The sequence below is a fragment of the Ctenopharyngodon idella genome, chromosome 15, assembly GCF_019924925.1.
Source record: "Ctenopharyngodon idella isolate HZGC_01 chromosome 15, HZGC01, whole genome shotgun sequence".
NCBI classification, from domain to species: Eukaryota; Metazoa; Chordata; class Actinopteri; order Cypriniformes; family Xenocyprididae; genus Ctenopharyngodon; species Ctenopharyngodon idella.
Window position 1 is genome coordinate 10611394 of NC_067234.1, and position 144179 is coordinate 10755572.

The following is a 144179-nucleotide window of genomic DNA, read 5'->3' on the forward strand; positions in this document are numbered from 1 at the left end:
TTTGTCTTGGTGCCTGAAACCACATGACACATTCAGAGGTCTTGTCGAGTCCATGCCTCGACGGGTCAGAGCTGTTTTGGCAGCATGAGGGGGACCTACATGATATTAGATAGGTGGCTTTAATGTTGTGGCAGATATGTAACATACTTAGTACATATTCAGATGTGAAGAGCCCTCCTGATTAACAACATGTTTTGCTTATAAATCAAAAACATAGTGTGTCAAAAGATAATCAATGATTCTGCTCTAAATAACTACACTTTGTGGAACACAGTACTGGAAAATTTCTAGAATTTTTCGATACTCGTGATCAATCAGAATCTTAGTATTTGTAGAGATGACCTTAATTGATTTTGCATGCCTATTAATATTAGTGTTTCTGTATTTTAAGTTAGTTTGAGGTTGGATCCTAAAACTCCTTGGCCATTTCCACCTGGTATTAAGATACGTTTTGTTCGATCGGATCACAAGTAGATGAGGGAGACCCATACTCGTTTACACCTGGTGTTTTAATCTGTCTCTTTTGTCCTCTTTCAACCACTTCTGCCCCGGTTTCTTCGAGGGGAGGGTCTATGGCGGATAAATGTATGGGCTTTTTCACATCTCTCGATCTAATAGACAAAATAAGCTCACGGAATTTACATATGAACACGCATAGCGTCGACGGAAAAACATACAGAGAGCAGCAGCTTTCATTTCTGCTTTGACAGCCACAAGACCGGCCGAACGCTGAGTGTCTGTTAAAAATCAGGAATAGTGAGGGAACATTGTGCTCGGTATGTTTTTCGCCTTCAAGCCAAAATTAGGTCTTCAGCAGACAAAGTTTACATCCCGTCTGAAAAGCATGCTTCCCATAATGTTTACACATTAGGTCAGTAGGCGGTCTTTAGTGGCTGTTCGAATGCTTTCAACCACATTAGCATTTACACTGTGAAAGCAATCCGGTCGAATGCGTTTGACAACCTCTGGAAGTGGTTGAAAGTGGACAAGCACAAAACATTTTACACCCCGTTTACACCTGTATTTAGCGTCGTCCGATTGACCAAAATGCATCTTAATACCAAGTGTAAACAGGGCCATTGCTGTATTGCTCAATTCTGCTTTTGGAAATGTGAAGAACTGCAACTCCTGGTCTTCATTGTTCATATTGGTCACTCTACTGGGTCAAACACTGTTTCTTAACAAAACCCATGAAGAAATTGTTTGTTCACCCACGAACAACATTTTTTGACAGAGCGCTTTGATATTCTTTGAAGCACCTTGGGCTACCATGTTAATAGTAATAGCATGCTATATGAATATGGCAAGCATTCAGTACCATTATTACCATCTGATACCATCACTGTACCATGGTACCGCAACAGTATTTTTTCTAGAAGGTAAATTGACATTACAGAAAAATGCAATTATTTTTAATAACATTACAAGCAGACAGATTTAAACATTTGTTGATTTTAAAAAAAGTAATGTTTACAATGAAGTAGTAAATCACGAATGTGTTTCAACTGAAGCTACCATTATATGTTAAAGTGCAGTTAAATTGTTCAGTAAAGGCTTCCAGCAGTTTTGGTATGGCCTCTTCAGTTGAGACATCCCGTTCCAGCTCTCGGCTCAGTGAGGTCACACCTTTTCCCACAATCCCACATGGCACAATCTTGTCAAACCAATTCATGTCTGTGTTGCAGTTAAGAGCCAAACCATGAGAGGTGATGTATCTTCCACAATGGATACCTGCAGAACAAGACAATTACCAACAAAATTCACATTGACATTCTTCTCTTGAACTTTATTTGTAGAAAAAGTACAGTGGTCCTGATTTTTTTTTTTTCATGTTTAAAGCTGGAAATATATTGTTTTAACATTTTATACAAATAAATTTTATGACAATGCCAAATGAATATTTTATACCTTTAATCTGCACTATTTTTAGGTGACCAATCAAGGGCCAGATTTACTAAACAGGGCACATTATCGTGAAAGCGCAATTCCAAAAAAGCGCTGATAGGAGTGGAAGTTTTTGCACATGATCTACTGACGACGCTCAAATTAAAGAACACATTTCTATAATGACCAACGCAATCTACCAGCGCAAATTAGCGTCTGGCTTAAGACATGCTTTTTTTGGGCAGTAAATAATGGCGCAAATACCAGTAAATTGACTAGCGCAAACCTTAGTTAATCACCTTGCATGATTCATTTAATGATCAATACTTGTTAACATGTTGTAAATAGACATCAATGAAGCTCTGCACCGAGCGGTTCACTGATAGACGCCTGCATTCAAATGCTCCCACTTTCAAATTCAAACACTTGCTGTGCTTTCAAACGCTTGCGTGTGTTGATCATTGTAGTCAATTATAGACATATCTGATGAGTTATGAGAATTACTGTCAGGATTTATCTGATGAGTAAATCCTGAAAGTAGTTTTTAACGCCAAAACAGGGTTTGCACTGACGCAAGCTGTTAGTAAATCTGGCCCCAAATGTAAACAAATTGTGACAATAAAAATGCTCTCGGGAACAATCTATACACTACGGGTCAAGTAAGATTTTATTTTTCATAAAGAAATTAAAAGATGCATTAAACTGATCAAAAGTCACTGTAAAGACTTTTACATCATTGCATACAATTTATTTTAACACTATGTGCACCTTAAAATTCTATTCAAAGTATCTTGAAACAAACAAACAAACAAAAAAAACATGGTTTCCACAAAAAAATATTAAGCAGCACAACTTTCAACAATGATAATAATAAAAAATGTTTGTGAGTGATTTCTGAAGGATCATTTTAAAATTTATTTAAAAAAATATTTCAAAGTTTGTTTATATTGTAATAATATTCCAAAATATTACTGTTTTACTGTATTTTTAATTATATCAATGCAGCCTTGGTGAAACTTCTTTCAAAAACCTAAAAAAATAAAATAAAAAAAATAATAAAAAAATCTCAGCCACCCTAAACTTTTGTATAGTAGTATATTAATGTATATACACTGTACATATCAAAATATAATATCAGTTATTTCAAATAGTAATAATTTAGAGTATTACCTAATAAAATGCGGCAATGGTGAACAGGCTATTCAAAGGTTTAAAAGTTTTTGGTTTGTTTTTGAAAGAAATGAATCCACTTAATATATAGTAGTCAACATTTGAAGTGGATCAAAACCTTTCATCAAAGTTGTCCTAAAACCTTCTTCTTAGGACAACTTTGATGAACTTTTTTGATCCACTTCAAATGTTGACTACTGTAGTTCTAATACACATATTCGTCTTTCCAGTTTTGATGACTTTACTATTATTCTAAAATGTGCAAATTAATTATAATAAATAAAGAGTAGGGGTGTCCAAACTTCTGACCAGTAATCAGTATTTATAAAGAAAATGTAAACCTAAACATTTACTTACCAATTGCACAAATTTTGTTGTTGCCCACCCAGACACCTGTATCTGGAGAAGTAGAGGCGTTGATCCCAAATTTCCTGCACATCTTGATCACAGTCCTTTCCAGTTCACACACGTACCATCTCACACTCTTCTTAAAGCAGCCCAGGTTGAGGACAGGATAACACACTAACTGACCAGGTCCGTGAAACGTTATTAGACCTCCTCGGTTGGTACGGAAGAAGTCTGCGCCCAGCTCTTTCAGTCTTTGCTCCTCTTCAGGAGGGTAAGGAGCCTGTCTGATGCCAATGGTGTACACAGGCTCATGTTCACAAAGTAATAAAGTGTTTGGGCTGATGCTGGGTGAATCTAGATGTTGCTTTATGTGCTGCTGCTGTATCTTCAAGGCATTGCCGTAGGAAATCCTCCCCAAGTGCAGCACCTTGACAGCAGCCTTACCGACTGACATTGTGTTTTCAGATGAATTTTTGAAGCATCGACTATAGATGGAAAATAAAGTCACAATTAGTTCTATATTTTGCCCAACTTAATTTGTCCAAAAAACATAATTCAAAGGTTGGCATGACATTGTGAAGCAGTGAAAGCAGTTTCCTGCAGTGTAATTTTCAAAGATTTTAGATAATTTTTTTCATTATAATGCTGTTTTATGGAATCATGTTGTGTATATTACGTGCAGATTACTATAAACAATTTTTTTTTTTTTACATTTCATGTATGCTATTTATCAACTACCCATATTTTATGACCCGACGAATCAATTAATCTTATAATTAATCTGAAACATTTTAGGAAAAATCCAACACTAACTGTTACGTCCTTATTTCACACCAGCTTTAACACAGGATGCACCGAATACAAGGATTATAACCGCAAGTTCCAACATAAACTGATGTTGAACGCTCACAAAACAGAGATGGAAAGCTTTATGTGTCTGTTACAGGACGGTCATTCTTACTGTACGACGCAATGCTGACAGTACGGACTTATTCTTCTTTAACTCCGGAGGGTGAAGGCGGAAGCGTGATGCATTACTGCCATCTACTGGTTTGGTGCGCTACCTACTAAACTTAAACTTTACATTAAGAAAAAGCATTGTAAATGTATTTACCATTATTTTAATGTTAGCTTTTATAATATTGTCAGTTTTGTCTCGAGATTGTAGTGAAAATGAAATACTAAGTCGGCAGTATATTTGAAATATGAAATAGTATATCACCAGTAATATTGGTATAACTGTCTTTTTTAAATGTAAATGTTGTATGTATTATTTGTGTTGTCTGTTGTATGTTTCTATTCTAATGGACCCTTGGGTCTGGAAATAAAGTTGAAATGAAATGAAATTGAAATTGACGATGCATTGTCACTGTGAAAATTAAAATGAAAACAAAATCACTTAATGATGCACATACTTTGCAGATACTTCTGGATCATTTTTATATGATCCATTTTTTGGCGAGCAGTCAACATTTGGATCAAAAAAGAGCTGATTTTTCAGAACTTTTTTAAATTTGTAACGTAACCTTGTACATATCTAGTTTTGGGGAAACTAAATAATTATATATATATATATATATATATATATATATATATATATAAATTGCAATAAAAGCAGGACATTGAAGGTATACACAAACGAAAGATGCTAGTTTTTTTTTTGTTTGTTTGTTTTTTTCTTTTGCAGAACTAACTTCATTTGTGCAATGACTTTTCAGCGTGAAGTCAGGACATATTCCACAACGTTTGATAACCAGAAATTGTCCACATCTCCAAATATAGGCTATCAAATTGTCTGTACTTGAGATATATATAGATATATATTGAGTTAAGTTGACTAGTGTATAAAATAAAAAGTGTAAAAAAATAAGATTGTTGTTCCACCGCTGCATGTGACGTCACGACAGGGCGGGGCTTGTTTTCAAACCCAGACGCAGGCTCATACCAATGAAAATGGCGGCGGTGGGGTCCGCCAAATCCACTGGACTGGGGCAGAGAAGCAAAACCAGGCCTGGCGCTCACGCTGTTCCTCTGTCTCTAGAGGAGGCCCGTTGCCCGGTGTGCTCAGAGATACTCCTGGAGCCCGTAACGATGCCATGTGGACACTCGGTGTGTCTGCATTGCTTCCAGCGGACGGTGAAGTTGATCAGTCTGTGCTGTCCGCTGTGCCGGCTGCGAGTGTCCAGCTGGGCCCGTAAACAGTCCCGGGAGAAGAGCCTGGTCAACACCGAGCTCTGGGAGCTGGTCCGGCTCAGTCACCCGGAGAGATGCAAGCGGAGGATGGAGCAGAGAGATGGAGAGATCGCGGACGGTGGTTAGTATGACTTGACATATTACATAATCATGAGTTTGAAATAATTATTTACGCTTCGAGAAATCGCGGCATGACATAACAGACAGTTTTACAGCTTCAGTGATTTCAGTTCAGATGACCGTTTCACCAATAACCCAATAATAATAGTAATAAAATATTTTTATTATTGAGTGTTTCCATCGCAAACAATATGAAACCAGTAAATTAGATTTTTAAAACGGGGAGCTGGAATCTGGAAGAATAACAGCAGTGTTTTGTTGGGGGGCGTTCACACAGGACTGTCTGCGCTGTTTTTTTCTTTGGTCTGTGTACGAATTCACAGTAGCGTCGCGTCTGGCGCGTTGCGTTTTCAACTTGATTAAACACAACTTAGCTTTAGTGGCTAATTTTATCAAACACGTTCAACATAATTTTTTGGAGCATATATACATGATGTTTTACGTTGTCGCGTTTTGCAGTTCAGAGTTCATCTGTTTTCGGACGTCAGAACGTCATGGGAGCAGACAGTGTAGAAAGGGGTCAAAATAATACCTGACTTTAGACTTTATAAAGTATTGAAAATACTTGACTTTAGACTTTATAAAGTATTGGAATTACTTAAATTTTTATATTTATAAAAAAAAAAAAAAAAAAAAAAAGTTTATTCGACTTTTAGTTCTAGCTATGTTTCTTACCCACATCTGACTTGCTATACTTTAAAGACTTACAAGACAATCTAGTGTGATATCCTGGTTGTTTGTAAACTTGAATGTAAAAGTGAGTGGTAACTTGTCCAGACATGTGTGTGTCCAGTGGGAGGAGCTAGTGACAGAACTGAGAGCATCAAATGTGTTTATCATGGTTTGGTCCCATTAGTGAGTTTGAATTGGTGTTAGAGAGAAGGAAGCCAGTTGTCCATTTTGTGTTCTTTTTTGTGATTTCTGATATGTTTATGTTTTCATCTCTTAGAAATTTTTCGTGCACCTGTACCAATTCATAAGTCTGGAGAAATGCGTCAAGAGTATGAGAAACAAAAGATGAAGGTAAGTTACTGAGGTATGACAATACTGAGTAAATTGTTTGCACTCTTCATTGCTGTTCTTCATGATATTATTTTTTACCTACACTTACAAATAAAAATTATAGTATTACAGTGTTCTTGGACATGTACCATGCTATTTTTTAAAATTATCCTATTAGTACTTATAAATACCTTGGTATTAACGTTTGATAAAATTACTATTGTTCCAACAAAGTGGAAAAGTCCACAAACAAAATGCAAAGCACTTCTGATTTATAATAAGCTTGTTTTGCTTGTTCTACATGAAATACTGTTATGAAATACAGTTTTAGATATGTGTGTGTGTATATATATGCATATATATATAATATATATATATATATATATATATATATAAAGCACAGGTTTATTTTTTCAGGGTGGATGCAGTGAAGAAACTGAAGAGAGAAAGAAAAAAATCCATAGAAAAGAAGAGTGTGGGATGCTGAAACATTGTCAATATCCTGTATGTTCAAAACTCTTCTTCGATGTTACCTACTTGGGTCTAAGCTGGGTGTAAACATGCACACATACAGTTAATTTCATATGCTTCATAATTTGGGATATTTCTTTTTATTAACTATTTTGTTACTGCCTAATTACATTTGCTTGTCCATTTTACACTGTAGTTATTGTGTTTCAGTTCTGTGGTGTGTCAGACTCCGAGAATGAAGAGCCAGTGGGAAAGAGGACCAGACATGTTTCAGCATTTGTACGAAAAACAAGATGCTCCCCTGCTGTCAATAGAGGGTATTGCACTTGTATTTACTTTATATTTTAAATGTATTTATGTACTTAGTATTTATTATTAGTGTTAGAATTAGTGTTAGAATTCATTGTATCTAGAACGGGGTGCCTGGAAAACACTAACATGCAGAAAACAAAAACACACACACCTATTTATTCCTTATTATGACCATTTTCCACACTTTTGAAAAACAGTTGAAAAACAAAACTATGAAAATGAAGCATGGAAGCATACAAATTATGTAGTGGCCAAAAGTGTCAAGTAAATTATATTGTGTTTGAACTAGGGCTGGAAAGCAATTAAAATATTTAATCTAATTAATTACATGATGTGTGATTAATGTAATTAATCGCAAATTTGTTGTACATCAAATTTGGCGGAGAAATGCGTCACGCAAGCACAATAGCTGTATGACCGATGTGTCACTTTTATTTCGTTTTTCCTTTTTTATTCAAAATATTCACGTGTTAACAATAGTCTATCATGAACCATAGGCTATATAGGCGCTGAGAACCCACGGAAACATGGGATATTCTCCATTTATTTTAACCAATAAAAAATGACTGCAACTTTCAGATGCAACGTTTTTATTTTTATTTTTATAGTTCACTTGAGGGAGTTGCTATGTCATTTTTTAACGACGCATATCGAGTGTGCAGCACGAATCTCTCCACAAAACTCGCGTGCTCTCAAATATAGTGTCCTCATGTCTACTCTGGTTCTGATATTACGTGTACGCACTCTGTTTTGTGGGCAGAAACATAAATAGGCGCCTATTGTCAAATATTTGATTGTGTTTTGTCGTTTATCATGCCAATTGATCTATAACGCACGATGCGCCAACGTCAAAGCCTGCCAAAGTGTGAAAGCACGTTTGAATTTAGCAGTGAACGTTCTGATCTTACAAGTGTTGTCGTACACTTCAAAGGTTTCAAATCGATCACCTTTCGCCTTTCATATTTTGAATTTTATGGACATTCTAAGTGCATTCTATAGGCTTTATCACGCAGTGAGTTGTTGCTTTGCGTCATATTCATCATCAGTCAACTGCATGAATAGCAGATGTCCTATGTAGGTCTCGGGGCGGCGCAAGTGCGTTAAATGCGTTAAAGTGCCTTAAAAAATTTAAATTCCCAGCTAGTGTTGTCACGGTACCAAAATTCCAGTAGTCTGTACCAATACCAGTAAAAATTTACAGTTCTGTGTACCAATTTCGGTTCCACAGGAAAATCTGTTGGAACTACTTTACTATTTTATTTAACTAGCCTATTTTTAAAAACATATTAAATATGATGGTAATCATACATATACATATTTGGAGCGTTTGTGTGTATATATATATATATATGTCAATGAAATACATTTTGAAATTAAAAAAAAAAAATAGGCCTAAACAAAATGCTCAAACATCCATTTTGTAACAGACGTGCGTGTTTTTTTTTAGCTATTCCTTCAGTGAAACGACACAAAACAGCCTCTAAACTATGACTTAAATATCAGTAAATAATGGTAACCTAAATAATAAGAAAGTGAAGTATTGTACATTTTTTTATTTCCACACAAAGATACGTCATAAGAGCAGGAAAGAAACCATTTCTCTTTAATAATATCTTCATGTTATCTCCTGATGTTACAAGCAACTGACACTTTCTGTAAAAGGTCTGAAGAGCGAGTTTTATCTTCACACATTTAGGCTATGTTTGATTTAGCGCTGCCAGAGAAAGCGAAACTAAATCACTGGTGTGTGAAACACGCTATACAGATAAACTTGATGCGCCTTATAAAGTCTAATAACAAGCACAAACTGTGTTAAATAGAAATTGATGTGCAAACAAAAAGGTTTCTGTCCTACGGTGTTTTTTCTACTTTACCACAGTAAAGAATGCAAATATAATAGGCCTAATTAAAAGCGAACCAAAGGAAAAAATGTTTATAATCCCCTGTGTGAGTGAAGATTTGGGAAAATTAACAGAGATTCCATGTTCAGTGGAATTACTAAAGGGATATTGTTAAATTCTCTGCAAACCGGTTGACCAGATCGCGATTCGCAAAACAGAATACAAAGCCGACAAAGCTTAAATGTATGACGTACCTCTCTCATTCGGCATGAACCAAAATGTTTCCATGGCTGCGATGTCACTTTTAATTGCTAACCTATTAGCCTATTTCTTCTATAAACAAAGCTTTGTGTTTCACTCGTGTCATATTCACGTAAAATACTGGCACAGCCCTATCAGTGGATACCGAATATACCCGGATACTCGGTACTCCCGGTGCTACAGAAATGCTGATATCGTCACATTTTCAAAATTTCAGTACCGACTTGGTACCGAAGTGCCGGTACTTTTGACAACACTATTTCTAGCCCTAGTTTGAACATATTCAGAGATGTAATATGTGTAGATTTCAGCTATACAAAGTTCTGTCATGAAACTCTAGATGGTGCAGGCTAATAAGTCCTTAATCTGCTTGCAATCACATCATTCTCTATAGGGCACAGCTGATTGGTTCCTGCTGTATCAGTAGCCAATGAGCTTGCTGCTCAACCTTCAAATACCCTCCACCTTCCCCAGCTCCACCTGTATAGATCTGCTACGGGTAATTCATATATGCTATATTGTACAGCAGCAGCATGTCTTACTTGCTCACAGCAGCGTGTTGTGCATGTATTGGCAGTAGGAAGTCCTGTACTTGCTCTGCAGCAGCAGCAGTAGCAATATTCCAGATCAGTTCCGCCAAGACCAAACATATCAATATTGTTATATCCAATACTATGCCAAACACTCTGAGGGTTGTCATGACAGAAATATATTCATTAAACACTTGTTTAACATGATATTCACTCAACAGTCATAAAAAAGAAAACAAACAAATAATTAGTGTAAATATAAATGCATGACAATGCATTGATAGAGCTAGAACTGCCACAGACATAAACTACAACACCACTATTAATATGCTAAGATACTAGTATCAGTCAGTGCTAATCTTAAACTTTCCAATTGTCACATAATTTGTCATTGTGCTGCATTACAGATGTCTTCATAGCACTGCTGTTCAGAGGAGCAGGAGCTGTACAGATTCTGAGGATGGCAGAGGAAAAAGCAGAGTTCACACACATCATGCCATTCCTGACAAGGTATGACATTTTAGTTATTGCCTGAACGCATCTGTTCAAATAATCATCAGTCTAATTTGTTGTTTAGGGTGAGTCGTTAGATAAAACACCAGTCCTGTTGTTCCAAGAAATATATTTGGTTCTCAACTCAATTTCAGAGTGCTGAAAATATTTTTTTTATTAAGCAACCATTTAGGAGACACATTTATCAAAAGCAGCTTATAGTACAGCTGTTACTTTCTTTAGAGCATTCTTCTTCATATCTGGCCCTGGAGGTCCACTGTCTTGCAGAGTTTAGGCCCAACCCTAATTAAACGCACATGAACAAGCTAATCAAGGTCTTCCTTAAGGATTACTAAAAAATTATAGGCAGGCAAGTTTGAAAAATGCACAGTGGACCTCTAGGGCCAGGTTTGAAGAACTCTGCACTAGAGAAACCTAAAGTATACTTCATTTTCCGTGTTCTGTTCCGTTGAGCGCACAAACTGCCTTAGACCACTCGCACACGTGCTGTTGTCCGCACGAACACAAGAATGACAGGCTGCATGTGGACAGTGTGCACAGACATCAGCAGACTGTTGATAATGAAAATTACGTCACAGACAGGCAGCTGTCCAAAGTGGAACACGGACACGGGAAGTATGCTTTTGGCTTTTCTTTGAGGATCGAACCAGCCTTACTGCGCTTAAACACTGGAGTTTACACTACACCAGAAAACACTGCCTAACAGATTTCAGTGCGGAAAGTGACACTTTGTTGTTCAGCCAATTTTTAACATCTGCAATGCACCAAAATGATTTCATGTAGGTCCATTTGTGATTTCAGAAATCCAGTATATTACCATTTGATTTAACAACTGACTTGGAATTTTTTCCACACCTTAAAATTAATCTTGTGCATTCCTATTTATCAATGCACGGCCAGAGCTTTCTTTAGTGTATAGGTGCGTTCTTGCTCTCAAGTTGGATTTAACGTAATTATGAGATTTGAACTTGTGTAAATACCCAGAATTTTCTGAGAGCTATGACTTGTATCATGTGACTGCTGTAGGCTACCACCTGATCGCTCCAGATTTATTTTGCCGTTGATAGTGTTGTTATGGAAACGCATAATTCTAGGCGCGTGACAAGACATTTGGCTCACAAGACAAGACACGAGATTGGGTTCATGAGAACGAGATGAGATTTTTGCACATTATTTTTAAGAAATCCTCAATGACAAAGTTCATGACTGAAAAAATAGTCTGCAGGTGCATTTTGAAATGTTTTAACTAATCATTATGTAATGAATATCATTTCAGAAATTAGAAGTTAAATGACATTCATTACATGAGGATTAGTTCATATGCATTGAAAGACAACAATATACAAGCACTGTAAAAGGTTTTGCCACAAACTCAACTAACTGGCTTCTCTCCTGTTTGATTTCACATGAGTTTCTTCAGACCTTACTGTACATGAATTATGAGCTTCCAGAACTTCTGTGTGTGACCTCCTAATTGAACTCCTTTCCACAAATTAAACATAGAAATAAAAACAGTATAAATGACAAAAATAAATATCACATTTTTTTCTTAGTCTTATGCAAACAATAAGTTAACAATAAGAAACAATAACAAAACAACCATAATCAAAGTACTCTCTCAATATTCAAAATGCAAACAGAGACTAAAACAGAGACCAGAGTTAAGAGGTGGTTACAACTACACAACCCAACCTGAAATAGGTTTGATATTGGGACAGGCTATTGTATGTAGCCTAATTTGCGCGCATTATGGAGCTCGCGTTTTACTTTCGCTTTCGAATTCATGATCGCACATACTCTATGAATAGGGAGCGGTGGTGCTGAGTTTGAATTCTACAAGATAAGAGATTTATCAGATGCTTAGGCTCTGTTGCGCAACAAATCCTCCGCCATGGTCATCTCGCCTTACTCGTCACGTGATCAGTGTGCGACTCTGCAGCTCATATTGGATGAGCAGAGCAGACGTTTACAATAGTTTACAATTGAAGCGACTGTTATACAACTGAATTACATGGTTTTTATTTCTATAAAAAAGCAAAATGACAGTGGACGCGGTGCCGCATTACGCAATGTAAATGTAGCGGTGGCATATTCTATGCTAATTTCACCTTCACGCTCCGTCACGGCGATATCGCGAGACAGCTTTTTACCTCGACGAGAAACCTTGTCGCATTTTAATATCGCAAGATCTTGTGACGAGAGCTACATAATTCTGATTCCGAGGACATGAACAGCTGTGAGTAGAACATCACAGGTTCTTAGCTCAAAATTACAGTAATTACATTATGGTGTGAACGCAGCATATAATCACCCTAAAACTTTGCCCACTAGACCACAACACGGGTGTCCAATTCTGCTCCTGAAGTTTAGCTCCAATTCTGATTAAACACACCTGAACCAGCTAATCAGTGTCTTCTAAATTACTAGAAACTTCCATTCAAGTGTGTTAGGGCAGGTAGGAGCTAATCTGTGCTGTACATTGGCACTTCGGAAGCACAATTGTACACCCACGTAGTAGGAAATAACATCTGTTGTTGCAATCAGTGGCAGGCTTGACAGTAGACAAATTGTCCAGTGAATAGTCATTTATATTGTCAGTGATACTACTCTACCACTCTTTCCCCTCTCTAGGCTAGCATCACTCATAGTTACAACGCTGGAATCCTTCTCTCCTCGGAGAACAGTTTATCTTTTTCAGCCCCAGTACTAAGCCTAGATAAGAGACACCACTGGCGGGGCATCCACACCTCATCTGTTTCTGTTGTGCTTCAAACGAAACCAGAGAGGTCCATTAGCCCAGAGAGCAATGATAGCATATCGGAAGAACTCAACCATTTCAAGCCTATCGTCTGCTCACCGTGCACGCCCCCCAAAAGGTTGCCCGACGGGCGACTTTTGGAACCTACAATCGTGAAGTCGACCCCTAGGAACTTGACACGCGCTCTGCACAAGTCCACAAGCTACGAGGCCAGCCCAACCATCTTGCAGAAGTGGAAGCAGATTGAAGTTGATCGTCAGTGCATCAAGGTGACCTCAAAAGGTACAGTCACGAGTCCGATCGCAGAGGATCTTAGCCTTAAATTGAGTCCCGTTGAAGAACAGGACAGCCGACTCTGCAACTGTGCTGTAGCCAAGGAAGGCTTAGAGGATAATCAATGCAATTGTGGATCTAAGGATCGGAAGGATAAACTTGTAGTCTGTAATAAACGACGGCTTATATTTGATCAGTGTAACACAGAGGAAGATACACAGCCAGTTAGCGCTCACATCAGGTCAACACCTCAAACTATTGCAGATACTTCATCCCCGAAAAGGCGTAGCAGATGTGAAGCACTCTGTGAACCCACAGAAATGTTAGATAAACATGCTGGACATTGTAATCAGGGTCCTGTAGACCCTGAGAACTTAATAAATGAGCCTACCACCAGGAGCTGTGTACTTAACAGACCTACCTCAAGAAGGGGCAAAAAGAGAAGCCACAAAACCAAACACTTGGAAGAGAACCTACAGACAAAAATATCCCGGACAGATCGCTGCAATGCCTATGACAGGCTTGATGATCTGATTGTCCGGCGAATGAGTCAGGAAAAGGAGGACAGAGAATTGGCGCTAAAGTTACAAAGACAGTTTGACAGAGAATGCCAAAAAGTGGACCGGCACAAAACAAGTCGTAACAAATACGAACTCAGGTCCTGGGCTACAAAAGATGGGATGGTAGGACACAATACACGCAGATCAGGAAGAATCTCCAAAAGAAATGAGCACTTTAACTATAGCTGTTAAAGGGACTTGCGGTTATAGTAGTGTTTTATTGTAGTTATTTGTCATGGTCACACATGTTTTCTTTGCTTGGGCACTACAGAGGCTTTCTAACGTCTGGAAAAGTATTGCAAGATAAGGTATTTACTTTTTTGACTCGTCATTTAACAGATGTGTTTCATCCAAAGCAACTTGCTATAATTGAGTCCACCTAGAGCAACCTGGGGTTAAGTGCCTTTGCTCAAGGGCACAATGGTCGTAGGAGAGGATTGGGCTCTCAGCAACTTTCCCGTTCATGGGGATTCAAAGCTGCAGTGTTTTGTTTCCAGCTCTGTTACTGTTTATCTGGCTTCTACCACTCAAAAACAGGAAACTGGGTATATGTTGTTTGGGGGATGGAAAATACATACAGAACTATACATACAAAATACATACAGAACTCTGAAAGGCTTTTTAGTACTTCAAGCCAGAGACGATAGTACTCCTTACAGTCTCTTTGTGCTCATCACAATCACAATTGCTCCATAAGAAGTTTGTTTGCATGTTTTAAAGTTATCATAGGACATTTGTACAAAGGTGTAGCTTAACCCTTTATTTGGCATTTCTTGTTTCCAGTGGTCTGGGAAGTTTTCTCTTGATGTATCAATCTATCAAACAACTTGTACGAATATATATTTTTGTGAATGATTTGGGTGGAAAAGAGTAAAATTGTAGCCTTAAGTCAGAAAACTACTCTACACAAGTACATAGACGCAAATGCTTGGTCAACGATTTGCGAGAGCACAGTCTTGTTGTACGTAACCTGTTTACTGCGTTCTTGAGTACTAAGGTTTGTTTCTGCCACAATACTAAAGGCAGCGACAGAGATGCCTTCAAATGTTTGTGCCATTAATAAGGATGTATTATTTTTTAGTTAGCCAGCTATAAACATGTCAGCAGGGTTAGTTCACCCAAAAATTAAATTTCTGTCATTAATTACTCGCCCTCATGTCGTTCCAAACCTGTAAGACATTCATTCATCTTCGGAACACAAATTAAGATATTTTTGATGAAATCCGAGGGTTTCTGAACCACACATAGGCAGCATCGTCATTGCACCTTTTGAGGTCTAGAAAGGTATTAAAGACATCAATAAAACAGTCAACGTGACTGCAGTGGTTCAACCTTAATATTATGAAGCAACAAGAACTTTTTGTGTGCAAAAACAAAACAAAAATAATGACTTTATTCAACAATCTTTTTTCTCTTCCCTGACAGTCTCCTACTCTGTTTATGTTGTAGACTCAGTGCAGCACTTCCTTGTTTACGTCCAAACGCCGGCTCAGTATTGGCTGATGCTGTACATGTGAGCAGCACGACACATGCTTGTGATGCTGACGCAGGAGCCGACCAAAAATGAGCCGGCCTTCTGACGTAGAACACGGAAGCCCTGCGTTTACTACATCAACAGCATAGGAGGCAGTCATGGAAGAGAAGAATAAAGTCATTATTTTTGTTTGTTTTTTGTGCACAAAAAGTATTTTCGTTGCTTCATAACATTAAAGTTGAACCACTGTAGTCACATTGACTATTTTAACAAAGTCTTTACTACCTCTCTGGACTTCTGTGGTTCAGAAACCCTCAGATTTCATCAAAAATAATTTGTGTTCTGAAGATGAACGAAGGTCTTACGGGTGTGGAATGACATGAGGGTGAGTAATTAATGACAGAAATTTAATTTTTGGGTGAACTGACCCTTTAAGGTAGAGCCACTTTAAGACAAACATCCACGGTTACCTACAAAGGCGTAACAATTCGTTCAACTATTTTTGTAGTTTTAAGCTTTAAAAAAAAAAAAAAAGAAGTCATGGACAATTTTATTTGTATGGTATCTGCAGACCGTGACTGTCGTAAAACTCCAACAGCTATTCAATGACTTTCTCTAATGGTAGAGCTGCGGAGGTTGGGATCTTAAGATCTCTGATTAAGGAGTTTGTGTTGCTGTATTAACGAAATGAGCGAAGGAAAATAAACATCAAAGGAGGTGGTAAGTAATTCACCGGAGAAACTGATCGTAGATTACGGTTTATGCTCTAGCACCCCTTATGGCAGTGCTGAGAATGCAACACTTGTATTACGAATTATGTTGTTACACATTTCATTATTTGAAATCAAACTTGAGTAGAAAGCTGTTGCGTTCACGTGTTTGTGTTGAGTATGTTTTGGGCCTAACTGTACAAATGTTTTTACTTTTAAGTAAAATAGCTATAAAATAGTTTGGGATGTTAAAACTCTAAAAGGCATTGTGCGACAATGTTGACCGTTAAGATTTCTAAAGAAATCTGATTGTTTTATATCTTTTATTATTTAAACAAAACCTAACTTTTTTTTTTATTTTAATTTTTTTTAAATACATTTTAAGTGTTTTGACACTCTCCAAACTGTAATCTAAATAAAATATAATAAATCAAATTGAGAGGATATAAAGTAACTGCATTTGGATACTTCTGTAAATGCTTTGCATATAACGCCACAACGAAAAATCATGCATGCTTACTTGATTTGGCAACTAGCAAAACAAATATGTGGATTTTCTTTAAGACATTGGTTTTCTGTCATTATATTTTTTTGGAGTTTCCACATATTTCACTTTTAGCTTGATCTTCACTTTCTTAAGGGCTACTTTCATTTCACAACTTTATCTGTTAGGCTTTGTTTACTAGAGAGATCTATCTTGTGACTTGTGTCTATCAAAGAAAGCTTTAACCATGTTTCTTTTGCTGTAATAGACATTCATTTGGACCACATCTATATGCACATACATTTACTCTTGCCTACTTTTTACCCTGAACTCATTTTTATTACAGACAGATCATTTCAATCCTGTATACTTCTTTGTAATGTGCCAACATGTCTGATTTCTGCAGTCAGGCAGTCTTTCCTTTTCCTTTTTTTTTTCTAGTTAAGTTCTATACAATTCTATAGGTTGCCAGATGTACTATTGGAGAAGATAAAATAGATTCTTATGCATTACTGTACTATTTTGGAAATATGACTTGCCTATATTGATACTGATGCAAAGATGTTATTTGGGATTGTTTCTGACTGGCTTTCGAAGCACTTGGATTGTCTTCCATTGTTGAAAGTTATTGCTGGATTTGAAAGAGAATGTGGCATATGTATGAATTCTGTGGAGATGTAAAGCACACATTATATTTATTTGAACAGTACTTTGTAATAATGTCATCTTTTTAAATATTGCCTTTTTACAGCATTTTCTGGTTTCCGTCAACAAAACACTAGGAGCATTATAACTGACACAAAAGGAATTAAATAATGTAGCAAGTTTATGCCTTTTTTTTTTTGGTTTGTTTGTTTTGTAAAAGTATATTTAGTTTTGAACGCATCTCTTTAGATGCCTGGGGGGTTATATATATATACAGTATATTCTGTTGTTAAGCATATATGCATTGACAGACATTTCATGTATCAACTGATACATTTGCCAGACCTTCTTTACATATTTTTGTCATGTTTACCTTGAAGGAATTCATTGAAGAAAATAAAGATGGGGAAAAAAAAAAAACTTTATTCAATTAATAAAAGGAGATAAAAGCTAAATGTGAACTAGAGGTCTTTGCCTTTATTTCATAACATGGCAAATATACCTCTGCAAATAGGTATATCTCTGTTAAAAAAGGTGCTGAATGCAGCCGAATGGGAGATCTCTACAGGTATTACACATCATCTCGGTGGAAACCCTGGATCGTGTGGGACATTCTCAGGGGTTCAAGCAGAAAAGCTGGTATATCTGTTTGACAGATGCAAAAACATTTACTAAATAAATAAATAAGATTAAAGATTGTGAGGGCATTAGAAAGAACCTTTATAATAAACGGAGGCTTACCCTGCTGAAAAAAACAGCATATGCTGGTTAAGGTAGGTTTTGGAGCTGGTATGCTGGTTTATGCTGGTTCATGCTGGTCCTGGACCAGTTTAGGACCAGCATAAACCAGCTCCAAAACCTACCTTAACCAGCAAATGCTGTTTTTTTTTCAGCAGGGTATTTACTGAGATATTTGAAAGGTTGCTGCTTGTATTCATCATATGACTGCAAACGTGTGTAAATACACGTAGAGAAATACATCTTAATGTTCCGTAATGGGCGGAGCAAAGAATGGGAAGTTACCCTCGGTTGGTCGATGACGTCAAGATTTGTGGGTTTCATATTAGAGCGGGAAAATAAGTAAGCTTAGTTTACGATTTGTAGCATTCGTAAACAGCACATGTATAGTGATCTTCGTGCCAATAAAGATCTCAGTTTTTATTTTCAAACATAAGAATTTACATTTGTATTTGTACTGTTTTCAGTGCAGGGAAAGAACGTCACCGCATTTAGCGAATGAGAGAGCCCGTCTTAGCAAATGTAGTCCCGCCCTCTGTGACTCTCACACACCAAGCACAGAGCCGTTAGCAGCCCTGTTTCAGACCCATTTCGATTGGACGGTTTTTATGTGATTTTAGCCAATCACACTCACCCAGGTCACAACAAATGAACAGGAAGAAAAGATGGCGGCGAGGAACGGAAAGAATGGTCTACTGGAAAAAGTAAGAAATCTTTATTATATGTCGCTTTTTAGGAGATGCGTTTACATTTGTGCAACGGTCTTGGGGGCAAAACATAGTTTATTTATTTATCATTATTATTATTATTTTCTTTACATATTTCATCTTTTGCTCTCGTGGATGTTGATGCGACCATGGCGCTCGTCTGCGTGTCATTAGCTAAAACGTAAACTTGTAAATGGATGCACACGATTAATGTAACATTTTTATATTATCAAATTAGCATGTATTGAAGACTGATGGATTCCGTTTAAATATCTTGACAAAGAAGAGTACACAGCATTGCACAAAATATTGTGTTTTGCTCATCATTTCCATAGTCTTCAGCGTGATGAACGAACCGTGTAACGTTATTAAAATAATATGCCCAGGAAACCATATAATATAAAAGGCAAAACTGTCTTAATACTAACATAATATCTATACTATATGAAATCTATACTATATACACGAGTATGCAAGCTATATCAAATCTGAAATCCATCAAATACCTTTTGCTCTTTTTAAAAATATGCATTTAAATGTTTTGATTATTTTCTTTGTCACTTGTTACAAAAAGACTTGTCAGTGTGTTTAACAACAAGTGGATTTTAGTTTTACAAATACACGAAGTTTTTTTTACATGGCTGAAAGGAATGACTTGCTGTACAATAAGATGCCAGATGTTAATTCAGTAGCTGCACTCATTCAGTGAAGGATTTGTTGGACTGATTTAGATCAAAGACTTGCGAGTCTTTTTGAGGAGTGCATTAAAAGAATCGTGCTACTCCAGTAGCAACCATATGTTACAGAGTCCGGCCAGTGAAGGAAATGCAATAGAAAGATGTAAAAGGTTTATTTTGTAATTTTATTTCATCACATTCAATTCAAACTACAAACTTAAAATAAAATCTAACATAAAAGAAAAAATCTCCTTAAGCTTTCCATTCAGTAGCAGCGCAGGCCTATTCCTTTAGTTTAAAAGATGTAAGCATTCAGTAACTACTATGTTTAGTTTGCATACCTATCTTACCTGCACATGTGAAAATACAATCAAGTTGGTTTGACGGTTTGGTCTGCTAAAATCAGATTGCATGTGTTGTTTCAGTGGAGGATTGATGAAAAGCCAGTGAAGATCGACAAATGGGATGGTGCAGCTGTGAAGAACTCTCTAGATGATGCAGCTAAGAAGGTGTGTTTTTATATATGTAACGGTGCACAAACATGACGGTTCGGTATGTACCTCGGTATTGAAGTCACGGTTCAGTACGAGTTCAGTACAGCAGGGGGAACTAAACATAAAATTGCTTCTTTTTTTCGTATTTTTTATTAAACAGTGGTTTATTGAACAAATTCTCTCTTTCTTTAAATAAATTCAGTTATAATAAATAGGGCTGGGTATTGACACAATTTTCACGATTCGATTCGATTTCTATTGGCATGCTTTCGATTCGATTGCGATTTCGATTCATTATAGATTATTTTGGATGTAGTGTATCAGTATATCTCTCAACTAATGCTGTAAACTACACATGGGAGTCAGTTGGTACTACTTTGCTATAATATTGAAGGTTAAAATTAACTTACTAGGTATAAATATGCCTAAAGATACGCTGTATATATGGCATCTAAACAGAAACACTTTGGTTTCCAGAACAAGGGAGCCAAATCTGAGAACTAAAACCATTGAGTTAATCCATCCTGGTGTCTGTGAGCTTCACTCAGATAAATATACAAACACTTAAATTACACTCAATTTTTTTTTTTTAATTTTTTTTTTTATAAAGTTTAGAATTACATAATCATATTTCTACTCCAGTTCATTTTTTTTTAAATATAAACATTTAAATCAAGGCTGTCATAACTGATTTATTCAAACATGCATTAAATATTGAAGAACATTATAATGAATATTTAACGGTGCATAGCTATATCAAAATGCTGCTTTCTAGAGTTAATTTTTCTAGCTGACTAATGAGTTTATGGTCACTGAATATGTTTTTCTGAGTTAAGTGTGACGTTACATGACATTGTTTACAAGCTGTTTTATTGACGTCTTTCTGAGGTTGAAACACTGATTGAGCTATTACAAGAGACATGATATGGATTTCGGTAAGTTGTACTGTATATTTTAACATACCTTCAGATGTTTAGTTATGTTTATTTCGCGCTGTAACTGGTATTAAAGCGAAGGAGAGGATGTTCACATGTGCTCCGTGCTGCCGCTTCTCTTTAACTGAGGCGCTAAAGCGATCTGTCACGTCACATTAAACAGCGCCAAAACGGTATTTATTTTTTGAATCTCATAATAAGATGGATGTCATTTGAAATCTGAGACTTTGTTTCATATCAAAAGTAACAAAGCACAAAGATTATTGCGATTTATTGGATGGGAGGCGCTACATGTTCTGTTCATTCATCAACTGAAAACAGACTAGACTAATCAATTCTTGGGATTTAAGAATCGATATCGGTTCATAAAAATGAGAATCGATTAAAATTGAGAAATCACTATTTTTTTTTTTTACCCAGCCCTAATGATTAACATTTCTTAAGGATAAGAAAAATCTATCTTAACTAATGCTGTAAACTATATACAGGAAGCCCTTTCTTACACATTACTATAATATTAAAAGTTACAATTAACAACAGAGACCAAACTATTAAATTCAGTTGCTATTTATTTTTAGATATAATAATCGACACTCAAAACAAATGTAAATTGCACATAGGGCAGGTTTTGCATTAAGTTCTAATTCTAATTAAAATTATTATAAATATTATAAAATTATTACTTCAATTCATTTTTTAAATAAAATCATTTACACAGTTACTGTCATAACTTGTTTTCATGACAAATTTAATTAAACGTATATTAAATAATTAAGACATTACTAACAGTAAATATAATGCATATATAAGCTAATATAGTGCATATATTTAGTGAAATGCTCCCTCTAGAGTTCATTTCTCTAGTGAACTAACATGCTGTGGACACTAAATGACTTGCCTGAGGTAAATGTAATGCTACATGAGATATTCTCAAGCTGTTTTATTGATGTCTTTCCACGGATTAAACACTGGTTGAGAGATTACACGTAAACATATCTATGCATAGATTGTCTGTTCTTCTTCTGCACTTTTTTCCTGTTGTGGCGGTTAGCAAACAGCGTTGTGACTGACTGTATGCACCGAACCGTGACGATTCGGTACCGGATACGTGTACCGTTACACCCCTTATATACATCTGGTCCTTGGCAGGTCTTAAAATTTGGAAAATAAAATCTCAGATGAACAACAACATATGACATATCACACTGTGTCTTTATTTAGCAAAAATAAGGCCAAAATGGAAAAGCCATGGGTGACAAACTTAGGACACCCGTACTTTTAACGTAGGGATCAAGAGGGTAAGTAGCAGTCAGATGCTGCTAATCAAGTACTTTTGATTAACTGATCATCAGCAAGTGTGATCACCTCCATAAAAGCTGAAATTCGGCAGTTTGAGCTTCTGGAGCCTTCAGGTGTGTGTTAACACAATGCCAAAGTGGAAAGACATCAGCAATGATCTTAGAAGCAATTTTTGCTGCCATCAATCTGAGAAAGGTTACATGGCCAATTCTAAACAATTTTAAGACCATCATTCTACAGTGAGGAAGATTATTTAAGTGGAAGACATTCAAAACAGTCACCAGTCTTCCCAGAAGTGGACGTCCCAGCAAATTCACCCCAAGATCAGACCGTGTAATGGTCAGAGAAATTGCAGACAACCCAAGACCTACACCTCGTACTCTACAGGCCTCAGGTAACATTTTAAATGATAAAGTTCACGGACAGTACAATTAGAAAAAGACGGGACAAGTATGGCCTGTTTGAAAGTGTTGCCAGGAGAAAGCTCTTCTCTCTAAAAACACGGCAGCGCGGCTTAGTTTTGCAAAGTTGCATCTGAACAAACCACAAGACTTCTGGAACAATATCCTTTGGACAGGTGAGTCCAACCTGGAGATGTTTGGCCATAATGCACAGTTTTGTGAAAACCAAAAAAACATATTAGCACAAACAACACCTCATACCAAAAGTCAAGAATGCGGGTATAGGGCTGATGATTTTAGGCTTTGGTACCTACAGGCCCTGGGCATCTCACAGTCATTGCCAACCATGAACTCCTGTATACCAAAGTATTCTAGTAAAATGTGAGGCCATCCGTCCAACAGCTAAAGCTTGGCTGAAATTGAGTCATGCAATAGGACAATGATCTGAAGACCACTATCAAATCTACAATAGAATGACTGAAAAATAAAAGAATAAAGGTGTTGCACTGGCCCCAGTCAAAGTCCAGACCTCATCCTGACCGAAAAGCTGTGGTGAGAACTGTGCATTGACAAATGCCCACAAACCTCAATAAACTGAAGCAACATTGTAAAGAATAATGGGACAAAATTCCTCCAGAATGATGTGAGAGACTGATAAACTCTTACAGAAATTATTACTTCAAGTTATTGCTACTGAAAGTGGTTCTACAGGCAATTAAATCATAGGGTGTCCTAACATTGTCACCAATGGCTTTTTCATATTGGCTTTATTTTTGTTGAATAAATGATGACATGGCGTTACATGTCATGTGTTGTTGTTCATCTGAGGTTTTATTTTCCAAATTTAAAGACCTGCCAAGGACCAGATTATTATTATTTTTTTTAGTATGTTTTGATACGGAAAACCATGGAATTCAATAGTCTCCTAACTTTTTCACATGACTGTATACTGTTTGCATGCTCACCAAGGCTGAGTTTATTTGAATAGAGTCAAAACAGTAATATTGTAATCATTCTAATATGCTGATTTGCTGCTAAAGAAATATTTCTTATTATCAATGATTATTATCTAAAAGAAATTAATACTTTTATTCTGCAAATAAAATTCTTACGCATTTTGCATAAATTGTTTTTATCATGCTTATGTCCATTAGATGAGTTTTTAAATCATCCACCTTTCTTTTTCACCCATAGGTTCTGATTGAAAAGTACGGCTACGTTGAGAACTTCAACTTAGTCGATGGACGTCTGTTCATTTGCACGGTCTCCTGCCTTTTCGCCATCGTAGCTTTAATTTGGGATTACCTCCACCCGTTCCCAGAGTCCAAGCCTGTACTGGCATGCTGTGTTGTTTCATATCCTTCATTGAGCAAACTCAAAACGCAATAGAGACTTAACAATTTGTGCTGGAGCTTTAACAATGTAAATTAATGTAAATCAGGCACTTCTTCAGTTCTTGTCCTTAACAGAACAACACGTACTTCATAATGATGGGGATTTTGACCCTGTACACTTCTTACAAAGAGAAGAACATCTTCCTTGTGGCCTTGCAAAAGGACCCAGCTGGAATGGACCCAGATCACAATTGGCAGCTGTCCTCTAGCCTAAAAAGGTGATTTTTTTTTTTTTGTTGTTTTTTTGTTTTTTTTTCCTCCCCTCTTCTTCTTAAAGTTGTTAGTGGTGATTGAACAAACCCCTAACCATAAAGACCCTGATATACTTTCTTTGCTTACGGGTAAAAAGAAGTTCTAAATATACGTGACCAGTGATATATTGACGTGGCCCATGCTGCTTAGGGCAGCATTTAGATAAATATATAAATATGTGCTGCGCTCTTTCCCCTTGGAAACAAAAATAAACAACAGCAGTGAGAAAACAGCTATTAAGAAAACGTGATCATAGCAATGTGGATATGTTTGCACAAGCTCTCCAATTCAGCAGTCAAGTCATGTCACGTTTATTCATATAGCCCTTTATACGATAGATTATTCAATTCAATTCACATTTATATTTATAGCGCTTTTCATGATACATATCGTTTCAAAGCAGCTTTACAGAGAATGCATGTCAACATTACAATTTAGAGAATCTGGTATCAGAGGTGACTGTCCAATATATGTGGTTTCAGAAATGTACATATAATCATGCAGTTAGCTAACAAAATCTGCTTTTTCAATAAGTAATACTTCAGTCTTATCTGAATTTAATAGAAGAAAATTACTAGTCATCCAATGTTTTGCTTCTTTCACTGTCAATTTGGATAATTTAGAGATTTCGTCTGGTCGTGATGAAATATATAACTGAGTATCATCGGCATAGCAATGAAAACTAATTCCATGTTTTCTTATATTGCCAAGTGACCGCATATATATTGAAAATAACAGAGGGCCTAACACAGATCCTTGCGGCACTCCATGATTTACTGACGTTATCTTAGATTTTTCCCCGTTTAAATAAACAAAATTGTGATGGGCTGACGGGTATGACCTAAACCACATTGCCTGTCCCTGAATACCAGTATAATTTTGTAGTCGATCTAAGAGTATTTTATGATCTATAGTGTCGAACACAGCACTGAGATCAAGTAAAACTAGTACTGAGATACAGCCTTGGTCAGAAGCTAGAAGTAAGTCATTTGTAATTTTAACAAGCGCAGTTTCTGTGCTATGATTATACCATTATACCAAGCAGCTTTACAGTATTAAACATGAAAAACAGTGTTAGTGTGTCTTTCAATTAGAATTACAGGCTCATTTTCTACTATAAAGCAGCTGTCCAGCTGTATTCATGTTTTTTCTCGCGGACGTCTCCCCTTGACGGACTGAACAAAAGAAATCAGCCAGAGAAGATTTCCTTGTCTCTCAGAGCCACAACCACCTATTATGTAATCGCCACTGACCAATGATAGTTCGAAGGTGTTTAACAGCCGGAATTAACTTTATCTGGAAAGTTCACTTTGGCAAGCTGTTTCGAACTCCTGAAACGAACTTAGTTTTGGCCCGATTTTGTTCGAAATAATGTCACACCAGTTTTGCTTGAAGTATGTTGGGGCCTAAAATGTTAAACATCAGTGCAGTACAGAACACCTTAGCAACTAGGGCTCGGTTGAAAGATAAATTTCTTGATTATCTAAATTTTTCCTCTTCATTTTGATAAACCAATATCAGGGCTCGAAATATTTTACTTGGGTAGCACTGGTGTTTCCAACTTAAAAAATTTAGGAGCGCCGACTGAAATTTAAGGAGCACCACAACTACTAATATTAAAAGATTTATTTAAGACAACACGTTTTGTAGAGAAATGAAAACCATAGTAATGCACTGATTTTTCATGGCCGATTTATTGTTTTATTTTTTATTTTTCCTTTTTTTTTTTTTTTTTTTTTTTTATAAGCAAATTTATTTGCTCTATATAGTGTTGCCATGGTACCAAAAATAACCAATAAATAATGGTAACCTAAATAATAAGAAAGTTAAATATTATATTTAAAAAAAAAAAATTGTTTTATATTTCCACACGAAGATGCGTCATATAGTCTACCGCTCTGCGCTTTGAGAGGGATGTGGGACACGAGCAGGAAAGAAACCATCTCTTTTATAATATCTTCATGTTTTCTCCTGATGTTACAAGCAATTGATGCGCTATACAAGTAAACTTGACGCGCCTTATCAAGTCTAATAACAAGCACAAAGTGTGTTAAATAGAATTTGACGTGCAAGCAAAAAGGTTTCTGTCCTACAGTGTTTTTTCTACTTTACCAAAGTAAAGAATGCGAATTTTATAGGCCTAATTAAAAGCGAACCATAGGAAGAAACGTTTATAATCCCCTGCGAAAATGGGTGTGACGTGAGTGAAGATTTGGGAAAAGAAAAAAGAGATTTCATGTCCAGTGGAAAAATTAATGGAATATTGTTAAATTCGCTGATAATCGGGTGACCAGATCGTGATTCGCAAAAACCATACAAAGCGGCAAAGCTTAAATTTATGGACTTGTATACCTCTCTCATTCGGCATGAATCCAAATGTTTCCATGGCTGCGATGTCGCATTTAATTGCTAACCTATTATTTCTTTTGTAAAGAAAGCTTTCTGCACTGTAAACCCAAATAAGTTGGGCTCAAAAATTAGGTAATCAGTTACATCAAATTTTGAGTTTGTAGTACTCATGCATGTTAATTGCTCTTAACTTGAAGTGCTGAGTTAGCTAACATTTTGATAGCAATTAACATAAAATAGTTCATTAACTTTTTTTTTTTTTTGAGTTCTTGCAAATCAAATGAGTTATTTACTTCACTGTAAGCCCTAATAAGAAAATACAGAAAATGCCAACTTGCTAATTTGCTAACATGTTAACAATAGCATGGTATAACACTTACTGAATGAGTACAGCAACTTAAAACATGTAACTTACCTGATCTCAAACCAAGCTCATGTGCTACTTGTCACCTTGATGGTAACTCTCCAAAAACCCACATTAACAGAAACTCTTCTAAATTAGCATAACAAAGCATTAATATCTACTAAATCTCCCTTACCATTAATCTTGTGCAAAAAAAAAAAAAAAAAAAATAAATGATATAACACTTAATTTTAGCACAACACTTAATTTTACTCTCCCTTTCGAGTGCCATGGGCAAAGCATGCTGGGAAATAGAAGTCCCAGTCCAGTTTCAGTTAAACTTAAGTTAGTCTAAATTAAAAGAAATTTCATACAACTCAAAACAAAAACAGTTCAGTTTACTTGAAATATATCAGTTCTGTGAACTCAAAAGAAAAAAGTTCTAAATACTCATAGCAGTTAATTTAACTGAACTAATTTTTTCAAATTAAGTTTGTCCTACTCAAACCAATTAAGTATTTTGAGCATTAGGGTTTACAATGTGACATAGCCCATAGTGGGTACCAAATATACCCGGTACTCCTGGTACTACAGAAATGCCGGCATCGTCACATTTTCCAAATTTCAGTACCGACTTGGTACCGAAGTACCGGTACTTTTGACAACACTAGCTCTATAACAGGCCAAACTGACCTTTAAAAACATCTGTAGCCATTTGAAATTGGAGGCAACCACTGCATTTTAATCACAATCCAAACAAAGATACACACATGTAGCATGAGCAGTTTGTTTTTATTTAAATTTGATTGTATAATTTCAAGATTAGAGCAAATACAGAATAATGGTTTGACTTTAACTTTGCGAAATTATGCTACATAAGACACCTACACAAACAGACAGCCAGTTCCCTTCAGAGATACATATAAAACCCCACCCCAATTTAATATTTATATTTCCTATATTTCGAGCATCGCGAATTCATGTGACTGGTATTTTTGTCTTTGCGTCAGTCTTCAGTGTATCCTGTCTCTGGTCTGTGTTAACAGACTTCGTAATATTTTCACACAAATGACGTTTCAGGAAACGATTGCAATGCAGTTTGTGTGCAAGTCCAGAATAGAGATCAGCCAAAAATTAAACTCAGAACCGACTGGTTGCCTATCGTGTGTGTGAAGCACAAGCCGGCAGTTTCCGATTTATGGCCGGTCGACCGGTGCATCTCTAAATAAAAGGTCCGTTCACTCCAAAGTCATAATTACCAAATGTCTCGCATAACGATGTCTCAAATAATAGCTCAATCGGTGATTCAGCTGAAAGACGTTAATGAAACTTGTAAACAATGTCATGTAATGTTACGTTTACCTCAGAAAAGCCCTTGAACGAACATGGCTCGTTAGTTAGCTATAAAAATGAACTCTAGAGAGGAGCATTTTGCTAAATATATGCACTATATTGTGTGTTCATTATATTTTATTTAACCTGTTCTTCAGTATGTAATGTATGTTCAAATAAATCTGTCATGAAAACAAGTTTTTGTGACTGCCACAGTTTAAAAACCATAGGAGTTGGAGTAGAAACATAATTATATAATTAAAAAAAAAAAAAACTGCTTTGTGCAATTTAAATGTTTTTATAGAAATTAGTAACCTTTAATATTAATGAACCAACTGACAGGGTTCCCTGTAGTTTACAACAGTAGGTGAAAGATTTTTTTTCCTTGAGAAAAATTCACATGTGCTGTACCTGATACATATCCAAATGAATCAATATTGAAAATTGAATTGAATCGCAAGCTTGTGAATCGGAATCTATTTGTGAAATTTGTGTCAATACTATTGCAACTGTCTGCAAAGCATTGCCATTCTTCAGAAAAAAATGTTTCATACTGTACTTTACTATAGTGCTAAATGGCTTGTGTCCATTAGGTTTGATGACCAGTATACATTAAGAATGTCCTTCGCTGATGGGAAAACCAAGCTGTCGAGGGAGACGGAGTTTACAAAGTCAGTCGGGGCGTTCTTCGACGAGAACGGAACGCTGGTGATGGACCAATTTGAAAAATATGTCTCCAGACTTCATGACACATTGGCCACAGAGAAGAAGACAAAGTAATGGTTAGTCGAAACTGACGGCGCCGGCCTTCAGCGACCCAGCGCACGCAGTAACGGTGGCTATAGTGGGACAAAACACAGATGTTATTCAGGCTAGTGAGCGTTATCAGAGTTTAGCTCTCAGCTCTAACATTAAACAAGGTCAGCACAGTGTTTTTTTTTTTTTTTTTTTTTTTTTTTATTGCTAATGTTAAATAAATGGTCCAGTTTTCTTTTTTGTTAGCCATGTTTTGTTTTTGTTTTTTAAATGCAAATTCAATTTCTACCGGTGTCTGTTTAGTGCTCTATAATATGCATAGATAAGAAAAACAGTGTTCTTCAATATCAGTGTATTTTAGGTGCGTTTAAACACTCACTTTAAAGAAATAGTTCACACAAAAAATAAAATGTTTTTTTTTTTTTTTTTTTTTTGGTAATGAGAAAGTTCACATCAAGGTTTTAGATGTTAGAACATCTCATGTCCTTACTTTATGAGTGTTTTTGGATCAGAGGTCATCTACATTACTGCTCCCACATTTCGCGACGCCTTGTGAACAGTTGAGTGTCTGAAACAAGCAGGTTTTTGTACATCTTCGTACCAGTTTTTTTTTTTTTGTCCCGAGAGCCTTATTAAATGTCTTTTCAATCTGCATTTTTTTTTTTTTTTCCCTATTCTGATTTTATCTGTTGTTTAGGCTTTAAATGACAAAAGCATAAAAAGGGACTATGTCCATCTGTCGTGTTGTCCCCCTACCGCTTTGATAGTTTTGTGTTTGGCCATTTAAGCTTGAACCAGGAATAATCGTTTTATGTTCCCTTTTTTTTTTTTGAGCATCGGATCAGTCTTGACCTGTTTTTCACACTCAGGAGTGAATGGACCTGAATTTCCTGGTTTTCTGTCAACAGCTATTTTCATATAGATTATCTTAATTTATTTTGAAAAGTTTAGAACCGTACATCTGGATGCAGTTTGTTTCTCCATATTGTGAAATATTAGGCCTGCTGAATTCCACGGGGACTTCTTAGCGCTTTTTGTCTAATGAAATTCAGCTTTAGCTACCCATATTGTATGTGCCTGTTATTCTCAAACAAAAAAGTTAAAAAAATAAAGTAAGGCATTTTTAATGTTTGTGTACTTCTGTCATTCTTTACTTCAGGAACACATGCCAAATTTATTTTGATGCTTTTGAGATTGACCACATTTGCTCTTTTTCCAATTAGGGTTCATATTCTGATAAAGCTTTTCTGCTTGTCATTTATGACAGGAATATTCCAATATTGATCAGGTATTCATCTTCTAAATATTAATGAACATGTAAACAGTTGCAACATTCAGTTTAATCCAAATTAGAATGCTATTTTTATTTTATTTTTTCAAATTTTAAATATCCCCTGTAACAAAATATTACAGGCTTTCTGCAGGTCTTAATTTGACCTTCTACAATTTAAGGCCTTAAAACTGTTTTGAATTGGAGCAGAAAGTCTTAAATTCAGTATCATGGCATTAAATTAGGGCCCTATGATTTCTGTGATGTGGAAAACTTGTATGGAGTCGCAGAATCCATTCATAAAAATGGAATTTAATTAATGTGGAATGTCAGGGAATTTGTCAACTTTTCGTCAGCCCGTTCATCCAGCCCCGACTGGAGCCCAGGCAGCCAATCACCACTCTGGATTTTGCCAGTATTATACATTGACTTCAGAAGCCGTGTCGTTGCTCCGACTTTGCTTTTCAAACCAGAAGACAGAAATTGATCTAAAAAAAAAAATGCAAAAATAACTAATTTTACACTTAAGGATAAACTTAATGAGTACCTTTAGTGTTTTCAATAATGTGCAGCCTGGACATAATTGTTCATAATTGTTCACATCTCAAAAAATGTGTTTTGGGGTTTCATGATCCTAGTTTACCCAAAAATGAAAATTCTGTCACCCTCATTTGAGTAAATAGTTCACCCAAAAACGGAAAACACAGAATTCAGTAAAAATAAAATGGAGTTTAAGAAAAACCAAACATATTTCATAGGGCCCTAAAAATTTACTTTTTGTTAAACTTTTAATGAATTGCTGTTAAATTGTACGTGTTTAATGATTTCTCTTAATTAGACATGCTTTTTGACTAATACAATTTAATTTAGTCATTAAAACAGAGTAAAACTATAAAACAAAAAAATAAATAAAAAATAAAACAGATTTCATCCTTAAATCAATTACATTTGCTTGAATCAAGTCTTGTTTTCTGAGAAATTGAACAAAATCAAGTGGGTTTAAGAACTAAAAACAAATCAAATTATTAAGAACAAATATCTGTCAATGGGTATGAAAATTACTTTTTCATTTGAATTAAGTTGATTTTTCTGAACCCATTGACAAATATTTGTTCTTGTTTTAATCATAAAATCACAAGATCTCACAACATTTCTTATGTAATTTTGCTTCTCACAAGAACAAGACGAAACTACTGAAAAAGAACATCACTTTTTTGCAGTGTGATCTGAAGGTACAGTAAAAGTTATTTCCATATTCTAGTGTTTGGGAGCAGAGCTATTTAAACTTTTTATATATATATATATATAACTTTTTTTTTTTTTTTTGGTCAAATTAATTAAAAAGTAATCGAGATCTGTTGGAAATTGTATTTTCAAACTGAAGTGTTGCTAATAATTGTGTGCTTCCTAGACATTTACATTTAAAGAACATATTGACATGTTATGTGCCCTTCAATTTATTCCTTAGATTTTCTTTAATTTGTCTTGAAAATATCTTAAATTTACCTCCATAAAACATGCAGAAACCCTGTATTATAAATATTCCAACAAAAATGTTTTTGTTCCAAAAGTTTTCTTCAGTTGCTTGAATTTTCACAATCATCTGTGTCTTGTTTCATGGAAAATGACTTTCAGATGTGCAGAATTTGTGTTACATAATGTTGTTTACATAACCCAAAATTTCAGTTAATACTGGCATGTGCCAGATAAGTTTTCTATAGAAATCATAATATTGACTTCATTGTTTACATGCATATATAATTGGAATATAGGACCATATTCCAATTAAATCTAAATGGCCATTTTGTGTCAAAGCAACCAAATTTCAGAAACTTTCCCAGCTAAAATTTTGTAAATATATTTAATATATAAGTAAGAACCAAAATCTAAAAGGATATTGGGATATCTTTAATACTTCTTGAGTTACAAACATGCAAACTTTAATGATGCTGCCATCTTTCTATAGTTATTTCCTCCCTCCTGTTATTTGGCAAATTTGTCATTTTTATCCGCTCTACAAAATAGTGGATTACTCAGTAAATATTCATCCATAGCATTTAATAATTTGGCATTGTTCTTCGTTTATGTCTTTCATCAGAGAAAAAGAAAAATCTAAATCAATTTTTAGCCAGGTTGAGTTGACACAGAACAGACTTCTCTGGTGGTGTTGGACTTCTCCAATCATTCAGTCCACTTAAACTCCACCCCTTTTCTTACAGTCTACTGCAAGCATTTTGTTCTGCCTCCATCCAATCAACAATCTATAGATACTTCTTTTTTTTTTTTTTTCTTCCCCTTTTTCGATAACCCTTTTTACTCCGATGTATGTCAAAATACTACATAATCTGTTGCTAATGCATTGCATCTCTAAAATCAACTGTTTGAGGTTTGCATGTTAAAGGGATAGTTCACCCAAAAATGAAAATTATCCCATGATTTACTCACCCTCAAGCCATCCTAGGTGTATATGACTATCTTCTTTCAGCCAAACACACTTGGAGATATATTTAAAAATATCCTGGCTCTACCAAGCTTTATAATCAGAGTGAGAGTGTGTTTTGAAGCCCAAAATAAATGCATCCATCCATCATCAATATAATCCATACGGCTCCAGGGGGTTAATAAAGGCCTTCTGAAGCGAACCGATGTGTTTTTGTAAGAAAAATACACATATTTACAACTTTATAAAGTAAAATAACTAGCTCCTGGCACATGGCCATATACGCATCGATTTGTGGCGGAAGAGTGAACTCTGACCTGACGCATGCGAACGCAGAAGCGCAGAGGATAGAGCAAAAGAAAACACTGATCACGAATTAGAAGTCTAAAACGAGAAATTCAGAGGATTTCAGTATAAGAGAAGAGGAGCTTGGATTTGTTGCCTAGCCCTATTTGTTTGAACCGTGAGAGGCGTCTAAGCTTACGATACTCCTACATCCTGCGTCATACATTGCGTGAAGGATTACTCATTTGGCACAAGTCGACTTGCCCAGTATGTGTACGGTCGTCTGGCGGAAGCCGGTTATTTTAGATTATAAAGTTTTAAATATGGATATATTTCTTACAAAAACCCATCGCTTCGCTTCAGAAGGCCTTTATTAACCCCCTGGAGCTGTATGGATTATATTGATGGATGATGGATGGATGCATTTATTTTGGGCTTCAAAACAGGCTCCCCGTTCACTACCATTATAAATGAGCAAGGATTTTATTTTATTATTATTTTTTTTGTTTATCTCCAATTGTGTTCGTCTGAAACAAGAAAGTCATATACACCTAGGATGGCTTGAGGGTGAGTAAATCATGGGATAATTTTCATATTTGGGTGAACTATCCTTTTAAGTCATATGTAATACTGCAGGTCATTGCATTTACCACATGCATCTACTGTGGATGAGATGCCACAAATGACATTTGGCCACTTTTATCCTTTCGTAGTTAGTCTGTGGCCTAGACACTATTGTGATGGCAGAGCCTGTGTAAACAGATCTGTGGGGGTTTGTCCCATTGTGCTTCTAATATGCTGCGCTGACCAACTAGCATATGCACATAGATGGAGTGACTCACATTTGGCCCCATCCAATAAAGTGCACGTGCCTCTACCAACTCATGAAAACACTGCAAACAATACATTGTAGTAGTTACACTCCTGCTTTTGAACTAAGTGGAAATTTTAAATCTGAATAGAACCGATTTCAAAGTCTGACACATTTACATAAGACACATGCCTTTTTTAAATTAAATCCGCAGGCAAACAGGTTGGTTTCGAGAAGCGTTCAGCTAGTCATGTAAATTTTACATGCACTCTTAAAAATAAAGGTTCCAGAAAGGGATTTTTGCAGTGAAGCCATGGAAGAACCATTTTTTGTGACATTGACAAACTTTTCAGTGAACAATTCTTAAAAGAACCATTGTTTGCTTTGTGTGTGAAGAACATTTTGATAATCTAAAGAAACCTTTTTCACTAAAGAACCTTTTGTGTAATGTAAGGTTCCATGGATTGTAAAGGTTCTTCATGGAAGCTTGGATGCCAAAGAACCTTTCTTTTTAACAGTGTAGCATGACATAAAATGAGGGGTCGACCTTGCTAATAGAATAAATAAATATTATACCTTTGTTCTTTAAAGGTGCAGTAGATGATCTGGGAAATGCTAACGTTAGCCTGCTAGCATTGAAAGCATACCCTCTGCAAATCGCCGTCCAAAGCCACGCCTCCTCCAAAAACACAAAATACTCAGACCGAATAAAAAGATTGGATGAACATTTTAGGGTCCTTCTACAGACGATATATACAGTATCTCACAGAAGTGAGTACACCCCTTACATATTTGTAACACTGAAAAAATGACACTTTGCTACAATGTAAAGTAGGGAGTGTACAGCTTGTATAACAGTGTAAATTTGCTGTCCCCTCAAAATAACTCCACACACAGACATTAATGTCTTAACTGCTGGCCATGAAAGTGAGTACACCCCTAAGTGAAAATGTCCAAATTGGGCCCAAAGTGTCATTATTTTCCAGCACTGCCTTAACCCTCTTGAGTTAAGTTCACCAGAGCTTCACAGGTTGCCACTGGAGTCCTCTTCCATGATGACATCACAGAGCTGGTGGATGTTAGGAACCTTGCGCTCCTCCACCTTCTGTTTGGATATGACGCTGAGCATGTGCACTCAACTTCTTTGGTCGACCATGGCGAGGCCTGTTCTGAGTGGAACCTGTCCTGTTAAACCGCTGTATGGTCTTGGCTACCGTGCTGCAGCTCAGTTTCAGGGTCTTGGCAATCTTCTAATAGCCTACGTCATCTTTATGTAGAGCAACAATTCTTTTTTTCAGATCCTCAGAGTTCTTTGCCATGAGGTGCCATGTTGAACTTCCAGTGGCCAGTATGAGAGAGTGAGAGCATAACACCAAATTTAACACACCTGTTCCCCTTTCACACCTGAGACCTTGTAACACTAACGAGTCGCTTGACACCGGGGAGAGAAAATGACTAATTGGGCCCAATTTGGACAATTTTACTTAGGGGTGTACTCACTTTTGTTGCCAGTGGTTTAGACATTAATGGCTGTGTGTTGAGTTATTTTGAGGGGACAGTTATACAAGCTGTACACTCACTAATTTACATTGTAGCAAAGTGTCATTTCTTCAGTGTTGTTACATGAAAAGATATGATAAAATATTTACAAAAATGTGAGGGGTGTACTCACTTCTGTGAGATACTGTATTTATAAAAATACATTTGCTATCAGGATATGAGGACACTTCAAGTGTCCACAAAAAAAAAAAAAAAAAAATCTTTAATTGAACACATCACTGACATTCTGAAGAACCACTGTAGACTTTTATTTAAAGATTAATTTTATTTAGTTGAAACACCATAAAGTACAACACAAAGTATTCAGCAATCCAGCTGCTTCATGACCAAACTGTTGAAGGACATCAAACTTGCATTTGCCCTCTGTGTATTGGATGGGATTGTTGCCTTGTTATGAGATATGTGGGTCAGTGAACTCTTGTTGCTCAATGCAGGTCATACTGTGGAGACCAAAGCTGAGCTGCTTTGACTCCACTAATCCAGTTAGAGCAAATAACAAACAAATATACTGCATGTATAAAGGGACCAGTCTAATAATAAACAAAGGGGCCATCTAAATATAGATTTTGAGTACATATTGGCTGGTCCTTTTCACAAACAAAATGTGGATATATCTTTTTAGGTGTAACTTTTGCTGTGTTCTTGCTTAGTCTTATTTCAGGTGATGGTTTAATTGAAAAGGTGAGAGAATAATGCAAACTGTTGGTTACATTTTGCAGCATAAATCGTTCTTGAGGTGCGATCACATTTACCTCAGTGAAATTTCGCGGGCGAAGTCCAATAAGAGCCGCACAGATTCCAATAAAAGAATCTGCGCAATCGGGAGTTTCGCGTGAGGGCGAAAACCTTCCCCACACATTTTGCTGTGTTCATGTTGGTTACAAAGATTTGACCAACAGAAAGATTTGAAAGTGACTTCTGCCCGAGCTGTGCTTCATACATCTCTACGCTATTGACAATGGACTTTTTTGCACACAAAATTTCCCCAACGTGACCGCACCTTTATGCTATCATTCGTAAATCAACACAGCATTTCTTATATTCTGTGAAAGCAGAGGTTCTGCATGCAGTCTTGGTAAGCAGGAGCTTATCATCTTCATAAAGGTTAAAATCGCAAAGCACAGCACCTAGAAAGTAATAGTTGAGAATAAAAATATTTGGTTAGGATATCTATTTGTGTAATTTCTTAGGCAGAAATATTTCAGGTTACTAGTTAAGATCAACTAAATGCATCACCAAATAATAAAAAAAATGCATTGACAGATATGCACTTTACCAACCTGATCTCACCGGAAAACATAGCTATTTTACTAGGTGGTGGTTTCATATTAATTTGTATGATTATTAGAAAAAAGTAAGCATGAAGGTCCCCTAAGGGGCCGTTCACATGTCACGTCATTTTCGAGCTCAAGTTCGTTATTTCAAATGTAGATGCGCAGAAAGCGCGCATAATAGAAGCGACGCAGTCGTGTTTTTTCTGCCACTTTCCATGCGTTTTAGGCACGACATATAATCGCCCCTATTCCAACCCACCCCTACCCAGCAGGTCGTAAGAAAATATGTATGAATGATATTGTATGGCTTCATACGATTTAAGGCCCATTCACACAAAGAACGATAACTATATTAGCGTCCACACCAATGAACGATAATGTTCTGTTTATCGATCTTCAGCTGGAAAAAATCATTCTGAAAATTATTCCAACGATTATTGTTTTTCCGTGCCGTTATCGTTATACAGTAGTCAACATTTGAAGTGGATCAAAACCTTTCTTCAAAGTTGTCCTAAAACCTTCTTCTTCAGACAACTTAGTTCTTAGGACAACTTTGATAAACTTTTTTGATCCACTTCAAATGTTGACTACTATAGTTGTGGTGTAGACTCTGCTATTCTTTTACATTTAGAATGATTTTTAGAACTATCTTTATCATAACCATTATAGTTACCGTCATTGGTTTGGACAGGCTTTTAGCCACCAGTTAGTCAAAATGTAAAATAGTTACGAATTGCCGTGAGATTGTGTTGGCAATTGCAATGGAAGTCTATGGTGCAAGTGTACAATGGTTGCCCCATAGACTTCCATTCTAAGTGATTTTTTTTTTTTTTTTTTTTTTTGTAATTCATGCAAAAAAAAAAAAAAAGTAATTTACACAGTAACATTCACTGAAGAACATTTGAGTACCTGTATCTTCGAGGGCAACCATGATAACCAATCATGTACTCCTGCGCATAACAGTGCTTCCTGCACAGCCCTCGATATCCGCAAGTCCATCTCTGTATGTCTGTGTCATCGGCTGTTGGGAGAAGATCACTTAATACATAAGCAAATGCACAATCCATACTTGTCCAACAGTCATAGTAGTTGTAGTAAATAATGCTATTAATCTGCAAATGCACATCAGCATTAATATTAGCAATACCTACAGACCTGTTGTTATATTGCAGTAGCTATTGTATATTTGAATGTAAATGTACCTTCACTCGCTGTCAGCAGCAGCAGAGTTATTATGATCAGTCCCAGTGCTCTCATGTTAGTTCCCATGATGTAGCTCATAGCGTCTCTGTCTCTACGGCTGACCACTCACATTTATATTGTACAGCAGCCCTGTTCGAGGGGAGGGGAGGGGGTGGGGGTGGGTGTGGGCCCTGTCAATAACACAGTTTTCATTCCTTTATCTGCATCAGTTGTGAGTTTGTGTCTTTATTTATTTATTTTCTTTCTAATCCCAGCGACATTTTTTTTAAAGAATATAATTTACCCACAGTTAAGAGCTTGTCTACAGTTTCATAACTTGTTATGCACATTACATATGCATGCAAACAAAGGAATGAATATGTTTGGATCAAATATAAGGATTGCTTTTATTGGTTTATAATAATCTGATCCTTAAGGGTCTATTGGTATTGTAAAAAATGTTTAAATTGGGAAAAGTATGAAAAATGTGCCCTTAAAGAGTACAATAGGCAGGTTATATAATGCATTGGCATTTAATGATGTAACATTGCATTGCAGCTGCTGGTCTTTTCTTTCAGTGCTAAAGTAGAGGTCAAAAGTGATGTCGCAAATATTATTACAGATTTATAAAAGATTTTGTTAGCATGTTGTATAGTTGAGCTTGGAGTGTTTTATTTGTGATGACGCAATGAAACATGATATTGTGCAGAAATTTCAAAAGCAAAAACGAGAGAACCAACAAAATATTAAGAACTGATTGTTGTATGTTATGTTTTTGCATAGTAACATAAAACCTGTAGATTTTGTCAGATAAGTTTAGCCCTCATATATATATATATATATATATATATATATATATATATGAGGGCTAAACTTGGTTAAGGTATTATGTTGGTTAATAATATTATGTTATTCCTCATTAAAAAGTAATATCCCCTCCAGATATCACTTTTGGCCACTACTGTTTGAGACTGAGTTGTTAATCTGATGACACATGTTGCCTGTGTAAGTATAATTGTTTCAGGAAATATTGGTAACACTTTATTTTACAGTGTCCTTGTTACATGTTACATGTAGTTACTACAGTAATAACTATAATTTATGAATAATTACATGCAACTAACCCTAAAGCAAACCCATAAGGTGCAGGTGTAAAATTAATATGTTTTAAGGATATATGCAAGATTTGATAAAGTTTACATTTTTTTTGTTTTTTTTGTTTTTTTGTTTCTAGGTGTTTGATTTCTCTGAATAATTTGGTATAATGCTTTGTTATTGTATTATTATTGCTATTATTAAGTATTATTAATGTATTATTATTATGTATTTTTGTTATTGTTTTACATTGCAACACAATATATTTTCTTTCTTTCTTTCTACTTATAATACATTTTGCATTGTTTTGCATACATGGGTAATTTTCCTTTACTGTACACTAAAGGGGCATTTACACCATATATATATGTATTCGTAGATGTTACATTCGACCGCTCTAGACATCACTCACAGTAAGAATCAATGATGCCACAACATTACGCAGCTTCTGGTCGTGAAACCGCCAAGATTAAAATTCCCAAAGAAATGGGATCATTTTTCACAGGTGAGAATGTGTTGGTTTGTGTTTTTATAAGTATTAACTCAATACAGGTTTTTAAACCATGGTAGCTTTTGCTGTCGTGTTAGCTGATGCCTTAAGGCTGATTTATACACCACAAGCGCTGTGATTGGTCTGCTAGAACCCCTCCCTGCATGCGTCAACGCGGAAGTATAAATGAAAACCGACGCATAGCCTACGGTGAAGAGGCTACTGTGTACGTCCGACGCAGAAGTATAAATCAGTCTTTAGTCTTGTTGTATTGTGTTAGTTTAGCAAAATCATCTGCTGAAATCTATTGCAAATATATATGCGTCTACAGTTCCAGACGCACAGTCAACTTGCTCTCAAATCTCTATGGTTTACATGACACTGTTTTCAACTCAGGGTACGTTTACATGACAATGAAAACATAAGTTTTCCTCTGCTCTTTTTGCGTACAGACGAATTCACACGGATCAGGAAAAATGACTAAAAATGCTGTATTATGCATGCCACACCAGTAGTTGGCGATGTCTCTTTGTAAAGAAACACTATGCACCTATAGACTGAATTTGTGATACGCATGTACATGACATTACCGTTTTCACAAATTCGCGTTTTTGTAGTTTACGTAGATTTACAGTATCGTTTTTAAAAACTTGCACTTTTGAAACTCGTTTTCAAAATTTTGTATTTTCAGCCCCCCAAAATGCCGTTGTTGTGTAAATGAATAGCCAAAACACATAAAAGATTTTCCTTTTTTAGGGGCCGTTTACACAGCAGTTTTCAACTAAAAACTTTGTTTCTTTACAAAATGGCATCGCCAACTACTGGCCTGGCATGTCATCTTTAGTCTTTTTCGATGATCCATGTGAATGCAGATCGGTTTGAAAAACTTTTCATTTTTAGTACATTGTTGTTGTGTAAACGTACCCTAAGACCTGATCAGAATCACTGCTGATAGAAATATTGTTAATATAAAAAAAAGTCTACTTCCTTCTGCACGATTATGTTGAATGACCTCATTTAACACTCATATATGTGTGTTTCTGCAGTGGATGCTCATTGATAAACAGGTAGTTGGAAAAACAGGTAGTTGTGCAACTGTGTATGGCCAGAGACGTTGTCAGCAAAAATCTACTATTCAGGACCCACATCAGCAGCAATAGCAGCTCACATGCAAGACCTTGTGACCAGGACCCTTTCTCTATACGCACACACACCCATTCACACTCACCCACACACTGCTTTCAAAAGTGTTGGGTATAAAGAACCTTACTTAACTTCAACTTCACTTAACTTTTTTTTTTTTTTTTGATAAATATATGCTTGCATTCTACAATGAAACTGGTATAAAATGATGATGATGGTGTACACTTCTCTCAAAATATCTTTTTCAGTGAGTAGCCACCAGAGGGTGCGCATGTGCATTAAACCTGTTCTTAGTAAATTCTTCATTGGTATAATAAAAAGTTTAACAATGCATAGGCTGTATTGGCTATATTTAACTTCTATCTATGGGCTTGAATTGATATACTCAATTATTTACTATAGTAGGCCTATATTAGCTCTATATTATACATTGCAATATATAATATACTAAATATGAAATAAATATTATAGCCTACTAACTATAATATAGTAAATAATATGCTATAGCCTATAGAAATAGTAAACATTTTGTGAAACACGTGTATCTTTCTTGAAAATAAAACCCACTAACATACATACATACATATATATATACATACATGTGTGTGTGTGTGTGTGTATATATATATATATATATATATATATATATACACTTTTTGGGGCTTTTTTTTTCGTTATATTTAGCGTGCTTCGCGTCTCGCGCAACAAGCGTCACGTTTTATGAAAACGGTTCAGGTTTTTAATGCACCTCTAGACTTCTCTCTGGTCTATTCCCTTTGGTGTGTTCCATTTCATCGCAAAAACGCGTTCTGTGTGTCCTGGATGTCCCGTTCATCAGCGCTCCGCGTGCACGGTCAGTGACGTCACCCTCTAAACACCGAGCTCAGGTACTGCTCTTGTAAACAATAATATCGCCGAGGAGAGCGCGGGCGACACTGAGGAGAGCTGAGGACCAAACAAATGCAATATCTCACTGCATTGGCCAAAATCGGATTTAGTCGCAGCACATTTTAAAGGAATGGCATGTCTTATGGCAGCCTTTTCAGTCAACAATACTACAGTGACCAACTCCATCATAATGGTAAGATTGTTTAATTTTAGAGATATCTATTTAGATTTTTAAAAAAAAAAGCAATTTATGAATTTTTAATTTAACATTTAACACATTCAGCTGCATAAATAAACTGTATGTTTATAACATGCTTCAATGGTGTAGGTGTTCCGCATGAACCAGAGTAACCCTCAGTGACTCCGTGCACAGATCTGTCAGTCATTGTGCTTCACCTGACTGTCCTGTTCTCATAGACTGCATAACTTTACTGTTGCAAAGATATTTTTAATGCATGATCAATTGCAAAATATTTATATTTAAAATGTAATGCCAGCATTAATGGAATAAATTATTAAAATTTCATATGTGGTGAGGACGTTTTAATATGCTTCTATATTACATCATACAGTTTTAATATGCAGAAGCACATTACTGCATTAAAATGACATTTGGCCATTACTGTTTTCCCTGAGCTTAGAATAAGCTTTGTCCGATAGTAACCTCATCTGCCTTGTGTGGTTAGAGGGAGAGAGATTAGGTTGTCTCTCTTTATATTTAGCATGCATTTCACTGATGAACTTGTATTATATGCTACTATAGTTCCACACGTTCCAAATTATTATGCAAGTAACATATGAGTAAGATTTCAGTAGAATAAACATTCAGATTTTAGTTTTTCTAAGAAAATGTTTGTTTGTTTATTTATCCATGTCTTTTTAGATAACTGGTATCAATCTCAGACAAAATAATTTGCCAGGTCTATGGAAACCCTACTTAGAGGTTGTTCCACGTTATTAAGCAAGTCACAGTTCTCATGCAATATGGGGAGGAAGAAAGATCTTTCTGAAGATGAAAAGCATGAAATGGTGCAATGTTGTGCAAAAGGCATGAAAACAACTAATATTGTGTGAAAACTGAATGGAGATTATTGAATTATCATAAGATTTGTGAGTGATTTAGAGCACAGCAGAAGGCTTATTAATGAAAGTTCCTGTCAAAAAAATTAATTGTATTAAAAGGGCAGCTATAAAAAAAAGCCAGTGTTGAGCAGCAAACAGGTATTTGAAGCTGCTGGTGTCTCTGGAGTCTCAAGAAGCTCGCCATGCAGGCTGGCAGTTGTGCGTAAAGATGCATTTCAGCCACTCCAAACCAAAGCTCACAAAGAGAAACATTTACAGTGGGTTTAGAAATACATGAAGACTCATTTTTAAATAGTTTTATTCACTGATTAATGCCGTACTACAATGTATGGTCTAAATGGATGGATTTCTGGATGGTTGGTGAACGGCTACCACGTTCCAACAAGACTGCGACGTCATTAAGGAGCTAGCGGGTGATGATTTGGGCTGGAATATTGGAAAGTGAGATGGAAGGTCCCTTTAGGGTCTCTGAGGTTATTAAAATGACTTTTGCAAGATATGTAGAGTTCATAACTGGCCATTTTCAGCTATGGTATAAAAAGGAGGATAGTGCCTTCTGAAATACAATGCACTATGCACTATCCCATGCTGCAAAAAAACACCACAGCAATAAAACTGTTTGAAAATTTATTTCTACACCCAATGTAAATGTTTCTCTTTGTGAGGTTTGGTTAGTGGTGGCTAAAATGCATCTTTACGCACAACTGCCAGCCTGCATGGAGAGCTTCTTGAGACTCTAGAGACACCAGCAGCTTCAAATACCTGTGTGCTGCTCAACACTGGCTTTTTTTATAGCTGCCCTTTTAATACAATTAATTTTTTTGACAGGAACTTTCATTAATAGGCCTTTATCTGACCGAGTTCTGCTGTGCTCTAAATCACTCACAAATCTTAGCATAATTTGATAATCTCCATTCAGTTTTCACACAATATTAGTTGTTTTCATGCCTTTTGCACAACATTGGACCATTTCATGCTTTTCATCTTCAGAAAGATCTTTCTTCCTCCCCATATTGCATGAGAACTGTGACTTGCTTAATGTGGAATAACCTCTAAGTAGGGTTTCCATAGGCCTGGCAAATTATTTTGTCTGAGATTGATACCAGTTATCTAAAAAGACATGGATAAATAAACAAACAAACATTTTCTTAGAAAAACTAAAATCTGAATGTTTATTCTACTGAAATCTTACTGATATGTCACTTGCATAATAATTTGGAACACAGTGTATATATAGTATGTTATATGTGGTATTAATAGGGTCTTCTTCAGTTATATAGTTATGATTGCTTATTCTTGTTAATAAAAAAAAAAAAAAAAAAAAAAAAAACATATACTGTCAGTACAGATAGCAATAACGTGGTCCTTTGATATATACCATAGTACTCCGATGTACTTACTTTGAAATATACCATGGAAATATCATTGTATGCGAGAGAGCTCTATTAGCATGCCCAAGAAATACTTTATGATCCTTTTTATTGGTACAGCTTATAATTCATACTAAGATGACAATCTAAAAATGCAGAAAGTTTTCTGTGATGGGTATGTTCAGGGGTAGGTGATAGAATATTTGAACAGTATAAAAATCATGTCTATGGAAAGCCCCCATAAAACATGGAAAACGTGTCATTTTTGTGTGATGTTAATAGAGTCTTCTTACACGTTTTTATTGTATCCTTCTGAACATCAAACATTTGTCAGCAGAGATTTTGTTGTCCTCAGGTCTTTTCCCTCAAGGTTGCAGTGTATTACATAAGTGCTTTCTCTTTCCATCCTCAGAATACAAATGGACCTCCCGATCTCATGCTAGACCCTAGAACCGTGTGTGTGTCCATTGATGAAATGATGTCCAACCCCGTTGGCAGTCAGCAAACACCACTGTTACACGCACACCTGAAGAAAGTCGAGAACAGTCTGACCGAGGCCCAGCGATTCTCATATCTCCCCCGCAGACCTGCAGTCAACATCCAATTCAAAGATCTCTCGTACTCAGTTCCTGAAGGACCATGGTGGAGAAAAAAAGGTAATGTTTGACCGTCAAGCCTCGAAGAACTGTAAATGTTATAAAAGTTAGAACCATTAAAAAATTACTAGTTTTACCACAAAATCCAGATCAGAAAGAAGTGCACTTAATTGTTCTGAACTTAAGTTTGTTGTTTACTTCAAATCTTAAAATTATATACTTTAAAAAAAAAAAAAAAAAAAACTATTGTATTTGCAGATAATATAATAGTAATTAAATAAAAGGCCACTTGTGTTAAAAGAGTACACTGTTTTTTAACACAAAGTACAGTTATGTCAAATTAAGTTTAACTTTAAAGTACATTTTAAATTATGATGTTCATCTAATTGCATTTACTGTCAATTTAAGCTTCAATGCATTTTCATTTAATTACAATTAACATGCAATTAAGTGTCTGAAAACATTGCATTCAGTTTGCACTTAAGTATATTGTTTCACAAATATAGGGACTCACATGTATATCTTTGTGCATTCAATTAAATATTTCATTGTGAAAAACAACAACAACAACAACAAAAAAAACATCGAAATCTATTTTTTTATAGAATAGTGGGAAATTTAGTTGTTTAATGTGCTTTTTTAAACTGATATGCACACACAATTTTATGTCTATAAAATGTGTTTTAAACACAAACTAATTTTAATGGAAAAAGTGCATGTCTGCACTAATCAATTAATCTTGCTTAGTTTTCATCTAATTTACTGCAAAGGGATTTGTTGGGTTCTATTGGAAATATTCTGGGAATTGGATTGATTTCAAGGGGAATGATTTGTTTTGTATACAGCTTGGCAAGGCAGTGCAAATGAATTGTCTAATCTAGAGATATGGAGAATATGGGATGTGGAATGGATTAGCCAAGAGTTGGTTCCAAAAAGGTCCTTTTCAGTGGATGTTATCCTGAGGATGTCTGAGGATGTTATCCTCAGAAGTGAATTCATTAATTAAGCACTACGCTTCACATAACAGCCCAGCTGTCTGCTTTGCCTTGGTTTTGTTTTTTCATTGTTACCTTAAAGGATCAGGGTTTTTCAGATGGGCAGTGATGTCTTCAAATTAGGGTCACCATCTGGATTGTAATTTGAAATTAAGTTTCTTGGATACAGCAAATATTCAGCAGCAGCAGTTTTGTCACTGGCATTAAATCCTGAGCTGCCAAGCCTGAGGTGAACGTGATTTCACCAAGTACAGCATGTTCCTGGATCAACATCCTTGTTGATCCTGGAACAACATTCCAATCAACCAATCAGATTTGACTGAACAAGTTTACAGTTTATGTCAAGTTTAGGCTTACAACCAGGGTTATGTGCTTCTGCATCAGTGTTATTCACCTATCATTTCCCTTTGATTTTAGGGATAAGAAATGGATAAGGTTAGGTTTAGGGGAAGGGATAGGGTTAGGACAGGAATGTTGTTCCAAGATCAACAAAATATGTTGACCCAGGTACATGTCTTGGCAAAATCATGGTGACCCTTCAGAGCTCAAGAGATGGGCTCTTTTCATCCTACAATCTGTTGTTATTACTGTTTTTTTTTTTTTTTTTTTTTGGTCACTTGTCAGGTTGCATTATTGCCATCTTTCCCCTATAGCTCAGAAGTATTTTTGGATGTGCTCATTCACTGCTCAGTGTTACCTAGCCCTTCTGCTAAGAAGAATGAATAGCTTAGCCATTGCCCCCAATGCTTTTGCAGAAATATAGGTGTTTGTCCTGTCACAAATCTTTTTCAGAGCAGTACTTTGCTTGCATATCATACTGTTCATAACATTGCCAATGCTAGTAGATTTTTCTGTTTGTACTTACTCTACTTTAGCTTTCACTACTTTTCAGGACAAAGTGATCTACTCTAAATATGATATAGCGAGAGACTGTCTTGCTAAAATAAAATATTAAATAAAAAATAAAATAACAGAGTAGTTACACCGAATGCAAAAAGCCTGCCTTGTTGGCAGAGGCTGTTTACACAAACTCATTTACACCACTATTCCAACATAACAAAAGAAATCCTGCTAATAACCGGATCAGCGGTGTGGACAGTAAGGCGGATGGCGTTAACTTTTTCGAACCTGAGTTCGAATCAGTTTTCCATCCCTTTTTCAATCACATATCAGCTCAGAGAGGCATTTATTTGAAATAAAAATTAAGATAATATTCGAAAGGTTGAAATAAAGTGCCAAACAGGTATTTAATAGAGGGAGTAAAATGTTTATCAGGTAGGATCAAGGGGAGGTGTATGTTTTAGGGACAGAGACAAGTAATGTCCCAATATGGCAGCATCCATATATCTTGACTATATCCGATATTTTTGATGATCTTTTTTTTAAAAGTGACCCATATCCGATATCTGCATTTACACTATACACTTGGCGAAACAACACAAGGTAGAAGTACTGACATGAAAAAGCGAAAAAAGGAAGTCAAAATGGCTCGATTTGCAATGGATTTAGCTGAAATGATTGTGCTTTCTGCACCATCTTTAAAGGTCAGCAAAACATTGGGTTGACACTTCGTCCTCCATTGCGCCATTGAAAAGAGTCACAGTTGGTGTCCACCTGAGTTTAAGTCATTCGCCTCCGTTGCTTTTTCAATGACGTACGACTCGCATTGACGGGAATATCTGATCTGTCTGCTTGCATGGCAGACACAAGTGCGCATATCCGATTCATATCAGATTTTTTTTTAATCATATGAATGAGGCCTGAAACCGATCAGAAATATCAGAATCCATGTGCTTTTTTTCCTGCTTACATGTTTGTGGGTCATCTGATCTGTGCCACATGTGAAGAACAAATTGGAATTGGATCAATTGAACCATGTAATGTAAATGTGGCCTTACTGTGGATAATTGTAGCCATGACATCTAGGCATGGTTCAGCATTGACAAATAGCCACTATAAAATTCAAGATAAATCACATGATGGGGGGAAGTCGTGGCCTAATTGTTAGAGAGTCAGATTGGTAACCTGAAGGTTGCGGGTTTGAGTCTCAATGCCGGCAGTAAATAATTGAGGTGCCCTTGAGAAAGGCACCTAACTCCAAATCGCTCCACGGGTGCCACAGCAAAATGGCTGCCCGCTGCTCCGGGTGTGTGTTCACAGTTTGCAGTGTGTGTGTGTTTTCACTACTCACTGTTCCTAATGTGTGTGGATTAAATGCCCTTGACATGTCACTTTCATTTCTGACTAGACGTTAGAAAGCAAAATGAAATTGTAATAATGTAAAATTTGGAAAAATGTTAGTTGTTGTTTTTTTGTTTTGTTTTTTTCTTTCTGAAAAGTTCCCTTTAGTCACCCTCTGAAGTGTCCCTGGACCCCGTTCAAAAACCACTGAAAATGTAATTAATATTTCTAACAAGTGTTTTCCATGCTTAGTCATGGAAATTTACACAGTTGCTCTGAAAACATCTGACCTCCTGCTTAAAGGAATTGTCAATCCAAAACTGAAAATTCTGCTATTTTGTAATCATATGGACTACTTTCATATGGTGCTTTTATGCTGGCCACTATAAATGACCTTTTTTCTGGGTGGAAAAATTCTTACATAACATATACAGGGTATGTATATGATATGAGGGTAATAATGACAGAATATTTCTTTATTTCTTTGATAATGAATTCAGTTATAGTAGTTTATTCAAATTGTAATGCATTGTGAATAATTACAGTTTGAAATGTGGAAACTTTTGCCTGAAGTCCAGAAGCAAGTTTCAATGAAACTTCAATGCCACACTCCAGTTTCGCTTCTTCCAACAGCCTTGCCATAAAATATACATAAGTCCTAGTCCCATAGCCAACTGGCTCATCGTGCTGGTGACTTCACTCAATGTCTTTGGTTCGATCCTCTTAGATAGCATCAGCTTTTTTTTGCTTTCTCCAAAAACAACAGAATGCTCAGCACGCAGTCCTGCCTTATGCACTCAGCATCGGAAACAGGCAGCAAACGCATTGGACCGGTAAAAGGATTGGATCATGAAATGGTCAGGGATAGTACCATGATGTCACAGAGTGAAAGTATGGAGCAGACAGGGCCGATTTGATCCTGGTGTTTTGTGCCGTTGCAGATCAAAGCTTTCAGAGCCTCTGGCATCTGCAGCTGATGTGTTATTGTCAATAAGAGGTGGATGCTGCTAACTAGGTTGACACAAATTAATTTATTGAATATGACCATATATATAATTTGAGCACTGAAATATAATTATGCATATAAAATATAACATCTTTTATATGATGATGATTCCAACTGCTATAAGAGCATCACTGAAAATTAAAAGTTTAAATCTTCATGAAAGCTAATTTTCAGCAGCATTTTTTGCCAGTGACAGACATAAAACATTATACTTCTGTTGTTGTTTGAGGGGAGGAGTTGAAAAATAAGAGGGCTTGCCCTTGTGAAAAAGAAATGTGCTAAATTGTATTAAATATGCACTTACAGTGTCCAAATATTAAAAGTATATAAAAAAAAAAAAAAATACTGTACTTGCAGGTAATATATTATTCGTGAAATAAAAGGCCACTTAAGTGTACTTAAAGACAGAACATTTTCACAACTATGTTGCTTTAACACACTTAATTGCACTTTTAAAAACTGCACTTTGTAATAATGTCAAATTAAAAGTTTCGGTTACACTTTATTGTAAGGTGTTCTTGTTGCAGTGTAATTATACATGTAAGTACTAAGTAATTACATGTACTTACTATAGGGTTAGGATTAGGTTTTGGTTTAGGGTTATTTGCATTTAATTATGCATAATTTATATTACAGTGACTACATGTAACATGTGTAACAAGGACCTTGTAATTAAAAGTGATACCAAAGTTTTACTTTAGGTATGCTGTAAAGTACACTTATTTTGATGTGTTGACTAACATCAAAACACGTTTAAAGTGCTTGATTATAATACATTTAAAGTTAATATATTTATATTATATATACATGTAAAGTTAATATATTTTAACTGCACTAAATTGCAACTTTATCATTACAAATGTGTAATTACAAATATATTTAAATACACAACATACAAGTTTCAATAGAAATGTATATTTTAGTTTACCATAAATGCTTGTCAGTACATTCAGCAGTACACTTTTAACATATTTCAAAGACAATAGAAGTAATTATGAAATTACATATAAAGATGTACTTGAGTCGGTAAAAAAAGTGCTCTTAAGTTCAACTAATTGCATTTATTATAAATTACTTCATTTTTATTTAAATATAAATAACATGCATTTAAGGGTCCGAAAGCATTCCTTTGAATTCACACTTAATTATATTATTTTAAAGTATATTATTTCCGTAATAAGTACTCTTTTAAAAATAAGCTAAAGTGTACTTCTTTTTCACAAGGGTGGTGATGTCATCCAAAGAGGAAAGTTGGTTCCGAGGTGGAAGTTATTACATTTTAGCGAAATTGTTGTTTGAAGCATTTATGAATATAAAGCATTCTCATGTTTTGGACAACTTGGATCATGAACCTTTCCCGCAGCAATTTTTAATTATTTAAACATTAAATAATTAAGACATTGCTAACAGGTAAAGTTAATATAATGAATATATAAGGTAAAATAGTGCATATATTTAGTAAAATGCTCCCCTATAGAGTTTATTTCGCTAGTGAACTAACATGCTGTGGACACTAAATGACTTGCCTGAGGTAAATGTAATGCTACGTGAGATATTATTCTCAAGCTATTTTATTGAAGTCTTTCCGCGGTTGAAACACTGGTTGAGAGATTACACGCATTTCTAGATCGTCTTGTTCTTCTTCTTCTTCTGCACTTTTTTATGTCGTGGCGGTTAGCAAACAGTGTTGCATTACCGCCGATGCCCCCTCCTGGATTGGAGTGTGGATCGCCTGTGACTGACTGTATTCATCGTCTAACTGCATGAACCAAACAGTGATGTCCGTACTGTACGGTTCAGGATGAATACATGCACCGTTACACCCCTATAGTATGCTGTTTCCAACATAGTACTTTTTTATTTCTGTGGAATAATTGTGCACCAATGAATCATTCACAACTTAAACATATATAGGAATTTACATAGGGACGATTTTGATTTGATGTTGACTTTTAAACAAATCCATCTGACGTTATCAACATGTCAGATGCTGTGTTTTTGATCTTCAAGCTTTAGCAATAGCGAGTGATCGGCACCTTCGCCTTATTTATTATCAATTGATTGTAATCGAAACCGGGCCTTTGAGCTGTCTAACAAATCTTTGTAATCCATGCTTAGAGGAAAGAGAGAGCAAGCAAAGGCAATGCTAGCAGGCCAGCTCTGCTCTCACAGCCGGTTACTATCGGTCAATAAACTCCAGTAACCTCTCTGGTTTGAGCTGGGGGTGGGTGCTGCAGCAGGAGGAAACCATCAGCTGTGCACTTGTGAAGATAAGGCTGCCAATGAGCGATGCTTGTGGAGGAGGCATATTGTTCTGTCGCTAGGTAACTTGGCAGAATATCTTGGATGTAGGTCACTTTAGGAATGATTTCATTTTCCATGAGTTGTCAACTCCATATTCAGTCACTGAAAAAATGCTTTTATTTGAAACAAACAAACAAACAAACATACGTGTCTCTGTGCTGCATTAGTGGATTATTCCTGACTTTCCTGTCTTCATCATGTATCATAACACGTCACATGTTCCAGGTTCTATGCACTGCTAACTTCTAAAATGAAAAATTGGCACTTTATTAAGAAATATTCCAAAAGTAATTTATTTAGTTACTTAAATATTTTAAACACAACATGCTATTTTTTTTTTTTTTTATATAGATCAGTGTTGCTGAATGTATCTACGAGAAAAAGCTGAAGGCTATTTTAATATTTATCATTATTAGCGAACTTATGTTGTATATTGATAGTATAACACTGGAGGACAATGCATGATACCTACCAAGGGTTGGCGTACAGTGACGATCAGTTTAGCTCATTTATTATTTACTTTATTGTACCTGTTCTGCAAAATAAAGTATGCTGTTAACATGCTTAGATGTATGACCCTGGCAGTGGAAGTACATCAGATTTTACATAAAAGTGAATATCTTGTTTGTTTGTTTGTTTGTTTGTTGCCATCAGATTTCTGAGACCTACTTTCCTCCAAATATTGGGCCTCCTTGAAACGTTGGTATAATTTGAACACTCACATTATAAAGTCATGCGAAGGGCAAGTATGGTAACCCATACTCGGAATTTGTCCTCTGCATTTAACCCATCCAAGTGCACACACAAACCTGCAACTTTCAGAATACAAGTCTAACTCTCGAACCATTAGGCTACGACTACCCCAATTTTTTTTTTTTTTTTTTCATTGCCAATGATTGTGTCATAAATATTTAATAGTGCAATCTACAGGAGTGATCAGTCTGTTTCTGTGGCCTAAAAAGTTGTCACAACTCATCTGTCAAGATCACATGACCACAACTTTATAGCTAATTGAAGGGCATTTGGTCAGCACAAAGAAAAGGTTATTCCTCATTACTCAAACCCAAAGTGTCCCTGGTGAAAAAGAAGTGCACTTAATCGTATTGAATGTGCACTTGTAGTGTACTTCAAATAATAGAAGTATATTTTTAACTTAAAGGATTAGTTCACTTTAAAATGAAAATTACTCCAAGATTTACTCACCCTCAAGCCATCCTAGGTGTATATGACTTTCTTCGTTCTGGTGAACACAATCGGAGTTATATCAATAAATATCCTGATGCATCCAAGCTTTATAGTGACAGTGCAAGCTGAAGAAAGTGCATCCATCCATCATAAACATACTCCACGGCTCCAGGGCGTTAGTAAAGGCCTTCTGAAGTGAAGCGATGCGTTTGTGTAAGAAAAATATCCATATTTAACAAGATATAAAGTAAAATATCTAGCTTCCGCCAGATTGCCTTCTGTATTCAACTTATGAAAAAAGCCTAACTGACATCCCATTTTTTGAATACGGAAGGCGTAGGACGTAGCGTAAGCATTTTAAACTGTGAGAGGCGTTACACTTTCTTTGTAAGTTGAAAACGGAAGGCATATAATATTAATGAAATAAGGGGACATTTAAGTGTACTTAATGACAGTAGACTTAAGTACTTCAGCATACTAAAGCAAAAATAAAGTACTTGATTATAATTTTAACTTGACTGTGTTGTTCAGTATTACATTTAAGGTTAATATATTTATATTTAATATATATGTTTGATCAGGGTTGGAGCTTACCTTTGCAGGAAGGTAGACCACTCCAGTTTTAGAGTATATTATTTCCATATAAGTACCCTTCTTAAAAGAATGCTAAAGTGTACTTATTTTTCTAAGGGGTATACAAAGCATTCATGTTCTCTTCTCTTTGTATGTGGGCTATTTAAGTACCATATATAAAATGGTGATGCATATGCAGTTAGTGTAGAATGCATGTAAACTGGGTCAAAGATATATGCTTTTTCTCACAAAAGGCAGTAAATAGCATTTATTAAACAAATGTGAATGGATGCTTTCTGTGTTGAATACTTGCAGTGTACATTGTGCACATATTTAAGTATGTTGTAGCTTGAAACCCAGATGCTGTGTACTTTGCCATGTCTTAAAATAACTTTCTTACAATGTTTGTGTGGGTCGAGTTTTTAATAGCATTTAAAAGCCCTTAAAGAACCTCGCACAGCCTTGAGTAACCTCCAGTATGGGTGAAAATGTCACAGAAAATAATGTCTATGCACAGCCTACTGAAGCATGTAAAAGACCAAAGTGAACTCTGTAGTGTCTCTCCTCCTCCTTTTGGTGTTTTTACCTCGGCTGATCCCTCATGTTGTAGTAGTACCTTCTAGATTTCACTCTGAAAGAGCCGCCTGAGCTGCATGGGCAAACCTGCTTTAGAGAAAGTGAGGTGTTTGCCAAGGATGCCTATTAGCTTTGGCTCAATTACCCAATGAGATCTGCTTCATAGGTCAAAAAGGTCAAAATAGCTGCCTGTAACATAGGAATGGAATCAGTGTTGTTTTGAATTGCACTTTTAATCAGTATTGCAATGAAGCAGCTGAAGTATAGGCAATGCCACATTAACTTGTCAAGCCCCAACCAAAGCTTCTTTCACAGGGCTGTTAGTTTACTTTTAAATGAAAATTAGCCCAAGCTTTACTCACCCTCAAGCCATCCTAGGTGTATATGACTTTCTTCTTTCTGATGAACATAACCAAAGAAATATTAATACATGTCCTGACACATCTGAGCTTTATAATGGCAGTGAACGGGACTTATGAGTATGAACTAAAGAAAAAGCTTCCATCCACATCCATACATCATAAACGTGTACTCCACGTGGCTCCAGGGGGTTAATAAAGACCTTCTGAAGCAAAGTGATGTGTTTGTATAAAAAATATCCATATTCAAACAAGTTATGAATTCAAATATCTAGCTTTCGCCAGAACGCGTTCTGTATTCAAATTACGGAAAAACGGAACTGGCGCCGTGTTAGTTCCGTAAGTTGAATAGGGAAGGTGTAGGACATACAGCGTAAGCTTTTTGAAGAATACGAAAGGCGGTCTGGCGGAAGCACTTGCAAGGTGAGCATTTGTGTTTATAAAGCATATACATTTTTTTTTTTTTTGAAAATGACCAATCGTTTCTCTAGATAAGACCCTTATTCCTGGTATCGTTTAAAGCCCTTTGAAGCTGCACTGAAACTGTAATTTTGACCGTTTGGGGTCCGTTGAAGTCCACTATAAGGAGAATAATCCTGGAATGTTTTCATCAAAAACCTTAATTTCTTCTCAAAGAAAGAAAGACATAGACATCTTGGATGACATGGGGGTGTGTAAATTATCAGGAAATTTTAATTTGAACGTGAACTAATCCTTTAAGACATCAAAGTACCATTCTGTATTAAAATCATACGGAACACAGTTTGTCCCATATATAGACAGTAGTGAAATATAGGATATATGCAAACATTGCGTATGCCCAACCTGGATATGAGAAACCATACGTATATCAATAGCCATTCATGTAAGGCTTTAAAATAAAGCAGAATCCTCTCCCAGCTGGCCGTTCACCCTTCACAGCATACGGGGACTCGTTCTAGAGGCTATTCACTTTCACCGTCTGTATTTTGATTTTAGCAAGTCAGTTTGGGGCGAATACAGACAACGATTATTGTTAATGAGCCCAAAATCCAGCCACACTAGAAATCATGTGATCTACATGTGATCAAATGGTGTGTTCATGTCCTCCTGGGAAGTTTGTATTTACCAGGTGAGAAGTTGTTTATGACGTCAGGTGCTTTCAAGTCACTTTCATCGGAGCAAGATGGCGGTGTACCTTCTCTTCATTAACTGCACAAAAATACAGCCAGGTCTTTAAATTCTACTTCCAGAAAATGAAGAATAAAGAATGTGCATCATGTGTGTTTTGCTTTTTAATGTTTTTAATTAAATTATGAGGCCACTGTAAACTTTATCGTTGCATATTATATTGTTATATTACAATGCCACTATATTTTTGTGCAGGGAATTAACTTATTTTGATATTCTGACAATGTCACTGATAAATACCAATAAATATTGTGGTATTCCGCCATGTTTCTCACTGACACACCCCCAACTTGTAAAGATCAGGGCTTAAAGAAAATCCAGATTTTCCTACTTGTATTTACGACTTTGTGGTGGCGTTCATGTGCGTTCAGCTCGTAAATACGATCTTTCAGACATAACTTGAACGCACCAAAAAAGGGAAGTCGTCTTTCACTAATGTAAGTTAATGTTAAATAGAGAAAACATTTTAAGTATTTTAAGTAAATTTTAGCATATGATTTTACCTTGGACCTCATTATTGTTAATCTTTTTTCACAGAAACACAAAATAACCAATAAAGTCTCAAACACCACCAGCAGCCCATACTAATTCTCTAAGTTCTCTAGAATATGAAAAATGACAAAAGACATCTTTTACAATCCCAGAAATTTTACAATCCCATCTTTTACAATCCCAGAAATTTGTCCCAGAAATTTGTCTCAGGCGTGGTATACTGCTATATATTACTTATGCATGTTCTAAAGTACTTCAAAGTATAACATGGTATCAGCATGGTGCATGTTTTTAAAAAACATGGTTATTGTACATGGTAAATGTCTAAACACTTACAAAAATACCCAAAAACTAGTACTAATATGTTTTTTGGTCATGGTTTTATGGTGTTACCATGGTATTTTGGGAATGTATCATGGTATTCCTGGAAGTGCCATGTATGTAAATACCATGATATGTAAATTTCAGTACCATAGTACTATTCAAAGTACCATAGAGTTCAAATCTGATACCATGACTGTGCCGTGGTATACTGCTATATATGATTTTTTTAATGGGAATTGTGTAAAATAACGTTTAAAAATAAGGTGAATAAGACAAAGTCATATAAAGCCGAAAGTTTCAGTCATAGAGCCATCATGCATTAGATAATTGTGGGGGGATAAAAAGGGGTTCTGCGTAATCCTGTGAGGAGGTGCTTCTAGCGGCTGAAATCATAATGACTCACTGTGGTTCTTTTGCTACCATAATCATGGACCAGTGGAAGGCTCTATGCAAATGAACATGAATGTTAAGTACATTGCTGATGCTTTGTAAAATTATTTGGTTATGTAGGATGTGAATGTTTGCTGGCACTTCATTTGTCTACTGGTCAAACTTACATCTAACCCCGCAGGTCACTTTGTGTTTGCCAAGTGATTTGAATGTTTTTCAAGTTCACTTTGGCAAGCTGTTTCAAACTCTCGAAACGAACTCCAAACAGACTTCATTTTGGCCTGTTTTTGTTCGAAATTATGTTACACTTAAAGTATCGCTTGAAGTATATCAGGGGCTAAAGTATCTACTGTAGTGGTGCAAATGAAACAGTGATGTTAACAGAAAGCAATACCACGCAGTATTTTTGTTTCAATATCTTCTTCATGCACACTTGGTCATGACTCAAAGTAACCCCCGAGTCCCTCGTGGCTAGGAAAAGAAAACCTCTTTCCTCTGTTGACATGCAGCACATCAGGTGCACCAAGCAAAATCATCCTGCCTTATTTGCTAACCAACTGGCTTCACCTAGAGACCACACCTTTCCATTTCAGAAATAGTGTGATGCACCTTTCTAAAGTGGTGGGGTTACTATAGTGCACAATCAGGGGGAGAAGCCCTGGGATCCTGCACTAAAAGAGGACAGAGAAGGTCAGAGGTATTTGTGTATTGCTCTGGCGGATTGTAAGTACAATCCAATTAAGCTGGCAGCCACTGCAATCAACTGGATTAGCATCTCAGCCTCAGCTACTGGATAAATAACAGGTTACAATCGGTCATCCTGTATAGATGTCCTCTTTTCAAAACATGAGTTATCATTTCCCAACTAGTGCCAAGTGAATTATTATTATTTTTCAGACACATTATATTTAAATGAATTTTAACTGCAATTAGCTGAACCTTAGAGTCAGACGTAAGTGCATATTTATGTGTAATTTAATAAATTTCTACTGTTAATAAAACTCTGTTGTCTTTGAAATATGAGTAAAGTGCTCTACCTCATACTGCTAAGTATTTATGGTAAGTATATATAACTGATAAGTATTTAAGGTTTCTTATGGGGGGGGGTTTGAAAAAAGGGGGTTGTGATTCGGTTGTGATTTACATGAATCATGTAGGCTAAATAATAGCATATTTTCAATTCAAAATGGTGAAATTTTATAAAGATGTTGAGTAGTTTGCATCACTGGATATTACTGTCAGTCGCTGAACATTTCTATCGTAAAACGTGTGAAATATTAAATATTTAGCTACTTACATCTTACGACGCATTCTTTCACTGCTAAAATGAAAAGCATCGCATTGGAATTCGCGCTTGTCTTCTGTGAACAGTAAGGCCCGCCTTCTTTGATTTGATTGGCCATCTCAGTCATTTTGACATTGAGGAGCACTGTTAATACGCTGATGGGGGTATACAGCCTAAAAATGTGACGTTTAAAATCTTTTTGTCAACCTAACAACAAACAGAGCAGTGCATAAATGGAATACAGCAGAGCAACATCAAAATAATATCAAATATTGGGGGGGCCATTTCTAATTATTGGGGGGACTTGTCCCTCAATGTCTATGGTGGTTATGGCCATGATTTCTAGTGGAACTTGTATGTCATGTGCAAATATTATACATTTTTGTAATGAGGAAGTTGCAATTTAGTATGTTTAAAATATATGTAACATTAAACAACTTAAAATGTAACATTGAATAGCACTACAGTTAAAATAATAATCAAGTACTTTACATGTGCTTTAGTTTGTTAGTCAACACATCAAAATTAGTGTACATCTTTCAAGCTTAACAAAAGTTTAGTAAAACATTTAAAATGTAGTTTAAGTCAAATTTGATAATATTACAAAGTGCACTTTTTTAAAAGTGTGCTTAAGTGAGTTAAGAAACATGAACTTGTACTCTTAAGTACACTTAAGTGGCCTTTTATTTCATTATCATGAAACAGTATCTGCGGTTACAGTTGTTTTTTAAAAAAGTATATATTTTCATAATTTAAAGTACACTACTATCACAATTCTTTTTCACAAGGGTATATAATGGTCCCAAAAACTATTAAAATCAACATTTACACTTAAAATGTACAAATGTTGGTGCATTATATGATAGATCCCACATTTCAAGCACACATTTCATGAGCAGAGGTTTGTCAGGTTATAAAACATAAATTGCACTCAGCATTTGCTCTACACTTTGCATACACATTGGATGGACCAAAATATACAAACAATGCTTTACAATTCAGACTGTATTGTTGATTTAAAATGTAGTACTAATAGTTTGGTTATACTTTATTTTAATGTGTCCCTATTACTGTATTTAAGTACTAAGTAATATTAATTAAGTACATGTACTTACTTTAGGGTTAGGGTAGGATTAGGGTTTGGTTTTGGGTTAGTTGCATGTAATTTTGCCTAATTTATGGTTATTACTATGGTAAATACATGTAACATGTAACAAGGACACATTAAAATAAAGAGTTACCAGTAGTTTTTTTTTAGATTTCTGTATCTTACAGTTTCTATTTAACTGAAGAGAAATGAACTTTCAAGATGGCTGGCGAGTGAACTGGCTTGCCTGAAAATGGACATTGCTTTATCTCCAACTTTAAGATTTCATATCAAAAGCGCAGTTAAACAAATGCTTGTTTCCTAGTTATGTTGCATGCTGGTTTCAAACATCCAAACCTGTGTTATCTTTATTTTAAATTTCACATTTTTATTGAAACAAGTTAGAACATTTCAGTTTCATAAAGGATTTTGTATATTAAATTTGTGCTTAAAAGTCTTTTGTTAAAAATAAAATGTGACAACCTGCTATGGGGTCAAAAATTTGACAAGATGCATTCGGGCACTTTATCTATTAACTTAGTGGGACATGCCCATCTTGTTGTCTAATTCAACCAAAAATTGTAATGAACTAATAAAATTCATACATATTAAGTAAGCTATAAGTAAACATTCAAATACTCTAGTGTATATTAGTCAAGCACCTAAAGAGCAAAGTTGCTTACAAATCTGCACACAAAGCTGGTGTAATATGGTGAAGAATGCATTATACACCTTGACAAAAGAAAATTGATAGGTAGTGGAGAAAGGTTATAGCATCAGCCCATTATTCTTTTAAAGTTATAGACAAAAAGGTACGCTGAGAGGAACAGGTCAGATAGAGGTAAGAACAGGGTTTATCCAAAGATACTTACACCAGCAAACAGATTCATTCACCTGGAAAATTTCAGAAACCCAACGGTGAACAAACAAATTACCCTTTCACCTGCAATCACAAACTGACCATTATGTAAGCAGGAGAATTTGAATGGGATTTTGGCAGGTTCATTACATGATTGGGAGGAACAGCTCAGGTTGTTCATTGTGCTTATTGTCTGGACTGTGGAAGGTTTCTCACAGGGCTGCCTTTTTCTCTGTTCCACCCTGTGTCAGGTTACAAGACCCTTCTGAAAGGGATCTCTGGGAACTTTACCAGCGGAGCTTTGGTGGCCATCATGGGACCCTCGGGGGCTGGGAAGTCTACATTAATGAACATTCTAGCAGGTTATAGGTTAGTATGACTAGATGAAGCATCCTAACTATTTTACATTTTGGAAAATTGATAACTGATAGTGTTTTCTCCTCATAAAGAACCTTTTTGACATAAAGGGTTCTTTAAAAATTGAGTAAAGAACCCTGGGGTTTTATAGAACCCAATTAAACCCTTTTTTCTAAGAGTGCAAAACCCAACTCTCAGTGGAGCATAAGCAGATTATATTAAAACGTATTTATATGATTTCTCCACCAATTCACCAAAACGTACTGTATAATAGTCACGAATTGCCATGAAAGTGTGTTGATACATCCAGCACAGTCATCTTGGTTCTTTTTGTATCTTCTGCTGAAAGCTGTTCATTATTTATTTAAATGTATTCTTTTAGCGAATACTTGTATGCAAAACAATTTACAAATGAAGAATGCTGAAGTAGTCTGTCTCAGTGTTAACATTGAATGTGAATACAATTACTTCAAATGTGGGGGATCATTTACCAGGAAATGGTGGTTATAAATTTGTTAATGTAACAACAGAGAGTATATGTAAAGATGTGCTTTATCACACAGGGAAACAGGCATGAAGGGGGAGATCTTGATAAATGGGCAGCCCAGAGATCTGCGATCTTTCAGGAAAGTGTCCTGCTACATCATGCAGGATGACATGTTACTGCCACACCTCACTGTACAGGAAGCCATGATGGTACGTGTCTGCTGAAATCATATCATTGAGCTGCATCAAGTATCTATTGCTAAAAGTACTTGAGTAAAGATACAGATAAAGTTTCTACATTTATTTGTACTTATACAATTAAAAAGGTAAAAAAAAAACACTCTGACACCAGATATTAAACTGACCAATGTCCTAAAATCTTTAATGTAAAAGTTACATTTATTGTTAGACATGATGACCAGAAAACTAATGGCTGCTCTGATGGTCTACCCTGTGAAAAAAGTACACTTTAGCATACCTTTAAAAAGAGCACTTAATATACTTTAATGCAATACACTTAGGTGTGAACTGAATATAATGTTTTCTGGTGCTTAATTCTGTGTTAATTGAAATTAAATGCACTATAGTTTAATTTAATGTTAAAGGGTTAGTTCACCCAAAAATGAAATTTCTGTCATTAAGTACTCGCCTTCATGTTGTTCCAAACCCATAAGTCCTTCATTCATCTTTGGAACACAAATTAAGATATTTTTGATGAAATCTGAGAGCTCTCTGACCCCTCCATAGACAGCAATTTAACCACCACTTTCAAGGCCTAGATATGTACTAAAGACATCATTAAAATAGTCTCCTATTAAAATAATTATCCTACGCTGTTTACGTTCAGCGTTTCAGGTTCTACGTCAGAACGCCGGCTCAGTATTGGCCGACGCTGATCACGTGAGCAGCACGATGCATGCGTGTGATGCTGACGCAGAAGCCGGCCAGTAATAAATTCTGATGTAGAACCTGGAAGCACTGAACGTAAGCAGTGTAGGAGAATGACACAGAAGAGAAGATATTGTTGAATAAAGTTGTTATTTTTGTTTTGTTTTTACGCACAAAAAGTTTTCTTGTCACTTCATAACATTAAGGTTGAACCACTGCAGTCACGTCGACTGTTTTAATGATGTCTTTGCTACCTTTCTGGACCTTGACATGTGGTAATTAAATAGCTGTCTATGGAGGAGTCAGAAAGCTTTTGGATTTCATCAAAAATATCTTAATTTGTGTTCTGAAGATGAACGAAGGTCTTACGGGTTTGGGACGACATGAGGGTAAGTAATTAATGACAGAAATTTCATTTTTGGGTGAACTAACCCTTTAAATGCAGTTAGCTGAATTAAAGAGTGCTTTAAAGACTTTTAGGTTAAAGTGTACTGCCGAATGTATAAGCATTTATTGTAAACTAAAATGAACTTTTATGTATGTCATATATTTAAACATCTGTAATTACACATAATTGTAATGATGTCGCAATTTAGTATGCTTACAATATATTGACTTAAAATGTAACATTGAACAACACAAGTTAAAATTATAATTATTTTGCATGTGCTTTAGTATGTCAATACATCAACATAAGTGTTCTTCTTTAAATCATAACAAAAGATGATTAAAATATAAGGATTTAAAATGTACTTTAAAGTAAAACTTTTAATTTGACATTATTACAAAGTGCATGTAAAAATGAGCTTAAGAAACAGACATGAAAGTGTTCTCTATTTAAATACCATTTATTTCATTAGTATTGTATACTCTTTGTGAGTACTAATTAAAATATATACTTTTAAGATTTGAAGTACACTATAAGTGCACATTCAATACAGTGCACTTCTTTTTCGCAAGGGTAGATGAAATAAAAAAATATCATTAAGTAAAAGTACAAGTGTTCCTTATTACCTCATGGTAAATGTAACGTACAGCTGTCAGCTCGTTTCACCGGAATACAGCTCACGTAATTGCAGTTGTTGTGTTGTTGAGTTCATGCAAATCCCTCTGTTAGCTTTAGTTGTACCGGCTAATGTTCATCATGATCTAAATCGCTCCCTCTCCCTGCTCAGGTTTCAGCTAATCTCAAACTCCAGGAAAAGGATGAAGGCAGACGTGAAATGGTAAGTGAGAGGCGTGTGAAGTTTCCCACCCGATGTATGTATGGCCTAATCTTTGTGGTAAAGGTCAGCCTTGATTGGCTATAATAATGTTGTTGCATGACCGACAAGGATGTTGTTCCTGGAGCATGTCCTAATTGTTAAACTCACAGTAAACATGTACACTACCGTTCAAATTTATTTATTTTTTATTTATTTATTTTTTTTTTTGAAAGAAATTAATACTTTTATTCAGCAAGGATATATTAAATTGAGCAAAAGTGACAGTAAAGACAAAATAATTTTGTTACAAATAAATGCTATTCACGGTTCTATTCATCAAAGTATCATAGAAAAATGTATAACGGTTTCCACAGAAATATTAAGCAGTTCAACTTTGATAATAATAAGAAATGTTTGTTGAGCATCAAATCTGCATATTAGAATGATTTCTGAAGGATCATGTGATACTGAAGACTGGAGTAATGATGCTGGAAATTCAGCTTTGATCACAGAAATGAATTACATTTTAAAATACACTGAAATAAAACACAGCTAATTTAAATACTAATAATTCACAATATAACTGTTTTTCTGTATTTTTGATCAAATAAATGCAACCTTGGTGCGCATAAGAGACTTAAAAAAAAAAAAAAATAAATTCTTCTTACTGACTGCAAACTTTTGACCGGTAGTGTAGATATGTACGTGGATGTGCTGTCCTTATTCCAGTACATGTTTATGCACACATAACATGCTGTGTTGTTCTAGGTACGGGAAATCCTCACTGCACTCGGCTTGTTAGAATGTGCAAAGACACGCACATCCAACCTGTCCGGAGGCCAGAGGAAGCGTTTGGCCATCGCCCTGGAGCTCGTCAACAACCCACCCGTCATGTTTTTTGATGAGCCCACTAGGTGAGCCCCCTCCATTTACACACATTATGCTGTAAAATAAATAAATAAACCCATTAAATTCATGGGAAAAAAATAGCAGATGTGGTTGCCAGAACTTTACAGAAAAAAGAACTTGAGGAACATTTTAGGTTTTACAAGACTGAACATAAATTTGTGTAAAAAATACCCTGTATATTTCATTAAAGGTGCAGTAAGCAATTTCATAGAAACACTACTGATATTTGAAATGAACACAAACAAACACACCCCTCCCTTCATTGCTCCGCCCACAAAATGCACGAACACACAATGTCTCTTTATCATAGCTGAAACAAAGCAAAATAATGCAATGACACTCGAAACTGTCCTGTTACTATATGCTAACATTACAACAACAGCATATTTTGGTGCTATGAAACAGCAAAACCAATGTTACTCACATGTGAAGCAGAAAAAGCAGACGCAACCTCTGAGTCCATTTTCAGGCCTTCCCGCTTCGGACTCTCCTGCTCTGGAAAGCTTTTCTAATTTTAACGCTGGTCCTAAAGCTCTCGCCTGATCATTACCCTTCTTTTTCCAGTGATATTCCTTTGACCTTTCTCTTTTGTAATGTCTCTCAGCCATCTCTCCTTCTACAGTCTTTCTTCGAATCTCACACTCTCTCCTCCGCCATGATGAGTAGACACGCCCCCTACTGCTGATTGGCTACAAGTGTGTTGTGGTGCTCGGTCTAATCCACTTTCAACAGCATTTCTCAGAAATTGATTACTGCACCTTTAACTGATATAATGTTACTATTCCATCTAAAGTAATAAAATTTGTTGTGTACCTGAATAATATACTGATAGCCACCAAAATAATACAGATGATAAAAGAGACACATGAAGAATTAGAAATCATCACAAGTAGCTTTTCCACAAGCTGAAATAAGTACTAATATATAGAGTGTCATGCACACAAACACAAAACCATCACACATGACACTAAAATAATGCAATAAACATTCATTTAACAAAATAAAATGTAGCATTAAATCCAAATGTACATAATTTATAATAAAAACTAACAAGAAAATTAAATTAAATACAATCTAATGTAAAGTGTCATGCAGGGAATTGTGAGAATGTCGGTTTATGGTTTTTCCACTGTAAATTATATGACTGATTGTCTTTACTTCCAAAATCAGCACATTTAACAGTATTTTACAGTAAAATTTCATAAAATGTCTGATTAGATCTATTACAGTTTTTCCACCATATATAATAAGGGAACTTACTGTTAACCAATTAACAGTTTTGTACCTCTAAAATTGTCTTTTACTGCTAAAATTAAAAAAAAAAAAAAAGTACAGGGTATGAAACACATGGCCATGAAATGAACCAACAAAATCGACTCATCTAAGTGACGTTCCTAAGCCAAATATATCTCTTGTGAAAAGTTGTTACCCATGAGGTTTCTCTGTTGTGTCCTTGTAATGTGGGAATGCAGTTTAATTGCATATTCACTTACAGGCTTTGCCCAGATGGGATATTGTTGGACAGTTGAGACCTGGTCTCTACGGACTCTATTAAGCTTTCATTTCTCTCCCGGGATTTTACCTTCTAAGAACAAAAACGACTCTCTAATTCTCTGGAGAGCGCACACTAAAGTCATTTCGGCATAAAACGATACTCCGTAAATTGCATTTATACGATTACCATGCTTATCCAAGGATAAACAGATTCTCCTTCATGGAAATCAAAACCGTGTGGCGTCAGCTTCTATAGGTTGGATAAGAGCGGGACCATTATCATTAATATGATGTCCCAGAGTTGTATTTGGTTAAATAGGATACTTTAATGGCTCAAAGGAATACTGTTTCCCTGTGCATTAGATAAATATCCAATCAGCAAATTGTGTGTAGCATGTGCTATGATATTTAAATGCACTGCTATATTGAAGGCTACAGCATTATCCTGTCCTTTAAAATGGACATGTAATCTTCCACTTTATCCATCGTCTCTGTCATCTGTGATAATTAATATGGCTTTGATATAGCGAGGTCAAGATTATGATCTAATCTCACCTCTTTAACCTTGTCTAGCCCACTGATGCGAGCACTTCAGTGATATATTGTTATAAATAGCATAAGTATTGCTAAATTATAATATAATATATTCAAATATATAATATGTAATGTCATTGTTATTTTAGTATAATTGAGATATTGTAGTTTTAAATTAGTTTTTATATTTAATGTTTTAGTAATTGTCTTGTGTTTTTGTCATTTTTATTATGTATTTATTACGTCTGTGTAGTTTATATATATATATAGACTTAAACCTTGTCTGCATCGGAGCACCACAGCTTTGGAAACATGTGCTACTGCTCTAACCACAAGAAGGTGCTGACTGTTAATTTCTCTCTTCAGTGGACTGGACAGCTCCTCCTGCTTCCAGGTGGTCTCGCTGATGAAGGCTCTTGCTCAGGGTGGACGAACAGTCATATGCACAATTCACCAGCCCAGCGCAAAAGTCTTTGAACTCTTCGATAAGGTGATCACTATTTTATACTCTGATTTACGGTATTTTATGCATGCAGTTATGCAGAATGCTGCCTCTCACACCTCATTCATTGTTTGTTTTTTCTCCAGCTGTATGTCCTCAGTCAAGGCCAGTGTATTTACAGAGGAAGAGTGTCAAGCTTAATCCCATATCTCAGAGAACTGGGACTCAACTGTCCCACCTATCACAACCCTGCAGACTTCGGTAAGAAAATGACACTCTCAGTATACAGAGGTCCAAAATTAACAAACAAACAAACAAATAACACAACTTTTTTCAGGAATTGCTGGATCCTTGCTTTCATAAGTTGCATGAGTGAATCAAATCAGACATACAGTTGAGCTCAAAAGTTTACATACCCCTTGCAGAATCTAGAAAAATATGAATCATTTTAACAAAATAAGAAGGATCATGAAAATTGCATGTTATTTTTTATTTAGTACTGTCCTGAATAAACTATTTCACATAAAAGTTGTTTACATAAAGTCCACAAGACAAAAAAATTGCTGAATTTATAAAAATGACCCAGTTCAAAAATTTACATACCCTTGATTCTTAATACTGTGTGTCATTACCTGGATGATCAACGACTGTTTTTTTGTTTTGTGATGGTTGTTCATGAGTCACTTGTTTGTTCTGAGCAGTTAAACTGAGCTCTGTTCTTCAGAAAAATCCTCCAGGTCCTGCAGATTCTTTGGTTTTCTAGCATCTTTTGCATGTTTGAATCCTTTCCAACAGTGACTGTATGATTCTGAGATCCGTCTTTTCACACTGAGGACAACTGAGGGACTCAAACACAAGTATTAAACAAGGTTCAAACATTCACTGATGCTCCAGAAGGAAACACGACGCATTAAGAGTCGGGGATGTAAACTTTTTGAATTGGATGAACAGAATAAATTGTACTTTTTTTGTCTTCTGGGAAACATGTAAGTATCTTTTGTAGCTTCCAAAGGGCAGAACTAAATGAAAAAATATGTTCTTTAAACAAAATAAAAAAAACTTGCACATCAACTTCTTGTTCAAAAGTTTTTACCCCTGACTCTTAGTGCATCGTGTTTCCTTCTGGAGCATCAGCGAATGTTTGCAGCTTTTGTAATAGTTTTGTCTGAGTCTCTCAATTGTCCTCAGTGTAAAAAGATGGATCTTAAAATCATACAGTCATTGCTGGAAAGGGTTCAAATATGCAGAAGATGCTGGAAAACTGAAGAATCTGCAGGACCTGAAGGATTTTAGTTTAACTGCTCAGAACAAACAAGGGACTCATGAACAACCATCACAAAACAAAAAAAACAGTCGTGGATCATCCAGGTAACCACACAGTATTAAGAATTAAGGGTATGTAAACTTTTGAATGGGGTCATTTTTATAAATTCTGCTATTTTTTTTGTCTTGTGGACTTTATGTAAACAACTGTTATGTGAAATAGTTTATTAATAAAAAATAGCATGCAATTTTCATGATCCTTCTTATTTTGTTAAAATCATTCATATTTTTGCAGATTCTGCAAGGGGTATGTAAAGTTTTGAGCTCAACTGTATAAAACATTTACATAAAAAAGCTGACTGTTGCACATCTACTAATTTCAAATTTAACTTAAGTAAAAAAATTACCATCAGAAACAATCTAAAAGAATCATTTAATTATTTAACAAATAAAAACATTCAAAAGTTGGGGAAGATTTGTTTTTGAAGAAGTCACCAAGGCTGCCTTTATTTGATCAAAAATACGAAGAAGAAGAAAAAACAAAACTGTAATATTGTGAAATATTATTACAATATGAAATAACTGTTTTCTATGTGAATATATTGTAAAATGTAATTTATTCCTGTGATCAAAGCTGAATTTTCAGCATCATTACTCCAGTCTTCAGTGTCACATGATCCTTCAGAAATCATTCTAATATGATGATTTGCTGCTCAAGAAACATTTCTATGTAAGCTTGTTTCAGCCATTAAATAAAAAAAATAAAATTAAATAAAAAAATTTAAAAAAAAGAATTGCGAGATATTAACTCACCGAGTTGGAATTTGCAATTGCAAGAAAAAAAAGTCAGAATTGCGACTTTATAACACATTTCACAACAGAGGCTGAGAGTATTTTCTTCTTTTCTCCAGTAATGGAGGTGGCTTCTGGTGAATACGGTGACCAGACGGCTCGGCTGGTGAAGGCTGTTCAGGAGCAGAAGTGTGAGAAAGACTACAAAAGTGAAATGAATGGTAATGGGGTCCATAACCCCTTCCTGTGGCACAGAGCATCTGATGAGGTATGTATAGAAACATATAAAGCCTTTGTGTAACACGATGCACTGGGTGTTATGTCATATGAGAGATATGCATCTCTGAATGTTTGGCTCAAATCATTTAGCACACAATAGATGTAATAATTTAACCTTTATTTTCTTTAGGACTCTTCATCGTCAGAGGGTTGCCATAGTTTTTCTGCCAGCTGCTTGACGCAGTTTTGCATCCTTTTCAAGAGAACTTTTCTTAGCATCCTGAGAGACTCGGTAAGCAACACTGCCACCTAGTGGGGACGTTTAGTAACACATTCACAGCAGAGCCAAATATGTCATAAAGAGCATCAGATGTTTAAACAGAAGTTAGTCTTTTATCATATAATGATAAGATAAACTGTGGCATTCTGGGAAATAAAGCATTTTCTACCATGGTCAATAAAATTATTATTATATAATGAAATATGTATAAATGGAACACAAATGACCATTTCATACGTTGATTATTTATATAATCTTTTTTCTTTTGGAAATACCTCATATTGTGTACATGATTACATAGGAATTTTATATTGAACAGTTATCATTAAGAACCTGAAATATATTAGAATATACACTTAAATTGTATATAAAAAAAGTTTCATTTTATTTTAATTCTAAAATTTAAAGTAGATTTAAGATTTAAAATAAATGTATCCTGTTTGCTCCCTAAATTCCAATTATTTTCAAATTCAGTCATTGCAATTCAAAAACCATTCTCAATTCATAAGTAAAATCAGAAGGAACATAAGCTTGATTTGAACATGATTTTTCTCCGTTTAGGTGTTGACTCACTTGCGCATCATGTCTCATCTTGGGATTGGAGTTCTGATTGGTCTGTTATACCTGGGCATTGGCAATGAGGCCAAGAAAGTCCTTAGCAACTCTGGCTTCCTGTTCTTCTCCATGTTGTTCCTCATGTTCGCAGCTTTGATGCCCACCGTTCTCACCTGTGAGTCTGTAAAATTTGTGTAAAAAGGTCCATTATATTCTTCATACAAGAAAGAATTTGATGCACATTTACTTTGTAAAACTATTCTTTGTATGTGAAAAAAAAACATGACCGTTAACTTGATATTAACATGCTATGTATCTGTTCTTTCTGACTGTTATTGTAGTTCCACTTGAGATGGGTGTCTTTTTGAGAGAACATCTAAATTACTGGTACAGTCTAAAGGCATACTACTTGGCCAAAACAATGGCGGACGTCCCATTTCAGGTAACATGGAACAAACAAATTATGAGGAAGAGTATTTTGCTCTGTTTTGCTGCTAAGCTAGATGATTCACAATAGTGGATAAGAATAAGGTTTAGATTGGGGTTTCCTCAGAGTACAGGCACATATCAAGTTAAAAATGGAACAAAAAGGGGAATCACTAAGATGGTTATGGCATAAACACGTTATTGGAGCTTGAAGGGGATTTGCTGTTCAGGTCAAATCACTATTTGCCCAATATAGACAAATCCTGCTGCAACATTACATAAGCGGGATTTCCTTTTCCCCATTGGAAATATTCTGCAGTGTTTCTACAAGAAATATTCTCCAGCTAGAATAGTTAGTTTTAGAATAATTAGTCTCCAGTAAGTTTTTGGATTTTGAGAAAAAAAAAATTTGATTTCTTTTTACATTTTCATCTTTCTTCAGTGTGTAATGTTGCTTTTTAAGCATGTTAAAGGTCTGCAAAGTTACAAAGCACAAAGTCCCTCCAGCGGGAGTTATTCTCTATATCAGTGTCACTGTTTCTGAACTCCCTGAAATGCCGCCATTGAAGTCTTTAGCTTTCTACCGGGAATGAACATGTCACAATATTCCACATTTAAATAATTACTGCCTAAGGAATATTCAAAAAAAAAAAAAAAAAAAAGAAGAAGAAGAGGCCTGGTTGAGTTGCTTAAATAGTGTGTTGAAATTTGGTTTAAGGTTTAAGGGTCGTGACATTTACCAAACACACTCAAAGCAGCTGACCAATCACAACACACTGTTCCAGCCGACCAATCACCAAGAACACATTGCACTTTTCAGAAGGAGGGGCTTCATAGAGGCAGGAACTAAACAGAGTGTTACTGACAAACTGGGAAGAGAGAAGCTGCAACAATGTCAAATATGTGAAAAATAATGTTTTTATATATATATATATATATATATATATATATATATATATATGTTCAAGCATGAAAACCTTTTCTAGTAGACACCAAAAACGTAATGTAACGTAAAATGAAGAAATAGTATTTCAAGGTCATTAGTCAAATAAGCAAATTTTCAACATTGACTGTTGCGGACAAAAATCAGTTTTCTCTTTGAGGCAGACACTTCAAAATACTTGTTTTCTGCCTCACAGATTGTGTTCCCAGTGGCCTACTGCAGTATAGTGTACTGGATGACATCTCAACCTTCAGATGCAGTCCGTTTCATTCTTTTCCTGGCTTTAGGGACACTAACGTCACTTGTTGCACAATCCTTGGGACTACTGATAGGAGCAGCATCCACATCATTACAAGTAAATACATTTACTGTTGTCCTGTCCTGTAATGCTCTGTCATATACTTGATATTATTTGAAGAATTTGCCTCATTTTCAAACAATGAATGAATGAATCAATCAATCAAAGTCATTTACAGAAAATGATGCAGTATTGTGTTTCCTTGACAGGTAGCAACTTTTGTTGGTCCTGTAACAGCCATCCCCGTGCTGCTATTTTCAGGTTTCTTTGTCAGTTTTGACACTATCCCAAAATACCTCCAATGGATCTCATACATTTCCTATGTCAGGTAAGGGAATCTCATGAAATGCTCATTATAGCTAAAGTTGAGATATGATAGATACTGTAAGTGCTAAATCATTCATCTGGATTATTTTAAGAGTAGGGGTTTATCATAGTGAATGTCTGATTTATCAGGATTATTCACAATTACTACTTATTACCAAATAAGTAAGTAAATAATCATGATATATTGATTTGAGTTTTAATGATTTTATGATGCATGTATACAAAGAGAAGTGTTATGAAAGACAGGAAAATATATTGGCAAAATGTAGTAGACTTAGTTTAGTGGTCAAAATACAAAATATTTGACAACAGAAAGCTGCATTTAACCAATCAGAAACAAGTATTACAGAGAACTGAATAATAAAACAAAACAGTATAACAAAAACATTGGATTCTTGAAACGAAAACATTCCTCAACAGTCCTCTTCTAAATCAGTTGTCCTCTGACTTTCAGATATGGTTTTGAAGGAGTTATTCTGTCCATATACGGGCTTGACCGTGAGGACCTGCACTGCGACAAAGACGAGACATGCCACTTCCAGAAGTCAGAAGCCATTTTGAAGGAGCTGGACGTTGAGGATGCAAAGCTGTACTTGGACTTTATTGTGCTGGGCATCTTCTTTGTGTCGCTCCGTCTGATCGCCTACTTCATCCTCCGATACAAGATCAGTGCTGAGAGGTAGACTCGTGGAAGACGTGATGGAGAGAGTTACTGTCGAGACTTTCTTGCTCAGGGAGGGCTAGGCTGAGAAAGCCAAAGCAGAGAGGGCTTGTTCCCTCAAAAAAGAGACATCGCCATGTTTCCCTACACTGGACAGAAACCTGGGCTGAACCTGAAGTCACAGTATGTAAATGCCCAGCTTTTGCATGCTTTTATAAGAAAATAAAGCGCTTAGAACCCAACAGTTTTGGGACTCAACCAAACATCTACCAGATAGACAAAGAAACATGGCCGCACTGAAGAAAATTCACAGGAGCAGACATTCAGCAGTTGACTGAAAAAGTAATGGGCTAATTTGTTTGATCACATTAGAAAGCAGGAATCTATCTCTTGCCCTTGTGAAAAAGAATTGTGCTTAATTGTATTGAATGTGCACATGTAGTGTACTTCAAATCTGTACTTGCAGATAATATAATATTAACGAAATAAAAGCCACTTGAGTGTAGTTAATAAGATCACACTTTCATGACTGCTTCATAAGTTAAACTGAATTAGTTCACCCAAAAATGAAATTTCTGTCATTAAGTTCTCACCCTCATGTCGTTCCACACCCGAACATTCATCGCCTCCAGGTTCTACGTCAGAACGCCGGCTCAGCATTGGCCGGCTCCTGTGTCAGCATCACACGCATGTGTCGCGCTACTCACGTGAGCAGCGTCGGCCATTACAGAGTCGGCGCTCTGACGTAGAATCTGGAAGAGCTGAACGCAAACAGTATAGGAGAATAACAGGGGAGAGACGAATTTGTTGAATATTATTTGAAAAAGTCATTATTTTTGTTTTGTTTTTGTGGACAAAGTGTTCTCGTTGCTTCATAACATTAAGGTTGAACCACTGTAGTCACGTTGACTTTTTTAACAATGTCTTTAGTATTTTTCTGGACCATGAATGACGGTAATTATGTTGCTTTCTATTGGGGATAAAAAAAAAAAAAAAAACTTTTGGATTTCATCAAAAATATCTTAATTTGTCTTCCAAAGATGAACAAAGGTCTTACAGGTTTGGAACGACATGAGGGTGAGTAATTAATGACAAAAATTTCATTTTTGGGTGAACTAATCCTTTAAGTACACATTTAAAAGTCTTAGTTTAAAGTACATTTTAAATCATGTTTTAATTATATTTTGTTTGTAGTGTTATTTGATATTACATTTAAAGAAAATATGTATTTTAAATGCACTAAATTGCAACTTCATCATTACAAATGTGTCCGTAAATATTACATTCAGTTTAGTAACTAGGCCTACTCCTTTCAAAAGTATGCTAAAGTGCACTTTTTTTTTCCACAAGGGTGCCCATGTTGAGCACACTTTTTTTTTTTTTTTTTTCTTCCCTTTGCAATGGTTGGATGTAAAAGACAAAATTTAATTTAACCTGGCAACCTTCTACTCTATTAAAAAGCTCTCATTCTGTTGGTTATGGCTGCCTGCTGCTCCTGTAGAAGAATGATAACTTAGAAACTTGTGAGTAGGGTGTAACTGGGTTACAAGCCTATCAGAGAAACAAATAAAACAAATCCAAAAGTGAACTAAAGGCCCAAGATGACTGGATCTCATTAGAATGAAAAGGGAAAAATGCATCAAATCCTAATAGCATGTAATTTCTGTGCCACTAGTGTCATCAAACAGAACTGCAAAAATAATTACTTTTCAAAAAGGTTTCTTGAACAGCAGGACTTCTGTCATTGGTCAAACAAATAGATAGTCCCACCCCCATCACAAATTGTAAAAGCAACTGGCATACAAGTATACAGCCTTAGGTAGTGTTTGCTTGATAATGTGTGATGTTTTAATTCTTGCTGACATTTCTGAGTATTTAAAAAATCTGGGTTAATATGGGAAAAGAATTTATTATAGAATTGAACAAATTACATACATCACCTTTAAGTCTCCATACAGCATATTTTGAAAATTGTTCAATATAGCTTTATGACTTTAGTAAATATGCACAGTACATCTGATAAACCATCCTCATATTCAAATATGGATTTTGACAGCTTTTCCAAAATGCTGGGCTTCTCTTTGTTCACTGAATTATATTTTTAAATGTTCGAAAAGCAAATTATTGGACTTCATCACTAAGTTAACAATCCCAAAGTTGTCAAACCCTAAAATGTTTCTCCTACTCTCAGAAATGTCGTTTATGAAAGGTTTACAAGTTCACGTTTACTGTTCGAAATGCCTTTGATTTTCCTGAATTATAGATTCGAAGGTCATGTAAGTAATCATAGAGGATCTCACACACCTCCATGTGGCATTTATTATCCAAACTTGTTTTATTCACATTAAAGGGTCGTTGTCATTATTCTTTGACATCTATGCACAGATTTCATGCTTTCTGGTTACGGGACAATAAAACAAAATGATGTAATTGCAAGGTCAATGCAAAAGTGAAAATGTGACAAAAATGAAGAATGTTATTTATTATCTGTGTTCTTTGTATTAAATGTCCATTTTGCAGATGTTTAGTGACCTCCAAGCTATATGTCCCCATGCAGAGCATTATTCACTAAACATTGCAGGCACAATGTGAATGCTGAGCTTAACTTAAGTGTTATGACCATTATAATCATACCAAACCTTGTCTGTGGACCTTGATGTGGAAATTGATGCAAAATATATTTTAAACCATCTTAGCTGTATTACCACTACTCTGTTGGAAGATTATTTCTACTTAGAATGTAGTGCATATTTATGTTTTTTTTTTTAATTAAATGTATATGTTAATTGTATATTTTTTCTTTCTTATTTAGCTTCCTTCTTTGAATCTTGCACTTACAGTATGAACCTTAGAAACAAAATGATAGGGATTGTTATATATAGACATTCAATGTCTCTATTTTGAAAGTTATGTCACTTTCCATATCTGAAATTGTCTACTAGTTACAATATGTTTCTGTTACACAAATCTAATGTAACAATAGTTACATTTTAAATATGATAATAAAGATTTATTGTTTTCAAACTGCTTGTTTTTTTTTTATATGTCTTATTTTTGATTATTAAAAAGATGACATAATATTGATAAAAGATAAGATTAATAAAATTGAAAATTAAAATATATATAGGTATACCGAGGAAAAATACACATATGGGATCCCCTCGGATCTCTACATATGGGCACCCAGCCTAGCACCGGTTTTCAAGAATACAACGAGTGAAGGCCTGTGATGGAGGAACTCAACAGGTTTTGCCCATCGAGAACTCTTTGGAGCATTATAAGCTCATGTATCCGGTCCACTAAGAGAAGAATGGCGCAGCAAGCCGGCGCTAAGCCGGGGCCTCACGGTGTCTCTGACCACTTGAGGCGAGAACACAGGAGGATACCAGCTCTACATGAAGGCTATAGAATCTAGTGAAAGTGTTAGGTGTCGCCCAGCCCGCAGCTCTACATATATCTGTCAGCGAGGCACCTAGTGCCAGCGCCCAGGAGGATGCAACACTTCTGGTAGAGTAAGCTCTCAACCCGACCGGGCAGGGCACGCCTTGGACTTGATATGCCAAGGCGATGGCATCCACTATCCAGTGGGCCATCCTCTGCTTGGAGACAGCCTTTCCCTTCTGCTGGCCTCTCGTAACAGTCAAAGAGCTGCTCTGAGTTCCTGAAGCTTTGTGTTTGGTCCATGTACAGTTGCAGAGCGTGGAGAGGACAGAGCAAAGCTAGGCCTGAGTCTGCCTCCTTCAGGGCCAGCACTTGCAAGTTCACTACCTGGTCCCTGAGGGGAGTGGTGGGAACCTTGGGCACATGGCCAGGCCGAGGTCTCTGGATCATGTAAGAATCAGCAGGCCCAAACTCCAGGCACTATTCATCGACCGAAAATGCCTGCAGGTCCCCTGCACTCTTAATGGAAGCCAATGCAACCAGGAGTTTAATGACAGAATTTTTAACTCCGAAGACTGCAAAGGCTCAAATGGGAAATTCTGGAGTGCTCTAAGCACCAGAGCCAAATCCCAAGTGGGTATAGAGTGAGGGCGAGGAGGATTTAACCTTCTCGCCCCCCTGAGAAACCTACCGACTTACCTCTTATTGGGTCTTGATATGCAGATATTGCAGCAGCATATACTTTCAGGGTGGATGGAGACAGCTTTTCTTATAACCCATGCTGCAGGAAGGAAAGCATAGCTCTGATTGAGCATCTTTGGGGGTCTTCTCAGTGAGAAGAACACCACTCGGCGAACAGGTTCCACTTCAAAGCATAAGCAAATCTCGTAGATGGTGCTCGTGCCAAAGTGATGGTGTTTGCTACATCCTGGGATATGTCACCTAGAACCTCCGCGTCCCATCCAGAGACCAGACATAGTTTCCAGAGGTCTGGACGCAGGTGCCACAGGGTGTCCGTCTCTGAGAAAGCAGGTCCATCCTCAGAGGAATGCGCCAGGGAGGGGCTGTTTTCATGATACAGAAAATGCATGTCAACATTACAATTTGGAGTGATCTGTTATCAGAGATGACTCTGTGCAAGTTATGTAATTTCAGAAATGTACATATACAAATCATGCAGTTAGCTAACAATCTATCAATTTAAACAATGTATTATTAAGGCAGAAACAATGAGCCCATTGAAGTAATTAATACATGTTAACAAATTATTAGGATATATAGGAAGATTTGCATTGGTGCATGTTGATCCATAGTTTGCATCATTTGAAGTCGCATAGCCGAGTCTGATGGTCCAGATGAGCCAGTGAAGAGGGGCTGGGGAGCACTAGCCAGGCTTTCAGAGACCATGCAAGTGGGACCAACGGGACCATCGACGTACCTGCAGTGGGGCAGTGAGGTGGAACAAAGTGAGGTCTGAGTGTGCAGTGCAACACTTACCTGGTTCAATGGTTGGACAGAGGGTGCGTGAGAAGACTTGGTTGCATTCTCGAACTGCTCACTGCTGCCCACTGGCGATAGAAGAGGAGGATGAGAGTGGTAAGGGTTTATGCTGCTAACTGCTCTCCGTAACCTCTTATGGGACCCAGAGATAGAGGAAACTGCTCTTTTTTTTTTTTTTTTTTTTGACAATTTGGGTACCTCTGGCTATAGGGCCAGCGGCGGAACAGAAACAAAATTAAACAAAAGATTTTCCACCCGGTCCTCTTCCACCATCTCCCGAAGAGCTGCTCTCCATCTCTAGGTCGCCCGTCTCTGGGCGGCTTGTTCTTATGCTTGCCACCTTGTTTAGGGGGGGCCTGGACAGGCTGGGTGGCCTGCCTGCAACCAGCTACATGACACTGCTTAGGTGGAGGCTGCTGCTGCGTGGGAGCAGGGTCAAACGCAGGGGGATGCCCTTGGCGACGAGCTGGCAGGGGTGCTGCAGGTAAGATGTGTTTAATCGCCTGCGTCTGCTTTTGTGCAGCCAAGAACTGCTATGCAAAGCTCTCGACCACGTCGATGAAAAGGTCGGCCTGGGAGACTGGGGAATTTGAAAAAAAAAAAATGTCTTATCGGCATTCCACATGTCTGCCAGGCACAGCCAGAGATGGCGTTCCTGCACCACCAGTGTGGACGTCGTTCGACCCAGGAAGAGCGCAGTGACCTTAGTTGCTCCCAGGGCGAAGTTGGTCACTGTGCGCAGCTCTTGCAGCTTTGACCTGATGGACCTGGAAAAGCGCCATGGCATGCAAGGCAGAGGCGGCCTCTCCACAAGCTCCGTAAGCCTTGCCAGTTAGACTGGACAAATACTTATAGGCATGGGAGGGGAGACATGGCTCGAGACACGGTGGAGGTCTTCACTCAAGCCCGACCCTCTCGCCAGCCCAGGCAAGCGTAGCCATCAGCTCTGGGTCTGACTCGGACAATGCTACCATCCCCGAAGGGGACAACACAGCCGAATCGTCATCCCCAGAGATGGCTCACCCTCCAATGCAGCAATCGAAATCTGGTCAATGGGCAGAGCCCCGAAGGATACAGCTGGTACACTTCAATTAGAAGGTCCAATGTGTTCCACGGGCATCTCAACTGGCTGCAATGCGCTAGAGGGGTGAGGGGCCCTGGGAGGATGGTTCCTTGGAGGGGAAGCCCTCATCGTAATCCTCAGGACACCAAAGCTGCTCCCCGAAGCAGTCCTCCCCTGGTTTTGGCCAGGAAGGGAGCTGGATCAAGGAACAGGTGAGGGGACTGGAGTCTAGACTGCAACATCGCGATGGTTATCTTCCTGCAGTGGGTGCATGACTCATCCATGAACGCCACCTCTGCTTGATGCCCAGACACATGAGGCCAGCTATCGTGACCATCAGCTGGCGCCAGATATCGACCGTGTCCAGAAACACAAGGGTGCAATGACATCTTTAGAAAGACGCGATGTCACACCCGTGTAATGCTCTTTTAGGATATTAGCTCTCTTAGTAGATCAAAAAAGCAGGAACAGATGAACCGCTCGGCTGAATATGCAATGCACCTGTCACCTGGTAGTCAGATGCAAAAGTCGCTTGCCGATGTGCAGTGGCTTATTTAGTTACACTTGAAGTAGATTGGTCTCTACTTGGTGAGATTCCGTCCTTCGGATGAGACGTTAAACAGAGGTCCTGACTCTCTGTGGTCGTTAAAAATCCCAGGATGTCCTTCGAAAACAGTAGTGGTGTAAACCCGACATCCTGGCCAAATTTGCCCATTGGCCTCTGTCCATCATGGCCTCCTAATCATCCCCATATACTGATTGGCTTTATCACTCTGTCTCCTCTCCATCAATAAGCTGGTGTGTGGTGGGGGTTCTGGCACAATATGGCTGCCGTAGCATCATCCAGGTGGATGCTGCACATCGGTGGTGGTTGAGGAGATTCCCCCTTCAATATGTAAAGCGCGTTGAGTACCCAGAAAAGCGCTATATAAATGTAAGGAATTATTATTATTATTATTATTATTCCCAGTTCATCGGTTCACTCGATGTGACATCGGCTGAAAGGGAACCAAGACTTGTTACAAGCAACTCTGTGCACTTATTATAGTGCCTAATTCTAAAAAATAAATAAATAAATAAATAAAATAAAAAACATTCTGTGAACCGTGCTTTAGAAATGCAGTATAATGGACATACAGTATCATTTTAGACACACATACAATTTAGAATCATGACCACATTTTAGTAAAAATTCATTTTAATAACACATTACTTGAGCTAGTTGTGAAAGCAATATTTCTTATTTTAGTTTAGATTAAATAACTAAAATAAACTAAAAACTAAAACAATACAAACTATAGAGAGATTAAAAAAAAAAAAAAAAGAAAAAGAATAAATTAACAAAAACAAATGGGTGGGGTGTTGGGCTATATATGTGGTTCCACTATCACCGTGAACTATCATTGTGAACTATCACTGCGAACCACAATAGCCAAATGAGATCATTTAATTTTAGATGAATATCATATCATGTTATAGGTCAAATGAGTGTGAAGTTATCGTTTGCAGCTCAAAATTTATCTTAAAGGTTTTTTTTTTTTTTTTTTTAATATTTTTTATTAACCTTATTATTAAACAAATAATAAAAAACTGATAGAAACAAATCCCAAGTCAGGGATGGGCAATTTTGGTCCTGGAGTGCTGCTGTACTGCAGAGTTTAGCTCCAACCCTTTTTCTTTCTTTTTTTTTGAAAGAAATTAATACTTTTATTCAGCACGGATGTGTTAAATTGATAAAAAGTGATAGTAAAGATTTATATTGTTAGAAAAGATTTATATTTTGAATAAATGCTGTTCTTTTGAACCTTTTATTCATCAATGAATCCTGAAAAAAGTATCACAGGTTCCAAAAAAATATTAAGCAACACAACTGTTTTCAACATTGATAATAACTGAGTATCAAATCAGCATATTAGAATGATTTCTGAAGGATCATGTGACACTGAAGACTGGGGTAATGATGCTGAAAATTCAGCTTTGCATCACAGAAATAAATTATATTTTAAAGTATATTAAAATAGAAAACCATAATTTTAAATTGTAATAATATCACAATATTATTGTTTTTTTCTGTATTTATTATGAAATAAATGCAGCCTTAATGAGCATAAGAAACTTTGTTCAAAAACATTAAAAATAGTAATGTTTCCAAACTTTTGACTGGTAGTGTATTTATTTATTAATTTATTATTTTAGGGTTGGAGCTAAACTCTGCAGGACAACGACACTCCAGCACTGACGTTGCCTATCCCGGTGCTAAGTCCTAAGAGATTTCTTATCCTGTAATATAAGCAAAACCACACAGCAATGAAAGGGTTGATGAGATCTAAAAGTGTATAAAGTTTGGTTACTGTAGGTGAAAAGGGGCGTGCTACAGAGCCCCTCTAATACAACCATATAAAATATATTCCAACGTGTGTGCAATGATTCAAGTTTGGAAAAAAAAAAAAAAAAAAAAAAAACCCTTAGGAAAACAATAGGGCCCTTCGCCCCTTAGAGTTTTGGACCTAAAAATGACTTTACTGGTTTATTGACAGTTATACTACTAAACTAGGGCAGTTCGGAAAAGCATATTTCAGCATATTTCAGCATATATGACATTTAGGACAATGCAATTTGTTAAAATGTAACTAAGAAATTATTTCCACAACAGCCTGACAGCAGTTTATGCCCCTGAACTATAGTTCACAAAACTGATGAGGCCAAGCAAGAACATTTATGCATTTGACACACTTATGCAAAGCATCTGACTTTGCATTTATTATTTCATCAGTTCATTCAGTCCATGGGAACCAAATACATGACCTTGGTGTTTCAAGAGCCATGCTCTGCTGTATTCTAAAACTTACATTTTTGTATTTAGGAAGTTATGCATAGTCAACACAAGTATTCATTTTTGCATTATAAGCATAGACTAAGTAATTAATTGAGTAATTTTAGCATGCATAAAACTACAACAAGCTATATATATATATATATATAAAATGATCTGTCCCTCCATTGAAAGTCTAATAGCAAACAGAACCCATTATAATCAGTGATGCTGTCTACTGTCTACTGTTATTGGTTGAAAGTCTGGTGCATATGGCACACAAAATTGGAAACACTTCAGAAGTCTTCATCTGGTTGAAGTCCAGATTTGTTTCCACCCACCTATTTTTATGACAGTTTTGTTCTCTTGAAACAATGGGATGGAAACGGTGCTTTATTCGCAAATGTTTTATGCAATATTCCAACTTTGCACATAAGTTAAATTCACAATTTTGGATGGGAACATTGTTAATGAGCGCTTATCAGGATCAACTAAATGCTGGATTTTCAAAAGTATGTGAAGTTCGTGGCATAGACGCTTTAAAATATGTCCAAGAATTTTACACACCATCAACGTTACATTTTCACGCCCCTAAACAGGACGCTGAACAAAGCAAACTGTGATTTGTTGCTTTCATGTCAGTCAGATGGCCAGTCAGATGGCTATCCTTGGTCAATGAAAGCTTCTGAGGAGTCCAGATCTTCTGCAATCGGTCTGAAGGTATGGCTAGTCGAGACTACAAATGGATGTGGTGCGGAGTGACATGACAAACTTTCTGATGTACTGCAAGCACTCGTGCTACTTCTGACACGAAGATCAAATGGATTTGCAATGGTAGCTTTGTTGCATCTAGTGTAGTCCAATAAGGGGGAAAAAAAACTGACTTTTATCTCAGAATTGCAAGCAATTCCTCTATCTGTGATCATATCAGTGACGTCACTTCTTGTTTGTTGCTGCCGCGCTGTTTGAGTTAGAGCTCCGTCGAGTTGATTCCTAATTGCTTGTTTTTTCTCTTAAAATCAAATTTATAACCTATCATTCTCTCCTTTTACAGCGGGGGAACACATCCCCGACATTATCTTATATAAAAAACACTCGGATTGCCTTGATATCGCTAGTTTTATCCGACTTCCCGAACATTCGCTACTAGCTTTAGCCCGTTAGCAATAGCGGCGTGGTCACACTAGCGTTTGTACTCTTCTCACTTACAATATTATTGTTCATCTATTCTAATGGCGAGTGCATCGGATGTGTCTCTACCTTTGAGTGCAGGTGAGGACACGTTCGAGCTGCATGCGGTGCAGTTGGAGCTGGAGGCCGTGGAACGACAGATTCGGACCCTTCTTGAGAAGCAGGCCAAGCTACGGGAGCGGCAAACAGTGCTGGAAACATCCCGTGCTGACACTCACCAATCCTCGCTAAGTTTGCAGCGCGATATTAACAATCCTGCTTCCTCTACGCCGTGTGTTTCTCTGCAGAACGAGTTCATCCCAGCCCTCGTTCACACCAGGGGACCTTGGGTTCTTCAGCAGTGGAAGATGCGAGCCAGGCCTCGGACCAGGACCTCTCCTCCTCCACCGCCCCCAGTCTTCGAGGTGTCGACGAGGAACTGCTTTTCCCCTCTTCGCGAGGTGGAACTCGACGCCGTGGTCATCGGAGACTCCATTGTCCGCCACGTCCACGCTACCACGACCAAAGGTAAGGCACGCAGTCACTGTTTTCCTGGTGCTCGTGTTCTCGATGTCGCTGCGTAGGTACCCGGAATCCTGAATGGTGATGAGAGCATCGGAGCTGTTGTCCTGCAATGAATGACACCAGGCTGCGGCAGACAGAGGTGCTGAAGCAGGACTTCAGGAGCCTGATCGAGACAGTACGAGCCACATCGCCTGTGACAAGGATCATCGTATCCGGACCGCTTCCGACGTACCGACGTGGACATGAAAGGTTCAGTAGATTATTTGCTTTAAATGAATGGTTAATGTCTTGGTGTAATGAACAGAAGCTGCTCTTTATAAATAATTGGAATCTTTTCTGGGAGCGACCTAGGCTCTTCCATGCTGATGGCCTGCACCACAACAGAATCGGAGCTGATCTTCTGTCGGAGAACATCTCCAAGACGCTTCGCACAGTATGACTAGTAAGTCAAACCTCAAATCACAGTCTGTGTTCTGCCCACTTAATTGATAGAAATGTGAGTGTAGTACAGTCCATAGAAACTGTGTCTGTTCCCCGAATAGTGAGGTTTAACAATAAAAATAAAGGATCTAGAAAAAAATCTAATCGTGATCAAACCAGAAATTCGCAAAATTACTGAACAAAAACAATTTCTAAAGCTAGGGCTACTAAACATTAGATCGCTGACACCTAAGGCGGTTATTATAAATGATGTCTTGATGTAATTTGCCTTACTGAAACATGGCTTAAACCAAATGATTATTTCGGTCTTAATGAGTCTTGTCCACCTGGCTACTGTTATAAAAACGAATGCCGTCTGATTGGCTGTGGCGGTGGTGTTGCAACAATCTATAGAGATATTCTTATCGTTACTCAGAAAACAAACTACAGGTTTAATTCATTTGAAATTATTGTGCTAAATGTTACACTCTCAGATATAAGTAAAAAGTCACTACTATCTCTTGCTTTAGCTACTGTTTATAGACCTCCAGGGCCTAATGTTGATTTCCTAAAAGAGTTTGCAGACTTTCTCTCAGACCTATTGGTCAACGTTGATAAAGCGACTGATTGTTGGAGATTTTAACATTCATGTAGACAATACAAATGATGCGTTAGGGGCTGCGTTTACAGATTTACTAAACTCGTTTGGGGTCAAACAAAACGTCACTGGACCCACTCACCATTTTAATCATACACTAAATTTAATTATATCACATGGAATCAATCCTACAGATATAGAAATTCTACCGCAAAGTGATGATGTCACTGATCACTACCTTGTAACATGCGTACTGCATACTGCTGATATTTGTTAAATTGCGCCGCGATATCGACTAGGTAGAACAATTCTCTCGACAACTATAGATAAATTCACAAATAACCTGCCTGATCTGTCTCAGCTGATCATTGTACCTAAACACACCAATGAACTTGAGGAAATGACTAGCAGTATGTGCACCATTTTCTCTAGTACATTAGATACTGTTGCACCCATGAGATTAAAAAAGGTTAGAGAGAAAATACTGCACCATGGTACAACAGTATTTGTCACGCTATCAAAAGAGAAACTCGTAATCTAGAATGCAAATGGAGACAAACTCATTTAGAGGTCTTCAGAATCGCGTGGAAAGACAGCTCGTCCCATTATAGAAAGACTCTAAAAGCAGCCAGGGCCGAGCATCTCCGCAAACTCATAGAAAATAACCAAAACAATCCAAGGTTCTTGTTTAGTACAGTGGCTAGATTAACAAATAAACAGACATCACCAGAACAAAACATTTCATTACAGTTTAGTAGCGATGACTTTATGAATTTCTTTACTGAGAAAATTGAAAGCATCAGAAATACAATTGTAAGTGTACAACCTTTGGCAGCGTTTTATGACTCAGCCTCAATTATCGTCCCTCAAGAACAGCTGCAGTGCTTTGCAACTATAGGACAGGAAGAGCTAAATAAACTTATCACTGCGTCAAAACCAACAGTATGTTTATTAGATCCAATACCCACTAAACTACTGAAAGAATTGTTACCTGTAGCAGAAGAGCCTCTTCTCAATATTATTAACTCGTCTTTATCTCTAGGTCATGTCCCAAGACCATTCTAAGCCCCTCATTAAGAAACCACAATTAGATCCAAATGTATTGGCAAATTACAGACCCATTTCAAATCTTCCATTTATGTCTAAAATACTAGAAAAAGTGGTGTCGGTCCAATTGTGTTCCTTATTGCAATGAAAAATTTCAGTCAGGATTCAGGCCTCATCATAGCACAGAAACTGCACTCGTTAAAATTACAAATGACTTACATCTAGCTTCTGACAAAGGCTGTATCTCAATACTAGTGCTACTTGATCTCAGTGCTGCGTTTGACACTATAGATCATAAAATACTCCTAGATCGACTACAAAATTATACTGGTATTCAGGGACAGGCATTACGGTGGTTTAGGTCGTACCTATCAGACCGTCACAATTTTGTCTACTTAAACGGGGAAAAATCTAAGATAACGATAGTAAATTATGGAGTGCCGCAAGGATCTGTGTTAGGCCCTCTGCTATTTTCATATATATATGCTGCCACTTGGTGATATTATAAGAAAACATGGAATTAGTTTCCACTTCTATGCCGATGATACTCAGTTATATATTTCATCACGACCATATGAAATCTCCAAATTATCCAATCTGACAGAGTGTGTTAAAGAAGTAAAACACTGGATGACTAGTAATTTTCTTCTATTAAATTCAAATAAGACTGAAGTATTACTTATTGGGCCAAAAACACAGAATCTCTCAGACTACAGTCTGCTTTTAGAAGGATGTACTGTTACTCCATCCTTGACAGTTAAAGACCTGGGTGTTATATTAGACAGCAACTTGTCCTTCGAAAATCATATTTCATATGTTACAAAAACAGCTTTCCACCTCAGAAACATTGCTAAGCTACGCAATATGTTATCTATTTCTGATGCAGAAAAGTTATTTCATGCTTTTATGACGTCTAGACTAGATTACGGTAATGCATTACTAGCTGGTTGTCCTGCTTCCTCAATAAACAAGCTACAATTAGTCAAAAATGCAGCTGCTAGAGTTCTTACGAGGTCAAGAAAATATGATCATATAACACCAATTCTATTATCTCTACACTGGTTACCTATTAAGTTCCGTATCGATTGTAAAGTATTGCTACTGACCTATAAGGCTCTAAATGGTTTAGCTCCTGTGTACTTAACTGATCTTCTCCTTCACGCTCTTTAAGATCACAAAACTCGGACTTCTGGTTGTACCTAGGATATTCAAGTCCACTAAAGGAGGGAGAGCGTTTTCACATTTGGCTCCTAAACTCTGGAATAGCCTTCCTGATAATGTTCGGGGCTCAGACTCGCTCACCCAGTTTAAATCTAGATTAAAGACGCATCTCTTTAGCCAAGCATTCACATAATTCATCTCATATCAGATCAATTGCACATGACTATCTTTGCTTAATGTTATGAACAGCATCAACACTAATTATTCTCCATTTGCTTTTTTGCTTTTCTGTTTTATCTCGGGACGCCTGTCCTGAGGTTGCTAGAGAGTACATCAGCTTCAGTTTGGATCCAGCCTCTTAAGAAGACTTCAGATGACCAACACCTTTGAAGAGACAGATGGCGCCAACTCCTGCGAGCATCTGGATCAACATGCACATTCCCAAATTTCTATATATCCTAATTATTGTTAATATGTAATTGATTATTTCCAGGAGCTCATTGCTTCTACCTTCAATTAAACTGCTAACAGTGATTGTAAATTAATTGTCTAAATTATTACATTATTAGCTAACTGCATTCTCTAAATTGTAATGTTGACATGCATTCTCTGTAAAGCTGCTTTGAAACAATATGTATCGTGAAAAAAAAAATAAAAAATACTTTATAGACATTATAACATGCAATTGCGACTTTATATCACACAATTCTGACTTTATAACTGACAATTGCAAGTTTATATCTTGCAATTCTGACTTCATAACTCGCAATTGCGAGTTTATATCACGCAATTCTACGAAAAAAACAGAACTGTGAGATAAAAAGTCGCAATTGCCTTTTTTATTCAGTGGTGGAAACAAGCTTCCATATTTTAATGCATAATCCCATCTAAAATATACTTGAATATTATACTTTTATAAGAGTGTGAAACCTATTTGAACAATGAAAAAGTTATTAGGCAAAAAAAAAAAAAGTATTTTTGTTATAATGTCATTAGAGTAAGTACAGTTTCCTGCAGAAGTTATCAGATGACTCACTGTCAGGGAAGCACACACAGCCAGTATTGCCAATTTAGCGATTATGTCACTAGATTTAGTGACTTTCCTGCCCCTTTTGATACTTTTTTCAAAAGTTTAGGGACAAATCTAGCAACTTCTTGGTCAAAGCTTATCTAGATTCTTATTTTGCCCACTGATCTATATTCATATTTATATAGATCAATGAATTTGCCATTATGATGTCGTCTAGTGACATTTAGCTACCAGTTTTAGCTACTTTCAATTGAAAGCAGTTGGCAACACTGACACAAAGGCAAACAGAGTCTGGAATGTTTATTAAAGCACAGAACAGGTGGCTAATGATGGATCAATGACATAGAGTACACAGCAGTAAATGAGCATCAAACACTGTGGCATATTAAGACAATGGAGAATAACACCACACAGTACAGCTGTAACCTGAAAATTTCTAAAAGAAAGCCAAACAAAAGTGAAAACGGACTTTATTGGTTTATTGACACTTGTCTTGATAAACCTCATGACATTTACAAAAATATAACAGATTTGATATACAACTAAGAATTTAAATGAATCTCTGTCTGTCGTTTTCGGACATGTGATGAGTAATTCAGTCATCTCATATGACTCATGTGATATATTCTGTTAATAAATGTTGAAAATTGTGTGAAAGATAGCCTATATAAACCTGTGGGATTTTGAACTTTTGAACTACATTTAACACAACCATAAGGTTGACATTTTCTTTTTTTAAATTACTTTTCACTTGAATAGAACTGCGCATAGTAAAGTACTAAATTTTTCTTTAAATGTGCTTTTTGTTAACACTAAATATGTTGATAACAAATCACATCTCAGTTTAAAAGTTATTAATTCTTTTCCAGAAAAAAAATATGGATGATCAGGGCAAACTTATGGACTTCAATTCCAAAGGCGAAGAAAGGTACCGTATAGTATTCAGATGCTTCAGGTGTTTGACTGTTTACTGCAAAACAATACAACTAAAATATTTACAACTTTAATGCTAACATTGCCTCATAATTATTAAGTATTATAATTTAGATTAATAACATTCTGTTATGTTTTTTAGCATCTCTGCAGTGAAAGAACCACCAGCTGATTATTTAAATCATCTCTCTGTTTCTTTCTCTCTTGATGGTGTAATTACAAAGCTCATTTTCAGGCTCAGAAACTTATGGAGCATTCCACAATCATTTCATTGACTCTGTTCAGCCTTTGATTGAGTTGATTGATTCTCTGAGGTTCATCGGCATTGATAAGGATATAGATCTACCATCCATTGCAGTGGTGGGAGATCAGAGTTCTGGAAAGAGTTCTGTTTTGGAGGCTCTCTCTGGAGTTTCTTTACCTCGAGGAAATGGTAAGATTCTGAAATTACTTTTATTTCAGACCCCTGTGACTAAATGAAACTATACTGTATATTTCAATAGTTTGCCTGTGCAGTAATAGCATTTGCCTATGCCTTTTTGCCCTCCACTTACATAATCTAATCATCTGGGCCATATTTTCACACTTAATAATATTGAAAAGAGGAAATAATAATAATTTATATGATTAGCATTTATTAATTAAAATATATTTTTGCCCAAAAGACACTTATTCCAATTCACACGGATCTGCGAAAATGACTAAAAACACTTAAATTACGCTTGCCAGACAAGTAGTTGGAAAGTAGAAAGACTATGCCAATACTCGTGCCAAACACGCATACCTATCCACCTTGTTTTTACAGTTTACTGCACTTTGATATTCATGTTATTTCCCAATAGCGGCTAATAAATCGGAAGTCTCGCACATTCACAGAAAACACCTCACTTTGTTAAAAAATAAGGTGGATAGACTAAACACATAATACGCATGTATATGCTGTCACCATTTTTACAGATTCGTGTTTTTGCAGTTTACATGGAGATAATAATAATACAACGGTAGCGTTTACAAAAGTTGGGTTTTCAGACCACCAAAACGCCGCTGTCGTGTAAATGAACGGCTTAAGCGCATAAAAAGTTTTCCATTTTGATGATACAACATAATGAGTTACAACATATTATAAGGTTGTTTATAAGGCATTATGCAAGTATTATAATGCATTAAGAATACGCTTTTAATGCAGTATGACTACAGTCTTCATAGAAGGTGTTACTGAAGACTTAACTTACTATTACTTTACTTAAAGCAGACAAATACCACATAAATATTATGGCCACATTATTAAGCTTTTTAGATTTAAAAGAAGACTTTGTTTTTGTCATTTCATGAGATGATACCTTTATGATGCTTTATAAGCACAGGCTTCATAGAAAGTCTTACCAGTCTTTCTTTTTTATCTCAGAAATATCGCATGCTTATGGCCTATTCTATCTTTTTTTCTGTTGTTGAAAGGCTTTCTCTTATATTGGCTATTGTAATGCACTCTTTGCTGGAGTTTCTAAATTCTCTCTAAACAAATTAGAATATCTGCAAAATTTGGCAGCTAGAATCTTGACTTGGACCATGGTCGTTGATCACATTAACCCTATTTTGGTATCTTTGCACTGGCTTCCTGTCAGGTACCATGTTGATTATAATATCTTTTTGCTGACGTATAAAGCATTGCATGGTCTGGCTCTGCAGTATTTGGCTGCATTCCTAACACCCCCTTTTTTCTGTGCAGACTTATAAAAACCCATTTGCATAAAATCTGTATATGCAAAAAAAAAAAAAAAAAAAAAAAAAAAAATCAATGCTACAGTCGAAATCTTCTCTCTAAATCTTACGAAAAATGTTCCCCTCTGTTATTCAAATTTTCTGCATTAATGGCACATCCGAGAAACGTCTATTCTTACACAGGTGTAGTCCAGTGTGTACCATATAAGGGAGAAGAGGGAGGTGATGATTTTGTTTCAATGTTAGGAAATAAATGAGATTTGAAATCTAGGGACCTGCATAACTTTGTGCTTTTATATTTTTTAAGGTATTGTCACTCGCTGTCCTCTTGAGTTGAAATTACGGAAGTTAAAGAAAGGACCGTGGTCAGGGACCATTTCTTACAGTGGTCACAAAGTGACCTTTAAAGACTCATTAGAGGTGGATAACCTTGTCAGAGAAGGTCAGTATGAACAGAAACCCTTACAGATCATAACCAGCAATGATGCCCTTATGAATGACATCTTCAAAAAAACACTAGCCTATATTCCATCTGTGTTTAACACCGTTGAGCAAAATTCAGATTGTTTGCTTCTTCAATTAAAATTCACAAAGTGTTAGGGTTAGGGTTCTCCATTCAGCTGTGAATGCTGCACAACCCTGGTGTCCTGAGGTGGATTTCCAGGGTCAAATTCACCAATACCACTTGAAAATCCAAAACTAGTCTTGTTTGAGTCTGCTACAAACATATGAATGTATATTTGACAGCTCAAAACAAGCTTGCTGGAAATACAGTTGGAATCTGTGATGAACTCATTACTTTGACAATTTCATCTCCTGATGTTTGTGACCTCACTCTGATCGATCTACCTGGTATAACCCGTGTACCTGTACATGATCAACCTGAGGATATTGGCGACCAGGTGAGTTTACACAAAAAATCTGTTTGAAAGCATGTTAATATTTGAACATTTTTGTTAACAGGCATTTAAGCTGTAAACTTGCAGCTGCAAAAATGTACATCGAATTCACTTTCAATTCAGTGGATTTAATCAACACTTGTTTTCATGCCATAAGTAATCTATTTGTTTATGACAGATGAAACTTAAAGTCAACATGAACTCAAGCAGAGAAATACTTTCTTTTTCATAATACACATTAATGCATCTGCACATGTTATTCCAAGTTGTTTGTTTGTTTATTTGTCCTATATTATGGTAGTTCTGCGGTGTTTCATTGTGGCTTAAAGATTCTCACCTTCTTAACCAAAGGATATTTTATCTTTTATTTTTAGATCAAAAACTTGATACTGAAATATATTACCAAAAGAGAAACCATCATTTTAGTTGTTGTACCCTGCAATGTTGACATAGCAACAACAGAAGCACTAAGAATGGCACAGGATGTAGACCCTGAGGGATACAGAACTCTTGGTTTGCCAACTTTTTCATATCTCTTTAGGCCTACCTGTAGCATTATGACTCATGCTTATCCAAACTTTTATCTTTTTTTTTTTTTTTTTTTTTGAATGCATGGGGTAGCAATTCTCACAAAACCAGACCTTATTGACAGAGGAGCTGAGATTGATGTTTTGAACATTGTCTGGGGCAAAGTCATTCCTCTCAGCAAGGGCTACATTATTGTGCGATGTCGTGGTCAGGGTGACATCAATGACAAAATCTCTCTTTCTAAAGCCATGGAAATGGAAATGAAATTTTTTAGGAACCATCGATATTTCAGGTAATTATAACTTTTAAATAGTAATAATAATAATAATAATAATAATATATTTTTTTATTATTATTATTAACAGCTCTCTATTGAATGATGGTAAAGCATCTACTCAATGCTTGGCAGACAAACTAACCAAAGAACTGGTTGATCATATCAAGGCAAGCAAATGATTATGCTCTTGTCTTTTTTTAATTAATTAATTTATTTATTACTTCATAAGAACATAAAAACAGTGATGGTTTTTAGTGGGTCACAAGTGGTCACAGTTTATTAATTTAATAGGAGGGTTAAATATGTTAAATTAGCCGGCGAATGTATAAAATTATATTTTATTATGCACACAGAAATCGCTACCCTACTTAACAGAGCAGATTGACACTAAACTACTCAGCATTCAAAGGGAGCTTAAAAACTATGAGCAGGGTCCACCTCTTGAAGAAGAGCTGATGGGACCTTTTCTCAGTGAGGTAATAGCTCTGAAAATACAGCACATTATCTAACTATCCAACTTAGCTTGTCTATCCATATCTATCCCATATGTAATCATTATATTATATGTAATATTCTATATATTTTTTTTTCCCTCTATAGATAATAATGGAGTTCAGTGATCAAATAAATGAACTGAGTAGAACAGGACATTCAAAAGAGAAAAACATTCATGCACTTCTACGTCCTGTGTTCAAGAAATGGGACATCTACCTAAGAGGCACTGAAATATCATGTGAGTCAAGATATTGAAACCATGTGACTTTTGCTGGACTGTACCATAATCCCTTAATCAGACCTTCTCTTTTTGTTATTACAAATGTAGTCACAGCAAAAGTGAATGAAATGATAGATAAGTATAATGAGATGCATCGTGGCAGAGAACTGCTTACGTTCAATGACTTCTGTGAATTTGAATGTGTCATCAAAGACCATGTGGCAGCTCTTCAAGAGCCAGCGATGGAAACACTGAAGCATGTACGAGGTTAGTGTCTATTTTCTAAATATACAGTATAGTCAGCCATTATTAGCAATAAACAAATTTTTCGATGCACATCAGAGTAACTCTGAAGTAAGTTCAGCACTCATAAAAATAATGAAAAACGTTCATTTCTCGAATTCTGATTGTAAATGTTAAGTTTAATCATTTTTGTTTTATATAACAATTTTCCCTCTTGTCATAAAATAAAATTCTATTTTCAGAGATTGTTCAGAATGTGTTCCGAGAGATATGTTATTTCTCTTTTGACCGGTACCCTCCACTGAGATACATTGTATCTGTAAGTACAACTCATTATTATTAGTAGTAGTAGTATTAGCAGTAGTTGTAGTAGTAGTATATTAAATGTATTATGTTGTACTCTTCAGAAAATGATTAATGACATTCAGTCAAAACAAGAGACCAAAGTGGAGAAAAGAATCAAGGAGTTTATTGATATGGAGCAACTGGTCTTCACTCAGGACAAGGTATTACAACAGAAACTCAATTTCTCTGACATCCCTCAGAAGACTGGGATGGACTCTTGTGACGAGAACCTCTATGATGATGATGACACAATTTTCAATTCTAAAGGCTGTGCATTGTTGGATACAAGAAAACTAGTTCCAGACAAACTTGTTCTCTATTATGAGGTAGGTTGCAACTCATACCATGAAATGTATTTATTTATTGACAGTGACAGTAAATGTATATGAATATCAATGTATGCCATTCATTTACACACTGTAAAAATGTGGTGAACAGCTAATGTTTAGGGCTGTGCGATATGACGATATATATCGTTACCACGAAATAAAATGTCTATCGTTAGAGATTTTGCTATATCGTATATATCGTAGTATGTAAATATTTCACTATTGACACTTCAGAGTTATAAAATGCATGAATGAGAATTTAAAGAGCGGGACGTGCTTGATGTTAAAAAGTTATAAGCGCAATATATCCTGAAAAGGAACTCGGTGCAGCGCTCGTGCTGACTGGCACACTGCATGAAACCTGCCTCTCTCAGAAGGCGATCGCGAATTAGAGACGTGATTGATGTTAAAGTGTATTAAGCACAATAAGTAGGGGTGAGAGATATACTGGTAGACACGATTAGCCGGTAGAAATTTGTCAACTGGTACTGGTAGAGATTTTGGACTATCGTCTCTGTCAAGGTAACGCTCACTTGAGGTTGCTATGCTGCGCGGTCACGAAAGCTTATAATTTGCCGCATTTTTAAGCATTGCGGTTTAAAAACAAGTGGTTTTAAACCGTTTAAGTGCAATTAGCAGCGAAAGACAACTCATTATTTTCAGCATATGCGCGCGCTCTCTGGGAGACTGTTTCTCAGCGCTGTCTGAGAGACGCGCGACATGAAGCTGCTGCTCATAGAGCGCGAGAGGGCTGAATGGAGTAGCCTACGTTTTGATGCCTAATTGGCTTGAACGGTTAAATACACATACCTATGTGTCAAAGTGACCACATATTTGCAAGTAAACAGAGCCATTTATGTCTTAAGTGAAGGTACAGTTGAGAAAGTCAGTCTTAGGGACAGCATCCAAATTTACCTGCTGTCATTATTAATGCTAATCAAACAACAAAAAAGCGAGAAAATCTCTCACTGCTTGCTTTTGTAACTTTAATAAGAATAAATGTATATTTAATTTACACAGTAAAGACTATGCATTGTTTTTTATACCTTTGATTACTTTATACATTTTCTAGTGCTTGAAGTTTTTTCATGTAGGTCTATTTCGTCTGTCTTTGACCTATTGCAGTTTGTTTTCTTTGCTCTTTCCTTATCACAGTTTATTTGTCTTCAGTAAGCTTGAGAGTTTTTTTAGGCTAGTGTTATTATTTTTTTTAATTACATTGAAATTGATGATAATTGAAATTTCAATGATATGGAACATTTTGATATCATAAAAATAACTATATTGTGATATATATCGTTATCGTGATATAAAATTACTCATATCGTCATAGAAGATTTTGGTCATATCGCCCAGTCCTATAATATCTAATGGGGCTTTAAAGGTAAAGCATGTACTTTTGACCCCACTTGTATCACCAAACAAAATAACAAAGAATTAACCCATCTAAATCAGTGGTCTAAATCAGGGGTGTCCAATCCTGCTCACGGAGGGCCACGGTCCTGCAGAGTTCAGGTCCAACCCCAATTAAACATACCCAAACCAGCTAATCAATGTCTTACTAGAAACTTCCAGGCTGGTGTGTTGAGGCAAATTGGAGTTAAACTCTGCAGGACAGTGCCCCTCCAAGATCAAGTTTGGACACCTCTGGTCTAAATCTACGATTGGCTTACTTAAATTATAGTAAGTTTCTAAATAAAGGTTTTTTTCTATCCATTATGTTCCACAAAGGACATATAGGTTACATATGTAACTTTGGTCCCTTGAATAGGTTCACTCAATGCTGCACCATTGCCTGATTGTCTAGAATCATGCCAATTATCTGGCTGATGGCACAAGCACTGTCCACTGAGGCATTATGTCACTGATGCCTCGTAAAGAAGCGCCCATACCATCGCAGCTCAGGTTTCTCTACAAAGGAAAGTGTAGCGGAACTGAGATACAAACATAACTAAGGGAACCATAGGCTACAGAGCCACACTACAAATAGGGTGCTTTTATCAGCCCATAAATACAGACAAGTCATTTTTAAAAGTTATTTTTTAGGAGGCTGCTGCTCTTAGAGCTCTGTATAGAGTAGTATTTGAATATAGGCTCTTAGAGCCACTTTGGTCAGAGTTATTAGGTCTCCTCTCATTCTAGAGAATCGTTCTCTGAGGCCTCTGCTCGCCAGAGCTCAGCAGACAGTGTAATTTATGTAATGGCCTTTTTGGGTCTATTGATGTACTGTTCTGGTTAAGGGTGTGGTTAGGCCTCCTCTCATTTGGAGAGTAGTTTTGTTGAGGCCTCTGCTTTTAGAGCTCTGTATAAACAGTAGTACTGAAGCAGTAACTATCTATTAGGGCCAAGTGTCGTTAAGTGTCTATTATAGCCAAGTGTCAAACAACATTATCATTTAGCTCTTTGAAGCCTCTTTGGTGAGATTGTTGTTGGCCTAGGGTGGAGTTAGGCCTCCTCTCATTTTTATATTTGTCATCTTGTTGAGGCCTCCGCTCTCAGAGCTCAGTATAAACAGTAAGCTGAGCGTTATTAGGCCTCCTCTCATTCAGAGAGTAAATCTGCTGAGGCCTCTGCTCGATAGAGCTCCACACAGGCAATATTATCAATTGAATAGTTCTTTGAGCCTCTTTCATGGGACTGTTTCTGGTGCAGAGTGTAGTTAGGCTTCCTCTCATTTAGAGCGTCATTGTTTTTAGACCCTCTTCAGTTACTGTCTTTAGGGTTGAGTGTAGTTAGGACTCCTGGCCTCCAGTCATTCTGTTGAGGCCTAAAGGCCTCTGCTCTCCAGAGCTCCATAAAGACAGTATCAATAAATATAGCTCTTTGGGAGCCTCTTTGATGAGACTGTCCCCGGCATAGAGTGTAGTTAGACCTCCTCTCGTTTCCTCCTGAGAGTCATCTTTTGAGGCCTCTGCTCCTCAGAACTCTGCCTGGGCAGCAGTATCAAGTTGTTAGGCATTCTGTGTGCCTCCTTGATAGCTATTCATAGCACTCCTCTCAATTTAGAGAGTTGTCATGTTGAGGCTTCTGTCCTTAGAGCTCAACCAAGCTGTAGTGCTAAGTTGTTAGACTCTCTCTGAGCCTCATTCGATACTGCCATTTTGATTTAGAGCATTGCTAGGCCTCGTTTGACTATAGAGAGTAGTCCTTTTGAGGCCTCCGCTCCCCAGAGCTTCGCTAAAAAACAAAACAAAAAAACAAGTCCTTAGGCTTGAACCTCCTTGGAAACTGTCCTAAGTGTAGAACATAGGTCTTCTTGTTATGCTGAGGCCTCCATTCTAATAGCCATATTCAGTAAACCATACAGACGGTAGTATTTGAATTGTAGGCCCTTGTTTGGAGCCTCCTCAGATACTGTCTTTAGGATTGAGTATCATTAGGCCTCCTCTCATTATAGAGATTTGTTCTGCTGAGGCCTTCGTTCCCCAGAGCAAACAGTGTTATCTGTATGTTGGCTCTTTTTGAGTCCCTACTCTCTAGGGTAGAGTGTTGTTAGGCTTCCTCTAATTTAGAGAGTCATTTTTTCTGTCAATAGAGATGTGGTCTCTTTGTTCTCTAGAGCAGGGGTTCCCAAACACATTCCTGGAGCCTCCCCAACAGCAACAATCAGAGTAGAGTGAGCTCTCATCCCAAGGGGTCATGGTATTATGAGCCTGATACGCCAAAACTATGGCATCCACTATCCAGTGAGCCAACCTCTGCTTGGAGATAGCCTTTCCCTTCTGCTGGCCTCCAAAACAGACAAAGAGCTGGTCTGAGGTCCTGAAGCTCTGAGTGCGGTCTATGTACAAGCACAAAGCACAAAGCACAAATGGGACAGAGCAGAGCAAGGGCTGGGTGTGCCTCCTCCAGGGTCAGAGCTTGCAGGTTTACAACCTGATCCCTGAATGGGGTGGTGGAAATCTTGGGCACATATCTAGGCCGGGGTCTCAGGATTACGTGAGAGTTGACTGGCCTGAATTCCAAGCACGATTCATTGACCGAAAATGCCTGCAGGTCCCCTACCCTTTTGACGGAAGCAAGCACAGTCAGGAGTGCTGTAAGTGATAGTGACTACCACCACTGGGGGTAGACCACATAAGCCCTCCATGTCCCATCCAGAGACCACACATGGAAAGTCCAGAGGTCTGGACGTGGGTGCCATAAGGCATGTCTTTCTTCAGAGGAATCCGCCAGGGAGGGGCTGTTCAGTTCAAGGAACCAGGTCTGGTTGGGCCAGTATGGTGTAACTAGCAAGACCTGCTCCTCATTCTCCCTAACCTTGGACAATGTCTGTGCGAGCAGGCTCACTGGGGGAAACGCATACTTGCGTAGGCCCCGGGGCAAGCTGTGTGCCAGCGCATCCATGCTGAGGGTCCGAGGCTAATGGTTGATGTACGCAACGGCCGCAGTGTTGTCCATCCGGACCAGCACATGCTTGCCCTGTAGCAATGATATGAAACGGCGCAAGGCAAGCCATACTGCTAGCAACTTGAGGCAATTGATGTGCCACTGCAGTCGAGGTCCTGTCCAGGAGCCTGAGACAGCATGCCCGTTGGACATGGCACCCCAGCCGGTGGTGGAAGCATCTGTTGAGACAACAACATGCCTGTACACTTGTTCTAGGGGAACTCCTGCCCATAGAAAACCAAGGTCTGACCATGGGGTGAAGGTTTGGTGGCAGGCCGGTGTGATTGCCACCCGGTGTGTACCGCATTGCCATGCCCATCTCGAGACTCGGCCCTGTAGCCAGTGCTAAAGCAGTCTCATATGATGCAACCTGAGCCTATATGCCCCAAGAGCCTCTGAAATAAAATTAATTCTTATTTATAAACCAACTAGCACAGGCAGATCAATCTTTTGAAGCAGAGAAATCTGAGCTGTAATGATGTGGGCCATATTTTATGAGGCATCAGTGATGCAGTGCTAAAGTGGTTTCTCAGCCAATCAGCATCGAGTTGATCTAGTAATTTCTTTTTTCATGTAAATGTTATAGTGATTCATGTCCTGTCTCCATATAGATTGTCTATCAACGCCTTACAGACTATGTGCCCATGCTGATAATTCTGTTCATGCTAAAGGATGCAGCTAAGACACTGCGGCATCAAATGTTAGAATTGAGAAATGGTGCAGATGTGGTGAAACTGCTGAGTGAAGACTCAGAGCAAGGACGCAGGAGAGTTGATCTAAAGCAGCGTCTGGAACGCCTCACACAAGCTCAAGAACTGATAAGCAACAGACTCTGAGACCCCCTCCCCTCCACACAAAAAAATGTTTGAGAACTTGCATTTGCCTTGGTGGAAGAGTGGGGTAACATCTCACACCAGATACTAGGGCTGCCCCCTAATAGTTACAAATCGTCAACCAAAATTTTATTAGTCGCAGAAAAAAAAAAAACTTGGGGCAAAGTCACATAGTCCGTGAGGGCCAGATCGTTAATGGTGGGTCCTTGTGGTAATTACAGTATGTCAGGCAGGAAATCCAAACATTTGCCTATTATTCATCAACCTCAAATATGGCTTATCATTTGAAACTTTACATGGATGCTCACTCTAACATTAACCTAGATAAATGTGGGCTATTATTAGGCGCATATCCAAGTGTTTGTGCGGAGTGTGGAAGCTAAAGGATTAGCGTGCTTACTGCAAGACATGGAGGCGCTGGTGTGATCACTTGCATTTTTTCTTATAACAGTGGAAACAACTTAAAATACTCCGTAAGTTTTGGTCATACAGATTAGAGTAAATGGTCTACTTTTATTTGTGTAAACTCACAATAAAATGTTCTGCCTTTGTAAAATAAAGAAAACAAAGAGGATGCGCTTTCTGCCGCCTCAGTCTCCCTGAACTGGAGTGTGTCACAAAAATGAACCGACACTCAGCGTATAGGCTACTTGCCTCACAGCCATGAGAAGTGTATCGATTGAAAGCTTTAAATGTCTACTTTTAAAGCAAACCAGTTCAAATCGAACAGCAATACTCTCTGCTTATGTAATGCATGGTGCATTTCACTCTATAACTGTCTATGTTCTCTCTATGGTCAGGCAGCATTGTCAACTTCATCTTTGCAGCGACACTGACTCATTAAACACTAGTTTATTAATAATTAATTAAATGTCTCCTTGCTATTTTTTCCCCCTGACACATTCATAATCATTACTTTTGCTGCCAAGCTTTTTGAAACAAGCTTTATTCATGCACTTGAGTGCGGAATAGACTATATTACGCCTATATATATTAAGCACTCATTATGGTTTAGTATTCTCCTCAGTATATATTTAAGTAATTAAATTAATATAACTGTGTAATTAGTCGACTAATGGCTTAAATGAACGACTAATAGTCAACTAGAAAAACTTTTAGTTGGGGGCAGCCCTACCAGATACTGACTGCTACTTTTGACTCATTATTCCCTTTATTTTTGTCAAGTGTCTGTACAATTTTATCATTTCATGTCTTAGTTGTTGAATCTTGTTATGTTCATAAAAATAGTTACACATTTTAAGAAATTTTCTGGGAAAAAAAAGTTGATATAATTTTGTTTATATAACTTTGATACAAGTTTCTGCCAAATGAATACATATAAATTTCTCTCACATCTTAAATTGTTTGATTTTGATAACATTCAAATAATAAAGTTCTTACTGAGAATTAATAGAGGTTTAGCTCTAGTTAGGGGGCTGAGCACCGAAACCCTGTACTGAATGTTGTTTTTTTTTTGGATTTTTCTTCTTTTTATTTTTCTGCCCTAAAAGTGTATGGGCATCAGTCACTGTAAATTGTAGATACCCCAAAATTTGCAGGATGATCCCAACTGTGCACCACCACTCAGCCACTTGAAGTTTGGATCATAACTTTGGTACCCTAAGGGCTAAAACCAAAATGTCACCCAGAACCCTTGAGTCATGCCCTACTAAATAAATACAGTAGTGGCCAAAAGGGGGTATATGCACAATATTTGTTTGTATTGACACTTAAGGTTCAATTAAACAATTAAAATATAAGGAGTATGTTATATTGGGAAGAAGAATGCACCAAACTTGGTTCAGGTATTAAAATCACAAAAAAAAAAAAAAAAAAGCAAGAAAGGCAAACTCCAGCATATAATTAAATATGGGTTAGTGTGTCATGCAAAAATAAATAAATAAACAAAAGCTCACAGGAAATAAAGCATACATTGACTACATTGTAATCAGTTATTAATAGAGGGTATGCACGTGATGTCACCGTCGACCGTTATGAGTGGCAGCACTGGTTTAAAGCGTGAATGCCGTGAAAAACACACAAAACACATCCAAAACGGGAAAGAGCTTTGCGACTGACTGTACAAATAGCTTTGACACAAAACCTGAGGTATATTTTTACAGACTGCTGAAAGCTACAGAAAAAAAAGAAGCAAATGGATCGCTGCAAATCACAGAAACAGCTGGACTCCAGGCAAAGAAACATGTTTTGCAGTTATCATTTTGTGTCGAAACGATGGATTTTGGGGTAAAATCATACCCTATATATTGTATTGTTATATATTGTGTTGACAACTCATCAATTAAATATTTACCATCTTATATTCTGCATAATTGGGTGTTTATAAATAAACACTGACAAAGACTATACAAGTTTTAGGGCTGGATGATGTGATGAAATATATAACATTGATATAAGTGATCACTCCGATTTAGACCTACCTATGTATTTATATAAAGTGTTCACTGGCAGATTTGCCTTATGTATTTCCCCGACACATAGGCTATAAATGTCAGGAAACACGATTCCTGGCTGCACGTCAATATCCATGGATTAGGTTTCTTTGATGTCATAAGGAACAATTTGGAGCCCAACCTTTAGTGTAATCGTTTGTTTTAACGCAGTTTCCCCTATTAAATCCAGTCATGCAGCAGGTTCTTTTGCCACTCAGTCCAGCTAAGGGAGCGCGTTCCGGCGGGAAAGTGACGTCAATGCATACCCTCTATTGTTGAGAATTCCCAGGTGGTCACATGACATAGAATCATTGACATAGAAGCACTGAATCATTATTTAGCTGCTGTTGATTGGTGTATGTGCAACATGCAGCTGAAGCTGACATTGTTTTACTTCTCCTCAAAGGGAGCTTCTTGTAGAGTAGTTTCTAACCATGTAAGTTTATTCCTTTTGGTATTTAATGTTATTTCTTGAAGTTATGTATGTGTAAGTTCTATGTGATTTCGTATGTACTAGTGTCCTTATTTGATTGCTAAAATGGTTTGTGTTGAGTTAATTGGATTATATGATTTGTGTGAGTTATATTGTTCATTGTATCTAAGACTTGTTTGTTCTTTCTTTATTGTCTTTCGTTCTTAGAAATCATACAACTCTATTTGATTCCTATGTTGCCATGGCTCGATTCTTACGATTCTAATTGTTAAATAAAGATCATGGACTGAGTACTGGATCCACCGCAAGTCCGAACTTTGCATACTTGGTATCGAGAAAAGCCTAATGTTGGTGCGTAGGACGCAAAGCTTGTCTTCTTCTTGTGACAGAAAGCCACATGGCGAGAAGCAAGAACAAGATCTGCTGTATGTCTTCCATTGTTGTTTGCTGCGTCGCTTTCTTCTTCGCGCGAGAATGAAGTCGCCTATCAAGTAAGGGTACTGTTGGCGGTGGAAATGCAAGCCTGATCAGGGTTTACCATTCCGAATCGTACCGTACCGTACTGTACCACACCGCTCAGTGGAAATGAGCCATAAGAGTTTTCTCTTAAAACCTATTCACAAAGCTGCGGAGACAAACTTTTACTAAGGTCTAGAGAGAAGTTTTAAGCTAAGAGAAAGGGCGGGTTGGTTTATTTTCAACTATTTAATTTTGGCGTTTTGCCTTTTTGCCTAGGACAGTGAGTAGACAGCAAGTGAAGTGGGAGAGAGAAAGGGAAAGGTTCACGAGCCAGAATTCGGCACCAATGATAGGAGGATAGGATTTAATTTTCAACTTGACTGCAGTGTTTTATTCTACATCATTCAATACATTTTGCCTGTACATTTTGAGCCTTTATGTTATGTCATAAAACCTTTATGTTATGAACCTTTATGCTATGTCATTGCAGATTAAAATTTTATAAATCAAAATATTTTCTGGATTTTTGAAGAAAAGGCACAGCACCATAGGCTTTATCACCTATTGCCTCAAAGTATATAGAAGGAAGGAGACAGGATCGGCTTGCTAAGACTCGTGTGTTTATTGGTATTTTTACTCACAAACAAAAGTCACGCTAACAGCGCTTTTAAATCAAAGTCAATCTCTCTGCACAGCAACACTTGCCAGTTCTCCAGAGCTTCCTGCAGACGTCCACACGAGTCTTCAGCTTCTCTCTCTCCCAGCTTCCTGTTTCCAGCTGGCTTTATCCGGTCTCCCCATGCCAATTACTGCAACGAGACACAGGTGTATGTCATCCAGCACTTGACCTACTTACTCACCGATCGTCACCTGTTTCTCTCTCCCGCTGCAGACTTTGCTGAGCCTCGCCACAGGGTGCAATGCTGAGGCAGATTGCTGGCAGCAGCCATTTTAATATTGTTTGTGATTTGGCCTTAGCGACTTAAGAGTCTTCTTGACTACTCCTAATTTTTCACAGATTTAGGAGTTAGTTTTAGTGTTAAAATGCTTTGTGAAATATTCTTAGATCAAAGATTTTGGAGTCCTAAGTTTAGAGTTACTCCTAAAGTAGCAAGTTAGGAGCTACTTTTAGCCTTAAGATGTTTTGTGAATATGGCCCCTGGTCTTTAGAAGTGGTTTTGAGCAGTTTTCATCCTCCTGTCAAAATGCTCACTAGTCTTCCTTGACCAGCCACAGCACTTTACATTTTGCATGTCATTGGTTTCATTGTGCTTTGAAATAATTCTGTGGACATTGTGACCATTCACATTCAGCACATGATATCCAGTATCCAAAACCGATTGACCAGATTTAGCCATTTCAACAATATCCTCCTTGGTTGCAGAGGACAGCTCCTTTTATCTTTCCATTTTCACTAAAACCCACAAAATAATAACTAATAATATAGCTAATACTTACCACATAGTGATTTATTGAATTATAGGCTGGAAATAATGAGTGCAAGCTTGGTATGACCTCTTGGCCAAAAATGACATCCACACAGTTCGATATGCTGCATTGCGTCATGACAAAGGATACAATTGGAACGTGGAATGCGCACGTAAGTTTTACATTCCAGGCACAACTTTACAACATGAATACAAAATATTTAATGAATATTTAAGAAAATACTAAGAACCCTGTTTTCCTAAGTTGGACATCACTTTTGGCCACTACTGTATCTCCAATTTAATTTCTGCTTATAAAATTGGTGTGTTTTGGGTGGTGTGTTGTGTTTGCTTTTTTGCCAAACATAGAGCTGAAAGAAAGAAAGTCTTTCCTGAAAATGTTCCACACCCAGTCTCATTTGCGCTATGCAAAAACACACCTGGAAGACTCTGATGCCATCTGGCAAAAGGTGCTATGGTCTTGTAGCGTCTGGATAGATCCGGCTAGTCAATCAACTTTGGACATTTCAGAATGCTTTTAGCCTCCTGAACTGTGCATGTAAATCACGAATCGGCTCCGGCAAGTCCGGGACCAATTGCCCCATTGGCACCTTTGTTACCCCAGGAAAGAAAAACAGAACATATTCTCACCAGCTCCAGAGACTTCAAAGAGTCACCCTGGTGGGACTAAAGGACATATGGTCACAGACACTGGCCACAACCCCAATACACACACACATACAGACACTCACAAACACGCATGGAGATTGTGAATGTACATTTATCCTCCAAATATGACTGTGCCAATATGTACCCGTCGCTGTATTTAAAGGTGCATGTATTTATCCCTAGTATATAAGCTTAGCTATGACTGTAGTTGTATTAGTTTTCTTCTAAACGATAAAACTCAAGTATAAACTGTATCTCACCTTTTATGTCTTTGCCATCTGACAAGTTTGGTCTCATTGTAAAGCTTTCGTTATGCTCTAATTGAAAATGTATGTCACATGACTGTAAAATGCATTCTTCTATTTTTAATGGTACTTTGAAGAAAATGTACTCAGATCGGACACTTCGTAAACCATGCAAATTAGGTCATAAATGGAGACAAAGAAAGAGTTTGCCCGCCAAAATCGCACCCTCATCACTGGCTGATGTATCCCAGGAGGCGTTCTGGCCTGTTGTCCTTAAAACACAACGACACGCATCTCTCATTGTCTCTCGATTGTCTCTCGCCATTTAACACACGTCTCTCCCGGACGTCTCGGCGACCGCGCTTCCATCACGCGCCCCCTCTCTTCGGGACGACCATCTTTTGGCAACCAGTTTCTTTGTCAAACCCTCTTCATCCGTCGCCCTAAGTCTTCACTCTTCATCGCCTAGGAGACGGACTCTTTTTCTTTCCTTTCCGGTATCTTACTCTTAAGTTAAACCCTTGTTTGAAATCCCGCCGAAGAACCCCTTCTCGGAAAAGGACCAATCGCTTCAGCCGCACGCACCGAAACTCCTGCAGAAACACGAAACGACCACAGCACCTGAACCTATGCAAGTATAGAACCATTCTTTCCAAAGCGTTTTAAGCGCGATGTGTAAGCTGAGTTTCCTTGCTGGCTCTCAAAGGTTTTAACTGTTCGTAAGTTGCCATTCCTTTGATCACCTCTGTTTTCTTGACTTTACTTTCGTTTTCCATATATGTGTATTGTTTGTGTATGTCTAGTAGTATAGTCTCTGTATCCGTAGTTTCATATATTAAATACATTATATTCATGCTCGACTGTTTTTTTGCTCATGCAACAAACCCAGGTCACTTTAACGTTTCGATCCAGTATCCTTGCTTTACGCATTGATGCTAGAATAGGAAGTCTTTCTCGTGGCCAGAGAAAAACCTTCCTTTTATAATCGGCTATGAGGAGCTAACGGTTTGCTGGACAAACTAATAGTTTCTCTAAATTATTATCAAACCAGAACTAATCATATATGTGATTGATTATAATTCGTTGTAATTAATTCACAATATATGTATAATTCCCTCTCGGGTCGGTATATGTATTATAATTAATCATAAAGCTTTATGATTTATTATATTCATATATTTCACCCATAAATTAATTAAATACCTGTACTGATTCGCTACAGATTATTTGGTGGAGAACGTGAGCAACGTTTTAAACTTGGTTTTGTGTATGAGCAACCTAGAATAATTTTGTGTGATTTAATGTGTATATGCGCGCCTTATTGAGTGAGCCGACAACGCGTCCCTCATTCTGAAAAAAACGTTAACAAGCTATTCGTGCCTAGAAACACTGTAGTCAATTGTTGACCGTAAAGTAAACTGCAGTCCAATTAATATTTCAAACTCGTATCTGCAAAGGGCGACAATCTTTTTGCAATATACAGTTTAATATTAATTTCCGCTTGAATAAACGAATTGAATCGTATTCAGCGTATTTTTTTTTTTAAAAGGAGCTGTGACGAGTTTCTCACAGACTCTTTCTGAAGGCCTCATAACTGTAGCGCTATTAAATTTGAATTACTGTGTCGTCCAATAATTCAAAATAGCGTCTCGCTCCCTGGGTAACGTCATTGGCATTGCTAACCAATCACGTTACCTCTTGCAAATCTAATCTGAAAACAGTTTATCTGAAATCCGATTGATGTGTAAAAATTGGGAGCCAGCCACGACCTGATCCAGCGTGACTCGTAACAGCAGCGAAGAAATCCTGCAAAAGTTACATAATCGTGTGCACTAAGTTTGCACAAACAGGGGTCCACTAATCCCCAAAATTGTGTACCCGTATTAAAGGGGCATATTAGTGTCCAGTAACCTGGCACCAAAGAATCCGCCGAGATTCTAAAGTTTGTAACCGTGATAGTGCAGTTAAATCAGCCGTAAGGGAATCAGAACCCCACAGACGCGCTAATTTAAAATATCACGAATTAAAGTAGGTGGATGCAGTACCTCTGACCAGACGCCAGAAGGCAATCTGTTCAGGTGTGCGGCACCCCTCCCTACTTCATTGTTGTGTGGACTCACTAACGCCATCGTGTGGACGTTCTGGGTTAACTCTGCTCTCCATACGCTGAGCTGAAGTGTTTCCAAATTCCTTTTGGCTACTTTAATCTAGCTTGCCGCTATAAATGTTTGTTGATGGTTATGCTTTTCAATCGTGTTTGGAATGTGGTTTACCGATTTAAATTTGATTTAAATACGTTTAAATTTTTAATTTAAATTAAGTTTCCCTTCCAACAAGAGAATTCACTTTCTGAAAGTGCTCCCCCTGGTGGACACTCCCACATAAGTTAGTTCCCGTCTCTGAGTATTTGTCCCCTTTCCTGCTTTTCCTGTGTTCACAGATTTTCTCTGCTCTATGTTATTTTATTATTCTACTTGATTTTCTTTCATTATACTCTCTTTCTCTCTTGAGTTTTTACTTTGGAAATTCCTTTCTTGTTATTACTTACTTTTTATTTTTATCCACTCTTAGGTCTGTGTCCTGTTTGTGATTTGCTGGTAACAGCATTCTCACATCCAAGTTTCCCTTATTTTATACACTTATTTTTAAATTTAATTAAACATTTAATTGAGATTTAAAATTAAGTAGTGTCAATCAGTTGGCATTTTGCTCAAGAAGCAATTCCCTTTAGTGAATTCTCCAATAGGGAAGACCTTCTCCTTTCTTTTTCCCATTCTGTTATTCTACGCACTTATTTAAATTCAATTGAACAGAGTTTAATTCAAATTTGAATCAAGTGCCTCTGAATTGTTTTTTTACTTTGCCTTATTTTTTTTCTTTTCTGCTTTCAGCTAATTCATTCTGACTGTCATTCTAGACCCCTATTCTTTCGTCCTACACACTTGATTATTTAAATTCAGTTTAAACAAGATTTAAATTAAGATTTAAATTTACAAGTAAGCTGTGTTTGCGTGACCACTTGTGTATTTGCAAATAGGGCCCTCTAGCGACCGGTGGTGAGTTGACGGTTGTTCCAGTGAGTTCCAGTGAGCGGAGTAAACTAGCCTGGCGGATCTCTCACTGGCTGTGGGTGAACCTCAGTCACTTCTGACCTCGTACCGCGGGCAACACGCAGGGACATCAGCAGGTTGGGTGTGTCAGGTGCAAGGAGGCAACGAGTCCAGGTTGGCAACAAAGGCAATTTTGTTTAATTTCCCTGTTTCTGCACGACAGAACCGCCCTTTGAGTAACTGCCTGCGGGGTCAGACTCTGGGGTTGGGAAAAATACAATTTTGGCCGCCAATCTGGCCGTTGGCGCAAACACCTTGCCCAAACACGCAATTGTGCTGAAAGTCCCTGTTTGAGAGGTTGCATCGCAGTGCAAAAGGCACAGGGTGCCGAGGAACACAACAGCCAAGTGTTGGAACGTCTAGGAGAGGTTGCCCCCGCCACTGAGTTCTTGTCTGAGCAATCACAAATCACCCCAGGCCGAGATTAAGGACATACAGTCCCTTCGCTCAGTGAAAGCCACAGAATATTTGATATTCTCCAATCAGAAGTGTTGGCAAAACCCCTTTTGCCCTTAAGCCATACTATCCTTCTAGGTTTTATGACGCGACAGCGCCCTCGTCAGGCCCGGTCATAAACCCTTACTGTGGTAATAAGCTGAAGTTTCACTTCTCCCCTCTAGCCCTTCTTGTGGTATTTTATTGCTATTCTATTTTCATTCCTTCCTATTTGTTTACTGTTCTATTTCTCATAAATTGCAGCCATCCTGTTCTGTTCTGTTTTTCTACTGTTTGTCTCTTTTATTTCACATAAAGGCAGAGCCTGTGAGAGCCATCACGGAAGCTGAATAATAGATAGACGGCCGAGCAGCCAAAGTCATTAGTAGACTCGTAGAGCCTCCGCCTGTCAAGATCTTTATTTAAATCCAGCACTCGCCGACACAAATTAACCCACGTGGTCGTTCCTGGCCATCGACAATAAGTGTCTGGCCTATATTCCACTAACTGCCTGCACCAGTTAACTGGAAGCACACACAAAGTTTAGCTAATTACGTATTACGTAACGCACTAGTCCTGCGCGAGCTTGCATTGGTTCTTTTGTGCTGTCTTTCTCTCGTCAACAGTAAAGCCACTATGTCGCGAGCATCCAGCCCTGACACCCACTGGGATCATCTCGAGACCTGGTTGGGCGTCATGACCAACGCATTTCTGCCCAACGCCGCCGGTGACCTCCAGCACCTGAGCCGTGAGCAGTTGGACGGGGACCTAAATCGACTAATGGCCCACGATCCGACGCAGAGCTACAACCACAAAGAATGGGCCAAGCTCATTGGCGGCCTTGCCCACAACCTCATTGCCCAGGTGAAGCTTAGCGAAAGGAGCAACGCTCTCCTGGAGCAGGAAGCAGCGGCGCTCAAGCTTCAGGCCGGGGAGGCCAGAAGAAATCAGGCCCAGACTCAACATCACCTCGATCAACTACTCCTCGAGACCCAGGACCAGCGTGGGACAGCGGATGAATCCGACCCCGAGCTGCAAGAGGAGGTAGAGAGACTCCAAAAAGCCCTTGCAGAGCTCCACTTGGAGGCGGAGCGTAAAGAGCAGTTGGAAAAGGAATCCAGGGAGGAACTAACTGGAAAACTCCAACAAGGTGAAACTCTCCTAGCAAGAGCAGAGATCGAACTGAAAGAAAGGGACGCTAAGGCCCGGGCCTGCGAAAATCATCTTAAACAGGCCCGAAGTGAGATCCTTGCTTTGAAACAGCAAAGAGACTATTTAAGAGATGAATTGGACACTGTTCACAGAGAACTGAAACATTCTTATAAACTGCAAGGTGACTTGGGAGGGGAAGCACACTTCACAGAGTTTCTCCTGGCCAGTAGGCCCAGTCAAGAATCCCTAGTTCAAAAGGGTGTTGAAAGTCCACTGCCCAAGATGCCACTCACGAGCGGCCAAGAACCTTCTTCAACAGCAAAAGGTTGGGAGCCTCTCCAGAAAACCCGTGCCACTAGCCACGGCATGGCTCCCAAAGATCTGGACAAGCTAGCAAAGAATATCCCCACTTTCACCCCAGACCCAGCAGGGGGCGTTGACGTGCACGCGTATTTACAGGACATTGACTTTCTGCTGCAAAATGTGGCCAACGTGAATGCCTGGGACAGGTTGTACCTACTCCGAATCACGTCTAGCCGTGATGTGCGCAGTTTTCTAGATCGGCAGCCAGAAGCTGTCAAATCAGACTACCAGCAGCTGCGACAGGCTCTGATCAGAGAGTTTTCTGACCCTGAATCGGACCAAGGGCTCCTCGCAGCCATGGACCTTAAACAGGGCCGACTGGAAACCCCACAAGCGTACTACAACAGAATACGAAGGGCCTACTTCGGAGCCCGAAACGAGCCAGGAATGGAGGAAGATTTCAACTTTAAGACTTTGTTTCTCCGAAATCTGCATCCTGCGGTGAGTCATCATCTGGGAGTCTTGGCCTGCCCACGGAGTATGTCTACTCAACAGCTGCGAGATTTAGCCCACAAGGCTTATTCTAAGCAAAAGGCTGCATCTGAAAAGACTGTTAAAAATCCAACCATTTACCCGGTCTCTGATCACTGTCCAGAACTGGCCCTAGAGGGTGCACACACGCACCACAGTGACAGACCGTTTCACAGAGAGTCAAGACAGTTCCCGGCCAACAGAGGGCAGCCTCACTACGAGGGTGTCCGTCCCAAGCACCAGACTGGGCGTTCTGAAAGAGTCTGGGACAAGTCCCGGTTACCCAGCAACCCAAAAGGCAGTGCCACATGGGAGGCCAGCCGGCGACCCAGAAATGGCAGATCTTCATCGGCCAGAACTTCAAGCCCCGACCGCCAAAGACAGAATGCCCCTCGACGTGCACCGAACAAGCCCATGTCCGAGCGCTCACAGGAGCAGAACAGTGCAGCTATGTCTGAGTCTGCAGAGATCCTGAAGGCCCTAAAAGAGCTGATTCAGGAAAAGCACCGTAAGGAAGACCAGAAAGACAAGCCAAACTCCTTATGACTAGGACGGAAACCTACCCCCAACGTCTGCCCTGACAAACCTCCGACAGAACCTCACACCCAAATCACTGCTGACCAGCCACTAACCACAGAATCAGTTAACGCATCACTAAGTGACCGCGCCACCCAGCCACCTCAGCTGACAACTGCACATCCAGAGCCAACCAACTCACATCATCACACCGATGACCAAGACTCCAAGTTACCAGAAAGTGCTGTTCTGGTTGTCTGCCTCCCTAACGAACCACATGACACCAGCCCCACTTGCTTACCGGTCAGCACCCAAGCCCCGGTACCAAGACTCCTGGGGAACCTTATCGAAAAGGGGGTGGCCCGAAAGCTGTACATAGCCATCACTGTGGAAAATGATGTGAGAATTGAAGCGCTCGTAGACACCGGAGCAGATCTCACTTTGATGTCAACTAACCTCTTTGAAATACTCAGAGATAAAGCCAAGAGACAAAATCGAACTCTCAAACCACAAAGATGTGAGCTAAATGTGCAGTCGTACAGCCAAAATGAGGTCCAACTTGAACAAATAGCTCCCATTCATCTAACCATCGGGCCAATGAGCTTGGTACACCCCGTATACATTTCACCAATGGACACGTTTCCCTTGCTCATTGGCAAAGACTTGCTAGATCGCTTTGAGCCCTTATTGGACTTCAGACAGCTGAAAATTTGGGCTCAAGTACGAGAACCGTTGCCCTTCCAGTCACCCAGGTCACCTGAGCCAGACTGTCAGGTCACAGAGGTCACGGGAAATCTTGCAGCTAGCCGCGGGAACCCCGTCTCAGGGCAAAGTTCAAGTTCGCTATCTTGCACACTCAAACTCACCATAGACTTTAACTCCTTCTGTTCCAAGGTCACCACAGACTCACAGCTGAATGATGTGACTACAACAGACATTATTCGCACACTGTGGGCAGACAACTCAGCCTTCAGCCACACGCTGTTAAGTGCTCTTATTGAGGGAACACCGAACCTCCCATGTGTCAACAAGCACACACACTTCCCATTGGACTTTCGTCTGCCAACCATGACGACTGCCAAAAACATCTGCGTTTTGAACTTGAAATGGAATGACCTGCGTCTAACCCATCACTTCCTGGTCTTTCCGGACTCCCTGATGCACCCTAAGGCTCATATGGACAGTGCTAATGAGTTGGTGTGGGCTCCAATGACTTTACAGTCCCCTGTTGTTCCCGTCAACACTGCCAATTTCCTGTCAGACCAGACCATCCCAGAGGTCTGCATCCTGCTCAACATACAGGAAGCTGTAGTACCAGCTTACACCAAAGGGGGTGCTGTTCGGCTCAACATGAGACGTGGTCAAACCCTAAACAACACACCAGCTTTGACATTTGAGGTAGAAGTACCCCAACAACAACAACCAACCTGTCACAAGTACTTCGAAGAGAATGCGTGCCAAGGTATGCCCACGGCCTACGTCGATGGACATTCCTACAGCCATGAGGGCATCCTACAGGCAGGTGCAGGGGTGCGATGGTTAAACAACCAACCCTGCCAACCACAGAACTTCAGGTGGGGTCCCCAGTCACGTCAATATGTTGAAGTAGCAGCTACTCTCATAACCCTTCAAGTTGCCTCAGCCCATAACATCAAAGAACTCCTCATTTGCACAGACTCATGCAATGCCAGACCTAGTTTCACATGCCATCTTCCAGGCTGGAAACAAACTAATTTCAGGACTGAATACAACATGTCGGTGAAACATCAACACCTGTTCCAAACACGTGATGACATCACCCAAACACATGACATGATCGTTTATTGGAAAAAGGTGAAAAGACATTCAAAACAACCAGGGCGTGGCAAAGGCGCAAACGACCAAACTACTGCCCGTGCCAAGACTGGCACGCTGCATAACAATCTACGGTCACCCCCACCCCAGTCACCCACCCTTAGTGTGGCAGCAGCAACCTGCAGCCAGCGTTCTGTTCCTGCAACATTTCCCACCTTACGGCCACTGCCACTGACAACCAAAATTACCAACACTTCCTTACGAACTGTTTTAAACCACCACTCAAACCCCTCCAACCTCCCGATCACGGCATCTGGTCCCACAGCGACCCCTAGCCACAAACGGCTGCATGGGATCAACCACATGCTGGGTGTGGGACTAAACATCCTAAAACATGTCCTTGACGACCTCACAGCGCCAAAGCTTGTAATGCCACAAGGCCAAAAGGGGGGTGAACTGATATACGCCCACGACACACCATGTGCCAGACACCATGGCACCAGAACCACTGATGAGACATTAAAACAAGTGGCGTACTGGCCCAGCATGCAGCAGGATGTGGCAGAGGATGCCAGAGGATGTCAGGTTTGCTGTCAAGTCCAAACTGCAAACACAAATCCCAGAACCCCACTGCAACGCAGAGGAGTCACAATCTCATGGTCAGTCAACCAGAAAGACTGGAATGTAAAACTTCCTCTGGGGTTCATAGCCACCACGGACACCATACCGGAGTCAACTCAGGTGTCCCCCACTGAACTAATGACGGCGCGTCACCAACCAGGAGACCCCAGCATCATTACAGCCTACTCCACTCACCAGCACCTCGACGAGCTCCGCCCACAGCTGAGAAAACAACTCGCAAAGCAGCGTCAAACCCTGCAAACCATCGGCAAATCCTGGGAAGGTATTGTGGTGGTTCTCGGTACTCACAGTTCCCTGCTGACCCAAACGGTGAACTCAATGAAGCAACTGTTTACAGTCTTCCAAAATGACTTTGCCCAAAGTCAGCTGGGTATAGCTCTGATAACATACCTGCTGCGAGAAGTTAGCTTCTCTATGGAGAGCGTGGCTGTAAATAGGATTCCTCAGTACCCTGTACAAACTATGCTGGACTTTGCTACTGGCAGACCCACCAAGACTGTTCCAGCCCACATCGCTGACTCTCTGGGTGCTGCCATCCTACTGCGCGCCAACCCAGAGCAGAATGAGGTGGGCGTCCTTCTCAATCCACCCATCGGTGAACCAGATAACATCTACAGACCCAAAGACAAGGTCAATGTCAGGTGGTGGCAAGGTAACATCCATCCCAAGATACATACCTCAGATGTGGTAGTCTACCACTACAGCGACCCACAGCTGTATCTGGCTCCCCATTTGAGCAGGTGCATTTTGACCACAGACATTCACTGCTTCGGCTCTAACAAGCCTTCCCTCAGAGAACACACTGAAGGAATCTGCCGGTTGCAGCCCGTGATCAGCGACACACGCTGCCCCGCCGAGGCCAAGCCTCACACCCCAGTCATCGGAACACAAGCCAAGATTGTGGGCGATCGACTGCTCGTCCACACCCCCACTCGCATCAACACCCTAACCTACAATCAGCACGACACGGCCACTCGTGTCAGCCTGCCCAATCAAGGTATGTGGATCCAGGTACCCCTGAGTCCCATCCTTCACCTCAACAATCTGGCAGTGTACTGTCTCTCAAGCGAAGAGGACCCATCAGAACTGGAAATCTCATCCTCCTCCGGAAATCACAACCACACCTTAGATCCAAAACTGGAACTGAGGATTGAGAAAAGGGGGTCCCAGCTAATTGACATTACTCCCGTTGATACAGCCCTCCAAGCACTCTCCCGACTGCCCATCCTGACCGGCTCACCTATAGCCCAGGCTTGGACAGCTGCTGACACAGCCCTCTGCCTCTCCATAGCAATCAAGTACGCACTCACCCTGGGCCTGGCCTCCATCCTATCCGAAGGGACCAAAGGGATGCAAGAGTCCATGGACAAGTGCCTATCTGCCCTTCCTCAAGGCTTCAAAAGGAGACAGAGGAGAGGAAGTTTCAAGGCAAAGAAAATGCCCAGCCTCATCGAGATGGACAGAGAACCAGTAGGAACCACCTGCTGCTTGACCATCCGGATCCATGTGCCATCGAACCTTGTTAACGTCCAACGAAGTCCGCACAGGAACTTCGTTGGCCGAAAGGGGGATTGTAGCGTCTGGATAGATCCGGCTAGTCAATCAACTTTGGACATTTCAGAATGCTTTTAGCCTCCTGAACTGTGCATGTAAATCACGAATCGGCTCCGGCAAGTCCGGGACCAATTGCCCCATTGGCACCTTTGTTACCCCAGGAAAGAAAAACAGAACATATTCTCACCAGCTCCAGAGACTTCAAAGAGTCACCCTGGTGGGACTAAAGGACATATGGTCACAGACACTGGCCACAACCCCAATACACACACACATACAGACACTCACAAACACGCATGGAGATTGTGAATGTACATTTATCCTCCAAATATGACTGTGCCAATATGTACCCGTCGCTGTATTTAAAGGTGCATGTATTTATCCCTAGTATATAAGCTTAGCTATGACTGTAGTTGTATTAGTTTTCTTCTAAACGATAAAACTCAAGTATAAACTGTATCTCACCTTTTATGTCTTTGCCATCTGACAAGTTTGGTCTCATTGTAAAGCTTTCGTTATGCTCTAATTGAAAATGTATGTCACATGACTGTAAAATGCATTCTTCTATTTTTAATGGTACTTTGAAGAAAATGTACTCAGATCGGACACTTCGTAAACCATGCAAATTAGGTCATAAATGGAGACAAAGAAAGAGTTTGCCCGCCAAAATCGCACCCTCATCACTGGCTGATGTATCCCAGGAGGCGTTCTGGCCTGTTGTCCTTAAAACACAACGACACGCATCTCTCATTGTCTCTCGATTGTCTCTCGCCATTTAACACACGTCTCTCCCGGACGTCTCGGCGACCGCGCTTCCATCACGCGCCCCCTCTCTTCGGGACGACCATCTTTTGGCAACCAGTTTCTTTGTCAAACCCTCTTCATCCGTCGCCCTAAGTCTTCACTCTTCATCGCCTAGGAGACGGACTCTTTTTCTTTCCTTTCCGGTATCTTACTCTTAAGTTAAACCCTTGTTTGAAATCCCGCCGAAGAACCCCTTCTCGGAAAAGGACCAATCGCTTCAGCCGCACGCACCGAAACTCCTGCAGAAACACGAAACGACCACAGCACCTGAACCTATGCAAGTATAGAACCATTCTTTCCAAAGCGTTTTAAGCTCGATGTGTAAGCTGAGTTTCCTTGCTGGCTCTCAAAGGTTTTAACTGTTCGTAAGTTGCCATTCCTTTGATCACCTCTGTTTTCTTGACTTTACTTTCGTTTTCCATATATGTGTATTGTTTGTGTATGTCTAGTAGTATAGTCTCTGTATCCGTAGTTTCATATATTAAATACATTATATTCATGCTCGACTGTTTTTTTGCTCATGCAACAAACCCAGGTCACTTTAACGTTTCGATCCAGTATCCTTGCTTTACGCATTGATGCTAGAATAGGAAGTCTTTCTCGTGGCCAGAGAAAAACCTTCCTTTTATAATCGGCTATGAGGAGCTAACGGTTTGCTGGACAAACTAATAGTTTCTCTAAATTATTATCAAACCAGAACTAATCATATATGTGATTGATTATAATTCGTTGTAATTAATTCACAATATATGTATAATTCCCTCTCGGGTCGGTATATGTATTATAATTAATCATAAAGCTTTATGATTTATTATATTCATATATTTCACCCATAAATTAATTAAATACCTGTACTGATTCGCTACAGTCTGATGAGACCAAAATTGACCTTTTTTGGACTGAACACCAAGCACTATGTTTGGCGTAAAGCAAACACAGCACACCACCCAAAACACACCATACCTACTTTGAAGCATTGTGGTAGCAGCATTAAGTTGTGGGGGTGTTTCTTTTCAGTGGGGACTTGGCAATTGGTCTGGAGTGAAGGGGAAAAGGATGCTGCCATGTACATTTAAATGTAGCATCTGAACCAATCAGACATGCAATTAATCATTATATTTAATGAATAATCCAGAAAACTCACTTTCCCAACAAAGTTGTGTGAACCCATCCCCCCAAAACTGTAACTAACATCCCAAATGAAGCTAACACACAGGCAGAACCAGGTATCCTGTTACAGGACACATTAGGACTGATAAGGTTTATGACCCAAAGGAATTTGCAGAGAGTTTTGACTCTCACTTAATTATCGTTGAAAAGGACAAATAAACCCTTTTTACCCTATATATTCTAAATAACCACTTGAGAAATGTATCAACATGTATTTGATTTCACTATGTGATCATTCCTTTATAGTGTTTTGCCATTGAATGCATGTGTAAGTACTTGATTAAATATTTGATTAATCAAGAACACATATACAGGTGCTGGTCATATAATTAGAATATCATCAAAAAAAGTTGATTTATTTCACTAATTCCATTCAAAAAGTGAAACTTGTATATTATATTCATTCATTACACACAGACTGATATATTTCAAATGTTTATTTCTTTTAATTTTGATGATTATAACTGACAACTAAGGAAAATCCCAAATTCAGTATCTCAGAAAATTAGAATATTGTGAAAAGGTTCAATATTGAAGACACCTGGTGCCACACTCTAATCAGCTAATTAACTCAAAACACCTGCAAAGGCCTTTAAATGGTCTCTCAGTCTAGTTCTGTAGGCTACACAATCATGGGGAAGACTGCTGACCATTGACACCTTGCACAAGGAGGGCAAGACACAAAAGGTCACTGCAAAAGAGGCTGGCTGTTCACAGAGCTCTGTGTCCAAGCACATTAATAGAGAGGCGAAGGGAAGGAAAAGATGTGGTAGAAAAAAGTGTACAAGCAATAGGGATAACCGCACTCTGGAGAGGATTGTGAAACAAAACCCATTCAAAGAGTGGACTGCAGCTGGAGTCAGTGCTTCAAGAACCACTACGCACAGACGTATGCAAGACATGGGTTTCAGCTGTCGCATTCCTTGTGTCAAGCCACTCTTGAACAACAGACAGCGTCACAAGCGTCTCGCCTGGGCTAAAGACAAAAAGGACTGGACTGCTGCTAAGTGGTCCAAAATCATGTTCTCTGATGAAAGTAAATTTTGCATTTCCTTTGGAAATCAGGGTCCCAGAGTTTGGAAGAAGAGCGGAGAGGCACACAATCCACGTTGCTTGAGGTCCAGTGTAAAGTTTCCACAGTCAGTGATGGTTTGGGGTGCCATGTCATCTGCTGGTGTTGGTCCACTGTGTTTTCTGAGGTCCAAGGTCAACGCAGCCGTATACCAGGAAGTTTTAGAGCACCTCATGCTTCCTGCTGCTGACCAACTTTATGGAGATGCAGATTTCATTTTCCAACAGGACTTGGCACCTGCACACAGTGCCAAAGCTACCAGTACCTGGTTTAAGGACCATGGTATCCCTGTTCTTAATTGGCCAGCAAACTCACAATATGGGGTATTGTGAAGAGGAAGATGCCATATGCCAGACCCAATAATGCAGAAGAGCTGAAGGCCACTATCAGAGCAACCTGGGCTCTTATAACACCTGAGCAGTGCCACAGACTGATCGACTCCATGCCACGCCTCATTGCTGCAGTAATTCAGACAAAAGGAGCCCCAACTATGTATTGAGTGCTGTACATGCTCATACTTTTCATGTTCATACTTTTCAGTTGGCCAAGATTTCTAAAAATCCTTTCTTTGTATTGGTCTTAAGTAATATTCTAATTTTCTGAGATACTGAATTTGGGATTTTCTTAGTTGCCAGTTATAATCATCAAAATTAAAAGAAATAAACATTTGAAATATATCAGTCTGTGTGTAATGAATGAATATAATATACAAGTTTCACTTTTTGAATGGAATTAGTGAAATAAATCAACTTTTTGATGCTATTCTAATTATATGACCAGCACCTGTATATCATTCTTGATATCTACAAATTTGTATTTTAATGAACTTCATGATCATGTATATTATATGTTGATACCTATGCAACATATTAGTATTATAAGAATCTTGAAGGTTCCTCTTTTAAACACCCAATCAAATTACATATGCAAATACCTATTAGAGGACAAAGGATCATAAAGTTTCCCTCCAAAGGAACAACTTCTTATTGTCTCAGTCACCTCCAGAGCGTGTGACATCTTCAATCTTTAAAAGATCACTGACTCATGCGGGTTTTTCCACTTTCTGAGAAATTCTGATGTGAAGATGATGATGAACTAGAAGTCTTCTAAGGACCCTTAAGTTTGTGCCAGGCTGCAGCCTTGTCTTTCCATTCACCAAAGATCCTCCGACTCCAACTGGTTCTCCCTCATCAAGACAACATCAGCAAAGATCAACAGGAGCCACCACAAATTGCATCAGGACTTTAATTCAAATGGACGAGACATGCAAGTATCAAACTTATATGTTTTTTTTTTTTTTTTTTTAAAAGAAGGTGTGTTAGAACTAAATTATGGTTTGCTCTAGGCTGTTGATCTGCTGAATTTCAAACAATGCTATAACTTCTTGTTCTTGTATTCTGCTTCAGCTCTCTCTTTCCCTTGGTAAACTGCATGTATGTCTGTGAATGTTAGAGCAGTTTAAGTGTTAAGTCTGGTTCATGTCACACATAAAGTTGTCCGTGTTTCATGCTCATATACTGGAGTCCCTAATCATGAAGATTTTGGCTACATGGTCTTAGTACTGTACATTAAGAAATTATTTCCCATAGCCCGGAAATGATCATTTCTTAGAATAAATAAACAATTAACGCTTGTGTTCACTGGACAAACAGGTTAATTGATTGTAATATTAATTTTACTACATTAAGTTAATTCTATTAACTGATCCAAATATTTATAATTAATTATAACTAGTTATAATTAATTATTCCTATTTCTTTTGAGCTGATTTGCTACATAAATTATTGAGGAAAACCTGCAAAAATCTTTAACGCCTTGAACATGCAGTCAAGCCAGTCGCGGTTTGACCCAGTCGGGAACCACTCATCCTTGTGATGCACCTTTGAACTACAGAGAAACGGTGCTTTAACTTTAGCAACAACACGAACGCGGACTCTGTAGGCTATAGGCTAATTCTGTCATGTGACACCACATTTATTTGCATTAAAGCCATTTTTCTCGTCAAAAAGTGTTTACAAAACCTTTGCGACATTTATCGACAGAATTTATGCGCTAAAGATAAATGGGAAAAGATTGTGTCAAGATTTGAGAAATCTGATCGACAAATGGCATTTCCATCAGTTATATCACTAAACATTTGGAAGTGATAAAACATTTTTTGCAAAAAAAAATCCTTGGATGGAAACCTGGCTATTGTTATTTTTATTTTTTATTTATTTTTTTCTCCATGTATTTCTCTTTCGTGTGTTTCTATTTAATTTAGCTCAGTGTTTGTTATATGGTTTTGAATTAAATTGACCTGTTTCTTGTTTATTTCCCTCATTTGCTCATGTGTGTATATACTCCCTGTTCAGTCCAGTTCTTTGTCGGTTCTCGTCTCTGTTAGAATTGTGGTAGTGTCTGTGATTCTCTGAGTATTTTCCAGTGTTTATTAGGGTGTACTCGCACTAGGCACAGTTGCCTTGAACCGAGCCCGAGCGTGATTGTCCCCCCTCCCCACTCTCTACAGGAATGCATGTGGTAGAAATGATTATCACTTACATCACATGAGAATTATAGGGGGACCGGGGATGGTTGTAACATGGATTAGTTGTAACACTTCCAATTACTCCAATCAGTAACAAGTAACAAATCACCTGATTCGCTTCACACATGCTCGGTTTAGTCCTTATTCCACATGCGGGAAAGTAGAGCCCTACTGATGTCTTAGCTGTAAGGTGAGCTAGTTCATGGCTAAAAGACTCTGGGTTAGTTGTAACATCAATAAAGCATGTTACAGCTTACCCCAAGTAAATTTTTAGTTGTAATTATGCTTTTTTTAATTTCAGTATGCTTAGGTCAGAGGTGTCCAGATTCGGTCCTGGAGGGCCACGGTCCTGGAGGGCCACTGTTTAGCTCCAACTTGCATTAACACACCTGACTGGAAGTTTTTTAGTATGCCTAGTAGACGTTGATTAGCTGGTTCAGGTGTGTTTTATTGGGGTTATTGCTGAACTCTGCAGGATGGTGGCCCTCCAGGAGCAGGATTTAACACCCCTGGCCTAAGTCTTGGAAGAGAAAGACAAATTGAGGGATGTAAAATGTGCATTTGTTCATTTTATTCATTTTTTACACACACACCAACTATGTTAAAAAGTCTGAGTCAGAATAAAAAGCTTTCAAAACTGATTTTTTGTTATAATCCTTATTTCATAATGTTACATCTCACCCCAGTGGATATCTTAATGTTACATCTCACCCCAGGGTCTTTTACAACTAACCTGGACTATGGGTTGATTTGTAACATTTCACTCCCTGTGTTTGAAACTAAACCACACATTTTCTGTTTTTGTAATGTAGATGCATGCATTTTGTGTAAAGCTGATTTGAAACGATAGGTATTGTGACAAGCGCTATACGAATAAATGTGAATTAAGTTGAAATTCACATCGTGAGCACACGGAACTCAACTCTGAACAAAAACCTGCTTTTCAAGCGGTGAGTGGATTCTAACTTAAACACCTCTGATTGGCCATTGCGTTCAAGAAAGCAACAGATATGTCTGTAGCTAATGAGCTCAATGCAGCAAAACGCATTGTAAATAGAAACTTATAAGGGGCCGTTCACATATCGCGTCTAAAACCGCATCTTTCTCCTCCTTAAGCGCTTGTGCTCCCGTGGCATCTGTCGTTGTTATGCAAACCATGAACTGCGCTCTCCATGATGACGAGGAAGTATCAGCAAAGGATTAATTGATTTCTAGCCCTTGCAGTAGCTTTACTACTAGATATATTTATGGAGATGAGAATGATCAGCTGTTCAGCTGTATTCAAGAGATTTAGATGTTGTGGAAAGGGCTAAGCTGATCAAGCTGGTTCTTGTCACGTGACCTGTGGTGCGCTTGCGGCATTCTGAAAAGTTGAGATGTTTTCATCTCGCCACGGCATATGAGCGAGTGGAAAAAAACGTGCGCCAATAATAAAAGCAACGCCACGCGCCTACATTTGTAATAACGAATTTTCGCGCGCAAAAGACATGATATGTGAACGGTCCTTTCACACAGGACGCAGAATGCGCTGCGCCCACCGCTGGGTTCAGCGCAGCCCTTCAGATGCAAAATGATTTGCGCTACGCTGGCCAGAGAAAAGTAGGCGGAGTTTTAAAAACTGTTAGCGGGAGTTCTATATGTCTAGTCATTTGATATATAGAATGCCGGTAATCGTCACAGAGCGCAGGGGAACTTTGACCGCGGCGCAAGCCACTGAAATAAATGGGTTTCATAGCGCAGTGGTGCCGTTGTCGCGTCCTGTGTGAAAGGGCCTTGAAAGGGCCATACTCTCCAAAGCTCAAAACACAAATACCCACTGGAGCATTTGCCAAAAATGTTTTGCCATCATAAGCCCCCCCTGATTCCTGATACTCTAAGCAGCCGCTTACCTCACTTTTTGGTTAAAGTCCACACCTGCTCGCTACTATAAAATGCTCATAAATTGGCCAAATCATGTTTATATTTAAATCTAATGATTTGCACAGCTTTCTGTGAGGGTTAGGTGTCAGCTTAGGACATAATATAAAAACACTTGAAGTCTGTAAAATGTTCTTACTAATATAGTGCAGCAAAGCCCTGTGTATACTGTTTTGACTTGCTGTAGATTTCTTTTTTGTAAACCTTTTCTCTGAAATTTGTCACCCTAGACTTTGCAAAAGTTTTCCAACAGTTAGTAAATATTATTTAACTTAATACCTCATAATATATATTTAAAAATAGCCTGTATGATCAAATTCTCATTACCGAAACAGATGTTCTCTCTACCGCAACTGGCCTTAAATTGTTGTGGTAAGTGAGAATGGTGTTGCGGAGGATGAGGTACCTTAGCCTATTTTATTAAATTCAGAGAAGCCATGATGATTTAGACAATTTTTATTTAATGTACACAATTAGACATTAATGAAGTACACGTTTCACAGAAAATTACTCATTTAAAATTTTCTAAATAAGGAAATTTTCCTGTTACCGTAATGATAATCAAAATGTCGTGTACATGGTCTGATAAGAGAATTTTGAACTTAACTGGATAAATATAAAGAGATCTGCCTACTCTTTGAGGTTCTAGCACGTGTTGCTTAATTCAAAATCAAGATTTTTTTTTTTTTTTTTTAATTTTGTATGTGTGTGTAAAGAGTCCTTAAAAAATTTTGCGGAGGATGAGAATATCAGTCATGGACACTTCATTTTTCCATTATTATTTCATTGTTATTATATATTATGCATTCATATTTTTTCTGTCATTTGAAAACATCTATTAGAACATCCGTATATAATTTGTTTTAGAATATTTTCATTTTTTTCTGTTTAAATTAGAACAAAACATACATTCAGACATACGTGAGTCATGCACTAGTCAGAACGATAACACTTTCAAGCAAAATAATCATATTCAAGCATTTAACAGTTAAGTTAATTACTTAACGCACACAATACTGCACAAAATAAAGCGATCACAAAGACTCTCTCTGTCCGAATCTCGTACAATCTGGGCCAATATGAACTAATACAGTAAAGTGGATATTTACTGCGCATCATCAGTTAAATTTGGTAATATACTGACACCTGTTGGCACATTTGTGTAATTTAGAGCAGAGATTAAGTCGTGATCACGAGAAAACAACTTTTGTTATCTCGAGATCACGAGAAAATTAAGTCGTGATCACGACAAAACAATTTTTGTTATCTCGAGATCGCGAGAAAATAAGTCGTGATCACGACAAAACAAGATAGAAAAAAAATAATAATCCATGGCTGTTTAGGGCTTCCGTACTGCTCTGATCCAGGTTACGTTCATGAAGTAGCGGCGTGCGCGCGACCAAATGTAGCAGTGTAGCTGCACAGCCCCCTCTGTTGGTGAAAATAATCACCACACGACTGATCCAATAACCACAGGCTGCTGCGGGCTTTTTTTGCAATGTATTTTCGGGTTGTTTGCAACGAGCTGTAAAACCGGGACAATTCAGCTCCAGTCGGGGACAGAACACGAAAAAACAGGACTGTCCCCGGAAAACTGGGATGTCTGGTCACCCTAGTCTAGTGTTTATTATAATGTCTATGCCTCGTGCGATGTGCGAACAGCACCATCTTTAGAAGCACATTTCCTGCTGACGGGGTCGGTTGTGCTTTCGCTCTTCAAACAGAGTGCTGGTAAGGACATTTCTCTAAGTGTAAACAATATCATCGATTAATTTCAGGAGATAAATAATGTTTAAGTGTAATGTAAGACTGTGATGTCATGAAATGTAATGCAATGAATTGCATTTTGAATGTTTTACCGAGATTGGTTTTGCTTATTAGCTTTATGGACGAACTGAAGGGGAGAGACGTGTATCCTAAAAAAGTTAATTGTGCTCTGTGTATTTCTGCAGGTATGTTCGTTATATTGCGTTATATGTTGAGAAATGTTTGAAATGTGTTTAATATCGAGTTTGTATGAGTTAGATACAAAAAAGAGTGAGGTCTATAGGCAAACGTAATGTTGTCAGATTGATTTTTTTTTTTTTTTCAATTTATTTGTGTACAATCTGTAACTTTTGACATTTTCCCCCATTTAATTCATTCACTGTTGCGAGTAAGCGGTGAGGAAACTATTTTCCTTATATAATATATATATATATATATATATATATAAAATATATTATTTTATATGCGATATAATGGTGACATGTATTTTGTGACTTTATTTTATCTTAATTACTTAATTAATTTATTTGGCTCATCTTATTTGTCTTATGTCTAACTGTTAATTGAGTAAATTAAGATCTTGAGATGCACATTTGCTGCTGACGGGGTCGGTTGTGCTTTCTCTCGCTCTTCAAACGAGAGTGCTGCTTTCTCCATTGTTGTTTGTCCGATAAATTTGTGACAGCCACAGGTAATTGTGATTATATTGTGGCGATGACCCTGTTTATTCTCTGTTATAAATGTGTTTTACTTAATTCTCCTGCTGTTGGGAGGAGGTGTTCAGGAGGAAAAAGAGTTAGGAGGGAGGGGCTAACAAAGCGCGCGGAGAGTAGAGAAGAATTGAGTTGAACGTTAGTCAAGCGGAAGAAACGTTAGTCAAAGTCTTTCTGGGTTTTATTATTTTTGGGGAAGTAAGACACCTCCTGATACCCGCGTTTTAGTTTGTAAACGTTCAGTAAATAAACCACAGCCCGTTGGGTGCTTTCAAACTGGATTCTCGTCTCCTGTTTCTCCTGGGACAGAGCCATTGAAAAACAGAGTTGCGACACTCCCATAGACTTCCATAGGAACTTTGGAATGCGGAAGTAACGCGTGTCATGGAGCAGCCGATAGTTCCAATCACTGATAGTTCCAGCACTGAACCCCATTCATTTTCAGTGATTCTGAAGTTCGCTTGCTGGTAAGTTTATGAAATTACTGCATTTTTGACATTTGAACGCATTACCTGACTTCTCATGAATGTAGTCAATAGTTGTATTTTATGTAACCAGCTTTAGTTAATGTTTATTGGAAGATAACGTTAGTTAGACTCTAATTGCAGCTAGCTTAAGTGACCTACACTTCACTAACTTTAGCTATAACCTGACGTCAGTTAGGCTACATTTACCTTTACATTTACAAGTTCGTTGTCAAACAACGTTTATCTTCGGTTATTAGATTTGTTGTTAATATTAGCAACACTTAGTTGCCAGTTCATTAAAGTACCAGAGAATAACACAGTAAGGAGGTTGCATACACTAAGTGGCCACTATATTAGGAACACCTTTACAATCTAATGTAATTCAATACAACAGCTCTGCCATGAATTCTACTTTAATGAAGTTTATAATCAGCCAGAAATGTGTAAATTCAATACTGAGGTCATAGTTAAAGGTGATGTTGCACTACATTGTGTTCAGATGGGTTTCTTATTTACATACATGAGGTGGCCAGAATATTAAACACATCTGGATATGAAGCAACAAGTGCAAAAACACCCCCACAAACTATGACCTCATTGCTAAATCATCATTAAATTTACACCTCTATGACAGCATAAAAAAATAAAATTATCTTTTCCCTTATTTGCATAACTTCTTGGATTAGCTAAATAATCACCCAGCTTCTTCCATAATGTTATTGTGTGGAAGAATAAAACTTTGAATAACAATAGTGGTTTCTATATAGATATATCTTTTTTTTCTCATTTAATTTCAAAATCTGTACTGGAGTACAGAGCCAAAATACCAGAAATCATGACAAATGTCCAAATAGTTATGGACCTAACTGTAGGTGTGTGCTCTCACTTCTGTAATGTCAACTTTGTGAAAATGTTTGGGAAACTTGTATTTAATCTGTCCTTCAATGTATTAACCTTAACACTGTTTCCTCTTTCTTTACAACTCCCAGTTCTCTCCAGCAACAACAGGCTTGACTCAACTTCAGACCCGGTCTCCTCTGGGGCCTCTGACACAGGCCCTGTTTCCACCTGGAGTTGAGATGCATTTTGGTCGATCGGATCACAAGTGGACGAGGGAGACACATACAAGTTTACACCTGGTGTTTTAATCCATCTCTTTTGTCCTCTTTCAACCACTTCTGTCCTGATTTCTTCGAGGGGGTGGTTAAATGTATGGGTTTTTACAGATCTTTCAATCTAATGGACAAAATAAGCTTGAGCAGTTTACATATGAACGCACCCAGAGATGACAGGAAAACATATTGAGAGCATCAGTGTTCGTTTCTGCTCTGACAGCCGCGAGACCAGCTGAACGAGTGAGTGTGTGTTAGAAATCAGGAATGGTGAGAGAACCATTACGTTGGTACGTTAAACCAAACTTGGGTCTTCAGCCAACAAAGTTTAAATCCCGTCTGGCTCGAGTGCTTCCCATAATGTTTACACATTAGGTCAGTAGATGGAGAGTAGGTGGTCTTTAGTGGCTGTTCAAACACATTCGACTACATGAGCATTTACACTACGAAAGCAGTCCGGTCGAATGCATTTTCGACTACTTCTGGAAGTGGTCGAAAGTGGACAAACTCAAACCATTTTAGACCCCGTTTACACCTGTATTTAGTGTCGTCCACTTGTGATCCGATCAGCCAAAACGCATCTTAATACCAGGTGGAAACAGGCCCACAGTCTGCTTCTGGCAGTGGAATGCTCTCACCCAAAAAATCAAGTAACTATAGCATTACTATAGCGTGGAGTTTGAATGCTTTTGTTATCAATGTATGGATAAGCATTTGACTGATTCTTGATTCACCACCAGGGGCCTGTACCATGATGGTAGTTGAACAAACTCAGGGTTGTAGGATTAGTTTCGAGTTGACAAAACCAAACCACTCCAATCTGGCTTTGTTGGTACCATGATGCTGATCATCAACATTCTCTGTCAACTCAGGCTTTGATCCTGAGTTTGTGGAGCATATGCACATGAATGTGTGACATCAGTGGTGAACAGCCAATCAGATGACTAATCTGAAACTTAATCTGAACCTGACTAGCCAGCTAATCCAGCTTCATGGTACAGGCCCCAGGTCTCCAGATCATCCTACAGCTGGGCTGGAAGAATGTAATGGCTATTGTGAACACTTATATTCCTTCTCTGGCCTGCTTTCTGCCATCTTTCTCTCCCTGTAGGAAGTCGAATGAGTTTCTTTGAAGACAGAACATTCAAGGAAAACTTACCTACCCTCTCCCTGGATATAATATATAATTAAAAGTTTTGTTGAATGCAATTGTTTGTCTTGTATATTTTTCACTGTTGACTAAACTTCTTCCTTGACTTAAACTGAGCAGCTTCATTCATTGATATTCACTTGTTGTGCATGTTTACATGAATGTATCTTAACACAACATTAGGATGTTAGTAATTATGACCATAGAAGCATGGGAAAAATATACATTCACAGCATGTACTGTATATATCTTATGGGAGTAGCCCCCCTTCCCTCTAAAATTAAACACACACACAAAATTAATTAAATTCAAAGGGCTTTATTTGCATGAGATATATATATATATATATAAAATTATATATAAAAACATACATACACATATGTATGTATGTATTTGTGTGTGTTCTGATGAATGGTTTAGCCTATGTTTAGGGAAGGTCAGGATGAAGGGGTACATTAGCCATACTGAAATGGATCCAGTTAACAGAAATGTTAATGTTATGGATCGTATTTAGGAACATTGTTAATTCACTCAGTAACCATCTCTCCAGTTACCTGTACATTTTAACAGACCACATTGTTAACGATAATGCCGTCTCTCTATCACTCTCCAGATACAATACACTACTTTAAGTGTACTCAACGTAGTAATCAATTTTATTCAATATTTAATCAATATTACGCATTAATATTTACCGAAAAAATTCCTGCAAATACAGTAGTTGCTGTAAATGTATTTTATGTTATGGGAGCAGCCCCTCTTCCCTCCAAAATTAAACACAAAAACTTACTAATGCTGTGTTTCCGCCACTCCCCGGGAAAAAAAGGCTATTATATGTATGTAATGTAAGTGTCAACGTAATAATCAATGTATATTATGCGTCAATATTTACCGATAATTGCTGCAAATATAGCTACAGCTGTCTGTCCCGCTTAAAACCATTCAAACTGGTTGACAGCGCGGATTTGTTTGGAACTATTGAGAGCTACACGAACCACGTGACAGCGTTGCGGCGAGATATTCTCATATTTACTCTCATATTTAACGGCTCTGTCCTGGGACAGTGCAAAACGCCACAATATTTATTAACAGAGCTCGTGTCACACATTCGACACATCGCACATGAACATAGCTCTCGCGTGTTCTTCTTAGTACATACGCCCCAAGGGGTGGGAGGACGTTCTTAAAGGACCCAACACATGTTTGAGGTGCACATTAGAATACACAAATCACATTGTATTTCTGAACAGATCATTTATCACAATGATATACATCCATGCTGTATGATTAGTTATTACATTATGAGTTGCTACACACTCTCCCTTCAGACATCTACAAAGCCACGCCTCCCCCCAAAACACATGAACGCATGCAGCAGGAAGCAAACAAAAGTGCCATGAGAGACGGCGTTAAACTACCTCATGTCTCAAGCACATAACATTAAATTAATAATTAACATAAATAACTTAGGGTGTACACACACTAGGCACGGTTGCCTTGAACCGAGCCCGAGAGCGATGGTAAGAGAACCAGAACCAGACCCATTATAAACCCAAATCCACTCAAATTAATTATATTGATTGAAAAATGTACTATCCAAGTAGTAATAAGGATGTTTGCAGTTGTAATGATGACAGTAGCACAGACAAAAGTAGTAGCTGTTGTGTGCTCCAGCGCGGTTAGCGCTCACACTGCATGGTACGCGCTCGAGCCCAACTAAACCGTGCTCTGGCCCACCTCTTCCAAGCGGGCCAGGGACGGCTAAATGAACCACGCCCGAGCAAGGTACGGAGCGATCACACTAGTCAAATGAACCAGGCCTAGTGTGAGTACATCATTAAAGAGCACTGGCTTGTACCACCTGACTGCTGCAGATTCATTTCGGCCTTGATAGTGTTGCCATTGAAATGCATAAATTTGAGTCACGAAGGCTTCCATGTTCTACGTTAGAACGCTGGCTCATTATTGGCTGACGCTGTTCATGTGAGCACCATGACCGGCCAATATTGAGTCGGTGTTCTGACGTAGAACATTTTTGGGTGAACTAACCCTTTAATAGCTTACATAATCCTGGTTGATATATGGAGACTGACACATCCTACAGGTAGAGACTATTCTTTTTTTTTCTTTTTTTTTTTTTTCCACAAAGGCACAAATCATTTTCTAGAATAGATTATTTACCACTTGACTCCAAACTGATATCAAGTGTGATCGCCTCATATTATCACAATATCTTAAAGGGTTAGTTAAAAACCTCTCAGATTTCATCAAAAATATCTTAATTTGTGTTCCAAAGATGAACGAAGGTCTCGCGGGTTTGGAACGACATGATGGTGAGTAATTAATGACAGAAATGTAACTAAATTTAATTTGAATTAAATTGAGCTAACCCTTTAATTTCGGATCACTCGCCAACTTCAATGGTTCTTGATCTTGGCTATAGGAGGATGCAGTATTGTTGGTGGGTTCATTCTTCTGTAGTTTGTGATGCATAATTTTTGTCAATTTATATCTGAAAAAAAATGTGGAATTTCTAGAGACCGATGATAATTCTGAAGTCACAGACTCTGTTGGAACGGTCACAGACTTTGTTGGAAACTTTTAAAGCTAGGGGACACTTTTGAGTCTTTGGTCAGAAAAGACAGATGTAGGCACCTTTCAGAAATAGAAGGGGAGTTATCTCAATTGGAACCATCTTACAGAATTTGCTTTAGCCCTTCCACCCTACAGAATATTAAATTAAATTAAATTAAATTAAAATGCCATTTTGTCAGGACAGATGTGGGATCAGTTGTTAAGGATAAGACAAAAACACTTTGAGTTAGGGGGTAAGGCCCATAAGTTGCTGGCTCGACAACTGAGGGGCTTGCAAGCTAGTAAAGCCATGCAAAAAAATAAATAAAAAGCTGAGGACATGATGAAAAATGATAAATGATCGCTTTTGAGAATATTGTGAACAGTTATATACATCAAGGGCAAGAGGGGACATTTCAGATTGTTTGGGGCCTTTGAATCTTCCTAAATTGAGTGATACTGCCCGTGAGGCCTTAAACTCTGACATTACTATTCCATATGCTATAAACTCCTTTCCTAATGGCAAAGCAGAAGGTCCAGATGGATTTCATATCCAACTATATAAAAAGTATTCTGTGAAACTGGCTCTCCTTCTGTTGAGTTCTTTGGTTGAATTTGAGTTTCAAGAGAATAAGTGAATATCCTCACTTATTCTCTTGAAACTCAAAAATTCTCTTACAAATTATATGACACTAACATCTCATTAATATTGCAAGAAGCTAGGGATGAGACTGAGCCCTCATCTTCTCAACCTATTGCATTACTGACATTAAAATTATGAATTTTTTTAGCTAATAGATTAAATAAATGCATTTCAACCATTATATACAGATCAAACAGTTTTTGTTCCTAATAGATTGTGATTTTTTAACGATAGAAGATTAATGAACATAATGTATCATAATTTCTGTCATGAAACTCTCAAAGAGATTGGTATGATAATAGAGATTAGCATGGTAATAGATATGGTAATAGAGCATGTAAGACATGCTGATTCACATGTAACATGCATGAATTAACCCCCATAGCAGATCTGGGGAAGGTAGAGGATTTCTGAAAGCGCGTTGCAGACTGCTAACAGCACTACTACCTGTATCTGTTTGAATGTTGAGCCGCAGCTCATTGGCTACTGCTACAACAGCAACCAATCAGCTGTGCTAAGCAGATAATGATGTGATCACTACCAACAAGTTAAGGACCTATCAGCCTGTGCCATCTAGAGTTTCCTGCAGGAACTAGGCAATTATGTCATGACAACTCTCGGAGAGATTGGTATAGTAACAGAGATTAGCATGGTAATAGATATGGGAATGTTATGGTCTTGGTTTGAATAGATCTGCTATGCTGCTGCTGCTGCAGAGCAAGTATCGAGACTTGCTTCTGCCAATACATTCATAGACATTGCTGTGAGCATGTATGGACAGGAAGGGATAAGACAAAACACCCCCTTGGCTACCTTGCCGACCGGCTTAGCTCTAGTGACTTAAGGTATGTGTGCCTGGTAGGGCTGGGCAATATGGCCAAAAAAATCATATCTCTGTATTTTTTGCCTAAATTGCGATATACAGTATATATCTCAGTATTTTCTGAATTTTTCTATTTGGATTTAGAAAAAAACAATCTGTATTTAATTTAAAAAAATCTTAATTCAACATCCTGCCTAATGTTGTTCTACAAACAGTGTTCATATTGAAAGCTATTAAAACAAATGTAGTGAATGTAACCACGTAGTCTGGCACACTATATACAGTACAAACAGTATATGTACAAAAAAGGGAAAATTACATTACATTCTAACATTGTAACATTACAATCTAAAAATAAAAATAATGCTTTTTAAAGCAGAAGTTAAATTCACTAGACTGAAAATGAAAATAAAAAAACAAAAGCACAGACAAAGCTATGTTAGGCTATTTTGATTACCCCAAATAGTCACTTTACAGTTACTGCTATCATAAAAAAACACTTATTTGTAGGTTTAAAATTCTACATATGGCACATTTATTGTTCAACGACAAACATTTCAGCAAAATATTTTAGCCAGAATTATGGCGATCCTATTTGCGGCAGCGCTCGTTCACGGAAGTCTATTTAGAGGAGATTCGCTAGCAGATTCGCTAGATTCCACTCCTGACAGCAAAATGGAAATATTTTTATGACTTTCTAACATTTACAGATGAAGAATATACCTGTGAAATGTAAGTTTTGCGCTGAGGAAAACACCAAATCACAAACACATTGAACAGCGCAAGTATCTGTCAGCACATAGCTAAATGTCAGCATTTGACGGAGCAAGCCGCTTGTTAACTATATCTTAATCTTATAAGTTAGTCTATTTTTAAAGCCCTCAATATTAAGCATGTCTCACGTATAGAACAAATTGTATTATGCCTTTTCCCTGCAGCAGCACTCTGACTGCGTCATCCACTGCTATGTTTCAGATGCGCTCATATAAAACTACTGTACATCGATAAACGGTATTGCCTCATTATCGTAAAAATTAAAAAATTATATCGATATATCTTACAAACTCGATATACCACCCAGCTCTATTGCCTGGGCTACCTTGCCAAATCTCTTAGCACTAGAAACGCACGCTATGTGTTCTCGTGAACAATAGATAAAATGTTGCAAGCTGATAGTTATAATAACCCAGTAACCACCTGAGTAAGTATCATCAATTAAGTCATTTGATAATGGTTACATAACCTTACTCTTATTGATAAACGAGAAGCCATTAGGAGTAATAATGAATGACAGGAGCGTGCTCTGATGCATCAACATGTTAAGCATAGCTAATGAAAACATTACCCTTGAAATAAAAGAACGTGTCATTATTTTTATGCATCTAAACATATGAATGCTTATTTTACTTTAACCTTCTCATCCATAGCTTAGACAGTGTATACTCACAGAGATACAAACAATAGACCATTTGCTGCTGCATAGACACAACTGCATAACTCTCCAGCTGATGCTTAGTAAATCACCCCACAAGACTATAAACATGACGCTTAGTTTAACTGTATTGATTGTTCTTTTATTGTGACTCAGACACACAAGCATCTAAATCAACCACACACATTTAGCATTGCTAATGAAAACATTGCTCTTGGAAATAAATGAATGCGTCGTTAAGGTTATACCGCTAAATATGGTGAACGCCGTTTAAAGGGCAAATGCTTATATTACTTTAACTGTTTTCATATTAGTGCTAAACAGCGTATAAAAGAGCCATGACATACAATAGACCACTTCTGCTGCATAAACAAATGCAGTAAACACTGCTGCTTATATGCTTCAGTGATTCACTTGTGCAACTGTTGACATGGAGCTAGTTTAAAACATTTCTAACATAAAGCTAGTTTAAAACTTGACAAGATTGCTCCATTTAGGAATTAATAACTAGACCACACAATATGTGCAGAGATGTGGAATAAAACATCATTCATTTATCTTAGATGTTGATTCCAGATGCGTTCTGAAAGCGCACTGCAGACTGCTAAAAGCAACGCTACCGTTATTTATTTGAATGTTGAGCCACAGCTCATTGGCCACTGATGCAATCAGCTGTGCTAAGTAGATAATGATGTGATTGCAACCAATGAGTTAAGGACCTATCAGCCTGCATGTTTAAATTGTACATCAGCATCAGAGAATAACATTATAATCTCGTTCACTGTAGAGAAAGCTGCTTACATGTAGGATACACAGGGAAAGTAACAGTAAAGACATTAAATGTAAACACAACTTTTGTGTCTTTATCAGCTTTTCTGAAAATATACTGGCCCTGATAACCACCACACATACACTTACCGCTTGCTCCGTTAATGTAAATCCGTTTTAATGAATGAAATGAATTACTTGCTCTAACAGTTGCTCTGCTCTTCGTCAACTAGGGATGGGCAGATCGATATGAAGTATCGATATTTCGATACTTTCAATACTCAACGTCAGTATCGATACTCAAATTAAAATATCAATACTAAGGTGTGTGTTTTTTACCAGTTATTTTGTTTATTTAACAATAAATTTAATGCATACTATATGCATTGAATTTTACAAATAACCTATGTTAGCAAATAATTTATAGTAGAAGTGTTTTCCTGCTCATCTGAACATGCAAATGCTGCAAGTCAGAACCAATCAATCACAGAGATCGTTCGCTCACTGCCGACACTACATTCAAATAGGGCTGCGTTTAGTATCGTAAGAAACCATTGATGCTTTTGGGAAATGCAGCCCAGAACAATGCTTAACAGAAGACAGAAAAATATAATATTATTATTATTATTAGTTATTTCACAATAAACAAAATGAAATAATAGCCTACATAGTTTGTGCAATTACATTTATTTAAATTGAACGTTAAAAGTTCATATTGATGTTCTGTCAGAATATAAACGTTTCATTTTATGGGTGGCAACAGCCTGTCACTGGCAGTCCCTTATGAAAATGATCCATTACTACAGTGACCATAGTTCAGCTAGGCATATAGTAGGCTTATTTGTAGATTTTCCATGGTTTACCAAGTAAACATTTTAACCATGTGTAAACAAAAATATAATCTAATAAACTGCAATTAAGGCATATTGAATGTTAAAATGCCTTTCAAATATAATGTTAAGTGGGTATCATACCCATTTTACTCTTAGTAATTCAATAATTGAATAAATATTAAAATCTGTAAGTTCATATTAGAGGTATCGTATCGTTATCGTTATCGATATCGGCGATATTGGCCTTGAAAGTATCGGTATCGTATCGAAAACAAAATAAGTGGTATCGCCCATCCCTATCGTCAACACAGGCTTGTGAGGCTGGTGAGGTCGACTAACAGCAGATGGAGATTATGCTTGGTACTCTACTGCTATTCGAAAATTGCCTGCTGAATATTATAGGTTGTATTTTTAAACAGAATGAATATTTTGGAAGTGAAATCTGAAAGATGAATATGGATTATTGCATTTTTAACAATGAAAATGTGTTTGAAATGTTTTGAATTGAAATATTCACAGCTTAAATATACAACCATGTTGAATTTCAAGCCCTAAAAATACAATGCATTAAAATACAAGCACAGTTAATGCAATACATATTTTTAGTAGTAGTAGTGCAATTCAAGATGCTTTTTGTTTCAAAAACATATGTTTTTTTTGTTTTTGTTTTTTTTTAACTTCCATACTCTTTCGTGCTCACAAACCAAGAAAAATCGAAATAATTTTTTATTACATCATGGGACACGTCAAGGATATCCTCTCTTGCAACTGAACCCCTTGTGATCAGTATTAGAAACCATCCATCAATAGAGCCTACACATGTGGGAAATGAAGATCATTACATTTCCTTCAATGCAGATGATGTTCTTTTTTGGCTTAATCCTAAACAGTCGATCCCATTACTGTCAGACCTTATTAATACATTTGGAGGAGTCTCTGAATATACAATTAATTGGCAGAAGAGCAAATTCATGTCTTTAAATGCTGATCTTGATCTCTGAATTTTTGCACAATCTACCTTTCAAAATCATAGATAGACAAATACCTTGGAGTCGTCCAGCTCAAAAACCCCAAATTATATTTTAAGATGAATTTCTTCAGAAATTGGAGGACCTGAAATTCAATATTGGTAAATGGAGGACTCTTCCTCTTTCTATGATAGGCTGTATAAATGCTGTTAAAATGGTCTATGTGCCTATTTTTTTTTAATCTCTCTCAGAACTTACCTATCTTTTTGACAAATACATTTTTTAAATAATTAGACTCAGTTATTCTTTCATTCATCTCAGGCTTTAAAGCTCATAGAATATCAAAAACACATTTACAGAAACCAAGAGAGAAAGGTGGGTTAGGGATACCCTGCTTCTTGCATTTTTACTGGGCAGTAAATGCCAGGGCCCTTGTTTACTGTCAAGAGGATTATAAAACGGAAATCTCAACTGACACTCCCCCCTGGGTTGCTATTAAAGAGAATTCCATTAAAAACAGTTCACTCCAAGCACTTCTCTTCTCAGCTGCTGGATTGCCTACATCTGTTAAGGTGGATAACTTTGTTTTGAACAGCTTGAAAATATGGCACCAAATTAGGAAGGCTGTAGATTACCAGACACTGCCATTTTGCCCCAGTATATCGTAATAATGCATTTCCCCCTTCTCTCTCAGTTGTGACTTTTGACAAATGGAGGCTAACTGGAATAGTCACCTTGAGTAATTTATATATTAACAAACATTTTGCCTCTTTTACTCCGTTAAAAGACAAGTTTCGCTCCCCACAACACAAATTCTTCTGACACTTACAAATTAGAAATTATGAACATCATTCTGTGCCTAATTTTGAGTCTCTACCAGAGGAAAGAAGGATTTCTGTTTACATGATTTACAGGCTCACTTGATTCTTAAACATTTGGTTTCAGATTTTGTAAATGTATTTTCTGAAGAAGTAAATTATTCCACAGCCATGCATTCTTTGAAGAATGCTTGGGAGGAGGAACTGGGCATTCAGATTAGAACCGATGTGTGGGAGAAGAGAATTCGATCTTGCTCTATTAATTCTAGACATCAATTAATTCAATTCAAGGTGATGCATAGACTGCACTATTCAAAATCTAAACTGCATAGAATCTTTCGCACCATTTCTCCTACATGTGACGGGTGTAAATCCGCTAAAGCCTCTCTGACCCATCTCTTTTGGACATGTCCTAAACTTTACTCTTTTTGGTGTGACATACTCAAGTGGTTCTCTGACATGTATGGTTGTGTTTTCAAACCTGAACCGGAGATTGTATTATTTGGCTATTCTGTTTCCCTAATGGATCAAAATGTCTCTGTACAAATTACCATAATGTATGGAATGATTATTGCTAAGAGTATCATCCTTAGGCTTTGGAAGTCGTATACAGTTCCTCAGTTAAGACCTGTTTGACTTATATCTCACTGGTATATTGCACATGGAAAAAATTATTCTGCCTGGCCTGCCCTTTATTGAGTGCTTGTTCTGAAGTGTAATTCACTTTTTTTGTGTGTGTTTGTAAAAATCTAATAAAAATAATTACAAACAAACAAACAAATAAAATAAATAAAAAACATCAGTTAACAAATAAAATACACCGGAAAAACCACTGCCCTGTAATCATAATTTGTGTGAAACTGAACAAAAGTTGTTGCCGTTTTCTTTCCTCTAGTGTTCATTTCAGCTGGAAAATGCAGTGAAATGTATGTGTAAGTACACTTTTGCAGTTTTTTTCACGTGGTACCAATGAGCTCGGGTTGCAAATATAACTTAGTTTGCATGCTCCTTATAAGGTATGTTTTGACCAATCAGTAAACACTGTATTTCCAGTTATAACAGCACATGATACTCATTTATTTATTTTTTGCTGACTTTCATAAGGAACTCTCCCAGCTGTGTGGTTAAGAATAATAAAAGAAGGAACAACTCTTGACTCTTAACTTTTTTAGTTTCCACCATAATTTTGTGATTGTGCAAACGCCCCTTCCTGTTCGTCGGAGTGATGAAATACTTAACAGACTATCATCACTCAGTGTCTGTCTGGCTAAGTGGTGTCTGCAGAATAATATAGGGTTCATAAACAATTGGAAAAGTTTTGGGGGCAGACCAGACCTGTTGAAAAGAGATGGTATTCATCCCTCCTGGGATGGTGCCGCTCGTCTCTCTTGTAATATGGCACATAGTCTTAGAGCTGAAACATGACAAACTGGGGCCCGGAGGGCTGTTTCATAAAAAAACGCTAGGAAAAGTGAGGATTAAACTCCAACACCTGACTTGAACCTAACAAATAAGTTGGGGCTAAAGCAGTTTCATAAAAGGTAATTGAAGTTCACGTAATTCCGCTAATTTGATCCAGGTTTACCTAGTCAAGATAATTGCGCGTGCACGCTTTTCTTAAGCAGCCCTAGAGGTCGATCATGGATCAAATCGGTCCACCATAGGAAACAGCATACATTTTGTGCTATTTTATGAATTTGAGACATTTTGTTTTCCTCAGTGCATAACTTACATTTCACAGGTTCATCTGTAAAGATTTCCATTTTGCTGCTAAACTTCACAGTGAACGAGCGCATGGCGCGCATGCACGCCAAACAGACGTAATGTAATAGGAGCGCAATAATTATGACTAAAATATACATTTTGCTAAAATATTTGATGTTGGACATTAAATGTGCCTTATGTACAATTTTAAACCTACAAGTAAGTGTATTTTTATGATAGCAGTAACTGTAAAGGGACTATTGTAATAGGGTAAAATCAAGGCTAATATACTATAGGCCAATTACTGTGTTTAGATTAATCTTACCAAATAAAATTTAGTCTGTGCTTTTATTATTTATTTTAATTTTTAATTTTGTGATTTTAACTTCTGCTTTAAAAAGCATTTTTTTTTAGATTATAATGTTCTAATGTTCTTCTAATAACCATAAAAGCTACTATAGCTGCCAAACAAAACCAGAGAGAAATATACTTAAAAACAATCTAATTAAATCTTGGGCACAGAACATTTAGCCAGTAAGAAAAGAAAACCTGTAGGTTACACACACACACACACACACACACACACACACACACACACACACACACACACGTTTGTTTTTAATTTCTCACAAAAACACAAAAACCTTTTGAAAAATTAGGACATGGGGTAATGTCCTCATAAGTCACCCTCTCCTTGTAATACCTATGTCATACCCATGTCATTATACAAATTTGTGTCCTGATATGTCACAAACACACACATACAAACACACACACACACACACACATATGTATATATATATATATATATATATATATATATGTGTGTGTGTGTGTGTGTGTGTGTGTGAGAGCGAGAGAGAGAGAGAGAGAGAGAGAGAGAGAGAGAGAGAGAGAGAGACCAGAGTATAGATTACCAGATATTTTAGTAAATATGGGCCTAACTGACTTTATTGTGCTTTGGCTACAGTACAGTAGGTAGTTCTAGTGTGGACAACAACCATGCATGTCACTTCTGCAGGCTGCATATTACTATGTCACTCTTTTCATAGCTGTTGCTGGCTCTGAAACACTTGCTTGGTATTTCCTGCTCTTTGTCTAGCAAAAAAATCACTCATCACTAAATGAAAGCTTAAAAATGAAGGCCTGATTGTTTTTAGGGGCCTTGTCACAGGTCCATTGATTTCGAATTTCTGTGTTACTTTTGCTATATTTTCAGACTTAAAACAATGATTTGGTAATCCTCTTGTACCACTGTCTTCTTTTGTGCTAAGAAATAAGTCTCCTGACAGTTCTCTCCCAAGTGGTTCCATTGTTGTCAGTATTAAGTCTGAGTATGATTCAGTGGGCTATATAACATTTTTAAGAAATTACTTTTCTTTAAATGTTTTGGTTTATCATACTTACCTTTTAATCAAAAATTGCCTTAAACTTACACAAATTTTAAAATAATAATAATAATAATTATTTAGTTCTATTTAGTAAATGGCTGTACTCATTTTTGCAACACAACATTTTATCACTTTGGTAAGAAAATCTTATTTTCCTGAATAATTCTGACATGCTTCTTTGGTAATCAATCAAGCAGACTTGCTGGAACATTATATTTCTATAGAACCCTAACATTGCTTCTAAGTAAAGAGTAATTGCTGAATTTAAGTTTCAGAGAGGGTGTACTCATTTATGCTGTGTGTGTATGTGTGTGTGTGTATATATATATATATATATATATATATATATATATATATAAAATGGAACATGTTCGTAGGTCTGTTTTGTATCATTTATCATTGCAGCCTTATTTAAGTTGATTTTCTGTATACTGTATATTTATTTTTGGACTGACAGTGGTTAATAAAGTCAAATAATTGTATGTGAGAGAGTCAGCTGTAATATCATTACGTTCCTATTGGTCAGTGTTAGAGGAGCTCAGATTAGCCTGACAGTTAGCCTGCCCTGGACCAGGTTAGTTTCCCAGCATAAGATGCCAGAGTAACTGAGTTTGAACTAATTTAAGTTTGCTTTATGAAACAGAATTCACTGACAATAAGTCTGACTAACTAAAATAAGTCTGGCTTGTATTCTAATCTTGTTTTATGAAATGGTCCTCAGGTCAGGACGCAGACAGACTGGCTAAACCGACCGCTTGCTAGCTGTCTCACGTCACAGAAGTCAGATAAATCCCAACACATAGAGACTCTTTCACCTAGATATCATCACATAGACTGTTTCTGTTCCCCGAATTAGTAAATACAAAAAACTCCCAAACCCATTTAAGGCTAAAAATTTAATTCAATAATTTTCCACAAATAAAAAACAGACATAATACTGATAAACAAATTATAAAGCTTGGGTTGCTGAATATTAGATCCCTTTCTTCGAAAGCACTTATTGTAAATGATATTATCACAGACAATATTCTAGATGTGCTGTGTTTGACAAAAACCTGGCTAAAACCAGACAATTACATTACTTTAAATGAGTCTACCCCTTAAGGTTACTATTATCAACACGAGCCTCATCTGAAAGGCAAAGGGGGAGGTGTTGCTGTAATTTATAGTAACATCTTCAGTATTACTCAAAAGTCTTTCAAATATAATTTATTCGAAGTGATGGTGCTTTATGTAACGTTATGTAATGTAAGCGTCAAATCCCATTTGACATTTGTGCTGGCTACTGTATACAGGCCACTAGGGCACCATACAGACTTTATCAAAGAATTTGCTGATTTTCTATCGGAGTTACTACTGGCTGTGGATAAAGTCCTAATTGTTAGTGATTTTAATATTCATGTAGATAATAAAAAAAAAAAAAAAAACTCATTAAAGATTGCTTTATAAATAATCTTCCTGATCAGTTTCATCTCCTACTAGATAGCTTAGAAGAACTCAATGTTACAGCAGAAACTATTGACTCTCTCTTTTCCAGTACATTAGACTCAGTTGCTCCTTTGCGCTTAAAGTAAATTGAGGAAATTAGTCCTACACCGTGGTACAACAAGCACACTCGGGCCCTTAAGAGAGTTGCCAGAAAAATGTAGCGCAGCTGGAAGAAAACAAAACTAGAGGTTTTTTGCATTTCGTGGAAAGAAAGCATTTTTACGTACCGAAAGGCCTTTAAAAACTGCTAGATCAGCTTATTTTTCAAATCTTTTAGAAGAAAATAAACACAACCATAAGTATTTATTTGATACAAGAATTAACAAGAAATAAAGCTTCAACTTCTGATATTTCCAAACAGCACAGCAATAATGACTTTATGAACTTCTTTACTTGCAAGATTAATAATATTAGAGAGAAAATTATAACCATGCAACCGTCTACTACAGTATTGTGTCAGACAGTGCATTGTAGTATCCCTGAGGAAAAATTCCATTTATTCGTTGCTATAGACTTTGCTATAAACTTGTTAAATAATTAAAATCAACAACATGTATGTTAGACCCTATACCGACTACGCTATTGAAAGAGATGCTTCCAGAGGTCATAGATCATCTTCTTAATATCACTAATTCATCTTTGTCACTAGGATACGTACTGAAAACTTTTAAGCTGGCTATTATCAAACCTCTTATTAAAAAAAAACACAACTTGATCCTAGAAAATTAGTCAATTACAGGCTTATCTCGAATCTACCTTTTCTGTAAAAAATGCTAGAAAAGGCAGTATCATCGCAACTATGTTCCTTCTCAGAAAGAAATGGTATCTGCGAGGATTTTCAGTAAGGATTTAGACCATACCACAGTACTGAGACTGCTCTCATTAGAGTTACAAATGATTTGCTCTTATTATCAGATTGTGGTTGTATCACTTGATGGCTGTTCTGTCAAGTCTTCGTTGTCAGTTAGGAACCTGGATGTGCTCTTTGATACCAATCTTTCATTTGAAAGCCACATTTCTAGCATCTGTAAAACCGCATTCTTCCATCTTAAAAATATAACTACGACATATGCTCTCAATGACAAATGCGGAACAGTTAGTTCATGATTTCATGACCTCAAGGCTAGATTGCTGTAATGCTCTACTGGGTGGTTGCCCTGCTTGCTTGATAAACAAACTACAGCTGGTCCAAAACCCAGCAGCTAAAGTTCTTTCTAGAACCAGGAAGTATGACCATATTAGCCCCGTTCTGTCAACACTGTATTGGCTTCCTATTAAACATCATATAGATTTTTAAATCTTGCTAATTATTTACAAAGCACTAAATGGTTTAGCTCCCCAGTACTTGAGCGAGCCCTTAACGCATTATAGTCCTTCACATCTATCGCAATCTCAGAATTCTGGCCAGTTGATCATACGTAGAATATCAAAATCAACCGCAGGCGGTAGATCCTTTTCCTATTTAGCACCTAAACTTTTGAACAGTCTTCCTAGCATTGTTTGGGAAGCAGACACACTCTAGACTAAATCTAGACTAAAAACACATCTCTTTATCCTGGCATACACATAACACATATGTATAGATAAAACATCAAAATGATTCCAGTTCGCATGGATCCGCAGGAACGACTCATTATTCTGTATTATGCGGACCAGACAAGTAAATTGGCAATGTCACTTTGTAAAAAAGACTAAGCGTCTATGCACATACACATTCAAACGCACATACTTATAGACTAAACACGTAAATAAACAGCAAGAATGCATTAAGTCTTCTGTTTTCAGTTAAAAAGGTGTCATTTAAGTGGCCCCTAAGTTTATAATTAACGATTTTTACAACGGAAGTGATTCAATCCAAAACCTACTCAAGCTCGATAATAACCTTTTCCTAGAGCTGCCTTAAAGCCAAAACAATCCCAGTCCATTAATTTTCCTATTATCACTGTGAAGCTGCTTTGAAATAATCTGTATTGTGAAAAGTTAATTTAACTTTATTTAACCAGGAAAAAGACTCCTTTTCCTTTTTTCATGACTAAAAAAAATGCTATATAAATGAAGATGACTTGATTTGATAGTCCTCTTAGCCCTCCAGGGAGTAACGTGGGAGACTTTCCTTTAGGGATGCACCGATACCATTTTTTAAGGACCGAGTATGAGTACCGAAACTTTTTTTCTAGTACTATACATTTATTAATTTCTCTCTCTCTCTCTCTCTCTCTTTCTCTCTCTTTATTTTTATTTTTATTTTATTTTTTGATGTTGCAGTTTTCCAAGCACAACACAGTGAGACTAATGAATGTAGGACAGCTTCTTCATTATTACTCTAATGAAAAAAAGTAATAATTTTAATGAGCTTGTCACAAACTTAAAGAACAAAAATTTTACAGTGTCCAATAACCTTCAAAGGGCATAATTACCAATATATATAATTGTTGTTATATAAAAAGAAATTACAAACAAATTACAAACAATACAACAAATTCTATAGAGATACAAATTAAATAAACTTGTTTTTCAGATATAGTAGGTTTATTTACCATGTATACATTTATTTAACGTATTTTGTTGTTTTATTAACATTAATTACAAATATAGGCTACGGTCCCTTTAAGACCAAATCCATGAATACTGACACATATCCTGTTTTCACCCAAATGTTTACGTCCACTTAAGCCATAACCAACTGTATTTACGTGAGATACTCCACACGATGGACATTTTGACAACTATGTGTGCATTTGACCATTCAGGCGTAAGGAGAACTGATCGCGCGCTGTCTGAGAGAACTGGGATCGTGCGCAAGAAAGAGAGAGAGCGCGTGCGAGAGAGAGCGCTTCTGGTCTGTGTCATTCAGCGCGGTTCCGCCCTATCCCGCCTTCACTAATAACGAATTGTGATTGAAAGCATGCAGTTCGCAATGTGTGGGTTGTCATCATTAATTTTGAAGTATTTCCACACCTCTGAGGCTGACATTATTTCTGCTGCTGCCGCCAGTGTCTCTGTGCACGGAAAATTCTGTCAGTTATGTCACGTGAGGTATCGCTCTTTGTTATCGGGGGTATTTTTACAAGTACGAGTACAAGTACATGAGCTTGGTATCGCCCGATACCGATACTGGTACCGGTATCGGTGCATCCCTACTTTCCTTATATTAAGAGTGGGCTGGATCAATTTTTGACAATAAGAAAAATCATGTGTGGGACAGGGGGTCCACTAAAACCTCCATGGACAGTTTTTGTACAAGAGATTTTCCTTTTTTTCATTAATAAAATGTATAAAAGAATAAGAAGAACTGAGAACTGAGAGTACCCAGGAGTCATGAGGTACTGGATGAGCAAGTTTTCAAAAATAAGTTAGATTTATTTTCACATTCTCTATTAAAAAAGCCTTCAAAATGATATATGATTTGTTCCATGATACCACAATTGTTTGATTAACATTAATAAGACAGACAGTCTATATTATGTTATATGTGTTATTATATTATATCAAATTAAGATCCACCGTAATGCACGGATCTAATATAATGTTACACAACAGATGTTTTTCCCAACAGTCAACTAAATGTTCATTTAAGACATAAGAGATAATGTTTGCATAAATACTCGCCAAGACAGATATTTTGAAAAACTGTAATTTTGTATATATTGGGATCACACGCTGAGGCGTCTTTGTGTGCACGCTTTGGATGCGTCAGTCAGCACGAGTAAAGGTCCTTTTGTTTATATCAGCATGAGCTTGAAAATCACATGGCATTGGTTCAGACTCAGCAGAGAAGCAGAGAAAAACGAAGAAAAAAAAAACAAAAAACACTTCTCTCAACTACATTCTTTAAGCTGTCTCCCCTAGAATCCTACAATCTTATTTGTCTGCTTGGAGATGTTTTAAGTCATTTCACCTCACTTACAGTCTGCCTTTTCCTGATTTTTCTCTTCTCACTATTACTTCATTTATATTTCATCTAAACAGCATTAAGAACCTCCAACCCGGCTCCTTTAAGGGTTACTTAAGCGGAATCAAATTTTTCAATAAACTTAATTTCGGCTCACCCTATTCCGAAATAGCCAATTCACAAACATCCCTTCTTATCAAAGGCATCCAAAGAACCCAACCCACCCGCCAAGGAAACCCATATCTCTAGACGTCCTCACCAAATGTATTTCCACTCTTTGCCGAGGCTATTACTCCATCAATACAGCCCACACTCCTGACGCAGTGTTTATACAGATGGTAGTCAACCAGAATGCCTATTACCACCGAGTTACCCGCTGCAGCAAAGTCACCGCGGCAAAAATTAGCCAGTCGCATTTCAAAGTCATTTGCAAAATGACCGTCAGGTGGTGCAAAGCGACATATTGTAAAACAGCTGCAATTGTTGCATTTTGAAATGTAGAACGGTCAGTGCCAATTGTCATCAGCTGCTAAATTTGTTAGCTCTAATGGCTTGCGCTGAACCAAAAACTGACACGCGCTGATTTATCATTTATCTCAACCAAAGATTACAATTGTTCAGTGTTTACAGTCATAGAAGGTTTATTTATGTTTCTGATATTTAAATACACAAAGTAGGCCTACTAGCAAATAGCCAAGATACGACGACAACAAAGCCCTGAAGTGTCAACTAAACTATCCCCTGCGAAGGCCTCCTTCCCTTTCCTTTCCCTATGTATAGATAAAATGTTATCAAAATGATTCCAGTTCGTATGGATCCGTGGAAATGACTAATAATTCTGTATTATGCGGACCAGACAAGTAAATTGGCAATGTCACTTTGTAAAAAAGACTAAGCGTCTGCACACATGCACATTCAAACACACATA

The 144179-nt window shown here is 37.5% G+C and overlaps 6 protein-coding genes across 10 annotated transcripts; 5 read left to right on the plus strand and 1 right to left on the minus strand.

The window, feature by feature from the left end:
* Positions 1-1395: 1395 nt before the first annotated feature.
* lipt2 (lipoyl(octanoyl) transferase 2) lies at positions 1396-5486 on the minus strand. 4 transcript variants are annotated; one of them, XM_051861532.1, is made up of 3 exons: positions 5348-5486; positions 3412-3887; positions 1396-1731 (listed from the first exon to the last, which is right to left on the minus strand). In XM_051861532.1, the coding sequence occupies exons 2-3, from the start codon at positions 3854-3856 to the stop codon at positions 1502-1504; spliced, it is 675 nt and encodes a 224-aa protein (XP_051717492.1). In that variant the 5' UTR covers positions 3857-3887; positions 5348-5486; the 3' UTR covers positions 1396-1501. The 4 variants fall into 4 exon arrangements, with proteins under 4 accessions (XP_051717492.1, XP_051717490.1, XP_051717489.1 ...); XM_051861530.1 differs by lacking the exon at positions 5348-5486 and adding an exon at positions 4364-4468; XM_051861529.1 differs by lacking the exon at positions 5348-5486 and adding an exon at positions 4216-4450.
* rnf169 (ring finger protein 169) lies at positions 5348-17613 on the plus strand. Of its 2 annotated transcripts, none has more exons than XM_051861527.1 (6): positions 5348-5716; positions 6665-6738; positions 7135-7221; positions 7399-7505; positions 10540-10642; positions 13277-17613. In XM_051861527.1, the coding sequence occupies exons 1-6, from the start codon at positions 5350-5352 to the stop codon at positions 14426-14428; spliced, it is 1890 nt and encodes a 629-aa protein (XP_051717487.1). In that variant the 5' UTR covers positions 5348-5349; the 3' UTR covers positions 14429-17613. The 2 variants fall into 2 exon arrangements, with proteins under 2 accessions (XP_051717487.1, XP_051717488.1); XM_051861528.1 differs by lacking the exon at positions 5348-5716 and adding an exon at positions 5773-6570.
* Positions 17614-18832: 1219 nt separating this feature from the next.
* Positions 18833-30353, plus strand: spcs2 (signal peptidase complex subunit 2). Its single transcript, XM_051861534.1, has 5 exons — positions 18833-18991; positions 20097-20180; positions 23995-24156; positions 24279-24412; positions 29064-30353. The coding sequence occupies exons 1-5, from the start codon at positions 18953-18955 to the stop codon at positions 29248-29250; spliced, it is 606 nt and encodes a 201-aa protein (XP_051717494.1). The 5' UTR covers positions 18833-18952; the 3' UTR covers positions 29251-30353.
* An 11182-nt stretch (positions 30354-41535) lies between these two features.
* abcg1 (ATP-binding cassette, sub-family G (WHITE), member 1) lies at positions 41536-74602 on the plus strand. The gene is made up of 15 exons (XM_051863825.1): positions 41536-41857; positions 44530-44773; positions 59751-59868; positions 60420-60552; positions 62406-62456; positions 63204-63349; positions 65739-65862; positions 65961-66075; positions 67989-68137; positions 68279-68380; positions 68930-69098; positions 69265-69365; positions 70489-70647; positions 70800-70918; positions 71372-74602. The coding sequence occupies exons 1-15, from the start codon at positions 41795-41797 to the stop codon at positions 71598-71600; spliced, it is 2022 nt and encodes a 673-aa protein (XP_051719785.1). The 5' UTR covers positions 41536-41794; the 3' UTR covers positions 71601-74602.
* A 12382-nt stretch (positions 74603-86984) lies between these two features.
* Positions 86985-90684, plus strand: LOC127496117 (interferon-induced GTP-binding protein Mx-like). The gene is made up of 6 exons (XM_051863752.1): positions 86985-87213; positions 87443-87651; positions 89245-89379; positions 89685-89839; positions 90211-90349; positions 90458-90684. The coding sequence occupies exons 1-6, from the start codon at positions 87164-87166 to the stop codon at positions 90658-90660; spliced, it is 891 nt and encodes a 296-aa protein (XP_051719712.1). The 5' UTR covers positions 86985-87163; the 3' UTR covers positions 90661-90684.
* A 29-nt stretch (positions 90685-90713) lies between these two features.
* Positions 90714-99331, plus strand: LOC127496118 (interferon-induced GTP-binding protein MxB-like). The gene is made up of 7 exons (XM_051863753.1): positions 90714-90808; positions 90995-91117; positions 91242-91374; positions 91465-91623; positions 91842-91918; positions 92007-92270; positions 97274-99331. Exons 2-7 carry the CDS (start codon positions 91097-91099, stop codon positions 97496-97498), a joined length of 879 nt encoding a protein of 292 aa, XP_051719713.1. The 5' UTR covers positions 90714-90808; positions 90995-91096; the 3' UTR covers positions 97499-99331.
* The last annotated feature ends 44848 nt before the right edge of the window (positions 99332-144179 follow it).

Bases quoted from the DNA above. Each gene is read 5' to 3' on its own strand.
- lipt2 (XM_051861532.1), bottom strand. From the start codon at position 3,856: ATGTCAGTCGGTAAGGCTGCTGTCAAGGTGCTGCACTTGGGGAGGATT. The intron at 1,732-3,411 runs GTAAGTAAATGT...CTTGTTCTGCAG, and splicing joins CAACAAAATTTGTGCAATTG to GTATCCATTGTGGAAGATAC.
- rnf169 (XM_051861527.1), top strand. From the start codon at position 5,350: ATGAAAATGGCGGCGGTGGGGTCCGCCAAATCCACTGGACTGGGGCAG. The intron at 7,222-7,398 runs GTATGTTCAAAA...ATTGTGTTTCAG, and splicing joins TGAAACATTGTCAATATCCT to TTCTGTGGTGTGTCAGACTC. The intron at 7,506-10,539 runs GTATTGCACTTG...GCTGCATTACAG, and splicing joins TCCCCTGCTGTCAATAGAGG to ATGTCTTCATAGCACTGCTG.
- spcs2 (XM_051861534.1), top strand. From the start codon at position 18,953: ATGGCGGCGAGGAACGGAAAGAATGGTCTACTGGAAAAA. The intron at 18,992-20,096 runs GTAAGAAATCTT...GTGTTGTTTCAG, and splicing joins AGAATGGTCTACTGGAAAAA to TGGAGGATTGATGAAAAGCC. The intron at 24,157-24,278 runs TATCCTTCATTG...CAGAACAACACG, and splicing joins TGGCATGCTGTGTTGTTTCA to TACTTCATAATGATGGGGAT.
- abcg1 (XM_051863825.1), top strand. From the start codon at position 41,795: ATGGCATGTCTTATGGCAGCCTTTTCAGTCAACAATACTACAGTGACC. The intron at 68,381-68,929 runs GTAAGCAACACT...TTCTCCGTTTAG, and splicing joins TTAGCATCCTGAGAGACTCG to GTGTTGACTCACTTGCGCAT. The intron at 70,919-71,371 runs GTAAGGGAATCT...TCTGACTTTCAG, and splicing joins TCATACATTTCCTATGTCAG to ATATGGTTTTGAAGGAGTTA.
- LOC127496117 (XM_051863752.1), top strand. From the start codon at position 87,164: ATGGATGATCAGGGCAAACTTATGGACTTCAATTCCAAAGGCGAAGAA. The intron at 87,214-87,442 runs GTACCGTATAGT...GTAATTACAAAG, and splicing joins AATTCCAAAGGCGAAGAAAG to CTCATTTTCAGGCTCAGAAA. The intron at 90,350-90,457 runs GTTTGCCAACTT...TGCATGGGGTAG, and splicing joins TGAGGGATACAGAACTCTTG to CAATTCTCACAAAACCAGAC.
- LOC127496118 (XM_051863753.1), top strand. From the start codon at position 91,097: ATGGGACCTTTTCTCAGTGAG. The intron at 91,375-91,464 runs GTGAGTCAAGAT...TTACAAATGTAG, and splicing joins AAGAGGCACTGAAATATCAT to TCACAGCAAAAGTGAATGAA. The intron at 91,624-91,841 runs GTTAGTGTCTAT...TTCTATTTTCAG, and splicing joins AACACTGAAGCATGTACGAG to AGATTGTTCAGAATGTGTTC.